Genomic DNA, 144,179 nt, shown 5'->3' on the forward strand with positions numbered 1-144,179 from the left:
TAACCATGTCAAAGCCATGCCGGCCATGCTTTCATGCCGCTGGATACCAAACGAAGGGTTGCAATAATCAACGGCTACCCTTCCTCTCAAGATGCAAATCTCGACCGTCGAGAGTCACCACCGAGCCGGCAAGTCTCCCAATCTCAACTTGCCAAACATCAACAACCTGCTACATGTTTTCCACGAAAACACTCGAGACATCAACACATGTCACAAACTGGGGGATGCTCATTAGGGTATTGATTTGGCGATTTACAGCATGCGGCGTGCACTACGCCTGTTACAAGACAGTGTCATAAGAATGAGGCGGTTAGTAAATAACGTGAGTAATGGTGAAACGCTTTTCTTCATTATGGAACATCAATTTCAGGCGTACCGGTTACCACCTCCTCCCATTTACTCATCCGTTTCCATTTTTTACGAGATCAGAGTACGTTTCACTTCGACTTGTATAAATAGGTCTTACCTATTAGCACCGAACAACAAGTTCTGGTCAGGAGCATACAACACTCAGAAATCACCTGTTATCTTTCTCATCTGTTAGCTTACGCTTTCTGATACAAGTCAAAACAAATACTCTTCCAAAATCAACTATTATGGTCTCAACACTCTCTTCGCTTCCCTCTCCAAAACCAACCCTTCTCCTTCACTTTGTGACCGAAGCAAGTCTGAAACAACCATTTCTTAGTTTAGGCCGGATTTGTACAGATTGATCTCTCGAATCTAAAGTATTCCCCTGTAGTACATTGTTTAGGGTTTTGACTCGTTTCCCACCCACAACACACGAAATTAACGAAACCAGCAGAAACTGTTTTCAACCTCAAACAATTGGCTACCACGGTGGGAGATTAATCTCTCGGTTACAATATCGATTTCCAACTCCCAATCTCATACTTCAACCCAGATATCATGGTGGTAGAAGCAAATGATCGCTCAGGGATCGACGACTCAGTTACCAGGCGACTCAGTTACCAGTCTTAACACGAAAAGAGGTGACTGGGGACTTTCATGGTGGTATAAGCTAACGATCCTCTCAGGTATCGGTGACCCAATTACCAATCATAACATGACAAGAGGTGACTGGGGACTTCCAAGATAGTAGAAGCAAACGATCCACCCAGGGATCGACGACTCAGTTACTGATGTGATTTGTAGATAGTTGTAAAAGTGGTTCGATTCTCAGACTTATGAAGGATATTAATTAGACTTAAATTCTAATATTAAAATAGAAAACTCACTAAAAATTATATCAAACTCAATCAAAGATGATATCAATACTAAAAGAAACACTGAGTCTAAGATTCCACTATTTTCCAAGTTCAAAGTGATTAAACCAATACTTATATTTATGCAATTTTCTTGTTTAATTTGATTCTAAAATATTGCAACAAGTAGATTTTCAAAAGTAATAATTGTAAATACCAAGTATGAAGCATCAAAAGTCTTAAAACTAAGCATACTCCATCAAAATAGATCACAATCACTCAAATAAAAAACATATTCAATAATAGTTCAAGGCAAATAATCATATAATTATTGCAAATAAAAAAATAAAATAGAATATACCACTTTTTGTTGGAAAAATAGCTTCCTCTATCGCCTCAGCAATGGGGTTTAGCTCCTCATATTAATCATGATCTCAAAATGTGTGTTTGTTGCTCAAAAGATGATTAAAAGTGTGAAAAGTAATAACACAGACTGTTTGCAACAGTGTATTGGTGTTGCAAAACAGCTGTTACAATGGAACTGTTATAGAAAAACTGTTGCTTTGTCGTTGATTTTAAGACCCTAAAATAAGACTGCCCTGAACAGCTTAATGTTCTTCAGCTGTTAAACAACGACACTGTTCTGCGACTGTTTACCGAGCATCAATGTTCTTCGCGTTCTTCTTCTTCAGCAGCACCAGTAGCAGAAACAGAGTTTGGTAAAGCTCTGATTTCTTCTTCTCTGGCTCTCCTTAGGTTCCCAAACTCTCGACACCTCTTCTATATGACCCAAGACATCTATTTATATCAAAAATACCGATTAAATCTCTCCCAAATCTTCCAAAATCTCTTTCCTTCTCTTCACGGCCAAGTTGCGGTAATTTCTTGTTTTAGGATTTCTACGTGTTTCTGAGCTTTCCTTTTTATTATAAACTCTTCCTTAGATAGATACAAATCTTTGGGAAGGTTTACAGCGTTTTAATCTCTCTAAAATTCCCAAAAACAGGTCACACACGTGACTTCCATATTTTCTGTTGTGAGAAAAATCCGTCGATTGAGCCCAGTCTAATCGATTTAAACACCCATATCAGATTCCTAGACCCATAAGGAGTCTATCCTATGAAAATCAGAGGTTTAATCGACCTCAAACTCCTCCAAATCACGATTGCCAAAACTGTTCTTTACTGCACTTTTTCCCGCCAAAACCTGGTTTTTGAATGTTGAAGATGGTTGCCCCTTATCCAGAGTAGGGGTGCGATTAGCAACTGCCTGGAAATGGGATGCCCCTTAGTAATTAGGTTACCCCTTATCCAAAGTGAGAGTCCGAATAGCAAATGTCCTCGGGGTGCTTTCCGACAACTTTTCGAGCCAATTTTTTCCAAAAATGTTTATTGGCCAAAAACCTACAAATAAATAAACACCATAATAAGTACAAAAATGAGCCCTAACAATATATAGAATCGAGACAAATCGGACACAAAAATGTGTCTATCAAATACCCCCAAACCTATTATTTGCTAGTCCTCGAGCAAAAATAAAATAGAAATAAAATCCTAACTCACTGTCGCAGGCATCGTCGATTGCATTTAGCGTATGCAATAAGCCTTTAAACCCCTAGGTGTCCCTAGTGGCGGAGTGTTGTCTCCGGAGGGCTTACCAGAGGTATACCCACAAAACCTTTATACTCCAGACCCTAGCTATCTACACAGAACCTTGGAAGGCACTAAAGAATCTCCTTGGTTGGCATACTTATTGACTACAGGAGGAAGTACCCTGATGCGAAATTCCAATTGTTGTACACGAGTTTGCACTCAAGCATACTAAAATTCATATGAAGTGACAGAGCTCTACTCAGATAGTCGCACTATGGACATCAATATCCGGAGTCAAAACTAATCACATGGATAGATCAAGAAGATGGATATAGAAAAACATAGATGGTTTTGATGTTTACTAGGTGAACGGTGTTTCTCATATCTGTCTGAAGGCCTCCGCCAAAATGAACCTATCCTAATGGACTGAGATACTAGTCTGACTAATATCAACACACTGGCATATACAAGGGAACCAGTGATTGATAATCCTAACTCTAGGTCAACACAACTGGCATATACAAGGGTTCCAGTGGTCGACTTTATTGAATTTATTCCAGTTGGTCTGATGGTCTGGTCTCTTTTCTTTTTTTTTTTTTTTTTTTGTATCTCAATCACTCTAATTCACCCTAGCATTGGTAACAACTTGAATCGTGAGCCCCACCTAATCACTTAGAGAAACATAGTTTAAAAACAAAACAAAATAAAAACAGAAGTGAAAAGGACTCAACGAGATATGGTGAAACTATCATGTTATTTCTAACACCTGAGCTCTGTGCTTTTATGAATAGACTCTTTAGATGTTGCCATCTAGTCAGATTGGTTCCTCAACTCCTACAACCAAAATGCTTCCATCCACTTAGATTGGTTAGTGCCATCCTTAATAGGGATAAATTTCTAGGCTCTGGAGTTTATTTATTGCAACGAAAAGGTAACAAAAAGTTCTACCCCACCCCCAAACTTAAATCTAACATTGTCCTCAATGTTTCTAATCAAAGAACAGTACCAAAAATATAAGTAACATGAGGAAATAGTAAAGAGAGAAGTCGGAAAGATAGTACCTGGGTGAAGTGTAACCAAAAACCTACAAAAATATTATACAACATACAAAATCGCCTCGATGGTCAATCAAGGTAAACAGGGTCCTCCAGAGGGACCTCCTCAACATCACCTGTAGGAAAAGGCTCTAAAAAGGGCTTCAATCGCTGACCGTTAACCTTCGAAGAACTACTACCATCTGGTGTCTCAATCTCAACAGCGCCATGAGGAAAAACAGTACGGACCACAAAAGGACCGGTCCACCGAGAGCGCAACTTCCCGGGGAATAGATGCAAACGAGTGTCATACAGAAGAACTTTTTGACCTGGAGAAAATGACTTTCGTAAAATATTCCTATCATGCACAAGTTTCATTTTGTTCTTATACTCCTTAGCACTATCGTATGCATCTCTACGAATCTCGTCCAACTCATTGAGCTGGAGCTTTCTTTGAGCTCCTGCCTTGTCAAGTGAAAAGTTTAAGTTCTTAATAGCCCAATAGGCTCGATGCTCTAACTCAACAGGCAGGTGACATGCCTTGCCAAACACTAAACGATAAGGTGACATTCCAATGGGTGTCTTAAACGCAGTACGGTAAGCCCATAAGGCATCAGTAAGCCTCGACGACCAGTCTTTCCTATTTGGATTAACTGTTTTCTCTAGAATACGTTTAATTTCCCTATTGGAAACCTCTACCTGACCACTAGTCTGAGGGTGATATGGGGTTGCTACTTTATGGGTAATACCGTATTGTTTCATTAAAAGAGAAAACGGTCTATTACAAAAGTGTGAACCTCCATCACTAATTATAGCTCGCGGCGTACCAAAACGTGTAAGTATATTCTCTTTCAAAAACTGGACTACGACCCTGTGGTCATTCGTTCTACACGGAACCGCCTCAACCCACTTAGACACATAGTCTACAGCGACAAGTATGTAAAGATAACCAAACGAAATAGGAAATGGACCCATAAAATCAATGCCCCACACATCAAAGACCTCAATCACTAAAATAGGGTTCAAAGGCATCATATTTCTACGGGAAATGGTTCCTAACTTCTGGCAACGCTCACAAGAAACACAATGACTATGGGAATCTTTAAACAACGAAGGCCAGTAAAATCCACACTGCAAAATCTTAGCAGCAGTCTTCTTAGCACTAAAATGACCCCCACATGCATGTTCATGACAAAAGGAGATAATACTAGACTGGTCACTCTCAGATACACATCTCCTAATAATCTGGTCCGGACAATACTTAAACAGATAAGGATCGTCCCAAAAGAAATGCTTAACCTCGGCTAAAAACCTAGAACGATCTTGCTTACCCCAATGTTGAGGGGTTCGACCAGTAACAAGATAATTCACTATATTTGCATACCAAGGTGATTGGGAAACAGAGAACAATTGTTCATCAGGAAAGCTATCCCTTATAGGAAGGGAATCACTAGGGGAACTAACAACTAGCCTAGACAAGTGATCTGCTACTACATTTTCTGCACCCTTTTTGTCTCTAATGTCTGGGGAAAATTCCTGTAACAATAGGATCCATCTAATCAATCTAGGTTTGGTATCCTTCTTAGATAAAAGGTATTTCAAAGCAGCATGATCTGTATAGATTATGATCTTAGAACCTAATAGGTAGGACCTAAACTTATCCAAGGCAAACACGATGGCTAAAAGTTCCTTCTCGGTAGTTGTGTAGTTCATTTGGGCATCATTCAGAGTTTTGCTAGCATAATAAATCACATGAAGTAATTTGTTTTCTCGTTGTCCTAAAACGACGCCTATAGCATAATCTGAAGAATCACACATAATCTCAAAGGGTAGGTTCCAGTTAGGTGCCTGGACTATCGGGGCAGTAGTGAGTAAAGTTTTAAGCTTCTCAAAAGCCTCTAAACAAGCATCATCAAAGACAAACTTAACATCTTTTGCAAGCAAATTGCAAAGAGGTCTAGAAATCAAGCTAAAATCCTTAATGAATCGACGGTAAAAACCTGCATGCCCTAGGAATGACCTAATATCTTTTACGGTTTTTGGGACCTGTAAAGTCTTAATAAGGTCAACTTTGGCTTTGTCTACCTCTATACCCTTTGAAGAGACGATGTGCCCTAATACAATTCCTGATTTAACCATGAAATGGCATTTTTCCCAATTAAGCACTAAATTTTTTTCCTTACACCTAGTCAACACTAATGTCAAATGATGCAAGCACTCATCGAAAGATGAACCAAACACTGAAAAATCATCCATAAAGACCTCTAAGAACCGTTCTACCATATCAGAAAATATGCTCATCATACAACGCTGAAAAGTTGCAGGGGCATTACATAGCCCGAAAGGCATGCGTCTATACGCAAAGGTACCAAAGGGACAGGTAAAAGTGGTTTTCTCTTGGTCTTCTGGGGCAATAACGATCTGATTATAACCGGAGTAGCCATCTAAGAAGCAATAGTGACTATGTCCAGCTAATCGCTCTAGCATTTGGTCGATAAAAGGAAGGGGAAAGTGATCCTTCCTTGTGACCTTGTTCAATTTCCTATAGTCAATACACACACGCCATCCCGTGGTCACTCGGGTTGGGATTAATTCATTATTATCATTCTGGACTACAGTGATACCTGATTTCTTGGGGACAACCTGAACAGGGCTGACCCACTTACTGTCTGAAATTGGGTAAATAATACCCGCATCTAACAACTTAAGCACCTCTTTTCGAACTACCTCTTTCATGTTAGGGTTCAGTCGACGTTGCATCTCCCTAGAAGGTTTGGAGTCTTCCTCTAAATGAATCTGATGCATACACACAGTAGGACTTATACCCTTAATGTCTGCTATAGTCCACCCTAAAGCTTCCTTATTGTCTTGAAGTACATTTACTAGCCTACTTTCCTGATCACTATCCAAATTGGAAGCTACAATCACAGGTAAAGTCTCAGATGGGCCTAAAAACACATACTTTAGAGTATCGGGTAGTGGTTTAAGGTCCAACTTTGGGGGCTCTTCTAAAGAAGGAATTAGGGTAGTCTCAGAAACTGGTAACGGTTCGAACCTATTTCCATCTATCAGTGTCTAACACAGGGGTAGAATCTAATAGAGCATTCACCTGTTCAATAGTGCTATCGTCAAAATCTAAACCAAAATGGGATAGACAACTTTCTAATGGGTCTTCAGACAAGATGTTTGGTAATGACTCCTGAACTAAGGCTTCTATCATGTTCACCTCCTCAACACATGTGTCATCTAGCTCATGAGGTTGCTTACTGACATTAAAAATGTTCATCTCCATAGTCATATTACCAAAAGATAAACTCATCACACCATTTCGACAGTTAATGATCGCATTAGACGTAGCTAAAAATGGGCGACCTAAAATCACAGGTATCTGGTTCTCTGGGTCAGGGACAGGTTGGGTATCTAGGACCACGAAATCCACTGGATAAATAAACTTGTCGACCTCAATAAGAACATCCTCGATAACACCTCGAGGGATTTTAACAGACCTATCAGCTAACTGCAGTGTCATCTGAGTAGGTTTCATTTCACCAAGTCCTAGCTGTAAGTATACATGGAATGGCAGTAAGTTCACACTGGCTCCTAAGTCAAGTAAAGCTTTTTCTACCCGGAAGTTACCTATTGTGCAAGCAATGGTAGGAGAACCTGGGTCTTTGTACTTTGGAGTTGTGGTGTTCTGAATGATTGAACTTACGTGACTAGCTAAAAAGGCTTTCTTATGGACGCTAAGTTTTCGCTTTCGCGTACACATATCCTTAAGGAACTTGGCATAAGCAGGAATTTGCCTAATTGCATCTAATAAGGGAAGGTTTATGGTAACTTGCTTAAAAACCTCCACTATGTCATTAAAGTTCGATTCCTTCTTTGTTGGTACTAATAGCTGAGGAAATGGGGCTCTAGGCCTAAAATCAGACCTTTCAGGAACCGAATTCACATCATCAGAAACTTTATCAGTCTCTTCAGCTACTGGTCCTGAGAGGTGAGATCCTGAGGGGTGAACTACAGTATGTTCACTATCGGGCATGGTTACCTTATTGTCTACAACTCTACCACTTCTAAGGGTTCTAACAACATTCAATTGATTCGATGGTTTTGCACCTAATTCATGAACTCCTCTAGGGTTGGGTTGTGTTTGACTAGGAAACTTACCTTTTTCTCTCAAAGAATCACTTATCAGACCAACCTGGGTTTTTAACTCGGAAATAGCCTGACTATTTTCTTGTCCTATCCTGTTACTAGCTTGTAGACTCTGTTCTACGGATAACTGGAATTTTGCAGTTTGCTGAGTTAACAAGGCGAGAGATTCCTCTAAACTTAGGATTTTCTTATCTGACTGATTCTGAAACTGAGCTAGTCCTGAAGGATTCTTAGTATAGCCAAAACGTGGGGGAGCATTAGAATTACTAAACTGACCTTGACTTTGGCCCTTAGACCACGAAAGGTTCAGATGGTTTCTCCAACCAGGATTATAGGTTTCTGAATATGGGTCAATCTTTTGACGGTTATCAAATCTAGTGTTATTATAAAGAGCATTGGCCTGCTCTTCAATATTCTGGCCTTCCCAAAAAGGCTCCACTCTATCACTAGTCTGGCCCACTTCTAAGGCTTCTAACCTTTTTGCTATAAAACAATTTTGGCATCTGATTCATAGCCTCCTTCTACCCTATTAACGTTTCCTCTACTTAAAAGAATTGTTTTCTGGGGTGCCCTACTATTTTCCCATTGCTGGGTTTTTTCGGCGATTTCATTAAAAAATTCCATCGCCGCATCAACAGTTTGGTTTTCAAATCCACCAGTGCATAGAGACTCAACCATGGTCGTTGTGGAATAATCTAAACCCTCATAAAGGATCTGAACTAGCCTAACCTTTCCTAAACCATGATGAGGACACTGGTATAATAAATCATTGAACCTTTCCAAATACCTATATAAAGATTCTCCCTCTTGTTGTGAAAATGTGCATATTTGCGTCCTAATAGACGATGTTTTGTGCCTAGGGAAAAACTTATTGAAAAAGGCAGATTAAGTTGTTCATATGTCTCAATTGACTCGGAGTCCAAACTATACAGCCACGACTTGGCCTTATCTTTCAGGGAAAATGGGAATAACCTAAGTTTCAAAGCATCATCATCTAAGCCTCTAATTCTTAGAGTACTACAAATTTCCTCAAAATCCCTAACATGGTAATAAGGGTTTTCATTTTCTTTTCCTAAAAAAATTTGGAGCATCTGTAAGGTCCCAGGTTTCAGGTCATAGGGTGCCTCCATTTCAGCTAACTTAATACACGAAGGACGGGTAGTCCTAGTTGGATTCAACAAATCTTTCAAAGTTGCCATTTCTGGCGCTATCGGAGCAACAAGGATTCTCTCCTCAGTCAAAGAACGTTCAAAAACAGACTCTTCAAAAGACGAACTTTCTAGATTAAGGTAATCGAGACGCTTCAAACTACTAGGTTTCTCTGTAACAAATCTACCTAGTGCGTCTCTTTTACGTTCAGGAATACAATAGAATTTTATAAATTGTAAGGGTAAGCAAACACAGATCAAGGCCGACTCTACGAAATCAAACCTATTGATTTCTAGCAAACAAAAAGCATGATGGCTCCACTTAGATTGTTTCTAGACCAGCTTCTAATCCTTCGAACGGGAATTCGTTACAATTTAATAAAACCCCTATGGAATGAATCCGAGTTAACGTAAGTTGAATAGAGGCGAGGGAAGCTCGGTGGAGCTTTGATACCCAAGGCCTCACCGGTATTACAAGGCGGCGCAATCACGCATTCAACTTATAGAAATCGTCAAGAACTTCGAAGTATGCTTAAAAGAGTAACCAATATTTTTCGAATGACTTTCCTGTTAAGCTCTTTACCCTATCGGTCTCGTTCTAGTCAAAATTTTAGGCTTAGGTTCGCATAGCTTACGTGTTCCTGAAGCGGGCAAGAAGAGAACGGTGATGAAATCTGAACCCTTATCTTGTATGGCCAGGCCTTGCCCTTTACTAGAAAAATAAATGTCTGTATTCAGTCCTCAACATATGTGCATACGAAGGAGTCCAGTAACTCGCTGACACGGGATTCGCGAGTGTTTAGAATCTTACCTCCCGTTCCCGACGGGGGATGAATCGGTTGTAGTCGACTCGGGCCACTGACTCCGATGTTTAGTGTACGAACCTAAGGTGCGGAGACAATATCGTAATTGTCCTCCTTCTTTGCTAACAGTTTATATTTAAAGTACCCTTCCGTAGGGTAAAAAAAAATGTCCCAAAGTCCAAAAGTCCAAAAAAATAAAGAAAAATTACAAAAATAATAAACCTTAATACAGTTTTTTTTTAAAATAAAATAAACAAACCCTAAACTAAAATTGTCTAAAATAAAATTGTCTTCTTTTCTGTTCTTTTTGCTTTAATCTTTAGCTCCAAGTCTTTATGAAATCACCAAACTCCTTGGCTCAATTTTCTTTATGATCCAGAACCTATAGACACAAGATAAATACCCAAAAACATAAAAAATGACAAAAATAATAAAAATAAAATAAATAAAATAAAATAAATCTAAAACCCTAAAAATAAGTCCGCGTCGGCAGCGCCAAAAAGTGATGTGATTTGTAGATAGTGGTAAAAGTGGTTTGATTCTCAGACTTGTGAAGGATATTAATTAGACTTAAATTCTAATATAAAATAGAAAACTCACTAAAAATTATAGCAAACTCAATCAAAGATGATATCAATACTAAAAGAAACACTGAGGCTAAGATTCCACTATTTTCCAAGTTCAAAGTGTTTAAACCAATACTTATATTTATGCAATTTTCTTGTTTAATTTGATTCTAAAATATTGCAACAAGTAGATTTTCAAAAGTAATAATTGTAAATACCAAGTATGAAGCATCAAAAGTCTTAAAAATAAGCATACTCCATCAAAATAGATCACAATCACTCAAATAAAAATCATATTCAATAATAGTTCAAGGCAAATAATCATATAATTATTGCAACTAAAAAGATAAAATAGAATATACCACTTTTTGTTGGAAAAATAGCTTCCTCTATCGCCTCAACAATGGGGGTTTAGCTCCTCATATTAATCATGATCTCAAAATGTGTGTTTGTTGCTCAAAAGATGATTAAAAGAGTGAAAAGTAATAACACAGACTGTTTGCAACAGTGTATTGGTGTTGCAAAACAGCTGTTACAATGGAACTATTACAGAAAAGCTGTTGCTTTGTCGCTGATTTTAAGACCCTAAAATAAGACTGCCCTGAACAGCTTAATGTTCTTCAGCTGTTAAACAACGACACTGTTCTGCGACTGTTTACCGAGCGTCAATGTTCTTCGCGTTCTTCTTCTTCTTCAGCAGCAGCATCAGTAGAAACAGAGTTTGGTAAAGCTCTGATTTCTTCTTTTATGGCTCTCCTTAGGTTCCCAAACTCTCGACACCTCTTCTATATGACCCAAGACATCTATTTATATCAAAAATACCGTTTAAATCTCTCCCAAATCTTCCAAAATCTCTTTCCTTCTCTTCACGTCCAAGTTGCGGCAATTTCTTGTCTTAGGATTTCTACGCGTTTCTGAGCTTTCCTTTTTATTCTAAACGCTTCCTTAGATTGATACAAATCTTTGGGAAGGTTTACAGCGTTTTAATCTCTCTAAAATTCCCTAAAACAGGTCACACACGTGACTTTCCATATTTTCTGTTGTGAGAAAAATCCGTCGATTGAGCCCAGTCTAATCGATTTAAACACCCATATCATATTCCTAGACCCATAAGGAGTCTATCCTATGAAAATCAGAGGTTTAATCGACCTCAAACTCCTCCAAATCACGATTGCCAAAACTGTTCTTTAACTGCACTTTTTTCCAGCCAAAATCCTGGTTTTTGAATGTTGAAGATGGTTGCCCCTTATCCAGAGTAGGGGTGCGATTAGCAACTGCCTGGAAATGGGATGCCCCTTAGTAATTAGGTTACCCCTTATCCAAAGTGAGAGTCCAAATAGCAAATGTCCTCCGGGTGCGTTCCGACAACTTTTCGAGCCAATATTTTCCAAAATGTTTATTAGCCAAAAATACCTACAAATAAATAAAACACCATAATAAGTACAAAAATGAGCCCTAACAATATATAGAATCGAGACAAATCGGACACAAAAATGTGTCTATCAGTTACCAGTCATAACACGACAAAAAGTGACTGGGGACTTCCAAGGTGGTAGGAGAAAACGATCCGCCCAGGGATCGACGTCTCGGTTATCAGGTGGATCAGGGACGACTGGGGACTTTCCACAATAGCGGCGGTGCTTCCCACAAAACTCGGACTTACACCCGGAAGATTCATTTTTCGTCAAGAGATCCGAAAAAACCGAGTAAGTCTTTCCTAGAAAAATACATGGTTTACTACTTCAAGATTTCACGGGAATGATAAAACCGATAGCCATGTTACGTTTCATCCCATGCTCTTTATCGGCACGCAACACTCACGGTTCCATGGTTTTCCTGGGATGTTTGCGTCACTTGCAATCGTAATCAAGACAAAATTATTCTAAAACAATTCATTCCAAAAAAAATAATCCACACCCTCATAGATAACAATTATCTATCAATTCAAATAAAACCATAAACCAGACGATTTGTTTGCCTTTCAAAAAAAAAAAGAGGAGAGACAACCCCTTTTATAGGCATAACACTTTTGGAATTTGAATAAGGAAAGGATTTCATGTTTGATCTACGTATGGAAAGAGACAACTGGGCCCGCAAGAACAAGCCTCACGGTGCCCAACAGTCCGCGCCACGCCAAGCCAGCGCCGTGCCAATCCAACAATCCGCGCCACGCCAAGCCTGCGCCGTGCCAAGCCAACAGTCTGCACCATGCCCATTCAAAAGTCTGCGCCATACCAAATCCAAGCCAGCGCCCATTCCAAGCCGATCCAGCGCTAACAGATTGCATCCTTCCGGCGCTAGTATCTTGCATCCTTCCGGCGCTAACAACTTGCATCCTTCCATCACTAGCAGCTTGCATCCTTCCAGCGCTAGCAACATGCATCCTTCCAGTGCCAGCAGCTTGCATCCTTTCCAGCGCTAACAACTTGCACCCTTCCAGCGCCATCTTCTCCGCTCCACAACCAGCCAAAGCAGCACCATCCTCACCCTTCAAAACCGTTCCATCTCTGCACGATATACCTACGATCACCAGAACCAGAGCCGTTCCCTCCACCCCCAACGTTTCTTCAAGTATGACATCTCCAAGCGTCACCAGAGACGCTGCTAGTCCACCATCAAGGCAAGATACTGGAAGAGACGGAAGAAGCCGACCTCCTTTTACCAATGTTGATTTGATGGAAGACAAAAGGTTCTCGTAAGGATCAGCCTGACGTATTTATAACTCGGAAAGAGATACCTATTTACTCAAGACACTGACGGAGCGTCCACCATAAGAGTCACGTCAACCCAAGAGGGAGTTGACAAGGAACACTTTTAACATCCGGAACAGGCACTTCAGCAGGACGTGCGTTTATAGATGAAGGGGATCGCGTTGCTTTTGAACGCCCAGTAGAAGGGAATCAGCAATCCAATTTCATCACACGTAAATATCAGGAATGACTTCTCCAAAATCGAGGCAAAGGAAATCAGCAACCTTCCTGAATTCACAGAGACCCTCTTCCGTCAGGAGATGCATTATTTCTGGGGACCTCTCCCACAAAATCGTGCAGTCTATGATGAAACAGTTATGTGAGATTCTATATTTCTCCAAGGCGTAGCGTCAAGACATATTTGCATCCCTCAATCGCACTGCATCAGGAAAGCAGCTGTTTCCATCCAGGGAAGCCTTTCCCAAACCCCAACCTTTCCTGGAAAGCACGATCGATAGATGAAACTGGGGACTCCTAACCACTGTTCACTTGAGGGATGTCTAGTTTGACAGAACGCTGAGTGACGCAGTCTCCGGCTTCAACATTGCAACCGTCAAGGCTCTAAGAGTTTCAAGGTGTCGTTTCGACGTTCTTTCCAGAAGTGGCTCCGCTTCAACGTTCTCCAGCAGCGGCTCCGCTTCAACGTTCTCTTCAGCAGTCGCTCCGCTTCAACGTTTGCTCCAGCAGCCGCTCCGCTTCAGCGATATCTCCACAAGATGCTCTAGGATCCATAATATCATTTGGCTCCTTAAGTTTTAACGTCCTCTCCAAGAGCCGAAGCCGCTTCAACACCACTCCTTCCTGTAAAGGGTCATGTAACCACATTCCCCATGTCAAGGATCATGCTCGCAGCTATCCAATCTTCGTAGTCATGGCCACCTTTTGATCCATCCCGCCAAAACTCGTGACCATGGAAAGTTTTCTCGCTTACGCATCCAACCAATCCTTTTACTTCCATGGATACCCATACAATTCTAACCAACTGTTTGAGGGTGAAAACGATTTCTGGTGATTTTGGTAATTTCGGGTGTGTGGGTGAGAAACGAGTATAAACCCTAAACAATGTACTGCAATATAGTACTTTAGATTCGAGAGATCAATCTGTACAAATCCGGCCTAAACCAAGAAATGGCCGTTCCAGACTTGCTTCGATCACAAAGTGAAGGAGAAGGGTTGGTTTTGGGGCAGGAAGCGAAGAGAGTGTTGAGACCAGAATAGTTATTTCACGACTTGTATCAGAAAGTGGGAATCTAACAGATGGAAAGCTAACACATATTTTATGAGTGTTGTATCCTCGTGACCTGAACTTGTTGTTCGGTGGAAATAGGTAAGACCTATTTATACAATCGAAGTAAAACTTACTCTGGTCTCGTAAGAAATGGAAAACAGATGAGTAAATGGGAGGAGGTGGTAACCGGTAACACCTGGAATTGATGTTCCATAAAAGAAAGTGTTTCACAATTACTCCCTGTATTTACTAACCGCCTCATCCTTATGACACTGTCTTATAACGGGCGTAGTGTACGCCACACGCTGTAAACCGCCAAACCAATACCCAATGAGCATCCCCCAGTTTGTGACATGTGTTGATGTCTCGAGTGTTTTCGTGGAAAACATGTAGCATGTTGTTGTTCGGCAAGTTGAGCTTGGAAGACTTGCCGGCTCGGTGGTGACCTTCGACGGTCGAGATTTTGCATCCTGTGAGGAAGGGTAGTCGTTGATTATTGCAACCCTTCGTTTGGTAGCCAGTGGCATGAAAACATGACCGGTAAGACTTTAATATGGCCTAGTTTAGGCGCGGCCAAAATTTAGGGTTTTGTCTTTGTTTGCGCGCGACCAAACTAGGGTTTTGGCGTTGGGCCAAAGGTTACCATGTGTTGGTTGGTGACCTTGGACGGCTGAGATTTGCATCTAATATGGAAGGGTGGTCGTTTATTATCGCACGCCTTCGTTTTGGCAGTCGTGAAGGGAAGACTGGCATGGCATGACTTAGGCGCGACAAGGTGGATGGCGCGGCATGCCATTGGCACATGTGGCGTGGTCGGCATGCCTTGGCGTGGTTTAGGCGCGGCCAAACTAGGGTTTTGGCGTTGGGCCAAAGGTTACCATGCGTTGGTTGGTGACCTTGGACGGCTGATATTTGCATCTATGATAGAAGGGTGGACGTTGATTGTCGCACGCCTTCGTTTTGGCAGCCGTGAAGGGAAGGCCGACATAGCATGGCTTAGGCGCGGCAAGGTGGATGGCGCGGCATGCCATTGGCACATGTGGCATGGTCGGCATGGTCGGCATGCCTTGGCGTGGTTTAGGCGCGGCCAAACTAGGGTTTTGGCGTTGGGCCAAAGGTTACCATGTGTTGTTTGGCGACCTTGGACGGACAAGATTTGCATCTAAGATGGAAGGGTGGCCGTTGATCATCCCACGCCTTCGTTTTAATAGATGCATAGGGAAGGCCGACATGGTATGGCGCAACAAGGTGGTTGGCATGTCATTGGCACATGTGGCATGGCATGCCTTGGCGCGGTTTGGCGTGGCAAAAAATAGGGTTTGGGCCAAAGGTTACCATGCGTTGTTTGGCGATCTTGGAAGGCTAAAATTTGCATCTAAGATGGAAGGGTGGCCGTTGATCATCGCACGCCTTCGTTTTGGTAGCCGCATAGGGAAGTCCGACATGGTATGGCGCAACAAGGTGGTTGGCATGCCATTGGCACATGTGGTGCGGCTGGCATGACATGCCATTGGCGCGGTGGTGCGGTTCGCATGGTTGGCATGCCTTGGCGCGGAGGTGCGGTTGGCATGGTTGGCATGCCTTGGCGCGGAGGTGCGGCTGGCATGGTTGGCATGCCTTGGAGCGGAGCTGCGGCTGGCATGGAATTCCATTGGAGCAGTTGTGCGGATGGCATGGCTGGCATGCCTTTGCGCGGAGGTGCGGCTGGCATGGCATGCTATTGGCGCAGTGTTGTGGCTGGCATGGTTGGCATGCCTTGGCGCGGAGATGTGGCTGGTATGGTATTCCATTGGCACAGTGGTTTGGCTGGCATGGTTGGCATGCCTTGGCGTGGTGACGTGGATGGAATGGTCTGCCATTGGCACAATGGTGCGGCTGGCATGGTTGGCATGCCTTGGCGCGGTAGCATGAGAATTAAGGTTTGACATAGATGATGACAGTCAGTGTTAAGGGTTCTGTCGTGGAACATGACCCATGTAAAAAAAAGGGTACCCCGGTAATTCTTACGTAGGCATGCTGATTGATTCAATAAATGTGCTAATGGTCATAGTGATGTCATGTCAGATGTACAGTTTTACGATTTTTGCCCTAAGCTAAAAACCACCATCAACATTAAGTCCCCTGCTTAGCTCGGAACAGGAGCATTGTTGCGAGGTAAGCATAAGATGGTGATGGGCGAGGACAAAAATAGAAATGGCAGGTCGTGAAAAGATGGTCTGGAAAGTCCGACTAACCTTTTTCGAGAGGTAAGGAGAGTTCATGATCCTCATGTTTGGCGGCATTCCGTAGATTTTATTTGTGGTGCAGACCGTGAAGTGGTGAGATGAAGATCGCTGGCTTAGTCTGGCCATGTATCACCTTGGCTGGGTTAGGGAACATCATGACGCTGACTTGGCGAGTAGATGGTGTTAGCGCGGCAAGTCATGGCGCAAAAGTATTGACATGGTGGGGCCAAGGTAATGGCGCGGACGACTTGGCATGGTGGGGCCAAGGCAATGGCGCGGACGGCTTGGCATGGTGGGGCCAAGGCAAGGCACGGTTTGGTGAGGCAAAGCATGTGGACGGCTTGGCGTGGTGGGGTCAAGGCATGGTGCGAACAGCTTAGCATGGTGGGGCCAAGGCAATGGCGCATTTTGGTGAGGCAAAGTATGCGCGGACGGCTTGGAAAGGTGATTTGTCTTCGTGGGCCCAGTTGCCTCTTTTCCTTGCTTGACTCAAATAGGAAGTCCTTTCCTTATTCAAACTCCCAAGTACCATGCCTATAAAAGGGGGTCGTCCTCTCCTTTTATTTCACACCATTTTTTTTTTATTCTGGCCGTGTGGTAACGGTAAAGAGGACGAGCGAATCCCGAGTATGTCTTCCAGCACTTCCTCCTTAACTTGTTTTTCTTATTTTCTTGTGTTAGTGCAAACCCTAGATGTAAGCGTACCTTTTCATGAACTTGTAAAAATATTGTTCTTTTGTGTTGGTATGAATCCTAGCCGTAAATATTCTTTGCGTGAACTTGTAGTAACATTTAGGCTTGAATACCGTAGTAATGTTGGCCGCCTCAATTACTGTGCAAAGTAGGCATGCATGAGATAGTAACTATCATTCCCTTCCCATGAAAACCTAGCTCCTAGGGTTTCCTCCCTTTTCCTGGTGTGGCCGTGTGTATTGTTCCCATGGTGGGGGGCGCCTCCTCGTCCGGGCGCAAATTTCCTGTTGTAGGGTACTGCCTTGGCATGAGGTGGTGATGCAGGGTCTGTCAGTTCCCATTTCCTTTCTCATGCGCATTATGACTTTGGAACAAATTGGTTTGCATCCATGATGGATCTCCTGTGTCTAATAAAATAATTTTCATGCACTTTCCGTAATAATTTCTCTTCGTATTGTTCCATTGTAGTTCTTTCGAAGGTGAAAGTTGCGTGAGAGAATTTCGTTAGGATGTCATTTGAGAAAAGTTCTGCCGTACCGAAAGATGTTGGAAATTCCAAGACAAACATAGAAGGTGAATTATTTACAACATCCGCCACAATTAGGAAAAATCATCCCAAGTATGTGTTGATTCTTCTGACTGGTCCGGAAAGTGAAGGAGAGGCCCGGTCAGTTCGGCCTGGAGGTGTAATAAGGTTTTGTCTTCAGAGGAAAGAGTATTATGCTTCTTCCATTGACTTTAAAATCTGTGTGAGTCCGTGGCGTCCCTTTGAGAAATGGATGCGATTCATGATGAGCCAGGAATGTGTAAAAGCCAGTTTGACCAAGGCGCAGATTATTGATGCTGTCGCGGCTTCCGCAGTGCTTCAAATTAGGAAAGATATTTCAGGCTTGGTTGCTTTTATTTCTAGATGGTGTCCAGACACTCACACGACCATATGCAGGTGGGGTGAAATGATTATCTACTTAGAGAGCGTGGCCGTCTTGCTGAACCTTCCCGTAATAGGAAACCTTGATGTCAAGTTGTCTGCAGATGAAGAAGAAATGTGCGCCGCTCTGGTTGCGAAATCAAAAGTATTCGTTCGGAAAGCAAACGAGACGAGGTTCTTATATGGCTGGTGGATGTCTCAATGGTTTCCTGATGAGTTGGAGCCAAATCATAAAAATAGTACACTTCATGTCGTAGCGTTCTTGGCTCTTTGCTTATCCAGAGATATTTTCGATGACGGCTCTGGTAAGAAGGATATAAGATAGGAACTTACCAATTTTTCCATAAAATTGGCAAAAGGTGTCGTTCTCCCTATTGGCAGCTTGTTTCTTGGTTCTCTGTACACACACTTGGATCATCTGGTCGCGGACATGTGCGCTTTAAATGTCTACATGAAAGTGGATTCGTATGTTCATGCCGCCTTTCTCCAAGCGTGGCTGTGGGAGCACTTCGAAAGGTATGCTCCAAAACCGTTGGTCGTACTTCCCGAGTCTTGGGGTGGCTCTAGGATACTGCGTTGTTCGAATAGGCGCCCAAAGATGGGTTTGAACCTGGTTGGATTCCTTGACAACTCGAACACGGTCAATTTTCGTCCACGGGCTCCGGTGCATGCTTCCATAACTCAGATCAATACCTTTGCTCCTGCTCCGAGCATGTCTTTGTCTTCTGATAAAGAGGATATGAGTGTTGGAGAGATGGTGTTCATGCGAAGCTGCACGCCTGGTCATGTATGATGTGACACAACAAATTAATTGATATTTTACTACTTAATTAACAAGTAATATAGGGTATTCAAGTTCGTTCCCACGAGGAGCAAGAGGTTTTAGATGTATTATAATGTCACAAAGGGAAGTTTTGGTTTTAGATTTTATAAAGAAAAATAAATAAACAAAGCAATTAAAAGATAAAAGAAAATCAATAAGAGAGACAAGACCAAGGAATCCTTCTTCGTTGCAAAACAATAAGTCAAGTTATGTTCTTTTCCACTTTTTATTAGTCACAGATTATCACCAACCGTGGGATAGCAGGTTCACTTAGCTAATCCCAATCTCATCACAGATCTCCTCCTTCAGCATCAGGTTCATCTTCTTCTTCTCTCAATTATCAACAACATCAATATCTGTTTCTCAAATTCACCGCATAACTCAAACCTTAGCTAACCTGTACCCATCTTCCTTAGCTTCTAAAATCATCAAGAACACTACTGCATCACCAACATCTCTGCCTCACCTTCAATTCCATCTATAATCTGCAGTACCAATTCCATCTGCATTGCAATTGTTTTATTTGAATCTCAATACTGCTCCTAACCCATTTCTTCCATTTCTGAGATCGACAACAACATCATCTCTTCGATTCTCTCTTTCAAATCACAGCATCGAATTCTTGTCTCAGCCCTTGATTCTCCAGTAACCCATTCATCCATTAACTTCAATTACAGCAGCAACTAACTCGATCCACAGCCACAAACCCATTATTCAATTTCTTCCATTAACCCATCTTTGATATGTTGAATCTCAAGAACAACAACAACATCTTCACATCTCACAGATCTAACCCATTTAATTCATGACCTAAATTCCATCATCTTCATCAGACCCCCTTTCTTGCTCATCTTCCAAATCAAATTCAAACCCAACAACATCCTCCTTCTCATCGATTCATAAATGGCCTCAGCTAATCATACTGTATTTAATCCTCCACACCATATCAATCATCTTCTTAATACCCTAAATCTCTAAACTCTCGGAGAAACCAATAGCAGCTCTACTGCTTTTCTTTCTCAATTTCAGGTGCAAAATAATTGACTGAATGTCGACTTAGGATTAGGTTATAGAGCAGGATTCAGACACCCAAATGTACAAGAACCACCCAGTTAGCAGCTCCCCTTAACCTCAGCTAGTCTATCTTTAGTGTTCCTCCATAATAATTACCCCTTAACCTTAGCTGGGTTCTCAATAATGCTTGCCCGGGAAATGATAATTTTTTCCCTTTTGTTCAAATTAGGTGATTTCTTCTTTTTTTCCTCCATGCGACTCCAAAATACCTAATAACTCGAAAACATGCGTAAAATACATAATTTGCAAGAAAAATAGCAGAGAAAGCATAAACAATAGATAATAAATAGGATGTATTCTACACCATATACTAACAATCTGAAAATTTGAGGATCCACCCACAGTACCTGTTTTGCAAACAATAACTCCATACAAATGTTAGAACAAGAAAATAATAATAATGTTATCGCTCGATAGAAATTTCCCCCACACTTAGTCTTGTCCACACTCGGAAGTGTATAAAGAACATAGAATTTGGGAACTTCCATGTATTCCTCTTGGCAAACCTGCATAGTGTTAGCATCAAGTGTTTCTAATGGTGGATATCTAGTAACAAAATCATTCAAAAATACTTTCGAAGCACATACATTCAAACCAATAAGAGGTAAAGGAGAAGAATCGATATGCAAAGAGTTAGACAAACCTTTCACAATCTCTTGTATTACGGAATCCTCTTCATCCTTGAAAAATTCAAGTGAATTACTTACCTCTTGTATATCGTGGTCCTCTATCAAACCTTGCAACCATTCTTCGTCGTTTTCTACCTTAACCAAAGTCTTGGCATCACTATAATCATTGGAAAGTTCAATTGGGTCTTCCACAAAATCATTCAATTCGGTTTCATTCTTGAGCATCATCTCTTCAACATTTTCATCACCGGAATCGGGCCATTCCTTTCTCATAAAATCTTCTTCAGTGTAAATCTCAAGATCTTCTTGTGAGTGTGTTACACCGTTTATAACAATAGTTAAGTCACACCCAATCTCCTCCTTTTGAATAGATGAAGGATCGTTATTATGATCCGGAGTTGGAATAACTTTATCCTTGTTACAATAATTGTCATAAAGTTCAAAATCATCATCGTAACACATATAATAACATTTTTCACGCTCCATTATTAAAGCTCTTTTAGCTTCAAGAATTGCTTCATTCGATGCTAGGCCTTGATCGATCAATAGATAGAACCTTCTCTCAAGTTCCCTCAAACTAGGTTTCCTTACACCAAGGAGATCACGCATAGATTTAGAATCATAACTATCCTCCCCTCCTAGTGATTGTTCACTTACATACCCGTCATAAGGTTGTTGATATGTATGAGAATATACATAAAGTCTATATCCTAAGGATGGTTGGAAGTTGCCATAATGTTGAGGTTGAAAACCGTATGGATTGTTGTAATATTCTTGCTCTTGTCCACCATACATGGAAAACTGGTACTAAAATCATCCGATGTTCCCCGGCAGCGGCGCCAAAATTTGATGTGTGTCGTAACCACAACAAATTAATTAATGTTTTACTACCTAATTAACAAGTAATACAGGGTAGTCAAGTTCGTTCCCACGAGGAGCAAGAGGTTTTTTTTAGTTGTATTATAATGTCACAAAGGGGAGTTTGGTTTTAGATTTTATAAAGAAAAATAAATAAACAAAGTAATTAAAAGATAAAAGAAAATCAATAAGAGAGACAAGACCAAGGAATCCTTCTTCGTTGCAAAACAATGAGTCAAGTTATGTTCTTCTCCACTTTTTATTAGTCGCACATTATCACCAACCGGGGGATAGCAGGTTCGCTTAGATAACCCCAATCTCATCACAGATCTCCTCCTTCAGCATCGGGTTCATCTTCTTCTTCTCTCAATTATCAACAGCATCATTATCTGTTTCTCAAATTCACAGCATAACTCAAACCTTAATTGACCTGTACCCATCTTCCTTAGCTTCTAAAATCATCAAGAACACTACTGCATCACCAACATCTCTGCCTCACCTTCAATTCCATCTATAATCTGCAATACCAATTCCATCTGCATTGCAATTGTTTTATTTGAATCTCAATACTGCTCCTAACCCATTTCTTCCATTTCTGAGATCGACAGCAACATCATCTCTTCGATTCTCTCTTTCAAATCACAACATCGGATTCTTGTCTCAACCCTTGATTCTCCAGTAACCCATTCATCCATTAACTTCAATTACAGCAGCAACTAACTCGATCCACAACCACAAACCCATTATTCAATTTCTGACATTAACCCATCTTTGATGTCTTGAATCTCAAGAACAACACCAGCATCTTCTCGTCTCACAGATCGAACCCATTTAATTCATGACCTAAATTTCATCATCTTCATCAGATCCCTTTTCTTTCTCATCTTCCAAATCAAATTCAAACCCAACAACATCCTCCTTCTCATTGATTCAGAAATGGCCCCAGCTACTCATACTGTATTTAATCCACCTCCATGATCTCAATCATCTTCTTAATGCCATGAATCTCTCAACTCTGGGAGGAACCAATAGAAGCTCTGCTGCTTTTCTTTCTCAATTTCAGGTGCAAAATATTGAGTGAATGGCGACTTAGGGTTAGGTTATAGGGAAAGATTCAGACACCCAAATATACAAGAACCATCCAGATAGCAGCTCCCCTTAACCTCAGTTAGTCTGTCTTTAGTGTTCCTCCATGATAATTACCCCTTAACCTTAGCTGGGCTCCCAATAATGCTTGCCCGGGAAATGATAATTTTTTCCCTTTTGTTCAAATTAGGTGATTTCTTCTTCTTTTCCTCCGTGCGACTCCAAAGTACCTAATAACTCAAAAACATGCGTAAAATACATAATTTAAAAGAAAAATAACAGAGAAAGCATAAACAATGGATAATAAATAGGATGTATTCTACACCATATCAAAATGCGCCGTCTTTCTTTCGAGGATTTTGCAAAGCAGTTTCTTACAATATCGATAGGGCGGCTCGGCATATCGGTTTTGACCAAGGGGTCCCACTCGTTCATCAGCCGGTTGTTCCAGAAGACTCGTTGCCAACTGTTCTCGATGCTAGTGTTCTTGTGTCGGGTAAAAGTATCCCTTTCCGCTCACGGAACGAAATCCATCAACAACCTCCAAATATAACATATTTTGGAAGGATGAGTTTCTCGCTATCCATGGATTCGTGAATGATGTGGTAGAAAACCGTCGCGGTAAGCCTTCTCCTGCGGTTTTAGCGGAGCACCCACTGCTGAGGGATCCTTCTTCGACCAAGCGAAAATCCGTTAGCCCGAATGCAGATAGTCCCCAAGTGAAGGAGCGAAGGTCTAAAAGCCGTGCAAACGGTTCCAAGTCAGACTCGACAGCCTTACCTACTTTCAGTTCGTCTAATATGTGGGTACGTATGCTTTTCCTCTTGATTTTAGTTGGATCGCGTATATCCTTGTTTTTTTTCTGAGTATCCGTCTTTGTATCTTGCCCAGGGTCTCAGCAGCGTGAACACCTTTACCAAACTTGCAAGTAGTCAGAAAACATCGTTTGTCGAGATGGAGGGTGGCGGTGCTGAGCCTATCCATGGTGATGGGGAACCCGAGAAGGATGAAAGTTCAGAATCCAGTGATGGCGAGAGTAGTTCTTCCGACAGCAGTGCTGAATCTTCCTTTAGTCGTTCTGAAAGCGAATCAGTGAGTCTCCCGCATGTTTTTTCTTCTTTCCTCTCTTCCTTTCTTTTTGGAAAATATCTAATCCGTGATATCATAAGGGGAAGCCGTTTATTAAGATAGCCCTGAGACAGAGACTGGCGGAGATACAGCTTTGTCTCCAACTGTGACAGCTGCACCGGGCGACCTTGAAATGGATGTTGATCGAGATGAAAATGTCGTTGTGACTCAGAAAGTGGAGAGTACTCCAGTGGCCGCAGGTGCAATTGTCGTTAGGAATCCCTTGTCGGTTGTTGATGCAGTCGCTGGCGCCACTTTCAACCCTCCATATCTGGTTCCTCATCCGGATCATGTGTTTATCGGGGGATTTACCAGCCAAACACGCGGCGCTATACACCAGGATATGGGAAATCTACGGACATATCACCACGACCAAGAAAATTACTAGTCGATTTGAGTTGGTTAAGAGTGTGGAGGAAGTTTTGTCTTCGATTGACGACATGTACAATGTGACTGGTAATACTGTTTCTGAGGCTGTAGTCTCGAGATGGAGTTTCCATCATGACACGTGTGTAAACTTCGAGTTCAATGTTCCTTGGTTCGCTGAAGGTTTCTCTGAGGTTGAAAAGTTTCTGGACGAAACAGTCGAAGGTCCTTTTACGGATATGGTGAAGAAGCAGGAAGCGGAAGTCGAAAAGTTATCCAGGAAGCTGAAGTTGAAGAGGGAGGCTCTCCAAAGTACGAAAGAGGCTTTTGACAAGAAGAGCAAGCCATTATTGAAAAACCTTCCTTGAACGCATTTCTGTCTTCTGAACTTCTTATTTTAGGTTTTTTTTTTTTGAAAGGAAAATGAAACGCCTAGTTTACGGTTTTGATTTCCTGGATTTTTGGTTTGACAGACAAATATTACGTTGAGGGTTTTGGATTCTTATTTGGAACGAACTGTTTTTAGAATAACGTTGTTTTTTGGTTACGATTGCGAATGGTGGAAACATCCCAGGAAAGCCACTGAATCATGAGCATTGCTTGTCGACAGATAGCATGAGATGAAACATAATATGGCTATTGGTTTTATCATTACCGTGAAAACCTGAAGTAGTAAACCACGTATTTTTTCTAGGCAAGACTTACTCGCTTTTTGGATCTTCTGGTGAAAAAAGAAATCTCCCGGATGTAAGATTGAGTTTTACGTGAAACATCGCGACTGTGGAAAGTCCCCAATCATTCCTTGTCATGTTGCCGTTCCCTGGGCGGATCGTTTGGTTCTAACCCCTCGGTAGTCGTCCCTTACCGTGTCACGACTGGTAATCGAGCCGCCTAGTAGCTGAGTCGTCGATTCCTGAATGGATCGTTTGATTTTACTGTCCTGACGTGTGGGTCGAGGTATGAGATCAAGGATTGAAAATTGACATCGTGACCGAAAGATCAACCTCCCACTGTGGTCGTCAATTGTTTGAGGGTGAAAACGATTTTTGCTGATTTTGGTAATTTCGGGTGTGTGGGTGAGAAACGAGTTTAAACCCTACACAATGTACTGCAATGGAGTACATTAGATTCGAGAGATCAATCTGTACAAATCCGGCCTAAACCAAGAAATGGTTGTTCCATACTTGCTTCGGTCATAAAGTGAAGGAGAAGGGTTGGTTTTGGGGAGGGAAGCGAAGAGAGTGCTAAGACCAGAATAGTTGATTCTGGAAGAGTAGTTGTTTCACGACTTGTATCAGAAAGTGGGAAGCTAACATATGGAAAGATAGCAAATATTTTCTGAGTGTTGTATCCTCCTGACCTGAATTTTTTGTTCGGTGGAAATAGGTAAGACCTATTTATACAAGTCCAAGTGAAACGTACTATGGTCTCGTAAGAAATGGAAAACGGATGAGTAAATGGGAGGAGGTGGTAACGGGTAACGCCTGGAATTGATGTTCCATAAAAGAAAGAGTTTCACCATTACACCCTGTATTTACTAACCGCCTCATCCTTATAACACTGTCTTATAACGGACGTAGTGTACGCCGCACGCTGTAAACCGCCAAACTAATACCCAATGATCACCCCCAGTTTGTGACATGTGTTGATGTCTCGGGTGTTTTCGTGGAAAACATGTAGAATGTTGTTGTTCGGAAATTTGAGCTTGGGAGGCTTTCCGGATCGGTGGTGACCTTCGACGATCGAGATTTTGCATCTTGAGAGGAAGGGTAGCCGTTGATTATTGCAACCCTTCGTTTGGTAGCCAGTGGCATGAAAGCATGGCCGGTACGGCTTTAATATTGCCTAGTTTAGACGTGGCCAAAAGTTAGGGTTTTGGATTTGTTTGGGCGCGACCAAACTAGGGCTTGGAGACGAGCCAAAGTTAGCCATGTGTTATCAGGTAACCTTGGACGGCTAAGATCTGCATCTTAGATGAAAATGCGGGCGTTGATCTTCTCAATCCTTTGTTTTGGTAGCCGCGTAGGGAAGGCCGGCATGGTATGGCGCGATAAGGTGGTTGGCATGCCATTGGCACATGTGGCATGGCTGGCATGCCTTGGCGCGGTTTGGGCGAGGCCAAAAAAAACGTTTTGGCATTGGTCCAAAGGTTACCATGCGTTGGTTGGCGACCTTGGATGGCTAAAATTTGCATCTTAGGTGGAAGGATGGTCTTTGATCGTCGCCAGCCTTTGCTTTGGTAACCGCATAGGGGAGGCCGGCATGGTATGGCGCGTAAGGTGGCTGGCATGCCATTGGCACATGTGGCATGGACGACATGCCTTGGCGCAGTTTGGGCGTGACCAAAACTAGGGTTTTGGGACAAAGGTTACCATGCGTTAGTTGTCGAGCTTGGACGGCTAAGATTTGCATCTTAGATGGAAGGATGGCCGTTGATCGTCGCAAGCCTTTGTTTTGGTAACCTCATAGGGAAGGCCGACATGGTGGCTGGCATGCCATTGGTACATGTGGCATGGCCGGCATGCCTTGGCGCGCTTTGGGCGTGACCAAAACTAGGGTTCTGTAGTTGGGCCAAAGGTTGCCATGTGTTGGTTGGTGACCTTGGAAGGCTGAGATTTGCATCTAATATGGAAGGGTGGCCATTGATTGTCGCACGCCTTCGTTTTGGCAGTCGTGAAGGGAAGGCCGGCAAGGCATAGCTTAGGCGCGGCAAGGTGGATAGCGCGGCATGTTATTGGAAACATGTGGCATGGTCGGCATGCCTTGGTGTGGTTTAGTCGGGTATTCTTGACCATCTTTTTACGATTTTTCATTTAGATTTTGTCCTTTCCTGTCACCATCTTATGCTTACCTCGCAACAATGCTCCTGTTCCGAGATAAGCAGGGGACTTAATGTTGATGGTGGTTTTTATCTTAGGGTTAAAATCGTAAAACCGTACATCTAACATGATGTCACTACAACCACTAGCGCATTTATTGAATCAATCAGCATGCCTACGTAAGAATTACCAGGGTACCTTTTTTTTTTATATACATGTGTCATGTGTCACGGAAGAACCCTTAGTATTGACCGACATCATCTTCGTATATACCAAACCCTAATTCTCATACTACCGTGCCAATGGAAAACCATGTCATCCACGTCTCCACGCCAAGGCATGCCAACCATGCCAGCCACATATCCGCGCCAAGGCATGCCATCCGCGCCACCGTGCCAATGGCAAACCATGCCAGCCACGTCTCCGCGCCAAGGCATGCCAACAATGCCATCCGCGCCACCGTGCCAATGGAAAACCATGCCAGCCACGTCTCCATTCCAAGGCATGCCAACCATGCCAGCCGCGCCACCGTGCCAATGGCAAACCATGCCAGCCACGTGTCCGCGCCAAGGCATGCCAACCATGCCAGCCACGTCTCCACGCCAAGGCATGCCAACCGCGTCAGCGTGCCAATGGAAAATCATGCCATCCACGTCTCCGCGCCAAAGCATTCCAACCATGCCAATCGCACCACCGTGCCAATGGCAAACCATACCAGCCACGTCTCCACGCCAAGGCATGCCTAAACCATGCCGTCCTTTCCTTCACGACTGCCAAAACAAAGGGTTGCAACAATAAACGACCATCCTTCCATCTGAGATGCAAATATTAGCCATCCAAGGTCGCCAGGTAACGCGTGGTAGCCTTTGGCCCAAATTTTGGTTGCCCCCAAACTATGCCAAAACCCTAGTTTTTGACCGCGCCTAAACTATGCCAAAATCCTAGCTTGGCCACGCCTAAACCAGGCCATACCGTCCTTTCCTTCACGGCTGCCTAAACGAAGGGTTGCAACAATCAACGGCCACCCTTCCATATGACATGCAAATCTTATCCATCTAAGGTAGGCAGCTAACGCGTGGTAGCCTTTGACCCAAATTTGGCTGCGCCCAAACTATGCCAAAACCTTAGTTTTTGGCCGCGCTTAAACTATGCCAAAATCCTAGCTTGTCCACGCCTAAACCATGCCATACCGGCCTTTCCTTCATGGCTTCCAAAACAAAGGGTTGCAATAATCAATGACCACCCTTCCATATGAGATTCAAATCTTAGTCGTCCAAGGTTGCCAGCTAATGCGTGGTAGCCTTTGGCCCAAATTTTGGCCGCGCCCAAACTATGCCAAAATCCTAGTTTTTGGCCGCGCCTAAACTATGCCAAAATCCTAGCTTGGCCACGCCTAAACCATGCCAGCCGCACCACATTTTCCAATGGCATGCCGTGCCAGCCGCATCTCCACACCAAGGCATGCCAACCATGCCACATGTGCAAATGGCATGTCGTGCAACCTTTCGGCGCCAAGGAATGCCAACCATGCTGCATGTGCCAATGGCATGCCGCGCCACATCTCCTCGCCCAATGCATACCAACGATGCCAGCGCTCCACATGTGCCAATGGTATGCCGTGCCAGCCGCATCTCCGCGCCAAGGCATGCCAACCACGCCAGCCGCACCGCTGCACCAAAACCTTACCGGCCTTTCCTTCACGGCTGCCAAAACAAAGGGTTGCAACAATCAACGACCACCCTTCCATATGAGATGCAAATCTTAGCCGTCCAAGGTCGCCAGCTAACGCGTGGTAGCCTTTGGCCCAAATTTTGGCCGCACCCAAACTATGCCAAAACCCTAGTTTTTGGCCGCGCCTAAACTATGCCAAAATCCTAGATTGGCCAAGCCTAAACCGTGCCAGCCGCACCACATGTGCCAATGGCATGCCGTGCAACCTTTCCACGCTAAGGCATGCCAACTGTGCCACATGTGCCAATGGCATGCCGTGCCAGCCGCATCTCCACGCCAGGGCATGCCAACCATGCCAAATGTGCCAATGGCATGACGTGCAACCTTTCCGCGCCATGGCATGCCAACCATGCCGCATGTGCCAATGGCATGCCGCGCCACATCTCTCCTCCCAAAGCATACCAACCATGTTATTGCTCCACATGTGCCAATGACATGTCGTGTCAGCCATATCTCCGCGCCAAGGCATGCCAACCACGCCAGCCGCATCGCTGTGCCAAAACCATGCCAGCCTTTCCTCCACGCCGTTGGCTGCCAAAACGAAGGGTTGCGACAATCAACGACCACCCTTCCATTTAAGATGCAGATCTTAGTCGTCCAAGGTCACCAGCTAACGCGTGTAAACCTTTGGCCCAACGCCAAGCCCTAATTTTGGCCGCGCCCAAACTATGCCAAAACCCTAGTTCTTGGCGCGCCCAAACTATGCCAAAATCCAAGCTTGGCCACGCCTAACCATGTCAAAGCCATGCCGGACATGCTTTCATGCCGCTGGCTACCAAACGAAGGGTTGCAATAATCAATGGATACCCTTCCTCTCAAGATGCAAATCTCGACAATCGAGAGTCACCACCGAGCCAGCAAGTCTCCCAAGCTCAACTTTCCAAACTGCCGCAACCTACTACATGTTTTCCACGAAACACCCGAGACATCAACTCATGTCACAAACTGGGGGATGCTCATTAGGGTATTGGTTTGGCGGTTTACAGCGTGCGACGTACACTACGCCCGTTACAATACAGTGTCATAAGAATGAGGCGGTTAGTAAATACCGGGAGTAATTATGAAACGCATTCCTTCATTATGGAACATCAATTCCAGGCGTACCGGTTACCACCTCCTCCCATTTACTCATCTGTTTCCATTTCTTACGAGATCAGAGTACGTTTCACTTCGACTTGTATAAATAGGTCTTACATATTACCACCGAAAAACAAGTTTTGGTCAGGAGCATACAACACTCAGAAATCACCTGTTAGCTTTCCAATCTGTTAGCTTACGCTTTCTGATACAAGTCAAAATAACTACTCTTCCAGAATCAACTATTATGGTCTCAACACTCTCTTCGCTTCCCTACCCCAAAACCAACCATTCTCCTTCACTTTGTGACTGAAGCAAGTCTGGAACGACCATTTATTGGTTTAGGCCGGATTTGTACAGATCAATCTCTCGAATCTAAAGTAGTCCCTTGCAGTACATTTTTTAGGGTTTAAACTCGTTTCCCACCCATAACACACGAAATTGCCGAAACTAGCAGAAACTGTTTTCACCCTCAAACAGTAGGCAAGCGAGCAGCAATCTGTGCCGCAAGCCCTTTTTAACTTTAACTCTTTTAAAGACCTGTAATGACCCGTCCCTCTACCGATACTATCTCCACTTAGCCACTGCGGTTATTCGGAAGGGTTAGGGTTTTCAACGGGAATCACTGCGGTCATCCAGCAACAACTTCCCAGGAGGTAATCCATCCCTGTATTGCTCCCGCCCGAGCACGCATAACTGCAGAGTTTTCTGCCAACTCTGGAGATAATTGTGCTGAAAAGGCCTCGGTGTTATAAAAAGACAAATCATTACCTATATACCATTCCATCGGCGTACCACTGCCGAAATCGGAGTATTACAATACCATCACCTTAAATTGGAGCCGGCCTCGGCTCCGGCATATATTTTCAAGCCCAGATATCCGACGTTCCTTTCCCCTTATGAGAGTAGTACCTGACATATCCCGTCCAACATACTCTCTCACCCTCGGAAGGTGAACCGTCGTGGACTCTGATACCATTTGTAATGACCCATCCCTCCACCGATACTGTCCCCACTTAGCCACTGCGGTCATCCGACAGTATGTTGTTTTCAACAGGCATCGTTGCAGTAATCCAGGAGCATATTCCCGAGAGGTCACCCATTCTGTGACTACTCCCGGCCGAGCACGCTTAACTGCAGAGTTTTCTGCCAACTCTGAAGCCAATTGTGCTGAAAATGCCTCGGTGTTATGAAATGACAAATCATTACCTATATTCCATTCCATCGGGGTATTACAGGACCTCTCTGCCAACGGTATAAGTAATAATAGTGCTACTAAGGCCTACTCTTATGCACCAGTTAGAACTTACAACTTGCCACTTTTGCACCCACTATGGGTATGGTAAAGTGGAATACATAACTGCCTAAGTGTTAAATATATTGTATACTCGGCAAAGACTCTATCGAGCGATAGATATTCCATCGCTCGATGGTCATTATTGCACCAGTGATACTCTTTCTATCGCTCGATGCTATGACCATCGTTCAATATTTCATCATCTAATGGTCAAGAATTCACCCCTTATAAATACTCAACTTCAAATTCATTAGAAACCACACCATGTCAACTTCAAATTCATTTCAACATGGTCAGTGCTCACTACACCGACGTGGCTATTGCTTGCTTCACTCGAGAAGAAGATATTTCTCTAATTCGATGTTGGATCGGCTGCAAGCGATACATATTTCAATTTAATCAATTTTAATTTATGGGACACTGTGTTTCAAAATTTTATGGCGTTAGAGCATCCACAGTGGGCGAGTATAACCAAAAATTTGGGATGAGATCGTAACACAGTGGGACGGAGTAAAGATCAAATCCCAACCAAAGATCAAATTCCAGACCAAATATGGTCGCGACCAAATCCCAAATTCTCATATAGTCGGGCGTAAATTTAAAGTACGCTTGTTGTTGGGCGTAAATTTAAAGTACGCTTGTTAACGGGCGGAGATTTAAATTACGCCCGATGAAAATTCAAATTAAATAAAAAAGAAAAAGAATGAGGCGGACTTTTAAAGTCCGCCTGATGAAAGTTACAAAAAATGGGGCGGACTTTTAAAGTCCGCCTGACGAAATTTTAATCATGTACCATTGCGTCACAACACGGACTAAACCCAAAATTTGGTATTTTTTTTTTATCTTTGATCTTTGGTTTTGATCGCACCACTGCAGTTGCTCTTAGGTAATATAAATTAAAGAAGAACAAATGTGAGCCTTCAACAAAGATTTCATTTTATCAATAACGACGTGAGAATTTATGAGAAAATTTTGTGGATGATAAAAGGGGATCATCCTGGGTTATCCATCAACGAACTATTGAGTTTTTTTTTTTAAAATGACAACTGAGTTTTATTTAATTTAAATCATATTAACGTATTATTATTTATAGTTTTTTTTCCTGAAATTAGAGCTCATACCATAAAATTTGTTGAAGATAACATAAGATTGTCTAAGCATGATGAATGTTATCATCTCTACAAGATTCGGGTGCAGGGGTTTAATTTTGATTAAGTGTTATGTAACATGATTGTGTTTTTTCAATTAAATATTGGAACTTAATGAAATGTAAAACTAGTTTCGATTAAAACATTAATTTAAAGATATTATTCATTAGTATAAACAAAAAAGAATTACTTTAAAATTATTGAAATTAAATTACATCCATAAACTATTGATTTCCCTGACCATTAAAGATTTAGTTGGTCATGCTTTCTGGATCAACGATTTAACATACCAGAGATTAATCCGTTTCGAGACTGACTTGGTGGTTGAGTCTCATCATTGTCAAAACCTTGAAAGAAACGGGATCACTCATGCAGAGGAGAATAAATTAACAATCTTGAAATGTATGAGTTTGAAATGGTTGAAATTATGATTTGGTTGAGGCAATTGGGGTATAAAGAGTAGATTTCCTAACTGATTTAAAGTTCAAGCCAACAACATGAGTCATAGTGTCAGTTAGCAATTGGTTAAACAAACCTCCAAGAGTTGTATCCATGTTATTGAATTCATCAACTCCACGTATTTGAGTATCTGATTGTGAAAGACCGAGAAATTACGCCTTTGGCGCGTTGCCCCGCAGGCCGTAATCTCACCGATGCGCCATGATGAAGTTATGATCCGGGCCTTAAATCTAGGCAAATACACGTCCATTCGCCCTCGCATGCATGCTCGACGATCATTATGTGACCAACTTAGCTTCCACACCGTTCCAACTCACCCTTGATCCCCAAAGGGTTTATTAAGAAAATAAAGACTTTCCTAAAACGGTAAAAACGTCCTTTTGAGGCCCTAAACGATGGAAGTCGGCTAAATTTTGTTGATCATGTGGATCTATAGATCACATGTCTTGATCTTTGAGTCGTTTCCCATCAAAATGGACTCCTCTTGAGCTGGATTACGACACTCGGGTTTTTAGCCTATGTCGAACGTCTTGATAGGAATTATGAGCATCCAAGGAATGGCATGCAACTTGCCTCATCAATTTTGGCCTCTTGCGTCGATCTAACGAGCCAAATGATATGAGAGGCCAGAATGTCGCAATCATCTCACAATTATATGATATGAGCGACAACGGGCTGGACCAACAATGCAGCAACTCATTGCGGCTGCCTACGTACCCTTCCCTACTCTAAAGGGATCAAGCACAGGCCGTAGTTCATCCTCGAAGGGACATAAGCTTAAGCCAACTCGTTTGCATGGTCGTGGCCAAACAATAATGGTAATGGCCTAGTCCGTGTAGGCTGTTCCATCAAAATGCATCCAAGTGTTGAATACTTGGTCTGCGGCATGGCATAGTGATGTCCATGCTTAACACGCTCCGTTGGTAAGGATTCACATCTATAAATGAGACTTAGGCATCATTTATACTCTTCCGGGTAAGATATGAAGCTTATTTGGTACATGGTCCGCATATGTACCTTCAACCAACTAGCCCTCCCTATATATGTTATCTTTACATTTTTACAACTTGAATCGGGGGAGAAAAAATCATCCATCAAATCCCCAGGCCGTGATGGTTGCACCTTACCACCTTGGCCAACTGCGATTTCCGGTCGTGATGGCTGAACACTTCCTGAGCCAGGTCCCGTGAAGGGACGTAATGGTTGTACTTCCGGCTTTGGCCCATAAGCCACTCCAATGTCCAGCTGTAATGGTTATACATCTCTAAGGCTAGCTCACTTGGTACATGGTCTGTATGTGTACCTTCAACCAAGTACCCTCCCTATATATGTCTTAATGGAATTTCTACAAGTATGGAAAGGGGAGCATATTGACATGCTTGCTTCACTATTCATGGCTGTTGCCATGAATTTATGAATGATCGGCCAAGATGGCTGCTCACTGCCAATGCCAACTCCGATGTCCAGCCACGTTGGCTGTCCGCTGCCAACCTGATGTCCAGCCATGTTGGTTGTTCACTGCCAACCCGATGTCCTGCCATGTTGGTTGTCCATTGCCAACCCGATGTCCATCCATGTTGGTTGTTCACTGCCGAACCGATGTCCAACCACGTTGGTTGTCTGTTGCCAACCCGATGTCCTGCCATGTTGTGTCAACGCATTGGCCAAGAGCCAATGTTCTTTTCCCCACGCAACCGAAGCTTGGATGAAGCTTCATCTCAAGCCATGGCGCATCTTTTAGCATGCGTCGTGCTAAAAACACGGTGTGTTACATTATTCACCCCTTTAAAGTATTTCGTCCCCGAAATTCAAAACAAAAACTATTGTCGACAAACTCTTCGGTTTGGATTTTCCGAGCAAAAGTCCCATACCAGATGCTCACAAAACACGGGTTTCTTCAAGTTATCGTAAAAAACAATTTAGACCTTCTGACAAACCATCCCATACCGCCTTCCCAGGAATCCAAAAGTGCCCACAACAATACCAAGAATCGCAATTGGCCAGTGCCAAGAGGATATCTCAACCAGGTACCCTAGATGACATCTCATACTACCACCCAGGAATCCCTAAGTTTCACAAGTTGAAAGGTGTCATCGAAATGACAAGATTTTAGCACAGTAGTGTGTGGAACAGTTTCCAGTTTCCCACCTTCCCTGACGGTCATCCAGGTTGCCACCCGTAAGTGGGATGCTATCCGGGCCTGACAACGCACACCCTTGACCAGTGCCAACGTGTGGGGATGATCAGTTCCATTGTCTACCCACCGTCCCATACGGTCTTCCGGATATCCACTCGTAAGCGGGGTGCCACTTAGGCAAGGAAAACTCACAGTACTCAGACAAGCTCAACTCGATTTGCATAGTAACTGGCATAGCAGTTACAAACTTCTTTTCACGCAAAAGTTTGCTTACTCTCCAACTTTAAGTTTCCATTAAGGAAAATACTCGTGGACAAGTCTACTCCGCACAGTCATTAGAGTTTTCTCGGAACTTGCTCTGATACCAACTGTGATGGACCGGAAAATTACGCCTTTGGAGCGTTGCCCCGCATGCCGTAAGCTCCCCGATGCGCCATGATGAAGCTACGATCCATGCCTTAGACAAATGCACGTCCATTCGCCCTCGCAAGCATGCTCGTGGAGCATGATGCAGCTAACTTATCTTCCACACCGTTCCAACTCACCCTTGTTCCGCGAAGGGTTTATGAGGAAAACCTGTAAGGCGCAAGGAAGCTGACTGGCAGGATCCCCTTGTGGGTTGCACCGCCGACCGACCTAGATCTTCTGTGAAGGGTTCGAGTGAGAGCATACCTGTCGGGACCCGAAAGATGGTGAACTATGCCTGAGAGGGGCGAAGCCAGAGGAAACTCTGGTGTAGGCTCGCAACGATACTGTGACACCCCGTATTTTTATCATGGCGCATGCTAAAAGAAGCGCCATGGCCTGAGATGAAGCTTCATCCAAAGCTTCTGTTGTGTAGGAAAAGGAACATTGGCCTAGGGCCAATGCGTGGACAATGGACAACTAACATGGATGGACGTCGGGTACCCTTGTTCCGCGAAGGGTTTATTAGGAAAACATAAACTTTCCTTAAACGGAAAAAACGGCCTTTTGAGGCCCTTGTTGATGGTGGTTTTTATCTTAGGATTAAAATCATAAAACCTTACATCTGACATGACGTCACTACAACCACTAGCACATTTATTGAATCATTCAACATACCTACGATAAGAATTACCAGGGTACCTTTTTTTTATATACATGTGTCATGTTCCATGGAAGAACCCTTAGTATTGACCGACATCATCTTCGTACATACCAAACCCTAATTATCATGTTATCGCGCCAAGGCATGCCAACCATGCCAGCCGCACCACTATGCCAATGGCAAACCATGCCATCCACATCTCCGCGCCAAGGCATGCCAACCGTGCCAGCTGCACCACTGTGCCAATGGAAAACCATGCCAGCCACATCTTCGCGCCAAGGCATGCCAATCATGCCAGCCGCACCACTGTGCCAATGGCAAACCATGCCAGCCACATCTCCGCGCCAAGGCATGCCAACCGCACCACTGTGCAAATGGAAAACCATGACAGCCACATCTCCGTGCCAAGGCATGCCAACCATGCTAGCCGCACCACTGTGTCAATGTCAAACCATGCTAGCCACATCTTCGCGCCAAGGCATGCCAACCATGCCAGCTGCACCACTGTGCCAATGGCAAACCATGACTTCCACGTCTACCGCGACAAGGCATGCCAACCATGCTAGCCCAACCATGCGACAATGGCATGCCAAACCCTTTGCCCACCATGCCAAGCCAACCGCACCTTGCCTTGGCCCAAACCATGCTAGCTGCACCATGCGCCAATGACATGCAAACCCTTGGCCCCACCATGCCAATCCAACCACGCCTTTCCTTGGCCCCAATCATGCTAGCCACACCATGGGCCAATGGCATGCCAAACCCTTGGCCCCACCATGCCAAGCAACCGTGCCTTGCCTTGGCCCCAACCATGCTAGCCGCACCATGCGCCAATGTCATGCCAAACCCTTGGCCCCACCATGCCAATCCAATCGCACCTCGCCTTTTCCCCAACCATGCTAGCGCACCATGCGTCAATGGCATGCCAAATGGTGTGAATGGAAAAGACACACAAAAGCTTGCAAGTATACAAGGCCAAGTTATGATATAGAAGGTAAGCAGGGGAAAGTCCACAGGGAGTGGGAGCAAACTAGAGAGAAACCTAAGCTAACAATGGAGACAGGGCACTATGGCAGTGAGCAAAGCAAGGTAATGTGGCAGATTCAAAGAACTAAAACAGTTACACAACAAAGCAGCACAGCATACTAACAAAAGCAGGGAACCAAGGCTATAAGCCAAGGGCAAGGTGAGGATTGTGCACTGATTTCAGTGCACAAAAGCTACAAATTGCAGGAATTTAAACAAGAAAAATAGGCAAGGAGAATAACTGATCATGAAGCAAAATAGAACTGAAAAGAGGTGACTGCAAAGGGATTGGTGGTTAAGCCAAGGCTTAGGATCCACCTTGTGTCCTAATCAAACAACATGTTTCTAGGTTGAGTTTGATCCTATGCATACATCTAGAAATAGAAGAATACTAAATTGCTCAATAGTTTGCCCCTAGCATTGGCTGTCTTTTGACAGCACAGCCAATCACAGGCACTATGAGCATTGGTATCTCCCATTTGCTCAATCAAAACATACATCAGGAGAACTATCCTAGCAACCTGTCACTTGACAGAGCACAAGGCTTCAGCTGAGCCTTGGCCTGATGCTGTTTAGCTCGTGCTAAACATGGTATAGCAACATACATTCATTAAGAAAGATGATTCATACACATTTAACATTCAAGATAATTTAACACACTTGCAATTCAACTGTTAACTGATAAGCAACTTGAAATTGAAATTCATTAACTAAAAATTGTCTCAATTCTCTACTGGCTAATCCAGAGAGATACACAGTGTCTTTCACACACACCACATAATACCAATTTATACCCCCCCTATCAGAATTAGGGTTCAACCCCTTTTCCCCAAAACAGAAAATTAGGTGAAATTGATTTACCTAATGTGATGAGATACTCACTCCATCTCGTCGACCCACTCTCCAATTACTTCTTCTCGTTCATCTCCTGCTCCAATTGCTGCTCTAACATCAACTTATATCCCCAATTTCTCACCTAGGGTTTCAGTGATGAGAGATGAGAAATTGAGGAGATTAGTTGATGAAAAGAGGTAAAACGTGATAGTGATGATGGGTTTAGGTGTGGTGGTGGTAGAGTGATTTGGGGAGAAGATAGTGGAGTGATTTGGGGGAAGATGGTGGTGATGGAGACGGACATGGTGGTACTGTTGCAGAGGGGGGGGGGGGGAAGATGGTTCGATGGTTTGGAGAAGGGTGTGTTTGGCATGGGTATAGGTTAGGTACTAGGGTGTTGAGCAGGTGTAGAGGATTTTGATGTTTCGCGAAGCTGGACCGATGGATGGGAAGATGGTAGGTGGATCTGACGGCGATGCGGAGGCAGGCGATGAGCGACCGTCGGATGAAGAGATACAACGAAACGAACGGTACTTGATGGAGTTAGGTACTGTAGTGTAAGGCGGAGATATCAAACTTCGATGCACAGCAAGGGAGCGACCGTCGGATGCTTCTGAGAACTGATCTGACGGCTGAAGACGCAAGCGGGTATGGATTTGGGTTTTAGGCTTTTGGGTATAGAATATGGGTTTGGGAAATGAGTTTGGGCTTGGAAAACCTTGAGCCCACTTCTTCTTTAAGAACAACTTTCTTCTTCTTGAGCCCATTTCCAGCTTTTTGGACGTGCGCTCCATTCTTTGCGGCTTCCTTGCGTAATTTCTCCCGGCTTTTCACACTTTTCTGCTCTTTTTGCTCCGCAAGTCATCCAACTTTATTTATTACCTAAAAATGCAAAATTAAGTAAGAAAAATATTTATTCTTGAAAACAATGAAAATACAGAATATGGGATAAAATGTAGAATTAATGCAAAAGATGAGTTAAATGCCAACAAAAAGGGATAAATATATACAATATTTGGCACTCATCAAATACCCCCAAACCTGAATTTTACTTGTCCTCAAGTAAAACAAAACTAAGGAAATCCTAACTATACCACTGTCGCTGGTCTCTCGAATGCATTTAGCGTATGCACTAAGCCTTTTAAACCACTAAGTGTCCCTAGTGGACGAGTTGAAGTCTCGTGAAGGTTTGCTTAGAACGTACCTACAAAGTTCTAGGTCAAAATATAAGCTCAGATTCCATCAAATGTGACATGTGCAAAACAGTTAAGCTCACAGCAAAATGGAGATGTCAATCTAGCTATCGAAGGCACAATCCTAGCACTGATAACAAAAAAAGACATGTGATAAGAGTGTAAAGTGTATCTACACATGTGTAAAGAAAGATCTGAAGTTATGACTACTAATCACCAAGAGATAGTTTCTCAGGCTAAGAACTGAGGTCGAAATCTAGCTAGCTGTCCGGACTTTACGAGAATTGTGAATGAGTTGGAGGTATTTCACAATTACTCGCGTTGTACATCAATGGCATACACCCTCCTTGCTTATTACAAAAACAACAAAATGACTTTACATGACTCTTATTTACATTGACTATTCTCTTTTTATTTTTGGAACAAAGATGATGGAATGATAAATACTTGATTTTTTTTTTTTTTTTTTTTTTTTTTTTTTTTTTTTTTTGAGAAACACTTTTGATACATATACAAAAGGAAACAAAAATTACATGACACTTTGCAAGAGGTAGCCCTTTTTGATGCACCCAGTTAAATTCGATGGTTGTCTTTCTTAATGTAACCTCCACCTTCTATCCCAACCAACCAAAGAACAAGCTAGTCAAGTTTCGTTCAGTATTCTAAAGTGATTGGCAATCGTAACTTCCTATCAAACACCTTGAAGATCGAGGCCATACATGTATTGGTAGATCGTGCGCGTGCAAATTTCTTATCACTATGTGAATTGTGCTAGAATCAGGGTGCCTAAATATCTAGACTAAGACTCCTAAAAAATACATATTTGCACAAGAGTCAACATTTCAAGGTAAATGAGCTCCATTTTTATGATTTTTTTCATTTTTTTAATTTTTTGAATTTTGATTTTTCAATTTTTTTTTTTGGAATTTTTCAATTTTTTCAAAAAGAAGAAGGAGTTTTTTCAATTATGGCAAATTATCATGGTATCTACTCTATACCCCCAAACCTAAACTAAACATTGTCCTCAATGTTTCAAAATATGGAAAGAATTATAAAACAATATATGAAGAGGAACATGCTGAGTAGAGTAAAAGGAGAGAGAATACCCGATTGTACGGTGGCAGCTCGATTAAAACTCCGTTATTCAAGGCAAAAATCCATCATATTAGGAGTCACAATGGATGAGCACAAAATTATACAAAAGGAAATTTAACTAACACATTATCTACAAGAAAATTTGGTTTTTAATGGGATTGGACTTTTTGGAAAAAATTTGGTTTTGTTGGGAAAAATTTGGTTTTGTTTTAGGGAAAGAGGTTTTGGGAAAGATTTGGAATTTTTTGGTTATTTAGGGAAAGAGTGGACCGTTTAGTCCACATAGACTGGGTCCTCCAGGTTGGTTGTTTCAATGTCGGGTGGAAATGGCTCAAGGAATGGCTTTAACTCTGCCCGTTGACTTTGAAAACGTTCTTGTTGGAGACATCCTCCAGCTCTACAGCTCCATGAGGAAAAACTGTGCGTACTAGGTACGGACCCTTCCATCTGGAACGCAGTTTTCCTGGAAAAAGATGTAATCGGGAGTCATACAGCAAGACTTTCTGACCAGGAGTGAAGGATTTGCGCAGAATACGCTTATCATGAAAATCTTCATCTTTTGCTTGTACAGCTTGGCACTGTCATAAGCCTCATTTCTCAATTCTTCCAACTCGTTGAGTTGAAGTTTCCGTTGAATTCCAGCTTCGTCCAGAGAAAAGTTCAGCTCTTTGATTGCCCAGTAGGCACGATGTTCTAATTCCACAGGTAGATGGCACGGCTTTCCATACACTAGACGATAGGGGGACATGCCAATTGGTGTCTTATAAGCTGTTCTATAGGCCCACAAAGCATCATTCAATCTCAATGACCAATCTTTCCTGGACGGGTTGACCGTCTTCTCCAGAATGTGCTTAATTTCCCTATTAGACACTTCCACTTGTCCACTAGTCTGAGGGTGGTACGGAGTAGCAACCTTGTGAGTTATGCCATACTTGCGTACTAAAGACTCAAAGTACTTGTTACGAAAATGTGAACCGCCGTCACTGATGATAGCTCTAGGGGTACCAAAACGTGCAAATATGTTCCTTTAGAAATGAAAGTACCACCTTGTGGTCATTTGTTCTGGTTGCTATGGCTTCTACCCACTTAGAAACGTAATCAACCGACTAGGATGTACAACTTGCTGTCAGACATGGGAAATGGACCCATGAAGTCTATCCCCCAAACATCAAAAATCTCCACAATCAAAATGGGGTTCAATGGCATCATGTTTCTCCTCGAAATGCTTCCTAGCTTTTGACAGCGTTCACAAGCAACACAATAATCATGGCAATCCTTGAACAATGATGGCCAATAGAATCCACACTGCAAGATCTTTGCAGCGGTTTTCTTGGCACTGAAATGGCCTCCACATGCTTGGTCATGACAGAAAGATATCACATCTTTCTGTTCAGTGTTGGGGACACATCTCCTAATGATTTGGTCTGGACAGTACTTAAACAATATGGGTCATCCCAAAGGAAATGTTTGACTTCAGCCAGGAATTTAGAGCGGTCTTGTCTCGACCAACGTGAGGGCATCCTACCTGTAGCGAGGTAGTTAACAATATCAGCAAACCAAGGAAGGTCTGAGATAGACATCAGCTGTTCATCTGGGAATGATTCTCTAATCAGCTCAATTCATCAATAGACTCTAAAGTTAATCTAGACAAATGATCAGCAACCACATTCTCACAACCTTTCTTATCACGGATTTCGAGATCGAATTCCTGTAATAAGAGTATCCATCGAATAAGGCGAGCTTTAGCATCCTTCTTGGAAAGAAGATACTTCAAAGCCGCATGGTCTGTGTATATGATGATCTTAGACCCTATCAGATAAGATCTAAACTTGTCTAATGCGAAAACGACGGCAAGCAATTCCTTCTCGGTAGTTGAATAATTGAGTTGGGCATCATTAAGGGTTTTGCTAGCATAGTATATCACATATGGTAGTCTATCAACTCGCTGTCCTAAAACAGCACCAACAGCATAATCAGAGGCATCACACATAAGTTCGAACGGAAGCTTCCAATCGGGTGGTCGGACTATGAGAAGGGTTTTTAATTCCTCCCATGCCTTCACACAAGCAGCATCGAAATTGAAGGCAACATCTTTGGAGAGAAGACTGCACAGAGGTCTGGAGATTTTGCTGAAATCTTTGATGAATCGCCGGTAAAAACCAGCATGACCTAGAAATGATCTGATCTCCTTCACAGAGCAAGGTTGTGGTAGATGTTGAATGAGGTCAACTTTAGCTTTATCCACTTCAATTCCTTTTCTGAGATGATGTGTCCTAGAACTATTCCTGAATTCACCATAAAATGGCATTTTTCCCAATTTAGAACAAGGTTCTTTTCTTTACATCTGGATATCACGAGGGCAAGATGCTTCAAACATTCGTCAAACGAGGAACCAAAAACAGAGAAATCATCCATAAAGATCTCGAGAAAACTATCTATCATGTCAGAAAAAATGCTCATCATGCAACGCTGAAAAGTAGCAGGTGCATTACACAACCCGAAGGGCATACGTCTATAAGCAAACGTCCCAAATGGACACGTGAATGTAGTTTTTTCCTGATCTTCTGGAGCAATGTGAATTTGGTTATAACCGGAAAAGCCATCTAGAAAACAGTAGTGACTGTGTCCAGACACACGTTCTAGCATTTGGTCAATGAAAGGGAGCGGGAAGTGATCCTTCCTTGTTACTGTGTTCAACTTCCTGTAGTCGATGCATACTCGCCATCCTGTGGTTGTACGAGTAGGGACTAATTCATTCTTGTCGTTCTGAACAGTAATGCCTGACTTCTTAGGCACAACTTGAATGGGACTAACCCATTTGCTATCGGGAATTGGGTATATGATACCCGCATCAAGTAGTTTCAGGATCTCTCCTTTGACTACATCTCTCATGTTAGGATTAAGTCTCCTTTGCATTTCCCTCGATGGTTTGGAATTCTCTTCAAGGTTAATGTGGTGCATGCAAATGGTGGGACTAATTCCTTTGAGATCTGAGATGTTCCATCCTAAGGCCTCTTTGTGTTCCTTAAGTACTTCTAAAAGCTTACTTTCATGTTCCGTGTCTAAACATGATGAAATAATGACAGGTAAAGTATCAGAAGAACCTAGGAATGCGTACTTCAACGTACTAGGCAACGTTTTTAATTCAAGCTTGGGTGGCTCAACAATGGATGGAATAAGCTTGGAATCAGAGAGTATGGGTGGTTCCACTTCATATTTCCTTTCCGTGACGTCCATTTGAGGTACAGATTCGAGCAGAGATAGGACGTCACTACAGTATGCATCATCATAGGAATCAGGGTTAAAGTTCTCCATACATGCTTGAAAGGGGTCGACGGATAGAATGTTAGTCAACGAATCTTGCATTAATCCTTCAATCATATTAACTTCATGCACATCATCATCATCAAGATTCACAGGTTGTTGACTAATATCGAACACATTCAATTCTACCGTCATGTTACCAAAAGACAGTTTTAACACTCCATTCCGACAGTTGATGATCGCGTTGGACGTAGCCAAGAAAGGACGTCCTAAGATGACAGGAATGTGACAGTCTGGGTTTTGTACAGGTTGAGTGTCTAAGACAATGAAGTCTACGGGAAAATAGAATTTGTCAACCTTGATCAAAACGTCTTCGACCACTCCACGAGGAATCTTGACAGATCGGTCTGCCAGTTGTAGAGTGATAGATGTTGGTTTCAACTCCCCAAGACCTAACTGCTCATAAACAGAATATGGCAGTAGGTTAACACTTGCACCTAGGTCTAATAACGCTTTATTGACCGTGTGTTCTCCTATAGTGCAAGAAATTGTTGGACATCCTGGATCCCTAAACTTGGGTGGAGTTTTGTTCAGAATGATGGAACTTACCTGCTCAGCTAAGAAAGCACGTTTTTGCATATTGAGCTTGCGCTTTTGAGTACACAAGTCTTTGAGGAATTTGGCATAAGCAGGGATTTGCTTGATTGCTTCAAGAAAAGGAATGTTGATGTTGACTCTCTTGAACAGATCTAACATCTCATTGTAATGGGTACTTTTCTGTTGATATATCAATCTCTGAGGAAATGGAGCAACAGGAAGATGAGTTGGCAAAGGGACATTCACAGCAGTAGAATTGTCAGATTTTCCAACTTGCTCAGATTCTTTGGTTTTCTGGGGTTGTGGAGACAGCGTGGAATTCGTATCAGATTCATTAGGTTCGCCCACGTTGTTCTCGATGACTTTACCACTTCGGAGGGTGGTAATGGCATGGACTTGATCGGGTGAGGTTTCAGTGCAGGATGTTGTGCCTGTTTGAAATATCCTCTTTGGATTTTGTTGGGGTTGGCTCGGAAGTTTACCCTTTTCTCTCTCACACATTTGATCCATCTTTTGATCTAGATTTTTCTGACTTTGCATCAAACTCTGGAACATTTCCTCTAGGGTGGATAATCTCTTGTCTGTATTGTGTTGAGGATATGATTGTTGTTGAGAGTTTGATTGTTGTTGAGGGTTTCTCGGGTGTTGATAACCTTGATTGTTCTGATATCCCTGATTGTTTTGATAGCTCTGATTAGGTTGAGATGGTCCTCCTTGAGTGGGTCCTTTTGACCATGAAAAGTTAGGGTGGTTTCTCCATCCTGGATTGTAGGTCTGTGAATAAGGGTTATCCTTTGGTTTTTGAAACATGGCATGTGCCTGTTCAAGCCTAGACTCCTGGACTGCAAGCAAATCGGGACAATTTTGGAATTGATGGTTGGGGTCGTTACAAGCAGCACAAACAGACGAAGCGACATGTTCTCGGAGAGTAGTGGTGGAAGGTTTTGAATTTTTATGTAGTTCTAACTCTTCTAATATCCTAACTATTGATGCCATGTTTGCTCTACCCTCAAAATCCGCTTCAATCCTAAAAGCCTTTGCTTCGGATGTAGTCTTTCTGGTTTCACGGATGGATTCCCACTGTTGCGTCTTTTCAGCTACTTCAATCAAGAAGTCCCAAGACGCGTCAGCAGTTTTATCTACGAATAGACCATTACACATCGACTCAACCGTTGTTCGGGTGGACACATCTAGACCTTCATACAAAATTTGCACAAGTCTCCATTTTTCAAAACCATGATGGGGACATTGGAGCAATAATTCATTGAATCTCTCCAGGTATCTAGCTAAGGTCTCACCTTCTAATTGCACAAAGCTATTCAGACTTTGACGAATTGTTGCAGTCTTGTGGTTCGGGAAAAACTTTTTGAAAAACTCCTTTATGAGGTCATCCCATGTCATGATGGATTGAGGCTGTAAAGCATAAAGCCAGGCCTTTGCCTTATCTTTCAGGGAGAAAGGAAAAAGCCTTAACTTCAGGGTTTCGTCGGTCATTTGAGTGAAACGCAGAGTTCCACAAATTTCCTCGAATTCTCTCACGTGGTGGTACGGGTTTTCATTCTCAACACCTCTAAAAATAGGAAGCATCTGTATTGTGCTTGATTTCAGCTCATAATGGCCATTAGCCTCGGGCAGCAAGATACAAGAAGGTTGACTGGCTCTAGTTGGGTACATATAATCCTTGAGGGTACGTGGTTCTCCCATTGTTTCTGGTTGATCTGGACTGTCTCCCTCAGAACTTAGAATTTCGATAGGTTCGTTTGGGTTAATTCTAACAAGTCTGTTTGTCTGGTCTCTGTAGGTCACAATCATGTCCTAGTAGGTACCTTAACTAACATGTTGGTCAGACAGAGCAATCGGAAACAATTTGGCCCACAAGGGATACGAAGATTTGGTTTTGAATGGGTGTTGGACTAACAAGGGATTTTGTTTTTTTGGTTTTTTTTAAAAAAATTGGGCTTTGGAAAAAAAAAAATTTGAACTAAACCTAGCATAAATTAGCACAACTCATAAAAGAAAATAAAAACAATAATAATAATTAAGACAAACCCATAAAAGAAAAAAGAAAATAAAATAAAAATAAAGAAAAACAAAAGAAAAACAAAAAAAAAATAATTACAGTCCCAAATATAAAAAAAGAAAAAGAAAAAAAAAATAAATAAAAATTATTACATCCCAAATAAATAATTAAATTAATTATTACAAGCCCGAATTTGAATTTAAATGAGGCCCAAGTGGGTTAACTCATGGGTTAGGCTTACTTGTTTTTTGGAGGGAAGCCCAAAAATAGGCTTTTAGTCCCCTTTTAGTTGCACAGCCCAGTTGGGCTTTATGATCGTCCTAAGCAGCTCACGTTCAAGCCCAGCAGCAATTGAAGTGACTCAGCAACACAAGCCCAGCAGAATCTGCAGCGAAGCCCAGCAGCAAAAGTTGCAAGCCCAGAGAAATTGAGGTTACTAAGCCCAGCTCAGTTGGTGCAAGCCCAGCAGCAACGGTTGGATCAGAGCCCAGCAGCAGAGGGTGCACAAGCCCAGCAGCAAAGGTTGCACAAGCCCAGTTGACAGCTTCAGTTGGCAGCCCAGTTGGCTTAGCAGCAGCTTGGCAGCAGCAACAACAGCAGCAGCAGCTCAGGCAACAGCAGATGGCAGCACCACTCCCCGGCAGCGGTGCCAAAAACTTGGTAGGCTTCTAAAAGGTCCTAAAAATTATCCCCGGCAGCGGCGCCAAAAACTTGGTGTGAATGGCAAAGACACACAAAAGCTTGCAAGTATACAAGGCCAAGTTATGATATAGAAGGTAAGCAGGGGAAAGTCCACAGGGAGTGGGAGCAAACTACAGAGAAACCTAAGCTAACAATGGAGACAGGGAACTATGGCAGTGAGCAAAGCAAGGTAATGTGGCAGATTCAAAGAACTAAAACAGTTACACAACAAAGCAGCACAACAGACTAACAAAAGCAGGGAACCAAGGCTATAAGCCAAGGGCAAGGTGAGGATTGTGCACTGATTTCAGTGCACAACAGCTACAAATTGCAGGAATTTAAACAAGAAAAATAGGCAAGGAGAATAACTGATCAGGAAGCAAAATAGAACTGAAAAGAGGTGACTGCAAAGGGATTGGTGGTTAAGCCAAGGCTTAGGATCCACCTTGTGTCCTAATCAAACAACATGTTTCTAGGTTGAGTTTAATCCTATGCATACATCTAGAAATAGAAGAATACTAAATTGCTCAATAGTTTTCCCCTAGCATTGGCTGTCTTTTGACAGCACAGCCAATCACAGGCACTATGAGCATTGGTATCTCCCATTTGCTCAATCAAAACATACATCAGGAGAACTATCCTAGCAACCTGTCACTTGACAGAGCACAAGGCTTCAGCTGAGCCTTGGCCTGATGCTGTTTAGCTCATGCTAAACATGGTATAGCAACATACATTCATTAAGAAAGATGATTCATACACATTTAACATTCAAGATATTTTAACACACTTGCAATTCAACTGTTAACTGATAAGCAACTTGAAATTGAAATTCATTAACTAAAAATTGTCTCAATTCTCTACTGGCTAATCCAGAGAGATACACAGTGTCTTTCACACACACCACACAATACCAATTTATACCCCCCCCCCCTATCAGAATTAGGGTTCCAACCCCTTTTCCCCAAAAACAGAAAATTAGGTGAAATTGATTTACCTAATGTGTTGAGATACTCACTCCATCTCGTCGACCCACTCTCCAATTACTTCTTCTCGTTCATCTCCTGCTCCAATTGCTGCTCTAACATCAACTTATATCCCCAATTTCTCACCTAGGGTTTCAGTGATGAGAGATGAGAAATTGAGGAGATTAGTTGATGAAAAAGAGGTAAAACGTGATAGTGATGATGGGTTTAGGTGTGGTGGTGATAGAGTGATTTGGGGAGAAGATAGTGGAGTGATTTGGGGGAAGGTAGTGGTGATGGAGACGGACATGGTGGTACTGTTGCAGAGAGGGGGTGGGGGGGGGGGAAGATGGTGTCGATGGGGTTTGAGGAAGGGTGTGTTTGGCGATGGGTATAGGTATTAGGTACTAGGGTGTTGAGCAGGTGTAGAGGATTTTGATGTTTCGCGAAGCTGGACCGATGGATGGGAAGATGGTAGGTGAATCTGACGGCGATGCGGAGGCAGGCGATGAGCGACCGTCGGATGAAGAGATACAACGAAACGAACGGTACTTGATGGAGTTAGGTACTGTAGTGTAAGGCGGAGATATCAAACTTCGATGCACATCAAGGGAGCGACCGTCGGATGCTTCTGAGAACTGATCTGACGGCTGAAGACGCAAGCGGGTATGGATTTGGGTTTTAGGCTTTTGGGTATAAAATATGGGTTTGGGAAATGAGTTTGGGCTTGGAAAACCTTGAGCCCACTTCTTCTTTAAGAACAACTTTCTTCTTCTTGAGCCCATTTCCAGCTTTTTGGACGTGCACTCCATTCTTTGCGGCTTCCTTGCGTAATTTCTCCCGGATTTTCACTACTTTTCTGCTTTTTTTGCTCCGCAAGTCATCCAGACTTTATTTATTACCTAAAAATGCAAAATTAAGTAAGAAAAATATTTATTCTTGAAAACAATGAAAATACAGAATATGGGATAAAATGTAGAATTAATGCATAAAAGATGAGTTAAATGCCAACAAAAAGGGATAAATATATACAATATTTGGCACTCATCACCAAACCCTTGGACCCACCATTCCAAGCCAATAGCACCTTGCCTTGGCCCCACTATGCCAAGCCATCCACGACATTGGTCTTGGCCCCACCATGTCGGCCTTCTCTATGCGTCTACCAAAACGAAGGCGTGCGACGATCAACGGACATCCTTCCATCTTAGATGCAAATCCTAGACGTTCAAGGTCACCAAACAACGCATGGTAACCTTTGGACCAAAACCCTAGTTTTGGCCACGCCAAACCGCGCCAAGGCATGCCATGCCAATGTGATAATGGCATGCCAACCACCTTGTCGCGCCATACCATACCGGGCTTCCCCATGCGGCTACCAAAATGAAGGCGTGCGACGATCAATGACCACCCTTCCATCCTGGATGCAAATCCTAGCCGTCTAAGGTCACCAAACAACGCATGGTAACCTTTGGCCCAAAACCCTAGTTTTGGCCACGGCAAACCGCGCCAAGGAAATTCATGCCACATGTTCCAATGGCATGCCAACCACCTTGTCGCGCCACACCATGCTGGCCTTCCCTATTCGGCTACCAAAACGAATGCGTGCGACGATCAACGGCCACCCTTCCATCCTAGATGCAAATCCTAGCCGTCCAAGGTCGTCAAACAACGCATGGTTACCTTTGGCCCAAAACCCTAGTTTTGGCCACGCCAAGGAATGCCATGCCACATGTGCCAATGGCATGCCAACCACCTTGCCACGCCATACCATGCCGGCCTTTCCCATGCGGCTACCAAAATGAAGGCGTGCGACGATCAACGACCACCCTTCCATCCTGGATGCAAATCCTAGCCGTCCAAGGTCACCAAACAACGCATAGTAACCTTTTGGCCCAAAACCCTAGTTTTGGCCACGCCAAACCTCGCCAAGGCAATTCATGCCACATGTTCCAATGGCATGCCAACCACCTTGTCGCGCCACTCCATGCCGACCTTCCCTATGAGGCTACCAAAACGAAGGCGTGCGACGATCAACGACCACCTTTCCATCCTTGATGCAAATCCTATCCCTCCAAGGTCGTCAAACAACGCATGATAAACTTTAGACCAAAACCCTAGTTTTGGCCACGCCAAACCGCGCCAAGGCATGCCATGCCACACGTGCCAATGGCATGCCAACCACCTTGTCGCGCCATGACATGCCGACCTTCCCCATGCGGCTACCAAAACTAAGGGGTGCGACGATCAACGGCCACCCTTCCATCCTATATGCAAATCCTAGACGTCCAAGGTCGCCAAACAACGCATGGTAACCTTTGTCCCAAAACCCTAGCTTTAGCCACGCCAAAACGCGCCAAGGCAATCCATGCCACATGTGCCAATGGCATGCCAACCACATTGCCATGCCATACCATGCCAGCCTTCCCTATGAGGCTACCAAAACGAAGGCTTGCAATAATAAACGACCACTTTTTCATATGAGATGCAGATCTTAGCCGTCCAAGGTTACCAGCTAACACATGGCAACCTTTGGCCCTAATTTTGTCGCCCCTAAACAAAGCCAAAATCCTAACTTTCGGCCACGCCTAAACTGGGTTTTCACGAAAACACTCGATACATCAACACATGTCACAAACTGGGGGATGCTCATTGGGTATTGGTTTGGCGGTTTACAGCGTGCGGCGTACACTACGCTCGTTATTAGAAAGTGTCATAAGGATGAGGCGGTTAGTAAATACAAGGAGTAATGGTGAAACGCTTTCTTTTATAGAACATCAATTCCAAGCGTTACCGGTTACCACCTCCTCCCATTTACTCACCCGTTTTCCATTTCTTAATGAGACCAGAGTACGTTTCACTTCGACTTGTATAAATAGGCATTACCTATTTCCACCAAACAACAAGTTCTGGTCAGGTGCGTACAACAATCACAAAACGTTTGTTAGCTTCCCCATCTGTTAGATTCCCACTTTCTGATACAAGTCACAAAACAACTACTCTTCCAGAATCAACTATTCTGGTCTCAATACTCTCTTCGCTTCCCTCCCCAAAACCAACCCTTCTCCTCCACTTTGTGACCGAAGCAAGTCTGGAATGGACATTTCTTGGTTTAGTCCGGACTTGTACAGATTGATCTCTCGAATCGAAAGTACTCCCCTGTAGTAAATTTTTTAGGGTTTAGATTTGTTTCTCACCCACATCACACGAAATTAACGAAACCAGCAAAAACTGTTTTCACCCTCAAACAACCCTAAATGATGGAATTCGGCTAAATTATGGTGACCCTGTGGATCTATAGATCAACATGTCTTGATATTTGGGCCGTTTCCCATCAAAATGGACTCCTCTTGAGCTAAATTACAATACTCGGGTTTTTAGCCTATGTCGAACGCCTTGATAGGAAGTATGAGCATCCAAGGAATGGCATGCAACTTGCCTCATCAAGTTTGGCCACAATCATCTCTTGCGTCGATCTATCGAGCCAGATGATATGAGAGGACAGAATGTCGCAATCATCTCACAATTAGATAATATGAGCAACAACGTGCTGGACCGACAATGCAGCAACTCATTGCGGTTACCAACGTACCCTTCTGTACTCTAAAAGGTATCAAGCAAAGACCGCAGTTCATCCTCGAAGGGACATAAGCTTAATCCAACTCGTTTGCATGGTCGTGGTCAAACAATAATGGTAATGGCCTAGTCCGTGCAGGTCGTTCCGTCAAAATGCATCCAAGTGTTGAATACTTGGTCTGCGACATGCCATAGTGATGTCCATGCTTAACACGCTCTGTTGGTAAGGCTTCACAGCTATAAATGAGACTTAGGCATCATTTATACTCTTCCGGCTAAGCTATGAAGCTTATTTGGTACATGGTCTGCATATGTACCTTCAACCAACTAGCCCTCCCTATATGTTAACTTTACATTTTTTACAACTTAAATTGGGGGAGCAAAAATCATTCATCAACTCCCCGGGCCATGATGGATGCACCTTACCACCCTGGCCAACTGCGATGTCCGGCCGTGATGGATAAACACTTCCTGAGCCAGGTCCTGTGAAGGGTCGTGATGGTTGTACTTCCGGCTTTGGCCCATAGGCCACTCCAATGTCCATCTGTAATGGTTGTGCATCTCTAAGTCTATCTCACTTGGTGCATGGTCCGTATGTGCACCTTCAACCAAGTACCCCTCCCTATATATGTCTTAATGAAATTTCTACAAGTATGGAAAGGGGAGAATATTAACATGCTTGCTTCACTATTCATGGATGTTTCCATGAATTTATGAATGATCGGCCAAGATGGCTGCTCACTTCCAACGCCAACTCCGATGTCCAGCCATGTTGGTTGTCCGTCGCCAACCCGATGTCCAGCCTTTTTGGCTGTCTGTTGCCATCCCGATGTCCATCCATGTTGGTTGTTCACTTCCGACCCGATGTCCATCCATGTTGGTTGTCCGTTGCCAACCCGATACATTATCAACGCATTGGCCAAGAGTCAATGTTCTTTTCCCTACGTAACCGAAGCTTGGATGAAGCTTCATCTCAAGCCATGGAGCATCTTTTAGCATGCGCCATGATAAAAACACGGGGTGTTACACTGACACTACATTTGGAGTAAAATTATCCACCACTACATTATGCAAGAACGAATTCTCAAACTTCTTTGAATTATTTCCCTTCAATGACTTCCACAACTTCGCTGACTTGCACCACCAGGTCTTGAGCGTAAACCAAGACGCATACTTCTACTACAATGACTTAAGAGTATAATGGGGCTTATATCTGTACCATAGGACTTGAGCATACACTAGGACTCGTACCTCTATAACTAGGACTTTAACGTACACTATGAATCGTACCTCTACCACCGGGACCTTGACATGTGCCACCATGAATTGGACATATACAACCATGAAATAAATATCTTGGAGTACTCATGTCAAACATCATTCTTTGTCTCAGTATTTTCATATCAATCAACTGGAATCTCTTAAATACATCTAGTAGATTGTGATAATCATTCAATTGGTTATGATACTTCTCCAGTGTAGAATATATCCCCAGTACGGATAAGTTCGTTCGATACCACTAGGAATAATCAGAACACTAACAATATCTCCACACATAGATATAGTATGTACGTCCCAAAAAAGTAGTGGCATAGTCGATGGAACACTAACAATATCTCCTCACATAGATATAGTATGTACGTCCCAACAAAGTAGTGGCATAGTCGATGATGAACCCGATTGACTAGGATACGAAAATATGTCGCCCGTCTCTGGTGGAGGTTGGGAAAGAAGATAATCATCACCAAGTGGCACCTTACCAAAAAGATGTATAATCCTCCATACCTAAATTTTGCGGTTGCATAACAATATTGGCCTCGTAAATAGTGTGAACCCAATAAAGGTAATCACTTCTAGAACTCGTGTGACGGACCGGAAAATTACGCCTAGCGCGCCAGCTACGTGCATGCCATAACTCTATGATGTGTCACTTTGATGCTAGAATCCGGTCCTTAGAACTAGGAAAATACATGTTCATCTTCTCTTACAAGCATAATGCAACTAACTTAGCTTCCACACGGTTCTAATAACCCTTGTTTTGCGAAGGGTTTAAACCCTTAAAGGCTAAGTCCGATGCATCTTGCATGCATCACTAGATTCCGGGTATTGTTTAGGCATAAGGTCATGCCTGGGACTTCCTCAGATTTATGCAAGCTCTGCTAACTTTCATACAAGTATAGCTTACTTTCATGGTCATGCCCAATGTGTCATTGTTGCATGCCTACGTCGAACGTCTTGATAGGAAGTATGAGCATACAAGGAATGCAATGCCACTTTCCTCATCAAGAACGGCCACAATCATATCTTGCATCGAAATACCGAGCCAGATAATATGAAAGGCCAATATGCCGCAATCATATCGAAATTAGATGATATGAGCGATAAAGTGTTGGATCGGCAATGCTGCAAATCATTGAGGCTTCCTACGTACCCTTCCATACTCTAAAGGGATCCATCACAGACCGTAGTTCATCCTCGAAGGGACGAAAACTTAAGCCACCTTGTTTGCAAGGCCGTGACCAATCAATAATGAAAATGACCTAGTCTGTGTAGGTCGTTCCGTCAAAATGCATAAAGATTGTGTATTACTGAGTATGCGGCATGATATAGTAATGCCCATGCTTAATATGATCCATTTACAAGGCTACACAACTATTAAATTAGGCTAATCATCATTTATAATCTTCTGGATAAGCTATGAATCTTACTTGATGCATGGTCCGCATATGCACCTTCAACCAACTACCCATCCTTATATATGTTTTAAAGACATTTTTACAACTTAAAATTGGGGAGGAAAGTGACATCCACCAATTCCATTTTTTAGGTGCTTGCTTCACTATTCATGGTCTTTGTCATGCTTTTCTGGATAATCGTCCATGATGGTTGTACATTCAGTTCTATCCCACATGACAATTCCAATGTCCGACCATGATGGATGAATATTTCCTAAGCCAGACTGCTCTGTCCAGATGTAACACTGTGATGCGTAGTATGGGATTTTTAACCCAACCCAACTTGTGGCCAACCCGAACATCGGGCAGAACATCGGGCGGACATGGGAAACGTATTTAAAAACTTTGGGCAAGTTTGGGCATAAATTTTATAAACCCGAGTTAAAGTTGGGAAAACATGGGCACAAACACTTGTAACCCGAGTAACCCGCCCAACCTGAAGAACTATAATATAGTTATATAAAACTATCTTTTGTATTTGGATTATTATTTATTTGGAGTAATTTTAAATATAATCTTCAAATCTTATAATGAAAATATTAATTATATTTATCTCATTAATCATTCAATATGAAAAAATTTTATATTATTGTAAATAATCTTCAGTTATTTGGAAATTTTAATAATTAGAGCAATTAAATCTTACTGTTACTGAATTTTTTGTATTATTAGATTAATAAACTATTATGTCTGGTGAAACTTAGGCCAACCCGCGGAACATAACTTGGGCAGGCTTGGGAAGTACTTCCATGGGATCCACGGGTTCGATGGGCAATCTGGGAAAAGGATTCTTAACTCGGGTCTGCCTCGGCCAAGCCTTGTAACCCGCCCAACCAACCCAAGTCCCACCTATAATGATGCGATATTGGCCCTAGGCCAACGACCTGCATAATGCGCCATAATGGCGGTATTTTTTTTAGGCCATCCTCCCAACTGGCCTAATGCATCATTTGGTGCAGGATTGACTATTGGCCAATATGCTTTCGGAAAGGGCCGTGTTTGGCGCCATATTTTCCCTTGGACAATGTTCTTCTTAAACGAAGCAGAAGCTTGAGATAAATCTTCATTTCAGGATATGGCGTATCATTTGAGCATGCGCCATGCTAAAAACACGGGTGTTACGCAAAAGGCTTCGCAACCTTCATATTTTCCGAAGATGATTTTTCAATGAAACTTTGATTTCTTGATATTGTTGGACTCGTATCAAGTTATTGTACAACGGGTGATCATCAATTTTGTTTTTTATCATCTATTTTGTGAACTGCTATCCTCAACAGTTCACTTACCCGATAAATTCTTCTCTGGTACTTGGTATTGCTTTCAAAATTAAACATGCTTAGGAGGATAAATCACCATGATGAAAGTTCTAGCAGTATGAATATTGCTACAAATAATGAAGTTTGCGAAATTTAATTTGATACAATTCTTAAATTCCATTTCATTAACAAGCATGCTTGTAATGTCTATCTTGATTACGTTAAGCGTCCACCCATCATGGAAAAGATTTATGATAGTTTTGTTGATGATCGCGAATTTGACCGATTTTATTAAGATAAATCTATCATGAAAAGATAAACACTTACCTTTCCAAACAACTAATTTCCTTTGCATCATCTCTACTATATGACAAAAAATTGATGCTCGAATTTTTTCTGGCTTACAAATTACCCAAAGATATTTGTATGGGAAAGAAGTGGGTTCCATTTGCATCAATTCATAAATTTGAACTTTCCTTTTAGAAGAAGAACCATCAATTAAGCACCTATTATTTTTTTTATATATATCGATTGGCCATAACTTTCCTGATAATCACAAAGTAATTTGAGAAGAGTTTCTAAATTTCTTTTAGCATCGTTACTAAATATAAATATATCAACGACAAAATAATGATACACATCGTTTCCGTTTACCATTGGACTCAACCAAATGAGTTAAACCTATTGAAATGACAAGGGTACCCACACTAAAAATTTTTCGTTTCAACCTATAAGTCTACCTTATGTAATCGTCTATGGACAAAGTCGATACAATACAACACCATGATACTCACTTGATAAAAGTTATGATTCAAGAGCGGTTTACTATAAGATCAATATCAAGTGATTAGGATTAACGTACAAGTGTATTTACTTTTAATTATGATAAAACAATTATAATTTTGGAATGTAAAACTAAATCACACAACAATATTTTGTTAACGAGGAAACCGCAAATGCAAAAAAACCCCGGGACCTAGTCCAGTTTTAAATACTCTTAGAATTAAGCAGCTATAAAAATAACAAAGCCAACTTCGTACAGTCGAGACCAATTAATCTACCCCTAGATACTTAGTTCCCTCAGTATCCCTACGCCTGCAACCGTCTGGCCAACACACGTGAATCCCAAGACAGAAATCACTATCTTGAGTTTCTTTACCGATGTAAAGTCTTAAGCACTCAACTCCTTTTGATCGTCTTCCAAAGAATTAAGGAACAAAGATGTTTGGTAATTACTCCAATAATCTTTTAAGAAAAGATTCGTTGAGTTCGTGACAAAATCTCTTCTGTTTAAACAAGTAAACTCCTTTGTTGGGTAAGATCAAACCCGGAATAATCATATCTAGATTCACAACTATCAGATTCAAATATTGAAGAATACCACCAAATGATAGTTGTCAATTTATACGACTATTTGATCAAACCTATCAAAGATAAATCAGATCTTAGTAGGATCCCGGTCGATCAATATGTGTGCACAAATATCACGAGATGTGAAAAGCAATAAGAAAATATTTTTATCTTCAAATCTTCAATTTCCTTCTATTGTACCTGTACAACACAAACTTGACTCCACTTATGATCTATCACGCACAAAACAGAGTCTTTTAACAATGGATGATCACAAGCACTAAAAACAGTTCTGAAGATCCTGTCAATACTTTGATCTAGTTTGAGTGACCTTATGTCAGAAGACAAGGCTCTCAAGAATAATAAAAAAGGTGCAATCAAAGTTTCAACAACCGTTAGTTAATCAAATCAATAATCAAAATCTAAAATAACAATGCAATTATCTAATTTCCACCAACGGTACTCGTAGAGATTCTTGATCCCGGTAAGAGATTTCACCTAATTAGGGTACTTTCCTCTCCGGATAGTCGGCTCCACCAGAAACAACACGAATGAAGTTTTCCTGGCTCTTAAGATAGTTTCCAAGAAATTCAAACTCAACTATTCGTAGACCAAGGTTGTTTGGACAACAAGGAAATTCCAAAACCGAATGATTCTCAAGATATGCAATAAGTACCTAATTTCGGTTTTTATATTTCCAACTAATATCCAACCTACAATTCATAAATCGTTCCTTAGAAAATATCTAATATTATGTTAGCATTTAACTAACATAGCTTTCATGAGATATGTTTTGATTGCTAGAAAATCAAAAACATATAATTCAGAAATCTTAATTTAAATATTTGTTAGAGCACTGCTAGGTCGAACTCGCATGCGTTTCTATCTCAAGCATGTTTGTCAATGTTAGTGATCAAAACTATAAGTCTTGATTTCTAGCCTATTTATACATGTCTCGGACTAGGACATAGTTTTTGTAGTTGAGCTTAGACTTCACGGCACTTATCACTTGAAGATAAGAACTATTAAGGAGAGATTGTGGAACTTCATCGACAAAAGGTATGTGGAGACTTAAACTCATCTATCACTTGGAAAGTATAGTTCTACTATATCTCCTATATTGAGACATAAGTTGTGTTACGATATAGTTTCCTCTTATATATTTGAGATTTCGAGCTGAGTATATCTCGCTTACATATTTCTCGAAATATGTGTTCGTAAGTTTTCGCTTCGACCAAGTTCATCTTATATCATGAGAAAATTTCCGAGTAACATCTTATATGGTTTTTCTAATACAATCATTTGGTGTAAGACTTGGAATGTTTTGATAATGATTATTTCAAAATCTTGAAAATTGCTTTGATACTAATAGTGTGTGAAAACAACTATTGTCATTATAGGAGAATGTTTCAATGATTGAAATAAAGAGTTTAGAATGTTGTAACCATCTTTGGATATAAGCATATATGTTCGCACATTAGTGTATAAGTCCAAAATCGGGAGCCTAAAGTATCCATACTTGTGTGTATACGAAAAGGTTGTAGGAGACTGGGTAAGTATGCGTACCCGTACGCATACTGGAGGAAGTTCACGTCCGTGAATTTCTGCTGAGTTTGAAAACCAAAACCAAACTCATCCGGTTACCTAAAGTACGCGTACCCGTACGCATAGTTGCGGAAAGTTCACTTCCGTGAATTTCTGCTGAGTTTGAAAACTAAAACAAACTCAAATCCGGTTACTTAAGTATGCATAGACGTACACATACTTAAGTAGTTACTTTCTAAGATCGGTTGTACATGAACCTAAAATATTTATCAATAAGGAATGCAATCTTTGCAAACCGTGGCTATAATGTTCATGTGTTGATTCGAGTGAATCAAACCGATTTTGCTTCAATTGTGTTCTTGTATAAATCCATGAGAATATAGAAATTGAACAACTCTTTAACTGGTTTCATTTGAGTCATTTGAACTAGTTATGGTTAAGATGAATAAGGTTGATATGAGAGTAATCATATGGCTAACCTCGGTTAACTATTTGTGAACCAACATAGTGTACATGTTTAGTTACCCTTACATAAACCTAAATGAGGGTACATTTCATTTGTGTGTAACAATCTAAGCTCGATCTAACGGTTGAAAGATATTAGCTTGGTTGAATCAGGTTTTTCATCTAACGGTGAATATTGAATGCTTTGTTACCAAGGTAACTTGGATTGCAAACCCTGATTTGAAAACTATATAAAGGAGAACTCTAGCAATTGGGAAACCTTATCCTCACACCTCCTTTATATAGTTTTCAAATCAGGGTTATAAATCCAAGTTACCTTGGTAACAAAGCATTCAATAATCATCGTTAGATGAAAAACCTGATTCAACCAAGCTAATATCTTTCAACCGTTAGATCGAACTTAGCTTGTTACACACAAATGAAATGTACCCTAATTTAGGTTTATGCAACCGTACCCAAACGTGTACACCATGTTAGTTCACAAATAGTTAACCGCTCGAGGTTAGCCATATGATTACTCTCATATCAACCTTATTCATCTTAACCATAACTAGTTCAAATGACTCAAATGAAACTAGTTAAAGAGTTGTTCAATTGCTATATTCTCATAGAATTATACAAGAACACAATTGAAGCAAAAACGGTTTGATTCACTCGAATCAATACATGAACATTATAGCCACGGTTTGCAAAGATTGCATTCCTTATTGATAAATGTTTTAGGTTCATGTACAACCGATCTTAGAAAGTAACCACTTAAGTATGAGTACGGGTATGCATACTTAGGTAAACGTATTTGAGTTTGATTTAGTTTTCAAACTCAGCAGAAAATCACAAACGTGAACTTTCCGCCAGTATGCGTACCCGGTCTCCTACAACCTTTTTGCATACACACAAGTATGCATACTTTAGGCTCATGGTTTTGGACTTATACACTAATGTGCTAACACATTATGCTTATATCCAAAGATGGTTACAAGATTCTAAACTCTTTCTTTCAATCATTGAAACATTCTTCTATAATGACAATAGCCGTTTTCACACAATATTAGCATCAAAGCAATTTTCAAGATATTGAAATAATCATTATCGAAACATTCCAAGTCTTACACCAAATGATTGTATCACACAAACCATGTAAGATGTTACTAGGCAATTTTCTCATGATATAAGATGAACTTGGTCGAAGAGAAAGCTTACCAACACATATTTCGAGAAATATGTAAGCGAGATATACTCAGCTCGAAATCTCAAAGTTGTATAGAGAAAACTATATCGTAACACGACTTATGTCTCAATATAGAAGATAGAGTATAAATAGACTTCCCAAGTGATAGATGAGTTTAAGTCTCCACATACCTTTTGTCGATGAAGTTCCACAAGCTCTCTTTAATAATTCTTCTTCTTCAAGTGATAAGCGCCATGAAGTCTAAGCTCAACTACACAAACTATGTCCTAGTCCAAGACACCTATAAATAGGCTAGAAATCAAGACTTATAGTTTTGATCACTAACATTGACAAACATGCTTTAGATAGCAACGCATGCGAGTTCGAACGAGCAGTGCTCTAACAATCTCCCCCTTTGTCAATTTTAGTGAAAAATCTATCAATACATATGGATAACAAAATAAATAAAAATTGTAACTTCTCATCTAAATGCTTGATCTCCTTGGCATCTTCAACGCGACTCGAAATCTTCGTCACTTCCAAGTACTCCATGATCCTAAAGTTTGTAAGTTCAGTATCATATTTTTTGAAGATCCGTAGCGATAACAATGAGAAAACAAATGCTCTCAATCATTGTTATACAGTGTCATAGTATTATTAGACAGCATCAAAGTTCAATTGTATCATAACTTTGACAACACTAATATGGTGATATGTATCACTCCCCCTTAGTCAATACTTCATCTCGACATGAAACCACTCCCCCTTACATAATGATCCGTAACCATATGTATTTGTAGTATCACATTACACATTAATTCTCCCCCTTTTTGTCAATATAAATTGGCAAAGGTACAAAAACTAATGGGATCCTTATGAAGTTTTCATAGAGATACTTCATGACCAAAAGAGAATACCATATCAAATTATTTAGATGCCATCATAAAGCCGAAGCTAAATGCATTCATCAAGGAGTTTATAAAGATACAAGATAACCCCTATAATATTCCACAGCCGCACTCCCCCTAAAGATTTGACAATTAAGAACAAGTTCAAAAAGAACTCTCCCTTATAAAATGTCATTCCCGAAAGAACAACAAAGGTGACCTTACTTTCACGAGAAAAGAATGAATTCTTTGGACATAACCAAATCACATGAAAAAATGAATTTGAATCTGTTAGAGCATAGCTCGGTTGAACCCACCAAGCGTTGGTATGTCAAGTTTGGTTGTCATATTTTAGTGAATCAAAACTCATGTTAAGAGTCGCTTGATTATGTACTAGAGTCAACTTCGTATAGGTTAGCTTGAAAGTATTAGGATAATGAGACTTTACAAGTATTGCGAAGACTTGAAGATGTGAAGAAGCAAGGAGCTACAACGACAACATCATCCTTCCACTTGAGGTCAGTAATATTTTACTTGAACTGTTTCATTCCCTAACATATCTTTCAATTCGTGCATATTGAAAACAAAACTGCGAAGCATGATTGAACTCTAGATAGACATAGTATTAAGGAATACAAAACGAGGTTTATTGCTTAACCATTAAACTTTGTATATAAGACATCGCCATAATAATTTAAATGCTATTATGATTATGTATGGGTATGAGGTGAGGATTTCATCCTAGGGAACAATGTTTACATGTGTTCTAAGGAAGTAAATTCATGAACTTGGTTTGTGAATCGAAAAGGAAATCGCCGGCTGTTATTTGTATTGTTATTCATTGCATATCTTTTGAACAACCAATATGTGTGATTAGTATAACCGTTCATGACTTGTTTTTGTTCTTGGTAAAACTATTCACAAAGGCATGGCTTATGTATTGGTATGACTTTTATTACCTGAGATGGAATGATCGAGTTTGTGATTATATGTCTGACCAAATCTGGGTAAAGGGGAACCGATCCTAGTAAGAGGTGCAGTACATCGCAAAGGGGAATCGATCCTTGTATGAGGTTCAGAAGGTTTATAACAGAAAGGGGAACCGATCCTATGGACATGTGCAACACATTCAAGTTAGATACCATATATATGTGGGGATCCGATCCTAGTACCTAGTCAACCGAATTTTGGAAAGCTAGTGTGACTATGCACAATACTCAATTGGAGGTAGAACCAAAACTTGTTTTGGTAGAACCATTACACCCATGTTTTGTGATTAAATGTTATTAGATCAATCACATAGTTCTTGAAAGTCATATGAACCAATTATAAACTTGTTTGGAAGTGTGGCAAATCGGTTTCAAGGTTGTAAGTATGAAAGAGGACTTACAAAGTAAGGATGTCGACATACTTTGAACAGTGTTGTGAATGTTTATATTTAATTGTTCAAAGTTATTCCTTAATAGCTAAGGGAAGAGAATCCCAGGATCGAAACATAAATAAGTTAAGAATCTTTTAATTAAGGTTATTAATTTCATTTTTAGGAAAAATAAGAATTAGTAATTAGATATTTTCCGAGACATTTCGATCATTATTTTTGGACAGAGCATTTCCAGGAATTATGGAAACCGAATTTATGCTATAATGAATATCTTGAGAATATTTTCGGTTTTGGAAATTTCTTGGTGTCCAAACTTCCTAGTATATAAATACTTGAAGTTTGCATTTCTAGCAAACCAATCCTTCGTAACAGCAAACTACCTCTTATTGTGCTACTACTGGTGAAGCCGCCTATTTGGAGAGGAGAGTAACCTAATTAGGGAAATCTCTTACGGCTGCTCAGTTTAAAGTCTTCTTTGGGATTGAGAAGCTCTATTAGTAACGTTGGTGGGAAACTAGATAATTGCGGTTTATCTTTTGTTTTCGATTGATTTGATTGACTAACGGTGGTTGAACCTTTATTGAACCTAGTTTATTTATGCTTGAGGATCTTCTTTTCTGATATAAGATTAACTCAAACTAGTTAATAGTTTCGACAGGGATCTTTAGACTGTTTGTAGTTCTAAAGACGCTCTTGTGATAATCCATTGTTAACAGACTCCGTTCTGTGTGTGATTGATCAAAAGAGATTCAGTTAATTGTGTGCAGGTGTTTATTGAATATCTAAGAAGATTTGAAGACAAAGAAGATATTGAAGATTTCTGATTTGGGGTTCATAATCTTTGGTGTGCACAATACTTGTTTCGGTAAAAAGAGGATCCAATTAATAATCGCTTTTATCCTTGTGATAGAATTGGATTGATTAGTTGAGTAGATCGGCATCCACACAATTCTTTGGATTAAGAGTGTTGATCGCAAAATCTTAATGATTACTTCGGTAATTAAACATAAGATAGATCTAAGGACCTGACGAAGGAGTTTATTTTAAGACAAACAAAAGATCCTTTGTCCGACTCATATCAATTGGTTGAAGAGATTTGATACCAAACAGATTGTTGTTCCTTTACTGTTTGGAATACGAACCAAAGGAATTGTTCCAAGTACGTGACTTATTTATAAGTTGGAGGCGTGGGAATACAGACGGAACTAGGTGAACTATAGGTTTAGTTTCTTGGTCTCAACTATACGAAGTTAGGTGTAATTTTGTGTAGCGTCTTAATCATGAGAGTATTTAATTCCGGAAAGGTCCCGGGGTTTTTATGCATTTGTGGTTTCCTCGTTAAAAAAATCTTGTTGTGTCATTTACTTTTATTTTCCGCATTATAATTGGTTTATTATAATTAGAGTAAATCACACAAACGTTAACTCCTATTTACTTGATAAGTGAATCCTATTGTTTTTAGTTAAGTCCGAACCTTTTTATCAAGTAAACATACTTCGTTGTTGTATTTTCTCAATCTCGTATCCGTAGACGATTCCACAAAGTGTGAACCGATTAGTTGTATTGTCTCTACTCAATCCATAGACAATCACTTTCGGAGAAAGGATTTATAGGTAGGAAAAGTTTTAGATTGAGGTATATTTGGGTACCCTCGTCTTTTCAATTGGTATCAGAGCGAGCAAACACGAAAATATCTAACAATCTGTGTTTTGTGCGATCCAACCTATAAGAAACTGAATCTATGTTTGATTCAATTAACGTTATGCAAGAGTTTGACTACTCAAAGGTTGAAGATGTTACTACTTCGTTGACTCATGATCCAGGAGTTGCGAAATCATCTGTGTCCATCTCTGATGGAAAAGAAGATGCTGATAAAGAGTTGGTAAAACTCCTAAAGCCTATAAACTCTCTATCCTCCAAAGTGATGATATTAAAGACAGAGACAATTCTTCTTAAAAAGGAGATCAGAGATAAAGACATTCAACTGAAGATTCTATCCATAAAGAATATGAATCTCACTGTCAAATTAGAAGCTCTTGGTAAATCTCTTTCTCAAGAAAAAGAGACACGTCCTATGACTCTGACTAATGATATTGTTATGATTTCTTCTGATGTTGAGGAAACTAAAAGTCCCTGATCTACTTTACAAACTGTTATAAAACCGGTTAAGTCACATCTGAAACAGATCAAGATGATGGTAGTTTGCCTAACTACATCAAGTCAGAAGAAGATGAGAAACCAGCTTCTAGATCTACTGATGATCAAACGAAATCTTGTCCAAGGGAAACTTTGAACCGATTCCGTGATGGTGATCTTAAGGATTACAATTTTCTATCATTTGACAGGAAACTTATACTTCTTCAACATACGGTGGTAAAATTTTGAAGGAAGTTTCTTGTCTTAAAAAACTGAAAGATCATTCCTCAGTAGAAAGACAGATTATACCACATCCCAATAAGATCAACTCAAAAGATTCAGAGGAAAGAGTTGATAATCGCTTCTGGAAAAAGGTTTCTCCTCACCCATATCGAAACAATTCTAGTTTTGATGAAGAACAACTCCAGAAGAAAGGGAAAAAGAGAATCTCTGCCAAAAGAAACAATCAGGAATTTCCGATAGTTGTTTCAAACAATCACACTAATGTGGATCATAAAGAAGTCCTTAGAATGAGAAAATCTTATGAAAATCTCATTGAAAGAATTGAGAGAGATTTATCTATCTCTAAAAATTCTGAGATTGGTACAGTTTCTCCACATGATCATATCTCTAGAGTTAGAAAAGATCATCGTCTTGGGAGAAATTATTTTGGGCAAAAATTCCCGAAGAGAAACATGAACCATGTTTATGATATTCAATGTAATCTAGAAAAAGCTTACTCCGATACAACTTAGTTGTATAGAAATTGTGCACTCTCATCTTTTTTCATGCTCATAATCTTGGATGAGAAAGGCACAATAAAACAAGAGCACATTTGTTTGTGTAGTTGTTTATCAGAAAATTCTGTGACACTTTATGGGTAGCTGCAAATCCATGGATGTCAGAAAAATATTCATGTTTATCATGATCTTCCAAAAAGAGGTTTTATTTAGAATTTTCGAAATTTAATAAACCTTCCAGCTTGAGAAGTTCGGACTAAGGAAACGAAATATATTCTTTAATATTTTCGGATTTTCCTGAGATCTTTTGGTCCGAAAGTTGTCTCTTTTAAAAAGAAAAACTTTCTCTTGCCTTTATTCGGAAATCCTGATCAATGCTTGTATATTAATTTATTCATAACCGAGCATGCCTCCAATAACTCGCAGTGTCTCAAAGGATAATAAGGAGGAAGCTCAAAAGGTTAAGGATTGTCAAGGAATCAATACAAAAAGGAAGAAGAAAAGGATCATGTTTGATTATGATTCTGATAGTTCAGTTGGATCACAAGATCAGTCATGTCTGTTGGCTTAAAACAAACAAGATCCAACCAAAACCAAGTGGATTCCTTCTGATAGTATGTCTCAATATATCCAAGGTTTTGATGAACTAGAAACCAATCTTGTTATGACTGTTCGACATCAAGATTGGGTAAAAGAAAATGTTGAAGGAACAAGAGGAGCTCTTGATGAACTCAAAGTTCTAATTGAGGAACTTGAGAAACAAGAAGTGGTTGGAGACAAGTCTCTTGAGACATTCTGTAAGAGTTTGAACACTGAAGAGACCACAGTGAACAACAAGAGCACCAATAGAGATTAAGTTATATGTTTCAATACTTAATCTAGAAAAATAGTTATCAATTTTTTACTTCTTTCAATAATTGTATTAGTATATTATGAATAAAATTATTTTTTTTTATAATTTTTTATTGTGATAGTTTTCGGTTTACATAGCCTATGCCTGAATGCTTTTATCTTATTGATATGTATGTTTATGGGATGTTTGATTTCGGTATTACTACCTTGATATTCGATCTCATAATGTTGTGAACCCTTGTGGTTTGGGTGACTTTTTGATTTAGCAGGATTAAGTTCTAGCCCATGTTGGTAGGCTTTATCAAAGAATCATGAGGGGTTCTTGTAGAAACAATATGTGAAAAAGTCACAATATGTTGAATCGGTTTTGGTTTAGCATAAAAGCATATGTGTTTCGACGGTTTTCAACTTTTGCTTGCAATTGTTAAAACCGATTCTCAACCTTTCTCTGGTAAAGGTTGGTTGTTGTTATTCTTTTGATTTTGCATAAGGATGACAACATAATGATATTTCGATATCAATTCTTCCTGGACGAAGATGCAAACATATTGGAGAAGTGAATGCGAAATTTGAGGTAACGAGTTTGTTAGTTAATCATTTTCCTGTTTAAGAAAAGCCTGAGTTTATTTCATATATGTTTATTGCTTTTGCTTAACAAAATTTCGGTACAATTTATGTTTATTCCATTATGTGTGTATGGATGTATGATGATTCAATTGGTTCTGGTTAAGAAAAACTATTGTTAGCTTGCTTTATTGTGTGGTATCAATTGTTTAGGCTTACAAAATTTCGGTGCAACTGCGGTGCTTTAATGTCTATGTTGTTTCAATTGCTTCTGGTTGAGGTGAATAATTATGCAAGTTGATTTATTTGGTTTGTATGAATTATTTATGGCTTAACGAAAGAAAAGGTTTACAGATGAGTTGTTTAGTCCAATTCGATTACGGATAAGAAAAACTAAGTTAATTCTGATCTTAGTTAGACTTATCGAAGTGAGGTTTCGGTTATTCAAGTCTAATCGAATGCCTTAACAAGAAATGCTAGTTAACTAACCTATTACTTGTCTTGTTTAAAACTGAAAGGTCTAAGTTTATGGATAATTAGAACCTGATGAGAAAAATAGAGTTATCTTTATTTTGGTCTTGTCGAATAAGCGATTGTCTTTATACAATCGGTTTAGCAAAGGAATTAAGATGCTTAGTTGATTTTTGGTTTGCTAAACTAAAATGGAAAAATTGTTTCGGAAAATTTTTTCCTTAGTAACATATAAAAATAAAACTACTTGTAGTTTCGATTTTTGGTACTGGTTATCAGAACATGGTTTGTGGAACCCTCGTGCTTAAGTCTACAGGTTCCAAGTCTATTTTGAGATTTGTAAGATTCTTTTTGTGTTGTCCTTTGTTTTTTCGTTTCTTTGTCATTTTGTGACAAAAAGGGGGAGAAATATATGGAGTAAACAAGTGATACTGGCATTGATTTTATATTGATTGGTATCACTAAGGAAAATAACATTGGTGCTTAAACGTTTATCTAAACGAAAGAGTGAAAGCACAGACTAAGGAGGAGTAACATATCATATTAAGTGGTATGAAAAAGACGTGCAGATTGAAAATCTACCTATCTTCCTTAGGGGGAGTATTATCTTTGTTATTATAATGTCAACAACGACATTTTTAAGGATTGAATGTATGCAAATTACTGTGCTATTGAAATCGGGAATCAAGCGTATATGTAATGAATTCTTGTAATTTGTTTATCCATATGATGTAAGAGTTTTGTCACTAAAATTGATAAAGTGGGAGATTGTTAGAGCATAGCTCGGTTGAACCCACCAATCGTTGGTATGTCAAGTTTGGTTGTCATATTTTAGTGAATCAAAACTCATGTTAAGAGTCGCTTGATTATGTACTATAGTCAACTTCGTATAGGTTAGCTTGAAAGTATTAGGATAATGAGACTTTACAAGTATTGCGAAGACTTGAAGATGTGAAGAAGCAAGGAGCTACAACGACTACATCATCCTTACACTTGAGGTTAGTGATATTTGACTTGAACTGTTTTATTCCCTAACGTATCTTTCAAGTCGTGCATATTGAAAACAAAAATGCGAAGCATGATTGAACTCTAGATAGACATAGTATTAAGGAATACAATACGAGGTTTATTGCTTAACAATTAAACTTTGTAGATAAGACATCGCCATAATCATTTGAATGTTATTGTGATTATGTATGGGTATGAGGTGGGGATTTCATCCTAGGGAACAATGTTTACATGTGTTCTAAGGAAGTAAATTCATGAACTTGGTTTATGAATCGAAAAGGAAATCGCCAGGTGTTATTGGTATTGTTATTCATTGCATATCTTTTAAACAACCAATATGTGTTATTAGTATAACCGTTCATGACTTGTTTGTGTTCTTGGTAAAACTATTCACAAAGTCCTGACTTATGTATTGGTATGACTTTTATTAGTGAAACCGATCTTAAGTAATCACCTGAGATGGTATGATCGAGTTTGTGATTTTATGTCTGACCAAATCTGGGTAACGGGGAACCAGTCCTAGTAAGAGGTGCAGTACATCACAAAGGGGAATCGATCCTTATATGAGGTGCAGCAGGTTTATAGCAGAAAGGGGAACCGATCCTATGGACATGTGCAACACGTTTTTAGGCAAAGGGGAACCGATCCTATGGACATGTGCAACACATTCAAGTTAGATATCATATATATGTGGGGAACGGATCCTAGTACCTAGTCAACTGAATTTTGGAAATCTAGTGTGACTATGCACAATACTCACATGGAGGTAGAACCGAAACTTTTTTTGGTAGAACCGTCCCACCCATGTTTTGTGATTGAATGTTATTTGATCAATCACATAGTTCTTGAAAGTCATATGAACCAATTATAAACTTGTATGGAAGTGTGGCAAATCATTTTCAAGGTTGTAAGTATGAAAGAGGACTTACAAAGTAAGGATGTCGGCATACTTTGAACACGTGTTGTGAATGTTTATATTTAATTGTTCAAAGTTATTCCTTAATAGCTAAGGGAAGAGAATCCCAGGATCGAAAACATAAATAAGTTAAGAATCTTTTAATTAAGGTTATTAATTTTATTTTTAGGAAAAATAAGAATAGTAATGTGCATTTACCAATTAGAGATTTTCCGAGAGATCTCGATCATTATTTTTGGATATAGCATTTCCAGGAATTAAGGAAACCGAATTTGTGCTTTAATGAATATCTTGAGAATATTTTCGGTTGTGGAAATTCCTTGGTGTCCAAACTTCCTAGTCTATAAATACTTGAAGTTTGCATTTCTATCAAACTAATCCTTCGTAACAGCAAACTACCTCTTGTTGTGCTACTACTGGTGAAGCCTCCTATTCGGAGAGGAGAGTAACCTAATTAGGAGAAATCTCTTACGGTCGCTCAGTTTAAAGTCTTCTTTGGGATTGAGAAGCTCTATTAGTACCGTTGGTTGGAAACTAGATAATTTTTTTTTTGCTAAATCATTTATTTATTAATTCCAAATCAAAGAACCAAATTACAATTCAAAACTTAAAGGAAGATTCTAATCTACTCAAGTACAGACATCCTCAAAATTTTAAAAGAAAAACTAGCAGAATCTGTAGTATTCACAATTAGGCTTTTCTATTCTGGGTAAAAAATTAGGCCTGCCATATTGAAATTTCCTTTCACCGGCTGATAATTTCGATCCTCTCTTAGCCACAGTTTCTGCAGAGAAATTGATTTCTCTGAAACAATGGTCAAGCTAGAAATATTGGACTTTGCCTTCCTCCATCTGGATTTTAAGAACCAAGGAATCTTACTTGCTTCAAAATCTTGCGGTACTACTTTGGAATCGGATCTAATAACAATCTTTGTTAACCCCACTCCATTGCTAACTCAACTGCACATAACACTGCATAATTTTCTGCTATGTAATTTGTTGCAACTCCTATGCCACTACACAGAGTGCCAATTACCTGAAAAAACTCATCTCTGATCACTACTCCAAAACCAGCTATTCCTAGGTTTCCAAAAGATGAACCATCACAACAAAAAAGAATATAACCTGCAGTTGGTGGAGTCCAAAAACAAACCTTGATGCACTGGTATTTTGATGTCTTTTTCCCCAAATTGAAAAAACTTATTATGTTGTCATCATATACTTGATTCCATTTGTGTCCTTTCATTACCAAACTTCCTTCTTGAACAAATTTCAGTACTCTCCTTTTAATACTCCGAGTATTTGGCTTTATCTCTTCAAAATATTTTTTATTCTTTTGGAACCAAATCTCTTTAAGTATGACACATGAGGCAGTAATCCATATTTCTTGAATGAGTGAGATCTTATGCATTGAACCTCTCCAAACATATTCAAAGGATTTAGGAGCTTTAAAATTGAACACACAAGATATCCATTCTCATATCTCAACACTGACAGCACATTCCCAAAGTAAGTGTTGCATGATGTCCTGTGCCTTCCCATATACACAACACCTAGATGCAAGTTCATATCCTTTTCTTACCATTATAACATCATCAATATATACTCCTTGTATCAACTTCCAAACATTACTTGCAACAGTTGCATGTAAAAAGTTATTTCATACATACCTTGACCAATGCCTTTTAGGCTCTTTGTGTCAAGCTTATTTGTTGCAGCTGCCATTGTAAATTTCCCCTTTATATCTCCATTCCAAATGACTTCATATTCATCTCCATATCTTCTGGAAGATTTTGGTTCAATAAAGCTATTTGAATTTAACTTGGAATCCACCATGAGCCTTCTTTTAATATGTCTGCTAGTTTCATATTTTTGTTATCTAAGAAATACTGAGAGGATTCCATTTTATCTACTAGTGGAATGTTACCAATCCAAATATCGTACCAAACTGAGATATCTGTATTATCTCTTATGTTCCATCTTATATCTTCCTTCATAGCTTCACATGCCCATTTAAGACCTGGCCACACAGATGATAATTGCCACTTTGTACACCACTGCCCATTTTTGTCAATATACTTTTCTTTAAAGAAAGATGCCCAATCTTCATCTGAGTGCATGATTTTCCACATCATTTTCATTAATAAGGATCTGTTTATAACTGCAAGTCTTGGAATAGCCAGACCACCTTCATTAAATGGAGTGCAAACTTCTTCCCAAGCAAGAGTCTTGTATTTCCTAATCTCTCCATCACCAGACCATAGGAAATTTCTTATAATCTTCTCACAATTTTTAATTACTAATGATGGCCATTTGTACACTGCCATATTGTATATTGGAATGGTACAAAGTACTGACTTTATAAGAACTATCCTTTCCTGAAAAGACAACATTCTCCCCTTCCAAGCTTTCAGTTTGCCTTGTAACATTTCAATCATTGGCCAAACTGTTGATGTTTTAACTCTCCCAGCTAATAACTGGACACCTAAATATTTATCAGGAAAATCACTTCCATTTGCATCATGTCTTGAATTATAAATTTCCTTGATTCATTTGTACCATCAATGAAGAGTTTGCTCTTAATCTTATGATGATCTTCCCAGAACACTTTTGATATGTGTTTAATAATTGCAGCAAATTTTGAAGACATTTCTTTCCTCCATTGCAAAACATGAAAACATCATCTGCAAAAAACAGATGAGTTGGTCCAATTCCTCCTCTTATGACCGTTGGAATGATCATACCTTCATTCACCAATTGAGTAATTTTCTTTCTCAGAACTTCTTCCATCAACACACATAAAATTAGAGAAAGTAGGTCTCCTTGCCTTAACCCCTTACTCACTGGAAAGAAACCACATGGACCTCCATTTATTGACAATGATATTCTTGAAGATTTAAAAAAATTGTGCAGCCAATCACACCAACTTGCAGAAAAACCATATCTTTGAAGTACTTGAAAAAGGAATTCCCAACTGATAGAATCATATGCTTGTGAGATGTCAAGTTTAAGCCCAAAATTACCTCCCCTCCTTTCCTTCTTCATTTCATTGACCATTTCAGATGCAAGTAGAACTTGTTCTTGAATGCGTCTTCCTTTTATGTAAGCTACTTGTTGAGGATTCACCAACTTTTCCATTAGATTTCTCATCCTTATTGTTAGAATCTTTGTGATAATCTTGAAGATGATATTACTCCGTCCAACTGGCCTAAAGTGATTTGGATTTTTGCACCTTGCAATTTTGGAAGGAGAACAAGAAAGCTAGAGTTAAGACCTTTTGGAATAAACTGCTTTTGCCAGCAATACTGTATTGCTTGAACTACATCTTCATTAATGATCTGCCAACATGCTCTATAAAAACAACCAGAGAATCCATCTGGCCCTAGAGAGCTATCGGTATCTATGCTAAATACAGTATTCTTTATCTCATCAATGCTAGGAATATCATCCAACATTTGTTGATCTTCTTCAGTAATTTTCTTTGGTATTACTTCTAATAATGAATCTGCTACATCCACTTCTTTAAATTGAAATTTTTCCTCAAAGTGCTTTACTAGAATATCTGCTATCTTCTTTTGATTTGAAGTAACGTTTCATGTTTCATCTTCTAATTCACTTATACAGTTTTGAGCTTGCTTAATCTTGATAGATGTATGAAAAATTTTTGTGTCGGAACCTCCTTCCTTAATCCATCTCATTCTAGCTTTCTGCCTCATCATTGCACTTTTTTGAACCTCTTTTGTATTAAAATCATCCCGTGCTTCTACCAATTTATTCAATTTCTCTTCATCAAGAGGATATTTGTCAGATTCTTCCATTGCTTTTTGAACTTTCACTTCAGCTTCTTTAATCTGCACATTTACATCCCCAAAAACCTCCCAATTCCATACTTTAAGAATTTTTTTTAGTCTTTTTAATTTTGATTGAAACGCAAAAGTTGAATCCCCCACTAAAGGCTCTGACCAACTTTTTTGAACTATCTCCATGAAGTTATGATGTGATATCCACATTTTCTGAAATTTAAAAGGAGAATTTCCTGGCTTTGGAATGTTTGCACAACCTCCAAAAATAGGTGCATGATCTGAAGCAATTCTTAAGCCCACCTTGAACCCCCAATCTTCATTATTCTGCAACCATAATTGATTAAACATTGCTCTGTCCAAACTACATAAAATTCTTTTACTGCCATATTGACAATTTGATCAAGAATATTGTTGATCTGTTTTTGGAGCCTGAATTAAACCACAAACATCTATGCAGTTGTTGAAGTCTAACATTGATCTTCTATTAGGAGATTTTCCACCAATTTTTTCTTCCACACAAGTAATTGCATTGAAATCCCTAAGAATTAACCATGGCTTCTTCAACTTACTAATCAATTCCATTTCCGACCATAAAAATCTTCTTTAAATTAAACCCACATGTGCATGAATCCAGAAATTAAAGAATCCCCCACTCCTACAGTGATCATCTGACTGGACATAGACACTACTGTTGATGTTGGTAATGTCTTCTACCAAAATAGCCAAATGTTCCCTTTTTTATTTGAAACTGGGTTATGAATCACCATGCTTTGCATGCCTGACAGATTCAGTTTATTGCAAAAAGAAGAATTACAAAAAAAAATTTGGTTCTACTACCCAAACTAGTGAAGGATTGAACTGATTTACGAAAGACCAAAGTTTTTCTTGATCCCTAGGTCTTTTAAGGCCCCTTAGATTCCAGAATAGAACCTTCATTGTTTAGGATTGAGGCCTGTAGTGCCTCATTTTCCTTTATTTTTACTAAAATTGTATTTCACAGGATTTTGTTGAGTGTTTACCTTTGGCTCAGTGTCTTTCTTTAGTGTTTCTGATGGATCAGGTGTTGCAGGTTTTTGAATAACTTTAGACCAAGAGGTAGTAGGAAGTCTTTCCACAGAAACTGATCCATTCTTGCCATTAATATACTTTACCACACTTGTATCTAGAGAATTATCTTCCACTATTTGTAAAACTTTTGTTGGACTTAACATATTAATCATACTTTTCTCCCTCTCATCTACATTTTTCAAAGATCCAAATCTTCCTGAATTAATTGGTACATTGATTGTTAAGCTCTGAACTGGAACTTCAGAAATATTGATTTGTGTTACTGGAGTGTCACATATATCAAATGGTTCCATGTTTTTGACTGGTGTTACTCCCACAGTTGATTTTGGTGTACTATCCACTTTTGATTTTAATGTACTTCCCATATTTGTACTACCAACTTTATGACTTTCTTCAGCTTCCTGATTTAAATTCTTCTATTCCCTGCATTCTGGCTGAGTATGTCCAACTATTTTACACTGTGGACAAAATTTTGGAAGATTAGTGAGAAGAACGCTTTGCATAAACCCTCCATATTTGTTCTTAATCCAAAGTTTGTGAGGAATTTTTTTTTGCAAAATCAATTCCTTCCAACACTCTTGCATATAGGCCATTTTCATAGTTAAGAGTCACTTCATCAACCTTCACTGGAGTTCCAATAACACTGCTAATGGTGAAAAAAGTTTTCTCATCCCAGTATTCTGGACTAAGACCAGGAATGAACCCATACCATAGCTTTCGAAGTTCTTTGATTTTCTGGCCTAAAATTAGGCATCCAATTTCTAACCCTTAAAACTTGATCAAGAATTTCCCATTTACCTGATTTAATGTGCATTTTATCTTCCATATTCTCCAATCTGATAGTGAAAAATCCCTTTCCCAGAGGAATCATTTTACATTGACCCTTTAATTTCCATTGATTCTTCAAACTCAGTACAACATCAGCAAATTTAAGTCTCAAAAAATCAATTCTACCAATTAATGAAAATTTCCATACATCATACCTATCTTCAGAGACATTAATGAGATCGATCGATGGACTTTCTTCAACATGAGTTACAAGATCTACCTGAGGAACTTCTATCTTTCAAAACCCTTATATTCTCCAAACAATCAACACAAAAAGATTCAAATAAACTTGTAATAGTTGAATAACATCATCTTAACCACCAATCATCAATTAATCTGTAAGAAAATCACCTGAATTAATGATCAGTTACCCTAGAAACGAGAATCGAGAAGAAATTTTTTTTACCGAGTCGATCGCCGATTCGCAGAGCACTAAGTCACGACCGATCCTATAATACTCAGTTTACTTACACAAACTAGATAATAGTGGTTTATCTTTTGTTTTCGATTGATTTGATTGAATAACGGCGGTTAAAATTTGATTGTACCTAGTTTGTATGCTTGAGGATCTTCTCTTATGATATAAGATTCACCCAAACTAGTTCAGAGTTTCGACATGGACCTTTAGACTGTTTATAGTTATAAAGACGATCTTGTGATAATCCATTGTCAATAGACTCATTTTTGTGCGTGATTGATCACAAGAGATTCAAGTGATTGTGTGCGGGTGTTTATTGAAGATCTAAGAAGATTTGAAGAAAAAGAAGATATTGAAGATTTCTGATTTTGGGTTCATAATCTTTGGTGTGCACAATACTTGTTTCGGTAAAAATAGGATCCAATTAATAATCGGTTTTATCCTTGTGATAGAATTGGATTGATTAGTTGAGTAGGTTGGCATCAACATAATTCTTTGGATTAATAGTGTTGATCGCAAAATCTTAACAATTACTTCAGTAATTGAACATAAGATAGATCTAAGGACCTGACGAAGGAGTTTATGTTAAGATAAACAGAAGAGCCTTTGTCCGACTCATATCACTTGGTTGAACAGAGTTGATACCAAACAGATTTTTTGTTCCTTTACTGTTTGGAATACGAACCAAAGGAATTGTTCCAAGTACGTGACTTATTTATAAGTTGGAGGCATGAGAATACATACGGAACTAGGTGAACTCTCGGTTTAGTTGCTTGGTCTCAACTATACGAAGTTAGGTGTAATTTTGTGTAGCGGCTTAATCATGAGAGTATTCAATTCTGGACAAGGTCTCGTGGTTTTTCTGCATTTGTGGTTTCCTCGTTAACAAAATCTTTCCGTGTCATTTACTTTTATTTTTCGCATTATAATTATTTTATTATAATTAAAGTAAATCACACAAACGTTAATTCGTATTTACTTGATAAGTGAATCGTATTGTGTTTGGTTAAGTCCGAACCTTTTTATCAAGTAAACATACTTCGTTGTTGTATTGTCTCGATCTCATATCCATAGACGATCACACGAAGTGTGAACCGATTAGTTACATTGTATCGACTCAGTCCATAGAAAATCACTTTCGGAGAAAGGACTTATAGGTAGAAAAGTTTTAGATTGAGGTATATTTGGGTACCCTCGTCTTTTTATAATCCAAAGTATTCAATTGGATTATACACAAAAGAATTCATGATTAATCCAATCAAAATGCACAATTAAATTAACCAAAAGAAGACCCATGATTAATTCAATCGGTATTACACAATTAAATTAACCACAAAAGTGATCAATTCAATTGGTCATGCTCGTCATAAGAGAACTTACGGAGCAACAACTAAACTGACCACAAGAGAATGATCAATTCAATTGGTCATTCTCAAACATAAGAAAACTTATGGAGCAACACAGTATATGCACAAAAATGTGGATCGGAGATCGACCAATACTGCGGAATAGACAAGAATCCATTCTATTTTCCATCACTATTTGCACAATGACATATAATAGATTTAATCCTTGTAAACCAAAGTTTTATCCTTTCTTCCATTAAAACAATGACATAAAAGGCTTTAACTTTTCTACTGTCAAAAGTTCATTCTATCTTCTATCAATATTTTCATACCGACATAATAGAGATATCTTTTGAACAAGTATGGGACAGTCAAGGTTCACGGACGTAAATATCATATCCCATAACAATTTGCAATATGTAAAATCATAAAGATTAAAATTGCAAAAAAAAAATCATCTTCCAAATAACTTAATATTTAAATAAATAAATAAATCTAAAAACATTGAAGATAAAAATCGTTGGACATATATAGCTATGTGTACTTACAATAATGGCTATTCCAAACCCTAGTTATTCTTCTAAAAACATAAAAAATAAGATTTACTATACATTGTAGAGCTTTATCAGGGCATCTACAGAGAATTCCTTCTTTTTATTGAAAAGCCACTGATAATGGGATCATCAACTCCTCCAAATCTTCAGAAATATCAGTTAACTCACTAAGTTCTCTTTTCAGTTCACGCAGAGTGTTCTTTGTTAGAGACAATATTTGTTCATAGTGAGAGATATCTCTTATAGAAGAAATGATTCGAGATTTTAAATCATTTGTTTTCCTGATGATATTGATAGACGCATTTATATGTCTATTTTGATCTCAATTGTATATATTGTTAGTGCTCGAATTTGTATTTATTTGGTTATTTTATTGTTTTATAGGTGTTTTTGGAGAAATAAACATGTGTGGAGAAATCGGCTCGAAGAGTTGATAAAGACATCTAGAGGATACTTACTATTCGGACTCTCAGTTTGGATAAGGGGAATCTCAATTACTAAGGGGTACCCTAATTGATATTTACACCTTATGGATATTCACACTCCTTTACTGGATAAGGGGAAACCTTTCTTCATCATTTAAAAACCAGAAATGGCGGGAAAATAATTCTTTTCGCGTGAAGATTATCTGAGTAGTTGGAAGCCGAGTCTTATGGGATAGAAAGGGGGACTTCAATATGCCAACTTGAAGGGAGGATCAATACGTGTTTATACATGTCAGAGTAGAGCTTCAGGACGATAAAAATAGAAGATATCTTCTCGGAGAATGTGTCGGCCCTGTTTCAGATAAACACGACTTAGATCGTGTTTTTGGAGCAAATTTGTTGGAGTTGGACGTGGAATATGATGGATATAATCATGTTAGTCCAAAACAGGGAATGTATAGCGGCCAGATTCGAAAAAGAAGGAGATTTCGTCGATTTTAGACAAAACAGAGTCTTGGAGAGATACACGGACTGTGTTGGTTTTATTTGAGGAAGTTATGTGTAAAAACAGGCAGGATATCTTCGTTGATATTTCACCATATCCTTAGAAGGGTTTGGAAGAATTCAGACTCTGTGATTGACGCGTAAAGAAAAAAGAAAATAGAAAACTTTGAAACTTGTTGTGGAGATAAACCAAGATTTTGGGGGAGATTGAATCGAGCTGTGGCCTATAAAAGGAGAGGGGATAAGTCATATAAGAGGTACGAAACATTAGGAGAAGTTTAGAGGAGAATAGAGATCTCCATAGATCGAGTTGTAGGAAAAATACAATATTCTGTTGCTGCTGCTGAAGAGGAAGAACACGAAAAACATTGACGCACAAGCAACTGTCGCAGCAAACTATCGTTGTTTCGCAGCAGTACCTATGTGTCGTTCATCACAGCGGTTGCATTAGGTCTTTAGTTACTATTTATCCCTGTAACAGTGATTCCGCAACACCAACAAACTGTTGTGAATCGTCTGTATTATCACTTTTCATCTTTTTAATCATCTTTTGAGCAATAAACAATTATTTTGAGATCATGATTAATATGAGGAGCTAAACCCCATTGCTGAGGCGAAAGAGGAAGCTATATTTCCAACAAAAAGTGGTACAATCTATTTTATTTAATTTATTTCAATTATTATTATGATTATTTGCCTTGAACTATTATTAAATATGATTTTTATTTGAGTGATTGTGATCTATTTTGATGGAGTATGCTTATTTTATAGACTCTTGACGCTTCATACTTGGTATTTACAATTATTACTTTTGAAAATCTATTAGTTGCAATATTTTAGAATCAAATTAAACGAGAAAATTGCATGAATATAAATATTTGGACCAAATCACTTTGAACTTGGAAAATAGTGGAATCTTAGCCTCAGTGTTCTTTTAATATTGATACCAACTTGGCCGGTGTTTTTATAATTATTAGCGAGTTTTCTATTTAGTTTTGAATTTAAGTCCAAAGTTATCCTTCACAAGTTCGAGAATCGAATCACTTTTTACCAGTATCTACAAATCACATCAGATATCCTCCACCATAGCCCTAAAGTTATTATCGGAATGACAAACAGATAATAGGCAGTTAGAGGAAGAACCTGGATCATCATTCGTGTTTTTCGCCTTCCTTTTTCTTTAACTATCACCTGACTGTAACCCCTAATTAGTTTTGAGTTAGATATGATGTTAACTCTAGCTAAACCCATTTGCAAAATGGCAATGACAAAATTTAATGTAGCAAGAATGTGATGAATGGCACTGCAACCGTTAACTGTGCAAACTGAAGCTGGACGAATGAACAATATGGAGGAGCACCACTGTTTATTTTGAATGGAACGTACAACTGGAGTATTACATCTCTCATTACCAACAATACACTGACCTGAAATCAACCTGATAACCTCCCATTGAGTTTTTAACATGTTATCATGCTCATTCCATTTATCATCCTTATTAACTCTTATAAACGCTTCGTCAGTTTCCACCACCTGGACAAGGTCATTCCAACTATTACTTTCCCGTGGTTGACACACCCACCCCCAAAACAGGCAGCAACAAGGATTTGAATGCCAATCAAATTCACAAGTGTTAAGGTCAATCAACTCACAATGCAAACTTACTATTAGGATGTTGTCTTTGATAAGAAAAGCTTGAGTTGGTTCCATTCTGTTGTAATTCTTCTCGTCTCGAATTAACAGCAAATAGGAAACCCAACTGACGCAAGGAAAGAGCTGTAAAGCAAAAACCAAACTGAGAATACGTCCGACAGCCTCTAGATATCTGCGTTGCTCGATTTCTACTACCCATAAAAGAGTTTTCTTCCAACTAGTAGATTCTCGTTGTTGGTGCACCAAAATCCACAACTGACCCCAATTCTCAGAATCGTAAACATCATACTAAAAAATGTGGATGAATCACTCATTCTAAGTATTAATTACAATACCGCAAACAACATCATTAGATCTTATAGTCTTGTTATGCAATATCATTCGTAGTTTAAACTTTTTAGGTACTATCCACATGAGAAGATAATGCTTGACATTTTTGAACCTTAGCTTGGAAACCTCACATCCACACTTATTCATAAATTGATTTCCATGTGCTCCAAGCTTAACAGAAACACCATTCTGAGGCTGTAACGGTTGATGCTCATCAAAGCCGACACTCCCGCCACTACCTTCACAAATGTAAGAGCTAAATAACTCAATGAAAATCCACTTGAAAAACAAAAACTTGTACTCTATGTGAATGAAGAGCTTCCATATATAGTAGTAATATATTGCAGCTGTCCATGGATTTCACCGACTCCATGGACACCTTTCCGGACACTGTCATTTGTATATGAGGCCTGCAATCTTACACCTGCAGTTGAGCCATCATGCCCTGAAAGGATATTCGGCTCCACCAACCACCATCATTCCCCTCGAGCAAAAACATATGATAAAACAAAACACATTGCTGCAATTCTGAGAACCCACAAAGAATGATACCCTACATATCGAGTGAAAGGAACTTGCACTTAAAACCTTCTACAAGCAACCTATCAAAAATTTCTTGTGCCATGCCATGCTAATCTTGCCTTGGGAGACTTGGTTTAATGACCCAGAGAACATCATATTGTACCGTTACTTCGTATGGAAGCTTCTTAGCATCACCACTGCCTCCATCTGCATAATAATGAGAACTCCTTCTCGAACCCCACAACTTCCCTCTATCAATTACTCTTCCAGCAAAAACCAGGACATCATAGGAACAATCTTCATTACTTGTACAAATAAGAACCAACTCCAAGGTACTGCTTCCTATGTAGTTTGGTAAATTTTGAGATAAATCTGAACTTGATTTAATAGAAACCTTTGAAAAAGAATTCCACAAACTGGTTTCATGCATTCTATATCGAACAAACAACAGATGGCTACAAGCATAACTGGAGATATAATATCCGCCTGACATTCTTGTAAAAATATTCCTACCATTGTAATCGTCACAACCTTTAACGAAGACAAACACAATTAAATTTGTAAAACTGGAATCCAATTGGTACCCATCTTGAAGGATAAGCTCATAGAAATATTTCTCATCATATTTCTCTAGTGAAACAACCAAACTAGCAGCACGACAGAATTTAAAATTTCTCCTTGCGCAATAAGAATACATCTCACTAACTAACAATTTTGTACCGCAATCAAAAAGCATACGGCCATAATCAAAACCAGGTAAAATAGCATACATAGACTCACTTGAATTCACACTCAATAGTTTAGAACAATTCCCATAAACGAAATTTAACTTCGAAACAAGGTCATCATTGTATTTATTCCTTATATTAGACCCATCCAACTTTCTTCCTCTATCAAATAACATTCGAGTATAATTAGCACTAAATGAAACATTACCAATAGAAGCAATCTGAATTAAGTGGGCGAAGGAGCACAACTTGATGAAGTAGGATGGTATTTGATGTAGGTTACTATCTATAATAAACTCCCACCCTTCAAGTTGTCTAAATATATCATCAGAAATCCGATTTAGTAACTTGAAGTCCTTCACACCTATGTTTGTACCTTAAGAATCCATAATAACATCAAGAACATAATGTTCAGAATTGAACGGTTTTCCATCCTGGTAGTCAAGAAACGTCGAATTTCCTTTGTACTTCATATCTGCACCAAAATCACCAGCACTATCGATTTTTGAAAAATTAGGTATGAGCCAAGAAAAACAATCATCGCTTTCTAAATAATTAGAAGAATTTTGAGTGACCCCTTTTAATGAGTTGTAATCTTCTACCTCACTAATTGTAACCTTTCTAACTTGAGAATTCAAAATACTTACCGAAGTTGAGAACATTAGGATAATTATGTTCAGAAACGAAGGGTTTACCCTCTTGATAATCCATAAACATCGAATTCCCATTGTATTTATGAACTTCATTAATAATACTAGATCCATCAATATTAGAGAAAGCAATTATTGGTGTAGATCGAAAATTACTTTCATCTACTGGACTAGGAGTTGAATAATTTTGAAATAATTGACTTACCGAAGTTGAATCCTTTGAAATTGATTTCAAACTGACATCAACTTCTGTCTCAATCATCTTCGAATGAATAAACTCAGTTCCAACTAAACCGATGCTTTCAGATCTATAATTTAATTTTCCAGCATCAACAATCAATTGTGAATCGATACCCCGACCCTCAATTCCATCAGTGAAACTTAGTCAGCTGTCAAAAACCCTTTTCAAGTCAGCTTGAGAATTAGAACATGATGGTGTTTCCAGTAAACCAACACCGGATCTCATGTTCTTCTTCAACAAACGTTCTTCGAAAGCCTTCAATTTATCATCTAACATTTTCTTCAAGGAAGAGAGGAGAGCAGTTTCAAACTCATTCATGGTAGCGCAGTCTCAGAATCGACTGCTCTGATACCAATTGTAGTCATCTTCACTACAAATTAGCACAGAAACAAGTCATGATCTCTAAGGATTGAGATAGATTGGGGAGAACAAAAGGTTTTAGAGAGAAAAGATAGTTTTTGATTATTATTCTTCATACCATAAGAAGGATCCAAAGTACAGACTTATACCCATACACATAAGGAAAGCGTGCACAACACGTGTGTTTGGCACAGACTCAATTAACAGCTAAACATAATTATAAAAACAACAATAATTAAGATAACTAAAAGGTTCCTTAATCCACTGGAGGTCCCTTAATTGATTAGTCATCAAGAGGTTGATGACTAATTCCTTCACATAGATACACATTAATTGCTTGTACATCATCTCTTTTCGTGGTACCTCTAGTTATAGGGGCCAAGAGACTGTATTTTTAAAAAAGAAGGTAAAGAACAGTGATGTTCACAAATGAACATAAATAGACTTCAGAATAGCAAAACCCTAAAGGACCTTGAAAAAGTCTCCACGGTTCATGATCCATTACCAATCTTAACAATAAAATATTTACTTGCTCAATATGGAACAAAAAAAGTCAACAAAAGATTTACAAGACTTGAAGTAATTCTTATTTTTCGAGTCCAAAATAAGGATACGATTTACTACTATGGTTTAGATAGTAATAGAGTGAATAGAGTGTTCACATCTCGTGTCACTGGGTGATATTTCAAGGTTTGATGAGTAAATGAACTTACCTCGTCTGCCTCTGATTCTTTTGGATTTATTCTTGTACCTAGACGTCTCTGACTGCTTCTCTATAGTCAGATTCATCTTTTGCATGTCATCTTGAAGTTTGGTAATTATTTTACAGTTCCTCTTGAATCTCCAACACTTACTCCGGACATGACTTGTACTTGCACAAAAAGAGCATAGTAAAGAATATTTGCTTTGTAGAGCCGATACATGTTTTTCACAACACTCAAGTTCGATTGATCCAAAACCGGTTGGAACAACCGAGTTTGTTGTGCTTACAGTCTTACCTTTGAACCCTAAACCTTGGGTGTTTCCGAAAGCCTTTTAACCAAATAACATTGCTGAAATTTTGTCTGAGCTTCCTGACAACCTTTGCAGGTCACATTTGAGATAATTGATCTCATTTTATTTTAGAAATAGGGTTCTGGTGAATTCATCATTAAGACAGTCAATCTCAAGAGATTTCACATGTAGTGATGACTCAAGTTTATTCAACAATTCTTTCAGTTGAATATTTTCCTGGTGAATTTCTTTAGACTTATTCAGAAATTCTAGGATCTCAGTTTCTGATTCGCATTCCAATCTAGAGTTTGAAATACGTGAAACTTCTGCCGAGAAGGATGAACTTTCCGTACACTACAGTAGTATGTAATTCGTTGTGACCCTGAGATTTTTTTTGACTTAAATCATCAGAAGCAATAGAGAGAGAAGACGATCTCTCGGATCTTTTGCTTTTCTTTACCATATCCTTGATCTTTTATGCCATCAGTGATTTATTAGAATCAACATGATTAGAACAACATTCATCATCCCATGACAAGTTAAAGGCTTCACTTAGAATGGTCACAGCATTGAACGCATAAGTTCTGACTGTATTCTGATCAAGATCAAGTAATCTAATCTTTCCCACAAGAGTATGTCTGGAAAGATTGTCAAGGTTTTTCCCTTCAATGATGGCATGCTTCTTAGAATCGTATCTAGATGACAGCGATCTGAGAATTTTCATCACAATGTCCTTTTCAGGATTATTCTTACCCAATGCAAAAGATGCATTAACAATTTCAGACACTTTGTGATTAAACTCATCAAATGAATCTTCATCTACCATACGAAGGTTTTCCCAATCGGAATTAAGGTTTTGAAGCCTAGCTTCCTTTTCACTGGTATTTCCTTCGAATACGGTTTCTGATATATCTCAAGCATATTTAGACCGAGTACACGTAGTCACATGGTGCTGAAGATATGGGGTAATGGCATGTATGATGGCATTCAAACCGTCAGAGTTTTTCTTTGCAACAAGTATCTCAGCAACATCGTATGCACCAATATCCTTAGGAACGGTTGCATTCCCTACTGCCACAACGGGATCATCATAGTTATTAGCTACATAAACCCATGATTGAAAATCTCGTACTTTAAGAAAGGCAATTATAGCAATTTTCCACCATAAGTAATTTGAGCCATCGAAGACTGGTGGTACGTTTATAGAGATAGCACATTTGTCCATATCAGATCGCTACAAACACAGACTTGTAAGGTCTTTAACGTGTTTGCCTGCTCTGATACTAATTGAAAATGCGGGGTCTAACAACCATACCCAACAATTCGTTTGGTAATATGAGAGGAATTACTCCAATACACTTTCTAGAGAATCAACTAAACAGTTAGACTCAATCTAGAATAAAGTATATCTAAGATTTTAATATCTCTAACTCTTAATTCAATCTGCAATCAACAAATAGAAATCTGCGAGCCCGATTGAATATAAGAGGAATTACTTGAACGGAACCAAAGACCAATGTTCAAGTGTCAATCAATGTAAATCAACAACCAAAGGTTGGATATTCTAATTAATTAATCTTAACGCACAACCTGTGATATTTCAATTATATAACAAAATATAATGCGGAAAAGAAATAACACAGACACCAGAATTTTGTTAACGAGGAAACTACAAATGCAGAAAATCCCCGAGACCTAGTCTAGTTTGAACACCACACTGTATTAAGCCGCTAAATACACTGGCCTACTACCAATTAACTTCGGAATGGACTGTAGTTGAACCCTAATCAATCTCACACTGATTCAAGGTACAGTTGCACTCCTTACGTCTCTAATCCTAGCAGGATACTACGCACTTGATTCCCTTAGATGATCTCACCTACAACTAAGAGTTGCTACGACCCAAAGTCGAAGACTTGATAAACAAATTTGTCTCACACAGAAAATTCTACAGGATTGAATAAATCTTTCTCCCACAAAATTACCCAAGAGTTTTTATTCCGTCTTTTGATAAATCAAGGTGGACAGGAACCAACTGATAAACCAGACTTATATTCCCGCAGAACAACCTAGTATTATCAATCACCTCACAATAAACTTAATCGACTGGTGAAACAAGTTATTTTGGAATCACAGACGATGAGACGAAGGTGTTTGTGATTACTTTTTTATCTTGCCTATCGGAGATATAAATCTCAAGCCAATTTTACAACTGCACTCAATCACGATAGAAATAGCAAGATCAGATCGCTCAACTACAAAGAGAATAGTTGGGTCTGGCTTCACAATCCCAATGAAGTCTTCAAGTCATTAACCTATAAGGTCTCGAGAAGAAACCTAAGGTTAAAGGAGAATCGACTCTAGTTATGCAACTAGTAACACACAAGAGGTGTGGGGATTAGGTTTCCCAGTTGCTAGATTTATCCTTTATATAGTTTTCAAATCAGGGTTTGGAATTCAATAATCACCGTTAGATGAAAAACCCGATTCAACCAAGCTAATATCTTTAAACCGTTAGATCGAACTTAGCTTGTTACACACAAATGAAATGTACCCTCATTTAGGTTTATATAACCATACCTAAACATGTACACCATGTTGGTTCACAAATAGTTAACCGAGGTTAGCCATTTGATTACTCTCATATCAACCTTATTCATCTTAACCATAACTATTTCAAATGACTCAAATGAAACTAGTTAAAGAGTTGTTCAATTGCTATATTCTCATGGATTTATACAAGAACACAATTGAAGCAAAATTGGTTTGATTCACTCGAATAAATACATGAATATTATAAGCACGGTTTGCAAAGATTTCATTTCTTATTGATAAATGTTTTAGGTTCATGTACAACCGATCTTAGAAAGTAACCACTTAGGTATGCGTACTTACGTAACCGGATTTGAGTTTGTTTTAGTTTTTAAACTCAGCAGAAATTCACGGACGTGAACTTTCCGCCAGTATGCGTACGGGTACACGTACTTTAGGTAACTGGATGAGTTTGGTTTTGGTTTTCAAACTCAGCAGAAATTCACGGACGTGAACTTCCGCCAGTATGCGTACGGGTACGCATACTTACCCACTCTCCTACAACCTTTTTGTATACACACAAGTATGCATACTTTAGGCTCCCGGTTTTGGACTTATACACTAATGTGTGAACACACTATGCTTATATCCAAAGATGGTTACAAGATTCTAAACTCTTTATTTCAATAATTGAAACATTCTTCTATAGTGACAATAGCCGTTTTCACACACTATTAGCATCAAAGCAATTTTCAAGATATTGAAATAATCATTATCGAAACATTCCAAGTCTTACATCAAATGATTGTATCACACAAACCATGTAAGATGTTACGCGGAAATTTTCTCATATAAGATGAACTTGGTCGAAGCGAAAGCTTACCAACACATATTTCAAGAAATATGTGAACGAGATATACTCAGCTCGAAATCTCAAATGTGTAGAGAAAACTATATCGTAACATGACTTATGTCTCAATATAGGAGATAGAGTAGAAATAGACTTTCCAAGTAATAGATGAGTTAAAGTCTTCACATACCTTTTGTCGATGAAGTTCCACAAGCTCTCCTTAGTAGTTCTTCGTCTTCAAGTGATACGCGCCATGAAGTCTAAGCTCAAGTACACAAACTATGTCATAGTCTGAGACATATATAAATAGGCTAGAAATCAAGACTTATAGTTTTGATCACTAACATTGACAAACATGCTTGAGATAGCAACACATGCGAGTTCGATCGAGCAGTGCTCTAACAACCAGCCCTAAACCTATTCCCTGTGACTGAAGCAGCCTTTGAACGGCCACTATGCGTGGTTTAGGCGAAGAATGTTCGTACTCAACCTCCCATAACTCACTTTCAGAAACCCTAGAATATCACTTCTAACTTCTCTCAGATTTGAAGTAACTACATTTTGGCTACCACAATGGGAGGTTGTCCACTCAGCTACAGATATCAATCATGGTCTTTTAGGAAGGAATACGATTCCACCAATACAAATACAAAAACGTTCCATTGATTCAGTCCCTGTAAATCCATTACAGGCTTAGCCGAGAGATTTATCTCTACCAGCACTTTTTCTATCTTTCGAACTTGACCTTAGTGAATAGGTTAGTGCATCCCGTATCACGTGGATCTCTTCCTACATAACAAAACGCCATAGTAACCTATTTTCATAAAAATATACTTCTAATCCTTGAAAATGTTGGATAAGTACCAAGGAGGACTCCCGGAGACTTAACAGAATCTTGCAAAATCTCATATCGATATCCAGACTTATTTGAAAACGCCTTTAGAGTTACCAGAAGGGATAAATCCAACAAATCTAGATCGAGTACATGTTTCCTAAAGAAAAAGTACTAAAACTGCTGAGAATAGGACTGACGGGATCTTGCCTGCAATCGACCTTACTGGAGAAGATAAAGCTCATTACAAACGCGACATATTAAAGGAGCAACCATCTATAGTGATCTACACTACAAATGGATAATCAGACTCAGATCCATAGGATCTACACTGTGAAAATGAAGGATAAATATCAAAGAGGGATGAACAACAAAATAATAATTCTATTAACTGAAAAGAAAGGGAAAGCAAAATCGATACATATGGGGGAAGAAGAATGGCACATGTGCCAGGCACACACTAACAATACTAAGTACACCAGGGTGTCCTTATACACGGGTGTCGTATAAGACATGGGACATGACACCATCTAGCCGTCCTTATCACTCTCAAGGACCTCAAGGACCAGATGATGATCTAAACTTGGAGATTATGACAAATATTTTCTCCAAAATTCGTTTAGGTTAAGGGCCCGAAACCGGATCACATGGGACTCGAGAAGTTTACTCCACTTTACTATTTTACCTATAACTTTTTCATTCTGTATCCGATTGACCTAGTTTTTCTTCTGTCGGATTTTTATTTTCGTCGTTTACAGGATAAACTTAGCGAAAACTTGGAAAATTCCAAAAAAATTAGCATTGCAGAGCCACATAAGGTCATAAATCGCCAGCCAGGAGGCATCTTATCGTTTTCCTGTTTCAGAGGATCATGGCTAGAACTTGAAAAAGTATAAGATGAAACTAGATTCCAATACATTGCTCGGAAAAACCTCATACTTATACGAAGATTCAAAGCCTCCGGCTTATATGCTATCTCAACACTCGTCCCGTAAGAAAGAAGAGGAGTCATAACAATTGTACGACTAAGTCTCGATGCGCCTCCATCTCGGCTACACCAAAGATTATCTAGTATCATTTTCCGATGGGACCTCAGTTCACCCAAGAGTAGGAGAAGCAGAATATCTTCGCACCTGAACCTACCAAGGGAAAACAAATCTGAAGTGATGCCAACAATTCAGATTAAACCCCGTTACTCGACATACAGATACAATCATCCACTGTTACTGAAGTAAAAAAAGAAAAGGACTCGGGACCATAGATTCAGGATATACGTTACTCATTCAGACGCATACTAGCAGTTCCCTCGGTCAAAGTCTCTTCTATCAAGAAAATCCACCTGACAGGTTATTCCATGAGTCAGGCTCAGATGCGATGAGCGAAGGATAAAATATGACGATCACATACAATTTATTCATGTAAAAACACGACTCCTCCACGTGAATAATTACCTAGCAGATTCCCAGAGAACTCTTCCATAAATAAAACAAACAAAAAATCGACCGCGGAGTAGGATCTAAATGTATCTATTACCCTACTGGTACCAGAAGGCATATATAACTCAAGTTCGGTTGAGAATCCTTCTAAAAGAAGAAAAAATCTCAACGGATAATTTTGTTAGAGAAGTTCACATGATCCCTGTCAATACACATTTTAAAGGTGGAACAACAAATTCATCTTGTCCACAAACACACATGCGTCAATATCTCTACATGACTCTCCACAGACGTCCAACCCACAGATTATCGTTTGCCTGCCTTGAAGACTCAATCTCGTATGCTACAAGGGTCTTACTACATATTACAAGCATCCCGAGTCAATGGGAATCCCTAGTATTATATCAAACTGGGGACTAAAGAAGAATCGTGCATCACACACCTGCATGGCCAACAGAAGGTGGCCCAGACATCCAGTTTTCATATAACAGATTTAGAAACGTTCAAGGCAAAAGTCTCAAAAGATCGGGACACATCAAGAACATTCAACTACTCAAGTACACATTATAACATGTTATTACTTGGGGACTATGATATTAGAGTTCGGCCTTGAAAATCGTGAAGGGGACTTATCTGTAATTCGATAAATCTCACATCTCTCTCCAGCCTTGTCGAATTCTCCTCCACCATCTTCTCTGTACTTAGCAATTAATATGTTCTGGATCCTGAATGAAAATAAGATGTTTTAGGGTTTTATACGCGTGCAACATGACTATATCAAGTAGAAGAAGCATTCAAATTATCCCTCTAAAACAAACACATGCAAGAGACAAACTAGGATTCGCAATCGGAGTCTATAGTTTCCACTCTATTCAGACGCGACTAATACTTCATCCAGCCAACTCGACAAACTGGGACAAACGGGTTGCGAATTCAACAATGCTCCCTTGATAAAAACATATCCGTCTACGTATCTCATACCATGTGTTAAAAGGGCATGATGTTTCAATACACGATCCAAGAGATATCATCAAAACACTTGAAGGAGTTATTGCTAAAAGATATGGATTTCGGTTTCAACTTCAACTTCATATGGAAATATCACCGAAAAAACAAGCTAAAAATCCTAATTTTTCTCCAGTAGATGAAGGTTGGGTCTTTTCTGTTCGATAGTTGGGGTCAACCACTGAAATCGGACATCAAACGAAGTTTTTACAGCCTCTGGAGTCAGGATCGCGCAAGGAAGGAACTTCTATTACGAATTTAACTTAGGGTTTTCACCTACTCGCTTACCCGACGGAGAAATCTAGGGTTTGCATGAAGTTCAAACTCATGAGGGCCCCATTCCTTTACCAGATGCTTATAGAAAAGGTTCATATAGAGAAAATATCAACCCTGGAGAAATCTTCCGACAGAGCCCCATAGAGAAAATCTCTTTCTTCATGTTCCGCTGCTTCACTTTGGCTTCTGCATCTCGAGACACTGTCTTAGCATGTTCCAGATCTTCATTTACCATGCTTCATTCCAGATTAAGAAACTCTCTAAAATACGAGGACCTGAACTCAATTCACCCCGACGGATCCTGATAGAATTGAGCCACTCTCGCAACCACCTCACATTGAAAGCGAATATTCTCACGGTTGTCACCAAGTTTCCCAGGTTTTCAAAATCATCAGAAGCAATACTGTTCGGAGATATCATTCTCATGATATAATCCATCAGTAAATGTCTTATCCGCAGTCAAGACATGGGTTCTGCACCCGAATCTCTTTCTGAAATCCTTTTGAAATTGTTGAAGCCCGCCTCATCCGCATACTACCAAGATCTAACTCGTTCTCACCATGAAGAGTACTCTACAAACAAATAGAAGATCAGATAAGCATGCAAAGTTCAAATTACATAAGTTAAGATCAAGGGAGCAACAACACATGACTAGAGGTTTGATTTACATGAGGACCAGCATTTTCCCCTAAAACCTTGTCCTCCTACAATCCCTTCAAGCCTTGTCTTATCCTAGTCCCTTCAAGTATACCCTCATGCCTAGAGTCCTGTACTTATCAAGAAATCCATCTCACATCTCATGAGATACCCGTGGATTTGTTTGGATCCACACTTTAACAAGGGATCAAGCAAAACATGTTTTCTGGACAGGCCCAATCCTGGTTTTTTGGTGGCCTCAATTGAAAAAAATGATATGTGGCCCCATATTACGATTTTTTTTAACTTAAAATTTAGTCCCGCTAATTAGGAAAAAATCACCATCAGCACACTAAAATCGATTCTCACCGTAGATTTATAGGCAAGTAATATGGAATCTATGATAAAAAAAAAAAAACAACATCACCAACACTTAAGATCAAATTTCTTTTTTGATTTTTTAATAGCCAAACGTTATGGGATTTTGTAAGAAAATAAGGATTTTTTTTTTGTTTGTTTGAAGCAATATACACTCATAAAATCTTTATAATGATATATATGTACGAGCGTATGCTTCACAGAAAAGGTAATATCAAATGGGATTACACAGATATCATACCATGAAGCATCTAAGAATAAAGGATGTGAAAAACTAAAAAATCATGTATAACTGATTGTGCCAAAGGTGTATTTATAGATATCATATCAGATGGATCCGGGCATGACACATATTGGATGTGTCATCGTACGTTTCATGCATGGTACCAGCTTTTTGAAATAACATACATAATGAACATAATATCATTCAGTTGGGGAGGTAATTTTTAAAAATTTGTGGCCTCTTTAGTTTTGTGGCCTCAAGCGCAGCTTTGGCTGCTTTAACAGCAGGGACGGCCCTGTTTCTGGAAACCAAAGAGTAAAACGAATAATCATATTACGGCCGTGTCTCTAGTCTAAGAATATAAAATTCACGACCTAAACCAAGCTAAAGAAGGGTGGTGAAGTCATAATATTCCAAGGGGTTGTGCTTGAAACAAGAGAACGCTTTAAGAATCCAACTGAAACAAGGATTCCTTTTGTAATTCAGATTGATGAACGTTGCAGCGCAAAGACTTAAAAACTTATGAAAATTCATAAGGAATTTCACGATACTTTCTGAAGATAATGTGATCCTATATGTCTTCCCAATAACATACCAAAAGGGCGCTTCAAACGGACAAAATATATAGGATATGTGGTCCCAACACCGAAGTAAGTGCAATTTGAAAACTCCTGAAATTTTTATACGAGATTTTTGAAGTCAAAAGTATGCATGGATTTGATTGACCAAACGAACTAGGAATCGAGTCATTCATTTTGCGTTAGAAAGCCTATCTTATTTTCTTTCAAAGTTGGGGATGGGGAATCAAATCGGAGTCCATATAAAGATATTACATCCATTCTCCCTAAGTGTCTCAAATCTGAAGTTTTGTGACGAACACCTAAACGAAGAGAATCTTTGACAAATATGACTACTTCTATTGATTCGATGGTCGAAGAAGTATGCATCATAGATGATTGAAGAAATCTGATCAAGTTCGTATCCACTCATGTTAGACCCATACACACGGTTTTCCAACTAGAGTTCAAGTCAAGCAAAGAAAGGAGTTTCATGAAAAGACAGAAGAGTTCGGCTCAAAAATGGAATCTCAGTACGAACAGGATTTGTCAAAGAAGAATGAACTGACCTCCATAATTAGTACACACCCAAAAAGAGTGAAAAATAGTTATCTTTTCAATCCTATCTCAAAAGGGGATCTCTCATGTAAAAGGAAAAGGAATTAGAGCAAAAAGAGGAAATTAAGGCAATTTGGCTCAGATAAGGAAACCTAGACTTTTCCTCCTTCAAAAAATTCCTCCAAGACGTGGCCAAGATCTTCACCACTCATGTAAAAACACTTTCCAAGACCAATGGGACGTTATCCATTCCCTCGGAACTTTTAAGATGAATAATTTGAAAACAGAATTAGGGTGTTGACCAAAAAGCCCTAATTTCAAGAGTTCGACAAAGAAAGGGATTTCTCCAAAAAGGAAAGAGCCAAGCCCCTCACACGAGTAAGGATGATTCTATAGAGTATTGGGGCGTCACATATTCTCTCGGAATTTTTCGGAAAAGAAAATTAAAAGAGATTAGGGTTTTGACGACATAACCCTATTTCTGGAAAGATGGGTGAAAATTGGATTTTTCTTCTTATAACAGGGAGTCAAGCCTCTCCCCATTCTATTGGAAAATTACCTACACATATTTCAACCCTTTTTTTTTGTCTCATCACTATTCAGAAAAAAAAAAGCGAGCTCATAAGGGATTTTAACTGAAATACCCTTATTTCATAATTTTGAGTATTTTCAAAGAAGAACGCCCTAATACATCTAGAGACCGACCAAGCGCTCACATACTCATTCCAAAGGCCTCATACACGTGATTATTAATTTCTCTAAGTGTTCAAAGAGGAACGGGATTGAAACAGAATCCAGAGGCAGAATTTCAGAAAGAGTAAATGGAATCTAGCTCAAAACGGGAAATTCGAGTTCATGATTTCCAAAAGCAGAACCAGAAACGAGCCAATCTCTCTTTAAAAACGGGATTATGCCTAGGGAAGATCCATACCTCTCTTATGCCAAAAAAATCAAGCTCATAGTGGTTTTTGATGAAAATACCCTTAGTTTCAAAAATATGTATTTCCTCTAATAAAGAGGAGTCTGATTGGCACAAGGAATTAAACAAGCTCTCATCACACAAGGTATCGACCCAACAAGATAGATGCACACCTTCCAAGCCTCGTCAAGCCTCTATAGAGTGTTTGAAGGAGTCAGATGATAAGCACGTAAATGCTACATTTTATACCCATGTTTGTACTAGTTAGGACTCAATATCTTGGTTAACAATACTATTTTAGTGCTTTTGCAGAAAGTACAAGTAAATACGATCACTGGTGGATAAACGGCTTAATCAGAAGCACTTGTGACGAAATTAACAAATTATTATGGCTGGCCTGGTATTTTTATGTATCAGCAGCCCATAAACCAGCTCATCACGGACCAAAAGAAATGTGTTTGGTTTCCAAACATGTAACGTCCACAAGTGGGCCAAAAGGAATTGGCACTCCCTACCACTTTTCTTTTGTGGTATATTTCACAACATATTGCGCCCATGGTAAAAACAAATGAACCAGCTTTGTCACCTTCAGTGGAGCGTTCTCAATCGTTTGAAGAAGCTGCTGGCCATTTCCATAAGTTAGTTTAGTTTCATCATTACAATCAGGGGTTTGACAACAGCACGAGACGGAGTTGGTTGTTCTTTGGACGACACATTTGCAGACGGTGGCTAAGTCATACTTAATTGCAGCAACAGATGGAGTATGTGCTGTCGACGGAAAGTGGGTTTCCTTGACAGTTCTCAATGAAGAAAACGAACAACTGCGGAGAAGAACAAGACATGAAATCATGCGAAGGCATTACTGAATACCAATGTTACTTGGAGTCTGCAGTTAGCTGTGGTCTGAAATTGGGTTGAATAGCTCGTGAGAAAATGGAATATGTCATTGAAGATGGTGAATGGTCTGTATGTGAGGTGGACTTTGGAGATGGTGATGGGAGAACACAAATAGAGAGAAGAAGATGGAATCCAGTTTCAAGACCTAATTGCATCTGAAGTTTCCGCGAAGACACAGTAGTTGGCTGAGTTGAATCTGCAATGGTTTAATGCTGAGAAATGGAAGAACGAGAGCAGTTCTGAGATGTAACTGAAGATGAACGGAAGCTAGATTTTGATGTGATTGAAGCATGAGAACAAAAGGGTTTGTTAGGCGCTGAATCTGTGTAAGAAAGAAATGGAATTGGAGAGAAGTTAAGAAGTATGTTGTCTGCTTTGAATTCGTAATGGAGGAGATGTTCAGATGAGCCGCGAATGGAGGTTGGTGTCGTAGCCAAGATGGAGAACGAGAAGACTTGGGTCTACGGTGATTATGGAAGGAGATGAACATGTTGGCTGGCTTGGTCATGTTCGAGTGGCTTAGTCTGAATTTGAATGGAGGCATCGATTGGCTGAGAGAAGACGACGAGACAAGGAGTAGTGCTGGGGATTCTCGGCGCTGGAAGTCGGTTATAAAATTTTGCGAGATTTCGTGTTGGATGAGTGATTGTAATGGCTAGAGTTGTGTTGTTCCGAGTTGTTGCTACCTGTGGAGTTGGTTGGGCGGTCAGGGAAAATAAAGAAAATTGTTATGGTCGTAGCTGGCAGATGCAAAGAGATCAGACGGACAGAATGGAACTGGTGGTGTAGCCGATATTGGATGAAGGTAGATTTGGAGTCCACTAAAGTTTTGGGATGGTCCTTGGCAGTTGTCCTAGGTCTCGATGGAACTTATTCGTAGCATCAGTATATATGAACTGAGAAGAAAAGAAGAAGGGAGGAGGTTGCGGCTACAAGCCAAAACCAGGAAAGAGGCGCGGCTACACAGAGAATAGGGTTTAGTCTTACTTTTCCCATTTTCATTTTCGATAAGCTAGTCGTTTTGATTGAAATTTGTTTATGGTTTTTGAGAAAGTCATGGCTAGCTAGAGCCATGTTAGGGTTTAGATAGAAGCCAATTTATTTATATGAACTCTACGATGATATTTCTAATAATGATACGATTGAATAGTAATCTCTCTTCATATAGCTTGGCGTTTAATTGTTTATGTGATTTTCTTGATTATTTATGCTTTTCGATTGATATTTCGTGCTTTGGTTAAATCCCTTGACGTGATATGCTTTAGGATTGATATGTAATGCTTTAGAATCACTACCCATGAAGCGAAGGAAATTATAACGGAGAAACATTTAAGATACCATCTTCCGAGACAATAGATTGATTTCGAAATTTGTCTTGAGTAATAAATAGAGATTAGTAGAGTTTTATATGATTGAATTGGTGGAAATCGAAAACCCTGATAACTCACTCCCATTTTATTTACCGTTAAGAATTATTTGTTATTTCATTTTGTCCCGAATATCTGAAAATCGTTAAACATCGTCTTATTGATTTGTTGATTCTTGGTATTAGCTAGTAGTAGTATTTCACACTCCTCGTGGAACGACCTGTACTTGCCATTGTTTGCTAGTTAGACATTGTGCACTTGCAGTGTATTTATTGTAGGTTCTCAAACCTATCAAGTTTTTGGTGCCGCTGCCGGGGAGTGGTTGCAAAATACTCTCTAGTTGATATCATTGTATATAGTTTATTTTTATTTTTTGTACATAATTTATTTTTGTTTTTCCTTTAGATTTTCTTTAGTTCCTTTTTACGCAGTTTGTTTGATTTTTTTTTAGGTACTCTAGCTTGAAGTGCTGCAATTGGATCCAGTGGGCGAAATAAAAGTATGCACTCGCAAAGCTTTTGCAAGAGCGACTTGGAAGATCCATTAGAGGTTTGTTTAGCTCATTTTGGGTATGATTTTGATGATAACAGTGCTATTTGTGAAGTCAGTGCTTTGTTAGACTCCACACCGCTGCTAGACACTAATAAATGGAAGCCCAAACTAGAACCTCTAGTTTTTCCAGAGTCTCGATTAGTTTCATCAGTCGAGAAAGATCCGACCTTGACCCTTAAGACATTGTCTAACCTATCAAGTTTTGATTTTCCTCATCTTGATAATATTAATAACGAAACCGTTGTAGATGATAGTGGGTCTATGAGTCGTGATATTTTTGCTCCATTGAACCCTTATTTAGCGAGTGAATTTGAACCAATATCTGTCAAGTAAGTTATTTCCTCGGACTTAGAACCTGATTTAGGGAGTACAAAAACTATTCAATACTTTAAACAATTTTTACTAATTATCTGTGAATCTGATTTACTTCACATTTCCACATATTTTGGGCAGGTTCGAATTATGTTCTGACTAAGATTGAATTTAGTTTTAGCTCTCTGGGTACTAGTCAATCTTACTGCAGGTTCATGTTCTCCACTGACCGGATTAGTTGGATTGACCCCCAACTTTTCAGACTCTATATATATGATTGGCAGCTTACTTTGGGGTACCAACCTCACCTTGTATGAGACTACATGCTACTGGCAAGCAGGAAAACAAATACCTTACGCTTCATGGGAGTCAACCCATTAGATTTGTTCCCTGCACTCTCTATCTTTTATTTTTAGTTCTTTAGTTTTTGCATATCGCCTTTTTGAATTTCCCACCTCAATTTCTATGTTGGTAACTCACTTACATTGAGGACAATGTAATGTTTAAGTGTGGGGGAGTGACATTTTTATTATGGATTTTGATTAAAAAAAATTGACCAGATGTGTAGCGGGTCTACATTAAAAAAAAAATTGCATCATATGATCAGTTGTTTAGCGGATCTGGAAAAAAAGTTTATGATCTTTAGGGTTATGACCAGCTGTGTAGCGGGTCTTTTCTACGGTATTTGTCATGACCAGCTGGTAGCGGGTCTTAAAAAGAAATGATTGATTATATGACCAGCTGTGTAGCGGGTCTTTTTCTGATTTGCTCGAGAACTAGCAAAATATAAGTGTGGGTATATTAATAAGCACATAAATACTACATTTTATACCCATGTTTGTACTAGATAGGACTCGATATTTTTGTTAACAATACTATTTTAGTGCAAGTAAAAGTAAATCCGATCACCGGTGGATAAACATCTTAATCAGAAACACTTGTGACGAAATTAACAAATTATTATGGCTGGCCTGGTATTTTTATATATCAGCAGCCCATAAACGAGCTCATAACGGCCCAAAAGAAATGTGTTTGGTTGCCAAACATGTTACGTCCACAAGTGGGCCAACAGGAAGGTGGACGTGGCACTCTCTACCACTTTCTTATGTGGTATATTTCACAACATATTGCGCCCTTGGTCAAAAAAAAAAAAATGAACCAGCTTTATCACTTTCAGTGGAGCGTTCTCAATCGTTTGAAGCAGCTGCTGGCTATTTCCATAAGTTAGTTTCGTTTTATCATTACAATCAGGGGTTTGACAACAGCACGAGACGGAGTTGGTTGTTCTTTGGTCGACACAGTTGCAGGCAGTGGTTAAGTCATACTTAATTGCAGCAGCAGATGGAGTAGGTGTTATTGACGAAAAGTGGTTTCCTTGATAATTCTCGATGAAGAAAACGAACAGCTGCGAAGAAGGAGAAGACATGAACTCATGCGAAGGCATTACTGAATACCAATGTTACTTGGAGTCTGCAGTTAGCTGTGGTCTGAAATTGGGTTGAATTGCTCGTGAGAAAATGGAATATGTCAGTGAAGATGGTGAATGGTCTGTATGTTAGGTGGACTTTGGAGATGGTGGTGGGAGAACACAAATAGAGAGAAGAAGATGGAATCCAGTTCCAAGACCTAATTGCATCTGAAGTTGCCGCGAAGATACAGTAGTTGGCTGAGTTGAATCTGCAATGGGTTAATGCTAAGGAATGGAAGAACGAGAGCAATTCTGAGATGTAACTGCAGATGAACGGAAGCTGGCTTTTGATGTGATTGAATCATGAGAACAAAAGGGTTTGTTAGGCGCTGAATCTGTGTAAGAAAGAAATGGAATTGGAGAGAAGTTAAGAAGTATGTTGTCTGCTTTAAATTCGTAATGGAGGAGATGTTCAGATGAGCCGCGAATGGAGGTTGGTGTCGTAGCCAAGATGGAGAACGAGAAGACTTAGTTTGGTCGACGGTGATTATGGAAGGAGATGAGCATGTTGGTTGGCTTGGTCATGTTCGAGTGGCTTGGTCTGAATTTGAATGGTGTCATCGATTGACTGAGACAAGACGACGAGACAAGGAGTAGTGCTGGTGATTCTCGGCGCTGGAAGTCAGTTAGAAAATTTTGTGAGATTTCGTGTTTGATGAGTGATTGTAATGGCTGGAGTTGTGTTGTTCCGAGTTGTTGCTACCGGTGGAGTTGGTTGGGCGGTCAGGGAAAATAAAGAAAATTGCTATGGTCGTAGCTGGCAGATGCAAAGATATCAGACGGACAGAATTGAACTGGTGGTGTAGCCGATATTGGATGAAGGTAGATTTGGAGTCCACTGAAGTTTTGGGATGGTCCTTGGCAGTTGTCCTAGGTCTCGATGGAACTTATTCGTAGCATCAGTATATATGAACTGAGAAGAAAAGAACAAGGGAGGAGGTTGCGGCTACAAGCCAAAACCAGGAAAGAGGCGCGGCTACACAGAGAATAGGGTTTAGTCTTACTTTTCCCATTTTCATTTTCGATAAGCTAGTGGTTTTGATTGAAACTTGTTTATGTCTTTTGAGAAAGCCATGGCTAGCTAGATCCATGTTAGGGTTTAGATAGAATCCAGTTTATTTATATGAACTCTACGATGATATTTCTAATAATGATATGATTGAATAGTAATCTCTCTGCATATAGCTTGGCGTTTAATTGTTTATGTGATTTTCTTGATTATTTATGCTTTTCGATTGGTATTTCGTGTTTTGGTTAAATCTCTTGATGTGATATGCTTTTGGATTGATATGTAGTGCTTTTGAATCACTACCCATGAAGCGAAGGAAATTACAGCGGAGAAACTATATTTTAGAATTTAATATACCATCTTCCGAGACATGAGATTGATTTCGAAATTTGTCTTGAGTAATAAATAGATATTAGTAGAGTTTTATATGATTGAATTGGTGGAAATCGAAAACCCTGATAACTCACTCCCATTTTATTTACCGTTAAGAATTATTTGTTATTTCATTTTGTCCTGAATATCTGAAAATCGTTAAACATCGTCTTATTGATTTGTTCATTCTTGGTATTAGATAGTAGTAGTATTTCTCACTCTCCTAGGAATGACCTGTACTTGCCATTGTTTGCTAGTTACACACTGTGCACTTGCAGTGTATTTATTGTAGGTTCTCAAACCTATCATCAGACGTAAAATTAGGGTTTAGGAAAAATACAAGTCTGAATTCAGAACTTCTCTGGGACAAAGATTCTACATTTCCGAAAATGGAATCCATATTTTCTCATCATGAGTCACCAACCTCACGGATATTCAAGGATCCGTTCAGGTCTATTATTCCTCTAGAGAGTCGAAGCTCAATTTTTAGCCAAAAGAGAACAATTAGGATTTTGAACAATTACGCAAGTTATGCTCAGATACAATCAAGACAACAAGATAAACTGGTTCATCAAATCCTAATTCAAAGTGTTGGCTTATTTCAAAACATAACTACAAGTCATCATTAACTTGTGACCAAGTTTCAACTCTATCAAGGTATTTTCTTCAATCTCAATAATTGGGGACTAAGCCCTATCTCTCTTTCTTATGGGTGACTGCAGAGTAAGAAGGTACCATATGCAGACACAACTTCAGATATAAGATTCACTTAAACCAATTTTTGCACATCTAGCATTTTGATGCAAGGTGGATCTTCCAATTATACAACGAGATATCCCGTGACTTTCAATTTTCATCAACTCAAGATATTGTCTCCTTTCTACAATCCTAGCCCATCTTCGCGGCTCATATTGAAGCATCACAACATTTGTTTACACGAGCAACGCTGAAAATTAGGATTTTAATCAGATAAATCCTAATCGCAAATATATATGCCTAAGGCATGGATTTTGCAATGACAACACTACAACCCTCGGATAAAAACTGCCCAGCATTAATATTTACGAGAAATTCCAAGTCCAGAGTCGATTTCAAGTTCAGAATCAGAACAAACGAAGACTAAGCATAGATTCAGGGACTCTACAAGTCTAAAAGAACGAGTGATTGTAACTTCGCATCGTCGCCATCTATATACTCATCATAAAACAATCAAGGTTCTACTATGAGTAGGGGACTTAATGTAGATGGTGAAACTTAGACAAGGGGAAAAAGCGTCATTTCAAGACGATAGGCAAAACTCAACTCTCACGGAAGAGATTAAGACCTTATTCCTCAAGTCACCCATAGCCACGATTTCTAGTATACATCCCCGAGAGACATTGCTGGTCGTGATGCCATGACTCCTACCACACATCCTCGACGAGATACTGCTGGTCACGTAGGTTTCGTAGAGCGTAAAACGTCCCCAATAGACTTATGAACCAAAACAACCACAATTCCAGCATGTCATCGCGAGAAGGAGCTGATTGTGATGCCATGATTCCTAGTATACATCCTCGACGAGCTAATGCTGGTCATGTAGGCTCTGTAGACGCGTAAAAACGTCTCCGGCGGACTTATGTCCCAGAGAAGAGATATGTGTGTCTCCTGTAAGCATGACTCACCCTATTTGAGATCAAGGACTAATTCCTAGTACATCATCGCGAGATACACTGATCATGTCTGCTCTAGGCTCTGACTCGACTTACTGAGGTTTTCGAATAATTTCTAGGACATCCTCGCGAGATACGCTAGTTATTCTGTCTCCGGGCCCTTTCGACAGACTCCTAAAACATCCTTTCGAGATACACTGGTCTTGTTGGACCCATCATATGGACATGCAGTTGATTCCTAGCACATCTGTGCGAGATACGCTGGTCAAAGACAAGTGATCCAAAGTATCGCAGAGGCATTAATCGGGCGTAAAAATCCTTTTCTCTCTGCTGCGACTCGTCCCAGCAGAGAGATTCAGTCCGTTAAGAAAATATTCGTAGAGATTTTGATTCGTCTACAAAATCTCGGAGAGATTCAAGTCTCTCTGCAAAATCTCGGAGAGATTCAAATCTCTCTGCCAAAATTTCTCTGCAAAATCTCAGAGAGATTCAAATCTCTTAGGAAAATCTCATATAAGGCTGAATATTCCCCATGGTAAGCACGTGCCTCATGTAGGAATAAAGTCTACTCTCCACACGAATTCCGAGGCATCCCATGCCTTTTCACGTGACTCATCCTAGTCATTCTTACAAATTAGAGAATATCTCTCTATCTCGGACAAATCGGCTAAAGAGAATATTTCTCTCTCAACATGTCATCACGAAGGATGACTCAGCTTCACACAAATGGGGGGATAACAATTAGGGTTTTGGTATGGCGGTCTACGACACGTATGAGAAATACCCGGCTTATTTCTCACAGCAGAAGAGAGTAAAGGCGGTGGAATAATGAGATAAACTCAACCTATCTTATTGGTGGCCCTAGGAAAGAGTCACAATTATATAACCTGCAAGTGCACAGGGTCTAGTATATAGAACAGGGAAAGCAGGGTCGAACCACAGAGATTTGAGTGTGTGTGAAGCTTCCTAAGCTATTTCTCTAAGTAACAGTGACAGGGCAGTGAACAAAGAAGTTACAGTGACCTAAGGCAAAGACAGTGAGCAATGAAAGAGTGATACTAAGGTGGCAATGCAATAACCAAAGCTATAAGCTAAGGGCAGAGGATGGCAATGCACTACATACAGTGCACAGCAGATTAGGGGTTGCACAAATTCAACCAACAATGAACAAACACTTAAAATGGCAGTAAACAAAATAGAGAGATAGTTACAAAAATTGACTGTAAAATGAGATTGGAGTTACTAAGGCAGCTGAGTTCACCAAGTGCCTATATCAAACAATGCAGTCAAAGTTGAGATGGAATTCCTAAGCATACAACTAGAATGAGATGAAGAACAGCTTGCTTCAGATGTGCCCCTAGAATTGATTGTCTTTTGACAGAACAATCAATCACAAGCCTGCCAAAGCACTGAGCACTTCTCATTGCTCAAATAAAATTGCTAGAAGATTTCTATCCTAACCATGCATTATCTAACATTACACTAGGCTTCATCAGAGCCCTAGTTCAGTGCAATTTAGCTCATATCCAACACTTTACTAACAACATATAAATGTAATGCACACATAATTTCCACAAAACTCAACTGATAAGCAATTGCACACTTGCACTGTTGCCAAACTGAAAATTTGGGATTAATGTAATCAAAATGTCCTGGCTAGCCAGAGAGCTTCTCTACCACACACCCATTCTCCATTTATAGTGTTTACATGGAAGCTATAATTCTACAAACCCTAATTGGGATAATCCCCAAATTTGAAAATTAGGGTTTTTAAAATTAAAGAAAATTACTCACCCTCTGATGCAATTGGGCTCAACCCATGCCTTGTCTTGCTTCTGCTACTCCATCTCCTGCTCCAATTGTCCTTAATCGACTGTGGTGAAACCCTAGTCTTATCTCTCTCTTGATTGTAGCACCTAGTGTGTGGGGGTGCTAAGAACGAGAAAGAGAGGCAACTAGGGAATGGGTTTATGGTGTCTGTGGTGAGGGTGGCGCAGGCGGCGGTGGCAAGGACTGGTAGTGATGGTGGTGGCAGGGAGAGGTGGTTGCAGAGCTCTCTGCAAACGGTCGGGAGAAGAAGAAGGTGGGTTCGATGGCTAGGGTGTGTTTGTTTTGTGGTATATAAACTTAGGTGCTAGGGTGTTGAGCGAGGATAAGGATTTTTGATGTTTGGCGAATCTCGACCGTGGGGTGTGGAGATGAAAGATCAATCTGACGGTGAGATGAAGTGGATCCTGCAGAGACCGTTGGATTATACACTACAACAAAATTAACGACACCAGATGGAGTTAGGTACTATGATGTTAGACATGAACTTCAAAGCTCGATGTACTCTGATGAAGCGACCGTTAGATGATGGAATGGATCCAATCTGACGGTTAAGAAGGGAAACGGGTTTGGGTTTTGAATTTAGGCTTAGGAAATAGATTTGAGTTTGGGAAATGAGTTTGGGCTTGGGATAAGCTGAGCCCACTTCTTCTTTAAGAACAAGTTCTTCCTTTTTAAGCCCATTTTTATCCTTGAGTCTTCCATAACACATTCTTCACTTCTTTTCCGCTAGAGTTTCCACCGGCCTTCTCCCGTGTCTTTGCTCTTTTGGCTCCGTAACTCATCTAGTCTTTATTTATTACCTAAAAATGTAAAATTAATTAATAAAAAATATTTATTCTTGAAAACAATGAAAATACAGAATATGGGATAAAATGTAGAATTAATGCATAAAAGATGAGTTAAAATGCCAACAAAAAGGGATAAATATATACAATATTTGGCACTCATCAAATACCCCCAAACCTGAATTTTACTTGTCCTCAAGTAAAACAAAACTAAGGAAATCCTAACTATACCATTGTCGCTGGTCTCTCGAATGCATTTAGCGTATGCACTAAGCCTTTTAAACCACTAAGTGTCCCTAGTGGACGAGTTGAAGTCTCGTGAAGGTTTGCTTAGAACGTACCTACAAAGTTCTAGGTCAAAATATAAGCTCAGATTCCATCAAATGTGACATGTGCAAACAGTTTAAGCTCACAGCAAAATGGAGATGTCAATCTAGCTATCAAGGCACAATCCTAGCACTGATAACAAATAAAGACATGTGATAAGAGTGTAAAGTGTATCTACACATGTGTAAAGAAAGATCTGAAGTTATGACTACTAATCACCAAGAGATAGTTTCTCAGGCTAAGAACTGAGGTCGAAATCTAGCTAGCTGTCCGGACTTTACGAGAATTGTGAATGAGTTGGAGGTATTTCACAATTACTCGCGTTGTACATCAATGGCATACACCCTCCTTGCTTATTACAAAAGAAACAACAAAATGACTATTTACATGACTCTTATTTACATTGACATCTCTTTTTATTTTTGGAACAAGAGATGATGGAATTGATAAATACTTGATTTTTTTGTATTTTTCTGATATTTTTTTTTTTTTTTTTTTTTTTTTTTTTTTTTTTTTTTTTTTTTTTTTTTAAGAGAAACACTTTTGATACATAAAAAAAAACAAAATTACATGACACTTTGCAAGAGGTAGCCCTTTTTGATGCACCCAGTTAAATTCGATGGTTGTCTTTCTTAATGTAACCTCCACCTTCTATCCCAACCAACCAAAGAACAAGCTAGTCAAGTTTCGTTCAGTATTCTAAAGTGATTGGCAATCGTAACTTCCTATCAACACCTTGAAGATCGAGGCCATACATGTATTGGTAGATCGTGCGCGTGCAAATTTCTTATCACTATGTGAATTGTGCTAGAATCAGGGTGCCTAAATATCTAGACTAAGACTCCTAATAAAAATACATATTTGCACAAGAGTCAACATTTCAAGGTAAATGAGCTCCATTTTTATGATTTTTTTTTTTTTTTTTTAATTTTTTTGAATTTTGATTTTTTTTTTTTTTTTTTGGAATTTTTCAATTTTTTCAAAAAGATGGAGTTCGTTTTCAATTATGGCATTTATCATGGTATCTACTCTATACCCCCAAACCTAAACTAAACATTGTCCTCAATGTTTCAAAATGGAAAGAATTATAAAACAATATATGAAGAGGAACATGCTGAGTAGAGTAAAAGGAGAGAGAATACCCGATTGTACGGCGAAAGCTCGATTAAAACTCCGTTATTCAAGGCAAAAATCCATCATATTAGGAGTCACAATGGATGAGCACAAAATATATACAAAAGGAAATTTAACTAACACATTATCTACAAGAAAATTTGGTTTTTAATGGGATTGGACTTTTTGGAAAATTTGGTTTTGTCGGGAGACATTTGGTTTGGATGGGAAAAAGAAAATTTTGGTTTTTAGGGAAACATTTGGAAAACTTTTTGGTTATTTAGGGAAAGAGTGGACCAGTTTAGTCCACATAGACCGGGTCCTCCAGGTTGGTTGTTTCAATGTCGGGTGGAAATGGCTCAAGGAATGGCTTTAATCTCTGCCCGTTGACTTTGAAAACGTTCTTGTTGGAGACATCCTCCAGCTCTACAGCTCCATGAGGAAAAACTGTGCGTACTAGGTACGGACCCTTCCATCTGGAACGCAGTTTTCCTGGAAAAAGATGTAATCGGGAGTCATACAGCAAGACTTTCTGACCAGGAGTGAAGGATTTGCGCAGAATACGCTTGTCATGAAACATCTTCATCTTCTGCTTGTACAGCTTGGCACTGTCATAAGCCTCATTTCTCAATTCTTCCAACTCGTTGAGTTGAAGTTTCCTTTGAATTCCAGCTTCGTCCAGAGAAAGTTCAGCTCTTGATTGCCCAGTAGGCACGATGTTCTAATTCCACAGGTAGATGGCACGGCTTTCCATACACTAGACGATAGGGGGACATGCCAATTGGTGTCTTATAAGCTGTTCTATAGGCCCACAAAGCATCATTCAATCTTAATGACCAATCTTTCCTAGACGGGTTACCGTCTTCTCAGAATGTGCTTAATTTCCCTATTAGAAACTTCTACTTGTCCACTAGTCTGAGGGTGGTACGGAGTAGCAACCTTGTGAGTTATGCCATACTTGCGTACTAAAGACTCAAAGTACTTGTTACGAAAATGTGAACCGCCGTCACTGATGATAGCTCTAGGGGTACCAAAACGTGCAAATATGTTTTCCTTTAGAAATGAAAGTACCACCTTGTGGTCATTTGTTCTGGTTGCTATGGCTTCTACCCACTTAGAAACGTAATCAACTGCGACTAGGATGTACAATCTACCGTCAGAAATAGGGAATGGACCCATGAAGTCGATCCCCCAAACATCAAAAATCTCCACAATCAAAATGGGGTTCAATGGCATCATGTTTCTCCTCGAAATGCTTCCTAGCTTTTGACAGCGTTCACAAGCAACACAATAATCATGGCAATCCTTGAACAATGATGGCCAATAGAATCCACACTGCAAGATCTTTGCAGCGGTTTTCTTGGCACTGAAATGGCCTCCACATGCTTGGTCATGACAAAAAGATATCACATCTTTCTGTTCGTGTTGGGGACACATCTCCTAATGATTTGGTCTGGCAGTACTTAAACAAATATGGGTCATCCCAAAGGAAATGTTTAACTTCAGCCAAAAACTTAGAGCGGTCTTGTCTCGACCAATGTGAGGGCATCCTACCTGCAGCAAGGTAGTTAACGATATCAGCAAACCAAGGAAGGTCTGAGATAGACATCAGCTGTTCATCTGGGAATGATTCTCTAATCAGCTCAATTCATCAATAGACTCTAAAGTTAATCTAGACAAATGATCAGCAACCACATTCTCACAACCTTTCTTATCACGGATTTCGAGATCGAATTCCTGTAATAAGAGTATCCATCGAATAAGGCGAGCTTTAGCATCCTTCTTGGAAAGAAGATACTTCAAAGCCGCATGGTCTGTGTATATGATGATCTTAGACCCTATCAGATAAGATCTAAACTTGTCTAATGCGAAAACGACGGCAAGCAATTCCTTCTCGGTAGTTGAATAATTGAGTTGGGCATCATTAAGGGTTTTGCTAGCATAGTATATCACATATGGTAGTCTATCAACTCGCTGTCCTAAAACAGCACCAACAGCATAATCAGAGGCATCACACATAAGTTCGAACGGAAGCTTCCAATCGGGTGGTCGGACTATAGGAGCGGTGGTGAGAAGGGTTTTTAATTCCTCCCATGCCTTCACACAAGCAGCATCGAAATTGAAGGCAACATCTTTGGAGAGAAGACTGCACAGAGGTCTGGAGATTTTGCTGAAATCTTTGATGAATCGCCGGTAAAAACCAGCATGACCTAGAAATGATCTGATCTCCTTCACAGAGCAAGGTTGTGGTAGATGTTGAATGAGGTCAACTTTAGCTTTATCCACTTCAATTCCTTTTTCTGAGATGATGTGTCCTAGAACTATTCCTGAATTCACCATAAAATGGCATTTTTCCCAATTTAGAACAAGGTTCTTTTCTTTACATCTGGATATCACTAGGGCAAGATGCTTCAAACATTCGTCAAACGAGGAACCAAAAACAGAGAAATCATCCATAAAGATCTCGAGAAAACTATCTATCATGTCAGAAAAAATGCTCATCATGCAACGCTGAAAAGTAGCAGGTGCATTACACAACCCGAAGGGCATACGTCTATAAGCAAACGTCCCAAATGGACACGTGAATGTAGTTTTTTCCTGATCTTCTGGTGCAATGTGGATTTGGTTATAACCGGAAAAGCCATCTAGAAAACAGTAGTGACTGTGTCCAGACACACGTTCTAGCATTTGGTCAATGAAAGGGAGCGGGAAGTGATCCTTCCTTGTTACTGTGTTCAACTTCCTGTAGTCGATGCATACTCGCCATCCTGTGGTTGTACGAGTAGGGACTAATTCATTCTTGTCGTTCTGAACAACAGTAATGCCTGACTTCTTAGGCACAACTTGAATGGGACTAACCCATTTGCTATCGGGAATTGGGTATATGATACCCGCATCAAGTAGTTTCAGGATCTCTCCTTTGACTACATCTCTCATGTTAGGATTAAGTCTCCTTTGCATTTCCCTAGATGGTTTGGCATTCTCTTCGAGGTTAATGTGGTGCATGCAAATGGTGGGACTAATTCCTTTGAGATCTGAGATGGTCCATCCTAAGGCCTCTTTGTGTTCCTTAAGTACTTCTAAAAGCTTACTTTCCTGTTCCGTGTCTAAACATGATGAAATAATGACAGGTAAAGTATCAGAAGAACCTAGGAATGCGTACTTCAACGTACTAGGCAATGTTTTCAATTCAAGCTTGGGTGGCTCAACAATGGATGGAATGAGCTTGGAATCAGAGAGTAAGGGTGGTTCCACTTCATATCTTCCTTCAGTGACGTCCATTTGAGGTACAGATTCGAGCAGATAGGACGTCACTACAGTATGCATCATCATAGGAATCTGAGTTAAAGTTCTCCATACATGCTTGAAAGGGGTCGACGGATAGAATGTTAGTCAACGAATCTTGTATCAATCCTTCAATCATGTTAACTCCATGCACATCATCATCATCAAGATTCACAGGTTGTTGACTAATATCGAACACATTCAATTCTACCGTCATGTTGCCAAAAGACAGTTTCAACACTCCATTACGACAATTAATGATCGCGTTGGACGTAGCCAAGAAAGGACGTCCTAAGATGACAGGAATGTGACAGTCTGGGTTTTGTACAGGTTGAGTGTCTAAGACAATGAAGTCTACGGGAAAATAGAATTTGTCAACCTTGATCAAAACGTCTTCGACCACTCCACGAGGAATCTTGACAGATCGGTCTGCCAGTTGTAGAGTGATAGATGTTGGCTTCAACTCCCCAAGACCTAACTGCTCATAAACAGAATATGGCAGTAGGTTAACACTTGCACCTAGGTCTAATAACGCTTTATTGACCGTGTGTTCTCCTATAGTGCAAGAAATTGTTGGACATCCTGGATCCCTAAACTTGGGTGGAGTTTTGTTCAGAATGATGGAACTCACCTGCTCAGCTAAGAAAGCACGTTTCTGCACATTGAGCTTGCGCTTTTGAGTGCACAAGTCTTTGAGGAATTTAGCATAAGCAGGGATTTGCCTAATTGCTTCAAGAAAAGGAATGTTGATGTTGACTCTCTTGAATAGATCTAACATCTCATTATAATGGGTACTTTTCTGTTGGTAGATCAATCTTTGAGGAAATGGGGCAACAGGAGAATGAGTTGGCAAAGGGACATTCGCAGTAGTAGAATTGTCAGGCTTTCCAACTTGCTCAGATTCTTTGGTTTTCTGGGTTTGTGGAGACAACGTGGAATTTGTATCAGACTCATTGGGTTCGCCTACGTTGTTCTCGATGATTTTACCACTTCGGAGGGTGGTAACGGCATGGACTTGATCGGGTGAGGTTTCAGTGCAGGATGTTGTGCCTGTTTGAAATATCCTCTTTGGATTTTGTTGGGGTTGGCTAGGAAGTTTACCCTTTTCCCTCTCACATATTTGATCCATCTTTTGATCTAGATTCTTCTGACTTTGCATCAGAGTCTGGAACATCTCCTCTAGAGCGGATAATCTCTTGTCGGTATGGTGTTGAGGATAAGATTGTTGAGGGTTCCTAGGATGTTGATAACCTTGATTGTTCTGATATCCCTGATTGTTTTGATAGCTCTGATTGGGTTGAGATGGTCCTCCCTGAGTGGGTCCTTTGGACCATGAAAAGTTAGGGTGGTTTCTCCATCCTGGATTGTAGGTCTGAGAATAGGGGTTATGCTCTTGTTTTTGAAACATGGCCTGTGCCTGTTCAAGCCTAGATTCCTGGACTGCAAGCAAATCGGGACAATTTTGGAATTGATGGTTGGGATCGTTACAAGCGGCACATACAGACGAAGCGACATGTTCTCGGAGAGTAGTGGTGGAAGGTTTTGAATTTTTATGTAGTTCTAACTCTTCTAATCTCCTAACAATTGATGCCATGTTTGCTCTTCCTTCAAAATCAGACTCAATCCTATGGACTCCAGCTACAGGTGTAGTCTTCCTAGGTTCACGGATGGATTCCCACTGTTGCGTCTTTTCAGCCACTTCAATCAAGAAGTCCCAAGACGCCTCAGCGGTTTTGTCTACGAATAGACCATTACACATTGACTCAACCGTTGTTCGGGTAGACACATCTAGACCCTCATACAGAATTTGCACAAGTCTCCATTTTTCAAAACCATGATGGGGACATTGGAGCAATAATTCATTGAATCTCTCCAGGTATCTAGCTAAGGTCTCACCCTCTAATTGCACAAAGCTATTCAGACTTTGACGAATTGTCGCAGTCTTGTGATTCGGGAAAAACTTTTTGAAGAACTCCTTTATGAGGTCATCCCATGTCATGATGGATTGAGGCTGTAAAGCATACAGCCAGGCCTTTGCCTTATCTTTCAGGGAGAAAGGAAAGAGCCTTAACTTTAGGGTTTCGTCGGACATTTGAGTGAAACGCAGAGTTCCACAAATCTCCTCAAACTCTCTCACGTGATGGTACGGGTTTTCATTTTCAACACCTCTAAAAATAGGGAGCATCTGTATTGTGCTGGATTTCAGCTCATAATGGCCATTAGCCTCGGGTAGCACAATACAAGAAGGTTGACTGGCTCTAGTTGGGTACATATAATTCTTGAGGGTACGGGGTTCTCCCATTGTTTCAGATTGGTCCGGTGTGTTTTCCTCAGAAGTTGTGGGTATGTCAATTGGGTCTAATTGGTTTACTCTAACTAGTCTATTTGATTGGTCTCTAAAGGTTACAATCATAGCCCACTCATGAAATAACAAGCCCACAGATAAGGAAGAAAACAGGGCCCATAAGGGTTTGGTTTTGAAAGGGTTAAGTGGAATTTGGTTTTAAGGAGTGGAATTTTGGTTTTAAATAGGGATTTTGTTTTTGGTTTAAAATTTGGGTTTTGGAAGAGTTTTTGAACTAAACCTATCATACATTAGCACAACCCATAAAAGAAAATAAAAACAATCATAATAATTACAAGCCCATGAAAGAAAAATAAAAGAAAATAAAAGAAAAAGAAAATACAAAAAAAAGAAATAAAAATGAAAATAATTATTACAATCCCAAAATAAAAAAATAAAAATAAAAATAAAAGTAAATTAATTATTACAAACCCAATTTGAATATTTAATGAGGCCCAAGTGGGTTACTCATGGTTTTAGGCTTACTTGGTTAAGGAGGGAAGCCTAGTTAGGCTTTTGTTCCCTTTTAGTTGCACAACCCAGTTGGGCTTTAGGATCGTCCTACACAGCTCCCGCACAAGCCCAGCAGCAGAAGGCAGGACCAGTGGTGAAGCCCAGTTGCTTAGTAACAAGAGATCAGAAGCCCAGTTAACAAAAGGAGGCAGGGCCCAGCAGCAGAAGATGGCGAAGCCCAACTCAGAGGAGTGCAAGCCCACTTGAGTTAAGTACAAGCCCACCAGAAGTTGGCAGAGCCCAGCAGCTTCACAGAAGTTGGCAGCCCAGCTTCACTTCAGTTGGCAGCAGCAGCAGCCTTGGTAGCCCAGCAGCAGCAGCAACAACAGCACAGCAACAGCAACAGCAGCAGCAGCTTTGGTAGCACCTTGGCAGCAACAGCAGAGCTTGGCAGCAGCAGCAGCCTTGGCAGCAGAGAAGGCACCAGCAACAGGAGCTACAGCATCAAGGGGAGCAAGGAAGGAAGATAGAACAACAGAATATGCAAGATGCAAGATGCTACTGAATGCAAGATGCAGCAAGAATGCAAGATGTTAAGTGAACTTCAAAAACAGCACAGCCAAATCCCCGGCAGCGGCGCCAAAAACTTGGTGGCCCTAGGAAAGAGTCACAATTATATAACCTGCAAGTGCACAGGGTCTAGTATATAGAACAGGGAAAGCAGGGTCGAACCACAGAGATTTGAGTGTGTGTGAAGCTTCCTAAGCTATTTCTCTAAGTAACAGTGACAGGGCAGTGAACAAAGAAGTTACAGTGACCTAAGGCAAAGACAGTGAGCAATGAAAGAGTGATACTAAGGTGGCAATGCAATAACCAAAGCTATAAGCTAAGGGCAGAGGATGGCAATGCACTACATACAGTGCACAGCAGATTAGGGGTTGCACAAATTCAACCAACAATGAACAAACACTTAAAATGGCAGTAAACAAAATAGAGAGATAGTTACAAAAATTGACTGTAAAATGAGATTGGAGTTACTAAGGCAGCTGAGTTCACCAAGTGCCTATATCAAACAATGCAGTCAAAGTTGAGATGGAATTCCTAAGCATACAACTAGAATGAGATGAAGAACAGCTTGCTTCAGATGTGCCCCTAGAATTGATTGTCTTTTGACAGAACAATCAATCACAAGCCTGCCAAAGCACTGAGCACTTCTCATTGCTCAAATAAAATTGCTAGAAGATTTCTATCCTAACCATGCATTATCTAACATTACACTAGGCTTCATCAGAGCCCTAGTTCAGTGCAATTTAGCTCATATCCAACACTTTACTAACAACATATAAATGTAATGCACACATAATTTCCACAAAACTCAACTGATAAGCAATTGCACACTTGCACTGTTGCCAAACTGAAAATTTGGGATTAATGTAATCAAAATGTCCTGGCTAGCCAGAGAGCTTCTCTACCACACACCCATTCTCCATTTATAGTGTTTACATGGAAGCTATAATTCTACAAACCCTAATTGGGATAATCCCCAAATTTGAAAATTAGGGTTTTTAAAATTAAAGAAAATTACTCACCCTCTGATGCAATTGGGCTCAACCCATGCCTTGTCTTGCTTCTGCTACTCCATCTCCTGCTCCAATTGTCCTTAATCGACTGTGGTGAAACCCTAGTCTTATCTCTCTCTTGATTGTAGCACCTAGTGTGTGGGGGTGCTAAGAACGAGAAAGAGAGGCAACTAGGGAATGGGTTTATGGTGTCTGTGGTGAGGGTGGCGCAGGCGGCGGTGGCGCAGGACTGGTAGTGATGGTGGTGGCAGGGAGAGGTGGTTGCAGAGCTCTCTGCAAACGGTCGGGAGAAGAAGAAGGTGGGTTCGATGGCTAGGGTGTGTTTGTTTTGTGGGATATAAACTTAGGTGCTAGGGTGTTGAGCGAGGATAAGGATTTTTGATGTTTGGCGAATCTCGACCGTGGGGTGTGGAGATGAAAGATCAATCTGACGGTGAGATGAAGTGGATCCTGCAGAGACCGTTGGATTATACACTACAACAAAATTAACGACACCAGATGGAGTTAGGTACTATGATGTTAGACATGAACTTCAAAGATCGATGTACTCTGATGAAGCGACCGTTAGATGATGGAATGGATCCAATCTGACGGTTAAGAAGGGAAACGGGTTTGGGTTTTGAATTTAGGCTTAGGAAATAGATTTGAGTTTGGGAAATGAGTTTGGGCTTGGGATAAGCTGAGCCCACTTCTTCTTTAAGAACAAGTTCTTCCTTTTTAAGCCCATTTTTATCCTTGAGTCTTCCATAACACATTCTTCACTTCTTTTCCGCTAGAGTTTCCACCGGCCTTCTCCCGTGTCTTTGCTCTTTTGGCTCCGTAACTCATCTAGTCTTTATTTATTACCTAAAAATGTAAAATTAATTAATAAAAAATATTTATTCTTGAAAACAATGAAAATACAGAATATGGGATAAAATGTAGAATTAATGCATAAAAGATGAGTTAAAATGCCAACAAAAAGGGATAAATATATACAATATTTGGCACTCATCACTTATCTCTATCTATTCCTGGAGAGACGGTAGAATTGCTCCACACGGAATGGAAAGCAATTCTTATCTTCACCGACCTGAGATTGGAAAATGAAGCTATAAATAGGTCCTATATTTTTCCAAGCTACGATCATCTTTCTCATAACCTCTCAGAGTAATTCTTCTTCAAACCCTGGAATTCTCTGATGTCTCTCTTTATCAGCTTCCCTCCCTAAGACCAGCCCTAAACTTCTTCCCCGTGACTGTAACAGCCTTTGAACGACCACTGTGCATGGTTTAGGTGAAGACTGTTCATGCTCAACCTCCCATAACTCACTTTAAGAAACCCTAGAATCCCACTTCTAACTTCTCTCAGATTTTAGGTAACTACAAGATCACTTTGAATATCAAAGAATATCTTTGAACAATTAAAGATAAGAATTATGTACATGTTCTCGAAATATGTAACTTTCCTATTTGTCAAACCCTAATTCCAAATTCACATAAAACCGTAAAGTGATGTGTGAATGTTGAAGATCGGTTTTTCTCTTGGGACCGGTTCTACCATGACTCCTAACATAGGTTAAGATCGGTTCTACTAAGTCTCCAAATATAGGTAGTGTTCGATTCTACCATGACTTCCAACAATATCTAGGATCGGTTCTTCCAAGATTCCTAATATAGGTAAGGATTGGTTCTACCAAGACTCGCAACAATAGATAGGATCGATTCTACCATGTATTCCAAAGTAGATAGGGGTTGGTTCTATCTTGACTCTCAACATAAGTTAATATCGGTTCTACCAGAATTCCCACCTTAGTTCAAATTGGTCATTCAATAGATCTTCATAGAAAACCGGCCAAAACACCTATTGATTTCTTTTCAATTACGAAACAAGTTTTGTATATGTACTTCCTTTAAACATATGTAATCAAGTATAGTTTCATATAATGAAATAACACCTATATCCAATACACAATCAAGTAACGAGTTACATAGATTATTTTGATGTCGCATTTACGAAGTTCAAAAGGTAAACGTGATATTTTGTAATTAAATATTTTTCCTTGAAACTTTGATCATACTAATATGACCAAGTCTAATACTACAGTATTAAATATAACCTCGCAAGTTATGTTTTTCAACTTAAACGACTTGAAAGTAACGATAGAAATGGAAACAAGTCAAGTCAGTATCACTAACCTCAAGTGGAAGGATGATATCTTCATTGTAGTTGATACGTCTTCACGTTCTTCAAGGTAATACTTGTGTTTCTCAACATTCCTAGACATTTCTAGTTTAACCTAAACGAAGTTGACTCTAGTACGTTTAATCAAGCGACTCGTAATTGAGTTTTGATACTAAAATATGACAATCAAACTTTACATACCAACGCTTGGTGGGTTCAACCGCGCAATGCTCTAAAACCTATACTTAAGAATTCTTCAATTAAAACAAACAATATGGGAGATAATTAATTTACATGCATCAAACCCTCTTCCAACTGGAAAAAATCCATTATGACCGCCATTCACCGTTAACGGTATTCTGTCGAAAACAAATAACACTTTTAACTAATCAAACTAAGCAAGGGGAAACCAAAAATTTGAATAAAAAACTCCCAACTAACAAAGTTATATGCCTATGATATATCCAACATTAGCCCTACATTCCCACATCTTCGCTTCACTTTCATCTCACTTACAAGTTCAAAAGCCAGAACTACTTGCCCTCGGATACTTTTTCTCTTAACATAAGCCACCTTTTAAGGAGAAAATAGTTTGCACATCAATCCACCCACCCTTATTGTTATGATTTTAATGAAGTTTTGAAAATGACATTGCTTAATTTAACGGGCCTGAATTGATTGTGTTTTTTTGCACCTTGGACTTTGGGTAACGTAACTAAAAAAAATGGATTTGAGGCCTTTTGATATGAACACACAATTGAGAGATACGGAAACTAATTGGGGGTGATAATAAGACAAAATAAGGATATAAATGTAAACCAGAGTCCCCCCATATCCAGGTAATTTAGATAATTCTTAATTCACCCTTCACTAATCATGTTTAGTGGTTAACTATAATTAACTAAGTTAATAGATTAGTTTGATAATGATTAGTATAAATCACAATCGCTTCACCTGGGTGAGAGTAGAAGGAACATTTTTTGAGGTAATAGTAATTTGGTTAAAATGAGATGGTGAACAAAGAGATGTCTCTGAGTCTTCTGAACAAGGGTTATATGTTGAATCTTCAGCTGATCTTGCATTCACCATTGTCACACCTAAAAAACAAAGTGTCGGCATAGATGAAGTATTAATACCATGCCGGCAACCGTCTTACCGTCAAGGTCTTCATAGTTTAAACCATGCCGAGAAATGTACAGAAAATTGGTACTCCAAACTTACCGTGCCGGCATTGTAAGTTATTTATCGATCACGCCGGCACTATTTTTCAGCATTGAATACTTTTCAAATAACAACACTGATACAATTTTTTGGCGCGGTCTTCATCACTTCCGGCATGGTCTTCATCACTAATACAATGTCGGCGATGTAAAAAAAATTCAGAAGAACTCGGATTGAATACTTATCTTCATAACTTCCGGCATGGTCTTCATCACTTCCGGCATGATCTTCATCACTAATATAATACCGTCAATGTAAAAAAAATCGTTTTCAAAGTGATGAGCCGACAGAGAAGGGGGAGAGAATTTGAAAGGGAATGGGGAATATTTAGGTCTGATTTAGTTTTTATTTGTTTTAAAGGGTAATTTAGTATTTCCTCTCCTAAAAATCACCCCTTAGCAGAAATTATTGGATGGGGATATTAATTCATATCCCCCAATTAGTTTCCATATCCCTTCATTGCACATTATTTGGTGTGAATCTTCTTCTCCAACAGAACTGAACTGCATTCGTTTAGTCCCTCTTAATGATATGCCAAGATTCTCTGTAAACATACTTGAAAATCTATCATGTTTACGAGCACTCTCTGCATCCTTTTCAAATATAGGCCTTTTGATTTCTTCTTCATCAGGAATAAATCTAACTTTACTTGATCTTTATTTTGGATGATATTAGGAATCACTTCAAGCAATGAATAACCATGTTAATATATTGATATTGAAATTTATTTTCAATGAATTGTACCAAAGTATCATTGATCTCATCCTAATCAGACATAAGTAAACCGTTCTCATCTTCCGTTTCACAAATCATGTTTATTGGTTGTCTAATCTTCAAATAGTATGAAAAAAAGATGGTATTAGCAAATCCTTCATTGTTGATCCATCTAACTCTGGATTTTTCCTTATCATAGTATTATATTGCACATCTTTCACTGTAATCATTTTAAGATGCAACTGGATGTTCTAATGACTTTCATAATGAGAATCACTGTATGAGATTAACATTATAAATTTTACTATTTCCTCGGCTTCTTTTATTTTCATATGCACATTCCCAAATACAACCCATTTCCATTCCTTCAATATTAGCTTCAGTCTATTAACTTTTTTGTATGAAAACAAAGGCACGATCACCACCTAAAGCCTCACCCCAACTGCCTTCAACTACCTTCATAAATCCAAGGTGCTGTAATCACATCATTTGAAATTTGTGAGGAGCATTTTTTGGTTTTGGGATGTCGATATGAAAATACGAGGGTACCAAAATACACCACAATCTTTAATTTATCCACCTATAAGTCCTCTTACCGAAAGTGATTGTCTATGGACAAAGTCGAGACAATACTACAAATCGGTATTCACACTTTGTGTGATCGTCTATGGATACGAGATCTAGACAATGCAACAATCAAAGTGTGATTACTTGATAATAGGTTCGGACTTAACCAAACTCTATAGGATCACTATCAAGTAATACGGAGTTAACGTTTGTGTATTTCACTTTTAATTATAATAAAGAATTATAATTGCGGAAATAGAAAAGTAAAATACACGGCAAGAATTTGTTAACGAGGAAACCGCAAATGCAGAAAAACCCCGGGACCTAGTCCAGAATTGAATACTCTCAGAATTAAGTCGCTATATAAAATCTAAACCAACTTCGTATAGTTGAGACCAAGCAACTAAACCTAGTTCACTTAGTTTCTTCAGTATCCATGCGCTTCCGACATTCAATAAGTGCACGCACTAGAACAATTCCTTTGGATCGTATTATAAACAGGAACAACAAATTTGTTTGGTAATAACTCTCTTGATTCTTTCAGATGAAGATATCTCAAGTCATATTCAAAGGCTCTTCCATTTAACCAATAAACTCCTTTGCCTGGTTATATCAATCTATCCAACAACTACCGAAGTATCAGAGTTTAGATTTGCAATCAATTAATATAGAATCAAACAAGAAACTATAAGGTGATGCCGATCTTACACAACTAAATAATCGAATAAATATGATTCTAGTTGGATCCCAGCCGATCAAGGTTTATGCACACCCAAAGATATAGAAACCAAATAAGAAATCTTATTTATCTTCAAATCTTCTTTAATCTTCAATAAAAACTTGCACAACACCACTTGAGTCTCTTATAATCAATCACACATATAACGGAGTCTGTTAACAATGGATTATCACAAGACGTCTTTAGATATACAAATAGTTCTAAAGATCTCATCGATACTTCGATCTAGTTTGAGTGAATCTTATATCAGAAGAGAATTTTCTCAAGAATAAACAAACTAGGTGCAATCAAAGTTCAACAACCGTTAGTCAATCAAATCAATCAAAAACTAAAATAAACTGCAATTATCTAGTTTCCCACCAACGGTAATCGTAGAGCTTCTTGATCCCACAGAAGTCTTTAAACGAGCGATCGTAAGAGATTTCGCCTAATTAGGGTACTTTCCTCTCCGGATAGACGGCTCCACCAGAAACAAAACAAAAAAAGATGAAGTTTGCCTGGATCTTAGGATAGTTTGCTAGAAATGCAAACTTGGGTTTTTATAGACCAAGGATGTTTGGACACCAAGGAATTTCCAAAACCGAATATTCTCAAGATATGCAATAAATGCCCAAAATCGGTTTTCATAATTCCTGGAAATGCTTTGTCCAACGTTTCCGAAATCTCTCATAGAAAATCTCCAATTAGTAAATGCACATTATCAATTTTTATTTTCTAGAGATATGCATTTAATTGCTGGTAACTAAAGCATATAAAACTAACAAACTTAATCAAAAGATTCTTAATTTATTTCGGACCGGGATCTCCTTGAATTATTAAGGAATATATTTGAAAAATAAAAGATAAGAGTTACTGATCATGTCCAAAGTATGTTGACATCTTTTCTTTGTAAATACTTTTTCATATTTACAATCTTGGAATCGATTATACCATACTTTCAAACAAGTTTAGAATTGGTTCATTTGTATTCGAAGACGATTATGTGATTGATCAAATATCAATTCACTAATTATTATCGGTTTACGGTTTTACCAAACACAAGGATCGGTTCTACCTCAATATGGTAACTGGGACCGGTTACATAGTTACCAGGATCGGTTACGTCAATTACCAGGACAGGTTACCATATACTCATGGTATTAGTTGTGATCGGTTATACAAGTCACTAGGATCAGTTACACCAATTACTAGGATCGGTTACACCAATTACCAGGACTGGTGACGCCAATTACAAGGATCGATTACACAAATTTTGTGATCGATCACACAAATTACTAGGATCGGTCACACCAAATATAAATATCGATCATACCATCTCAGGTGATTACTTAGGGTCGGTTACACTAATAAAAGTCATACCAAATCATAAGTCAGGCACTGTGACTAGTTATACCAAGATACATAAAAAGTTATGATTGGTTCTACTAACTCACACATATTGGTAATCCAAAGATATGCACTGAATAACAATACCAATAAGCCTAGCGATTTTCCTTTCGATTCATAAAACAAGTTCATGAATCTACTTCCTTTAAACAAATATAAACATTGTTTCCTAGGATGAAATCTTCACCTTTACCCATACACATATAATCACAATAGTATCCATACGATTATGTCGATGTTATATATACGAAGTTCAAAAGATAAGCGTTATATTTCGTATTCTAATTCCTTAACACTATGATCATGTGATCATGTCTTACTACTGGAGTATAATCATTCACAGCTTCGCAGTTATGTTTTCAATATATCACGACTTGAAAGATATGTTAGGAATGAAACAATTCAAGTCAATATTACTAACCTCAAGAGGAAGGATGATGTCGTCGTTGTATCTTGTTACTTCTTCACATTCTTCAGGTCTTTGAGTAATACTTGTATGTCTCATAATCATAGACTTTCTGGTCTAACCTATACGAAGTTGTCTCTAGTACATAATCAAGCGGCTCTTGAGTTTTGATTCGCTAAAATATGACAACCAAACTTGACATACCAACGCTTGGTGGTTTCAACCGAGCAATGCTCTAGCACGATACAACCACCTAACAAAGGAGAATGAACATACACCACCCTTAATTAAGCCCACTTGTACCCCATTCACAATAAAGTTATAACTATCCATATTAAAACCTGCTCTGTCTAAATTACATAGTATTTTTTATTACTATATGCTGAAAATTTGAACAAGAAAATTTCTAGAAATTACTTGGTTAAAAAACAAAAATTACTTAGATATTTTATCCCATGTCCTAAAAATTGAATTCGTTTTTACAACGCGTTCTGTTCGGGGAATTGGGACCTAAGGAATTCCATTCCGATAAAATGAGCTCAATTCCCCCACCCGGAAAGCACCAAAGATCTCGAAATTGGATTCTACACTTTCGAATTTGCTGTTGTTTTTCCCATAAACGGAACGATGGAAAGTAATCTCATTCTAGGAAGAATTACCGTGTAATCTAAGTTTCTTGTCACAACTCTCCAAAAACTCAAATTTACTTTTTCCTCTTTCTCTCCCCTCTTTCTCTCTCCTTCTTCTTCGTCAAAAAACCCATCAACAACAACCTTTGTCTGCTCAGATCTGGTCCATTTTAGACCGGATCTGAACAAATTTCTTCACTATTTCTTGTTTTCTAGGTTAGTTAGTAATTTTAACTTAATTTTTATTATGTTTTCTACTTATCTACACCATTATGGTGGTTTTATCTATTTTTTTGAGGTTTATCTTCGCTTTAATGGATGTTCTTGGTTATTGGGTTGGGTTCTAAGATCGATAGTGATGCTCTCTAACAAAGAAATCTTCATCTTCATCGGTGATTTCTTTCACGACGAAAACTTCATTACTAGTTACAAGAGATTTGAGAAAATCACTATTTTTGGAGCATATCTTTATATAGAAGATAAACAAACTAAATGGTTTGAATTTACTTCCGAGAAAAACCATTCTTCCTCTGATTTAATCGGATCTTATTCGTACTTGTATTTGTCTTATTCCCGTAATCCTTCTCTTTCTCTTATCGGATTTCTCGATATTGTACTTTTGCGATATGTTCTTGTTACTTTGTATCTCTTATTTTTGATCTTAAACTCATTGGAACCTCATTAATTTACATTAATGAAAAGGTTCCTTGAAAAAAAATAATTATAACTTGAACCGAACACGTTGTTAGAGTAGTCCAGTCCCCCAATGGGCCAAAGCTTACTTTGTTTGATACGGAAGTAAGCTAAATCTCAAAGTATGACCCAGGCCTTAGATTGAGGTTGCGACGGAGAACTGGAACAAGGTGAAAAACCGTCTCTCTGTTGCCCTATCCATTTCTTGCTCTGAACTCTCACTTTCTCTTCTCATGGCTTCCTCCCTTTCCTCCTTCTCATCTCTTCTAAACCAACCACATTCATCAATCTTCATCAAAATCCAGAAATATCGTTATCTTAATCTCTGTTTCCTCTCAAACAAAACCCATTTTAACCCTTCTTATTCTCCTCTTCGAACACTCAGATGTACTTCTTCTCTAAATTTCCCCAGAAACTTTTCACAATTCCAACCTTCTTCTTCTTCCACCACCAATAGCAACATCAAAAATGGTCCAAGTCTCCATGATTTCATCTCTCGTGCCGTAGCTGCTGCTTCAGATGTTCAACCAGCTGCACTGTAAGTAGCTAGGGTTTTATTAGTTGAATATGTATCATTTAGCTGATTTTTTCTTCTGATTAATCACTTAGGGTTCCAAATTATTACCAAATTTATTTTTTATCTGCATTATTTGTAGTCCAGTTACTCCAATATCTACTTCAGAAGTTCTACCAAGGGGTCGTATATACCATGAGACATATGGATGTCAAATGAATATTAATGATATGGAAATTGTCTTAGCAATTATGAAGAAATCTGGATATGATGAAATTGTAGCAGAACCCGAGAGTGCAGAAGTCATTTTTATTAATACTTGTGCAATTAGGGACAATGCTGAGCAGAAAGTATGGCAGAGGCTTAATTATTTCTGGTTTCTTAAGCGACAATGGAAGGGAAATGTTGCTACTGGAAGGTCTGTGTCAAAGCATCCTCCTAAAGTAGTTGTGTTAGGGTGTATGGCGGAGAGGTTGAAAGATAAAATACTTGATTCAGATAAAATGGTTGATGTTGTTTGCGGGCCTGATGCTTATAGGGATTTACCGCGTTTATTAGAAGAGGTTGATTATGGTCAAAAGGGGATTAACACTCTTCTTTCCCTTGAAGAAACTTATGCCGATATTAGTCCAGTTAGAGTCGCAAAGAACTCGATTTCTGCATTTGTGTCTGTGATGAGGGGTTGCAATAATATGTGTTCCTTTTGCATTGTGCCTTTCACAAGAGGAAGAGAGCGATCGCGTCCTGTGGAATCGATCGTGAGAGAGGTAGGCGAGCTTTCGAATGAGGGGGTGAAGGAGATAATGCTTCTTGGTCAGAATGTGAATAGCTACAATGATGCTTCTGGCCTTGAAAGTGATGCTGAACCAGACGCTACATGGGCATTAAGTGAGGGGTTTTCCAGCAGGTGCAAGGTCAAGAAGACGGGATTGCGCTTCGCTGATCTTTTGGATAGATTGTCAATTGAGTTTCCTGAGATTCGGTTCAGATATACATCTCCACATCCCAAAGATTTCCCAGATGAATTTCTGTATTTAATGCGAGACAGGCATAATATTTGCAAGAGCATCCATTTGCCTGCTCAAACAGGGAGTACAACAGTACTTGAAAGAATGCGCCGGGGATACACCAGGGAAGCATACTTAGATCTCGTGCAAAAAATTCGGCGAATCGTGCCTGATGTTGGGATTAGCAGTGATTTCATATGTGGTAAGAATTAATATCCCATTAGAATTTTTTCGTAGTCATATCTCAGTTGTCTTATGACTTTCTTAGCGGCCATTTAATAAATCTGCAAACAGTCTCCGAATTCATTGAAGTTATACAACACAGTTATAGAGAACTTCATTGAACTAGTCTCTCGTATAACACTAACTGATCTGCTTATACACAATTCTCAACCACGTCACTTTTGTAGCCACCTACCTTTTTTTGTAGACCGTATTTATTGGTATTTACTCAATCAAAAAAAGTGTGTAGGCCATGACTGTACTTATTAGAACCCTTGAACTAGTTGACTTCTGATACTGGATTTCGTTGGCGATTCTTCAAAATCAGGACATGGAAACTATTTTATTTTTTTCTATTCCTTTTGTTATATGGTAGGGAAATCTGTGTGGAATCTGAGTTCTGGCTCAGCTACTTTATTTGTTAAGTTTGATTTTTGGTTTATGAAGGGTTTTCATTTTTTATGTAGTATGAGTTCCCTACTTCACATCTGATTTTCTTATCCCCGTATTTTGCTTTTGAACCAAAATGAATTCTATACGTATTACTTTTCTATCAGTAAATGTTTCCTTTACCCAAATGCTGAAGCCTTGAACCATTTTTGGAAATCCATATTTTTCAGCATCAGATAGTGTGTCTTTTCTAAGCTTTTGAGCCTGTCAGAGTAATATACTGTACTGGCATTTTGCTTACTTCATACTCTGATGCCCATGCTACACAAATTGACTTTAACTACCTGATTTTGGTTGCTGAAGTGGGGCTTCCTATCGGTATCTTACTTGAATTTATACCTCTTTACAGGATTTTGTGGAGAAACAGAAGACGAACATGCTGACACAATAAGCCTTCTAAAAGCTGTTGGTTATGATATGGCATACATGTTTGCATATAGCATGAGAGAGAAAACCCATGCCCACAGAAATTACACTGACGATGTACCCGAAGATGTGAAGCAGAGAAGGTTGGCTGAAATGATCCAGACATTCCGTGAAACGACTGGTCAGTGCTACGACTCCCAAGTTGGAACCGTCCAACTTGTATTAGTTGAAGGACCTAACAAGCGAGCTCCAGAGACAGAGCTTATTGGCAAGAGTGACAGAGGTCATAGAGTAATTTTCAAAAATGTTCCAATCCCACATTTCACTGAAAATGGTGAGAAACAGCTTGCAAAAGTCGGTGATTTCGTCGAAGTTCGGATTTTGAAATCAACAACAGCTTCACTATTTGGAGAATCACTTGCTGTAACAAAATTAAGCTCGTTTTATGAGAGTCCAGATGTAGCTGTTGCTTGTTCAGGCAGAACTTGATGACTTTTTATTGCTGCATCTATATCTATATACATTTCCCATCTTTATAAGGCAAATTGTTTTCCACGGCGACAAGCAGTATAGTAGTGGCATATCCAGCTTCAGTTTTTAGGAGTCTCTTTGAGATCCATAGAGAATACCATAAATAAATGTTTTTAAGTTTTCCTGATTACCCATTACAGTACTTTGATTCGCTGTTATTCCCGGCTAAATTACCGATCCACCCTAAGTTCCTCTGTTTTAGAAGCTGAAGACCTGTGTGTTTGGAAGGCGGTGCGCCGCTGCAGACGGACTTGTTGATTCTTTTCTTTTCCAAATGGTCCACACTACTTTCATATGATTTGGTAGAAAAAGGTATTGTGGACGTGATAGTTTCGAGTGCAACCCCATCCATCGTCTCTGGCATTTTAAAATGCCAGTATATTCTTTTCCCCACTCTTCCTAGATATCAAACCAAAATAACATGGATATGAATGATAGGGGAAAAGATAATCATGCTGTGAAAGGTTGCCTTCCATCTTTTGGGGTTTGTGGGGTTTAGACTCGATGGACAGGTTGCCTTCCATAAATCTTTTGGGATTCTATATTTTGTACATACAAGGTCCATTCCTACAGGATGGGCAATTTTTAGATCTTGTACATTTTGCTCCCATTATGGAAAGAGTAAATATGAAAAACGGATAAACAAACCAGATTGACATTGCGATCCAAATAAAAAACGCTTAGTTTAAACTAAGTTATTGTATATCCGCGCGGTTGATGTTCTGTCACCAACTGATATATCTTATATCTTAACGACTAGATCTAACGGCTCTTTTTGAATTTTCTACAAATCTCATTCACTTCAATCACATTTTCTTTACACTATCCTACACCATCTCTAATCTCTCACAAAATTTCCCAAATTCATATTTGTATCTAAAAAGACAAGCGGTTCGCAAAAAAAAAAAAAAAACCTTCCAATAAAGTTTTCGGTTCAAGTTTACAATGGATGAAAATGAATCAGTTTGTAGGAATTTATGTATACTTCACAAGAGACGCTATAAATGGTTGCCAGTAAATGAGGAACACGTTTTATAATAAAAATTTCGACGAATTTTATTAAGAAATGGGTAACATACATCATCGTGATAGTGACTGGTTATCTTGTCGTTTTCGTACTATTAGCAAAAATGCTAGTAATTATGCAGTTTTGATCATACAAAATGTACCGATGAAGAAGAAGAGAGAAAAAAAAACGGTGACGGCACTCCAGATGTGGTAAGAAGAAATTCGATTCTCGATTTTCAAAAATTTATAATTTATGTACTCTTTTAGTAAAATTATTTTTCCCAACCTTGCAGGAATGAAAATGTTGAGAAGAAAAATTTATTATCTTCTTTCCCTAACCATCCATGGTTGTTTACTGGGATATATGCTCCTCCACAACAACCGCCAAGAAAAGTTTTTTTGGATGAACTTCAACTCTATCATCCCTGAACATAACCTCCCATGGCTACTGATGGGAGACTTCAATGACATCACATGTCAAGAGGGAAAAAAAGGCGGTAACTCTGTCACTACATCAAAAACTCAACACTTTCTAAACATGAACAATCTGAATGCCTCATTGATCTGGGATTTTAAGGAGACCCTTTCAATGGTCCAATAGGCAAGTTGGAGATGCTTTCATCATGGAAAGACTTGATTGAGGGTTATGCAACCAGCTGTGGCTTGATACTCATCCTGAAGCACTAATTAAAATTCACCTCGTATATAATCGCCCCAGACCATGCACTGATATTGCTGATTGAAGGAGCAATAGCCATGTTAAGAACTACATCATTTAAAGTGGAACATATGTGGTTCTTACATCCACACTTCAAGACCACAGTGGTAGAAGCGTGGAGCCAAAGTCAACATCCATCCCGACTGCTAAACTTGCTAAGCAAGCTACAATGTAGGCCACATCTCTGAGGAAATGAGCCAAATAAACTTTTGGGCATCTTCCTTTACTTATCAAAGCAACGGAAAACTCGATCCAACATGCACAACACCAATGTGCCATATTATCAGGCCCTTCATTGCTGTTTTGGCTACCAAAAGAACATGAAGCTCGAAATACACATCTGGCTTTAGCACATTTCCAAGAAGTGTACTAGAAACAACGTTCTCGAATACAATGGTTGCAACAGGGAAACCTAAACACAACATACTTCCACACTCAAGCTTCGATTCATAGAAGGCGGAACCATATTCATCAACTCATGACGGACCAAGATACTTGGACTCAAACACCTCAAGAAGTAACTGATCTCATTGTTGGCTTTTTTTATAATCAATAAAGGGAACCATCAACAACAATAGATTGGACCTTATTCGAGGATATTTATCCAAGATTAACGGACAACCAATGTGGGAGGCTAACCACCACATCCAGCTATGAGGAATTTGAGATAACACTGAAATCCATTGGGTCAGATCAAGCGCCAGGGTCTAGACGGATATACGGGTAAATTCTATAAAGAACTACAAGACATCACTGGACCAGATTTGTGGGCTATGATGGAACATTTCTTCCAGCACAACCATCTCCAACACCCAATAAACCACACCAACATCGCCCTCATACCAAAAAGTGCAAACCCAACCAGTCCATCCCATTTCCGACCAATTGGATTATGTAACTGGCCTACAGCGTGATAGCCAAAATCTTGGAAAAAAGATTGAGACCTATCCTTAGTTCATTATGAAAAATAGGGGGTCTAACAACCACAGTCAATATTTCGTTTAGGCAATCTGTATGGACTAACTCCAAAATAATTCCAAGAGAATCAACTAGACAGTCAGACTCAATCAAGGAAAATATATCCAAGAGTTATATCTCAATTTCTCAAATCAATCTGCAATCGAACAAATTGGAATCTGTGAGTCGGATCAATATGAGAAATAACTTGGATGGTACTAAAGACCAATATCCAAGCATCAATCAATGTCAATCAACAACCAAAGGTTGGATTTACCAATTGATTGAACTACGCACAACCTGTGATATTTCAATTATATAGAAAATATAATGTGGAAAAGAAATAACACAAACACCATAAGTTTTGTTAACAAGGAAAATACAAATATCGAAAAAACCCCGGGACCTAGTCCATATTTGAAAACCACACTGTATTAAGCCGCTACAGACTCTAGCCTACTACAAGTTAACTTCAGACTGGAATCTAGTTGAGCCTTAACCAATCTCACACTGATTAAGGTATAATCGCGTTCCATGCGCCTCTGAATCCCAGTAGGACTCTACGCACTTGATTCCCTTAGCTGATCTCACCCACAACTAAGAGTTGCAACAACCCAAAGCCGAAGACTTGATAAACAAATCTGTCTCACACAGAAAAGTCTATTAGAATAGATAAATCTGTCTCCTACAGAAATACCTACGAAGTTTTTGTTCCGTCTTTTGATAAATCAAGGTGAACAGGAACAATTGATAATCCGGTCTTATGTTCCCGAAGAACACCCTAGAAATATCAATCACCTCACAACAACTTAACTATATGGTAGTAGAACAAGTTATTGTGGAATCACAAAGAATGAGACGAAGAGCTTTCTGACTACTTTTTATATCTTACCTATCAGAGATAAATCTCGAGCAAATCTTAGAGACGATAGTACTCAATACGATAAAACAAAGTAAGATCAGAAAAATGCAACTACAGAGAAAATAATTGGGTTTGGCTTCAGAATCCCAATGAAGTCTTTAAATCTTTAACCTATAATGGTTTTAAGAAAAACCTAGGTTAAAGGAGAATCGGCTCTAGTCACAACTAGTATCACACAGGAGGTGTGGGGATTAGGTTTCCCAGTTGCTAGAGTTCTCCCTTATATAGTCTTCAAATCAGGGTTTGCAATCAATGTTACCTTGGTAACAAAGAATTCAATATTCACCGTTAGATGAGACCTGATTTAAGACTCAAGCTAATATATTTCCAACGTTATATGGTCTTTAGCTTGTGACACACAAATGAAATATACCTTCGTTTAGATATGGGTAAACATACTTAAACGTGTATATTGAGTTGGATCGATAACAGTTAACCGAAGTTAGCCATATGAACACTTTTCTCTTAACCTTGTTCATCTTAACTCTTCTATATCAATTGATAATAAAATGAATCTAATTGTGTTACTCATAAACTTGTTCAGTTGTTTAATTCTCATAGAAGTATACAAGACATAATTGAAGCAAAATCGGATTGATTTAAAAGAATCAGTTCATGAACATTTTAGCCATAGTTTGCAAAGATTACATTTCTTAATTTATAAATGTATTTGTTCATGAGTATGAAATTATACTTAACTGATTTAAGAACTTGAACCACTTAAGTTTGCAAATGGTTATGCGAACTTAAGTTCCGGACATTGATCACAAGCTAACAGTTTGCAAATGGGTACGCAAACTTTAGCTCCGGAGAAACCGTCTGCAAACGGGTACGTAAACTTGGTTCCCGAACTTCAACAATTAAATCAGTTTGCGGACGGGTATGCAAACTTAAGTACCCTGACTTAAACAGTTGAATAAGTAATTTCGAATGGGTATGCAAACTTCTTGTCCTGAATTCCGTCAAAACAGTTCGTACACTAAGTACACAAACCGTAATGTATCCAGACATGGGTTTAGATCTGAACTCTCATTTCAATCATTGAAACATTCTTAGAATATGACAATAGTTGTCTCACACAAACTATTAGCTTATAAGCAATTTTCGAGTGATCGAATGATCAATACGAGACATTCTGAGCCTACATCAAATGATTATCTCACACAAATCATGTAAGATGTTACCAGGTGATTTTTACATGATCATATTTTGACTTTCGTCAAGAATAACGATGAATATGGTTAAAGCAAAAAGCTAATCAACACATATTTCGAGAAAGATATAAGCAAATTAAACTCAACTCGAAATATCAAATGTGTATAATGTAAAGTATATATAGCTATACGACTTTTGTCTTAATATGAGATATAATAGAATAGAATTTTGAGTGATAGATGAGTTCAAGTCTCCACATACCTTTTTTTCATGAAGTACCACAAGCTCCCCTTAGCAGTTCTTCGTCTTCAATCGATGAACGCCGTGAAGTCTAAAGCTCAACTACACATTCTATCCTAATCCGAGACATAGATATAAGTAGACTAGAAATCAAGACTTATAGTTTTGACAATTAAACTTGACAAACAAGCTTGATATAGAAACGCTTGCGAGTTCGACCGAGCAGTGCTCTAATACATTATAAACCCGTTTCAAAGTGCATTTGTACCAAACAGGGCAATCCATGGTAATATTGGCATCGTTGCAGATCTTTTCCATCATAACAGATCCTCACCACCTAACGAACATCCAAAGATGGCTATCAAATTAGATATCAAAAAGGCTTATGATAGTATTGACTGGGGTGTTGTAAAAGCTACGTTCAAAAATATGGGTTTTCCAAGCAAATTTGTTGATTATGCATCTCGACGGTCACATATGCTATCAACATCAATGGCAAGGATCAAGCCAACATCCAACCAACTCGAGGATTATGACAAGGCGACCCATTATCCCCGTACATCTTCATCATATGTGCTGAAATATTATCAACAAATCTAGGGAAACTTGAGATGCAATGGAGGTTAGAAGGATTGTGAATATTCAATAAAGGTCCACCTATACTGCATTTAATGTACGCTGATGACTTGTTCATCACATGCATGGCCAAGCCTGAAATCTGCTTTATATTGCAACAAATCATACATGCATACTCAACTTCATCGGGGCAAGAGATTAATAGAGACAAGTCGAGCATCATTCATCATCCAAAACTATGGCCAGATACAATCCAAGAATTGGAAGCAGCTTTTCACATATGGCCCACCTCGGAACCACCTATGTATGTGGGGGTCACTTTCATGAAGGGAAGATATTCGGCACATATTCAAAGAGTGTTGAGGTTTTATTTATTGAAATTGAGAGAAAATAGATATGTGTAAAAAGTATTGTGATTAAGGTAGAAAACAATTGAATAATTTAAATAAACCAAGAAAATTATACGTTTCGTTACTGTTGAAAAATTAGATTTTGGAAATAGAGGCTAAGCCGCCTGCGGCTAGAGCTAAATCTCAAGAGGCTGAAATTCAGCTTATGGCGTCCGATGTTCAACCGCGCATACCGACTTTTACTACGGGTATCTAGTTTTTATTCGATGCAAAAGTAACAGTTCATTAATTAGTTTTCGAAACACCAGACTGACTACATCTTCTCTTACAGTTTGAGCTATATCTTCTGGGATGATATCAAAAAAATCAAAAGATGATTTTTCAGTTCTAGCTTTGTTCGCTATTACATGAGCTGCATTGTTTCCTTTTTTATTAACATAACTAACAGTATTCCTATTACCAAAATAAGTTTTGAGCAAGTGCTTCATCTCTTCTATTATCCCCTGGTTCATCCGATATACAAATGGGATTCCATTGCTGATATAATTAACTACATTTAAACAGTCTGATTCAAAGACAACATTCTTCAAGTCCAGATCTTTGACCCATATGATTGCTTCATTCACGTCCATGCATTCTGCATGTTCTGGATCTACTCCTCCATTGAATTGTCTGTCCCTAATGCTCCAACAGAATCATGTACAATCACGCAGTATCAGCCCAATTCCAAATGTTTTTGAGAAATCATTAAAGGAAGCATTTATATTAATTTTTAGCTGATTACATGTTGGTGAAGACCATGTTTGAATGTTGCAAGCAGTAGTATTTGTGTTTTTGTTCTTGTGACTCACATAACAAAGACTAATAATATTTCTAATATTTTTTTACAGTAAAAGAGTTGTATATCTTCTTGTTTTGAAATTTTTTGATGCATCTGGTTTTCCAAAAATATCAAGTGGTGATCATCATATTGAGTACCCCAAATTCCCATGATTCTACATCTGAGTTGTAAGAATTAATGAAACAACTGATTATCTAATTCTTAACTGATATATGATTAGTCTAAATATTGTTAACAATAATATTCAAGGATAGCCAAATGGGTCTTGCTTCTTCACAATCATTAATTAAGTGTTGCAAATACTCAACTTCCTTATTACATAGGGGAAAAGTTTTCTTAACGCCTTATTTATAATGGATTAGTTTTTCTCTAGTTGGGACAATGTCTTTCAGACATTTCCATATGAAAAGTTTCACTTTGTGTGGAGCTTTAGTTTTCCATAGTTTTTTCCAAACCTGCTTAGGAATGAGATGATATTGTTGATTCATGCGATGATGATAATCTGCAGTTAACGCCTGATAAGTTGTTTTGACTGTGAATTTACCAGTTCTATTTGGTTCCCAATAAATGGTATCTTCACCAACCTGAACTAGATGCATTTTAAGAATGAGTTCTGCAGTTCTTTCATTGAATAGAGATTGTATGAAAGGAATGATCCGTCTTCTAGGATTTTGAAACATTAGATCTGAAACATGGACAATCCTAGCTGGCTCTGGAAATTCATTATTAGGAACAGGAGGTTGATCTAAACCTTTAACCCATTTAACAAACCAAACAAGTGTTTTAGTTCCACACCTAATGTCCCATCTATGAAATTTCCTGACATTTTCCAATCCTTTTTCTATTCCTTTCCAGATTCAGAAGGAGTTACTATGAGGGCTCTGAAGATGTAAGAAATCACAGTATGGGGAATATTTAGGCTTGATAATTTTGACCCATAATTGATCCTCCTCTGTGCATAATCTCCATGCTAATTTTGTTATTAAGGAATTATTATATTGTTGTAGATTCCTAAATATCAGTCCTCCTTCACTTTTAGAATGACACACTGAATCCAAGGCTATAAAGTTAATTCCTTTATTATTGTTATGACCCCACAAAAATCTCCTTTGAATTGAACCAAGTTCTTTCAGTATATGCTTTGGTAATCTGAAATTACTCATGTAATGAGCTGGAATCGAGTTTAGAACTGCTTTTATTACTGTTGTCCTGAATGCTTGATTAAGAGTTTTAGAACTCCATCCTTGTAGCATGTTCTGAAAAGCATCTTGTATGGAGTTGAAGGAAGAAGTTTATGATTTTCCTAGGAGAATTGGTAATCCTAGATACTTATCTGACGAACAAAGTTTCTTGACTCCAATAGTATTAACTATTTGGATTTTTTTTTCTTGAGATATATCTCATGTTATAAATGTTGCTGACTTGGTAAAATTAATCATCTGACCAGACAGTTCACCAAAATCTTTAAGAATTTTAAGGATATGATGAATGCTGGCAGGGTCTTCCAGAAAGAAAATGAGGCAGTCATCTGCGAAGAGTAAGTGGTTAACTAAAAGAGCATTGTTGACCACTCTAATACCTTTTATGATCTTATTTTCTTCAGCAGAGTTCAAACTTCTAGTGAGAAACTCCATTGATATTATGAAAAGATACGGAGATAAGGGGTCTCCTTGACGGGGACCTTTAGTGGGAGTGTAAGACTCACAAAAGCTGTCATTTAGCTTAACAAAGATGGAAGTAGTAGAAATATATTGTTGTCTAAGAATTCTCCAGTCTTCACAGAAGCCCAAAGATTGCAGCATTTTATCAAGGAAGGGCCACTCTAATCTGTCGAAATCCTTCAACATTATCTTAAGAGAAACTTGCCCTAATTTTTTCCTTGATTTGTTCATTGAATGAATTATTTCATGGGCAATGATGATGTTATCATTCATGAATCTTTGTGGAACGTAGGCTGCCTGGGATGGGGGGATGATTTTTCCAATGAGTGGCTTCACACAGCTTACTAAGGTCTTGGAGATGATCTTGTAAGTGACATTACATATTCCAATTGATCTATAATCATTAGGAGTTGCTAGATGTTTGGTTTTAAGGATTCGATTAGACATATAGTCGTTTTATTCAATTGATTCAACTTTTTGTTTTAGTAAGAAGGAAGTCTTCACCATCTTGACCATATCATCTTTTACTATATGCTATTGAGATTGAAAAAATCCTACTAGATACCCATCAGAGCATGGAGCATTCCAACTTGTTATACTCTGAACAATACTGTGAATCTCATTTATTAAAGGAATTTTTATTAGAGCTAGATTCATTTTCTGCTTGAGTTATTATTGGTTGTATAAGATTGAATGAAGAGTCTTACAGAGTTGGAGCAGTAGTTGTAGCTATTGCAGAAGTGAGAATAATAACCAATTCTTTTCTGGTGTAATACTATTTACCGTTGTGATCTCTAAGAGCTGTAATATTATTTCTGGATCTTCTCATATTAGCTAGAGAGTGGATGTATGAAGTGTTTTTGTCAGCATCTTGAATCCAATGATCTCTTGATTTCTATTGTCAGAAATCCGCCTCTATTCTTTTCCAATAATGCAATTCGTCTATAATATTCTGAATTTGAGAATTAACTTGGTCACTGTGAGGAATACATTGAAGATGAGATATATGACTTTTTAGCTGAGTAATATGTTGATTAATTTTACCAAAGTGTTCTCTATTCCATCTAGCCAGACTTTTCCTAGTATGATTGAACTTCTGATTTAAGTTAGATTGTGAAGTAGTATCTCAAAACATTGAGATTAGTTAAGAGTATGTAGAATCTGAGGCTATCTAATTTTACCGCAAAACATATTTTATCATGATGACAACGAGTTTACCCATCCACATGTCTAACCAAAATACTTTATTTTGCCAAGTTCACGTGAACTTCCCTAAGTAAAAAAGAGAGTTGCTTTGCACTCTCATGTGTTTTAAAAGACGTTCTCGTGCAGCAAAAATTCAATAACATATTTCAAATAAAAATAACAATCAGAATAGACCAGCATTTAACTTTATGATAAGCAAAACTACTTCCTTCTTTAGTTATAGGGAACAATATTTCAAATAAAAATGTTAAAATCTTGCCAGTTTTCCTATCTAGGTAAAAATGATCTTGTCAGCTTGTTCTGTTACTGTTGGAATTTCTAATTGAAACGGACATGTATCAATTTTGTCTAATGAAAATTCTGTAGAAGGTTTTGTTTCCATTCCATTGTATTGATTTTAAGTCCCCATAATCCACTGTGTTTGTTTGGATAAGTTACCTAATAGAGTAAAGACAAAATGCATAAGTGTGTCCTATTATCTTTGCTACAAATAGAGACCCACCCCCTCCCAACCCTTCATTATCTCACACCCCCCATCTCTCTCTCTCTCTCTCTGGTTGAACCATACTGCATGTAAATGTAAAAGATGGGCTAAGCTAGATAGGTAACTAATTAATGGCGTTATTAAAGAAGTAAATTCATTTTTCTTTATCAATAAAGAGAATTTTTTGAGTGAGTTGGGACTTGGATACTGCTAATAAATGGTGCTATTAATGAAGAATCTTCTTTCATCTTAAGTTCATGTACAAGAAATTTGCATGAGTTGGAACTTCTCAAATACTTGATTTATTTCCTTATCTGAAAGAGAAAAAAAGAATCCATAACTACTGGTATATTTCTTGTTTCTTCAAATTTGGGGGTCTTCGTTTTGTGTTACAGGTGTGTAACCAAATTTTTAGCAGCTATACAGGAGAGGAGCCATATTAGGGTTTACAATTAGGTGCTTTAAGTACAAAGTTATCTGCTTTTAGTTGGGAGAAAATGATGAAGAACTGGGTGTTATTAGGATTCTGGGTTCTGGTTATTTTAAGTGTTGGATATTGGTGGTGGAGGAAATACAGTAGCAAAAGGATGAAGAAAAAAGAAAAACAGCAAGGAGAGATTAACAGTCATGATGATATTGGTGGTACAATTCCAAAGGGAAGTTCAGGATGGCCATTCATTGGAGAAACTCTTGACTTCATTTCTTGTGGTTATACTTCTAGACCTGTTAGCTTCATGGATAAACGCGTACCCTTGTAAGTCATTCATTATTCATCCGTTCATCTCTTTTTTTTTTTTTTTTTTTTTTTCTTTTCTATATTCCTCTTCCTCTTTCAATTCGTTTTGCATCTTTTAAGTTATGGCCGGAAGCCCGGAATATCACAGTCTTTGTTAGAACATAGGACTAGTTTACACGGCGAGTTATCCCGGTGGCAACAAAACACCTTTAGGATGGATCATGGTTAGGTAAGTTTTTTAGAATTTCAGAGTAATTAATCCAGGTTTCTTAGAGCATCTTGACTGGATTAATGCTGCTTCGATTATTAATGCATTAGAGAATATTAACAATTAGTAAATCAATTAATTAGTGGTTAGGTACTCATTTTGTTTAATTAACCAGCTAATATGGCCACCAAATAATTAGTGTTTTTCTATCTTTTTCACTGTGCTTTTCCAGTGTTATTTTTATCACAAGATGATAAAATTGCTGATGAATTAATAGGATTTTTTCTTTTTGGAAAAAAAACAACAGCAAAGCTTACAATAAGGTATGCAGTTATTTCTCTGCAATCCTAGAAAAGTAGATACACTAGACCTAATATTACTTCTTCAGGCATAGATCACTGTCTCTTAACTGATGAGTCTCCTTCTGGTATGACCTAACTTTCTCTTCTTATCTTTCATTTTTTCTCATCAACAAGAAAAAAAAAATTATGAAAAGAGAAGTCATTCTGACTCCTTTATGCTTCCAAACTGCAGTTGTTGTTGTTTACTACAACTTTTATACATAGCATAGCATAGGTCATGTATATCCTCTCACTACAATCATTTCACACAACATGCCAACATGGGGGTCCTTGATTCATTCATTTCATGGAATCCCTTAGTAATTTTATTGATTAGTGTTCTTAATTTTTTTTTGCAGGTATGGAAAAGTATTCAAGTCACATCTTTTGGGTAGACCTATAATTGTGTCAACAGACCCTGATGTGAACAAATTTGTTTTGCAGAACATAAATGGAAATACATTTGTTCCGTATTATCCCAAATCTATTACAGAATTGTTTGGTAAATCTTCGATATTGCAAATGAATGGTATTCTTCAAAGAAGAGTGCATGGGTTGATTGGTGGTTTTCTTAAGTCTCCTCAGCTTAAAGCTAGAATTACAAAAGAAATTGAGAATTTTGTTGATCTCACCATGAATACTTGGACGAGTAATCGAACTATTTACATCCAAGAAGAAACAAAAAATGTGAGTAAATACATCACTCTATGCTTCATTTGTAGCATGACAAATTATTTTCTCATATTTAATTTAATTAAATCGAAAAGTCGGAAATTAATTTGGTGACATAACTTTTCGGATGACATTTATGGTGGTCATAAAAAAAAGGTTAGGGATGATTCTGATAAATTCTATTGAAGTTTTTGATCGTGTCTTTTTCTGAACAGATTACATTTCCGGTACTGGTTAGGGTTTTGATGAGTGTAAGTCCAGGGAAAGACATGGAGTTTCTGAGAAGAGAATTTGGAGAATTCATTAAAGGCCTGGTTTGTTTACCTATTAAACTTCCAGGTACCAGGCTATACAAATCTTTGAAGGTAACCACCTACTTCTAGTTTTGGTTTACAAAAACAATATCGAGAAATATCACTTCAAATAGTGTAATGCATGCTGTTTTGCATGTTAATGTTTTTTTAGGCTAAGGAGAGGTTGATGAAAATGGTGAAAGAAGTACTTGAGAAGAAGAAAATGAAAATGGAGACAAGCAGAGATGAAGATGAGGGATTTGTTGTGGCAGACGCGGCAGATGCTTTGCTGCTTGATTCTGGAGAATCTAATGATATGCAGAGACTGCCGTTGGATTTCATAAAGGGCAATCTAATTGAGATGATGATCCCTGGTGAAGACTCTGTCCCTATGGTTATGACTCTTGCCGTTAAATATCTCAGCCACAATCAAGTCGCTCTACAACAACTAAAGGTCAGCTTTTACACCAACCAATTTTAATCCGACTCTTTGACTGCTCTGTGGGCCTCGAATGTCGGATTTACTATTTGGAGCGGGTGGGCCCACAGGGTAATTGTTTGACTTTGGGTAAATTCTTGCATGGAAATAGTCCAACATGCGCACGAGTGCAAACGTAACGGAATTTCGGAGATGCGGAAATGATGTTGGGTTGGACCCCTCAGTAAAGAAAAATGTCTTTTTCGGTTTTTACATTTTGGTCCAAACTTTAGTACATCTTTTTATCGTTCGTGTTCTCATGTAATCACGGGACCACGTCCGTCGTACACCTCATCCCATTATGGTGAAACGAAAGTACTTGTAGATGGTGGTTGACCGTTAGATCAGATAATCAACAACCCTAATTAGTCGGATATACGTGGTTACGGTAATAATTATGACTAGTAGCTAAGGAAAGATGGTCCATCAAGTGGGGACGACTGTAAGTAATATCTAGGGAGGCCCATCTTATATCACGGTGTCATTCTAGTGTACCCTTGTAATTAGTCTCTCACGACAACTTTGTCCCCCTAAGTAAACACCGAATAAAAGTTAATTGCAGTAAAATTAGCCAACTGTGTTATCAGCCAATGATTTTATCACTGTATTACAGTGATATCAAAAGATAGTATTAACATTAGTCTCAAAGATTGTTGAGTGAGTCTTTTGATTATTTGTATCAGTATCGACGGTATTGACGTTCGAGTATGTGTATGATTCTTATGTAGGAGGAAAATATGGAGTTAAAGAAGCAAAAGGCTAATCTTGGTGAAGATTACGTTTGGACAGATTACATGTCATTGCCATTTACTCAAAATGTGAGTTCTAAATTGGAAAACAGATATGGTTTTAAAGCAGTAGTTTAACTCTTAATGATTTTGATAATGTATGTTGGATCTAAATTATTATTACAGGTGATTAGTGAAACTCTGAGAATGGCAAACATAATCAATGGTGTGTGGAGAAAAGCTCTCAAAGATGTTCAAATTAAAGGTAAAAAATTATATTACCATTAAACATATGTCTCTGTACATATCAAAGGAATCTAAGTATTAATTATCTACTTATTTGCAGGTTACTTGATACCTAAGGGTTGGTGTGTGTTAGCTTCTTTTAGTTCAGTTCACATGGATGAAGAGAATTATGACAACCCTTATGAATTTGATCCTTGGAGATGGCAGCAACAGGTATGTTAATTCACATATGTTTAGATGATTATGTTTTGTTAATTAAATTCAAAAAAAGTCGACTAGTCAGTGTTCCAATGTGCTCGGTACTTTTAGAACATGTATGCTAATCATTAATTTACGCAGAGCTAAAGTAACATAAATGTGGACATTAATTATATATGGCTGAATCAAATTATATTGGTTTAGCATTCCGATTCCAACACTTACGTGAGGTGCTTTGGTCAAAAAAGTCACCAAAAAGAGTAAAGCAGCCGCTTCATATTCAAAAAGCCTAAAGTGAGAACACCACTACTAGGTAGTCGCCACTCAGTAGTACTAGTTGCAGTCGGATTTGGATTCCAATGATGAATCCTACGCGCTTTATTGCTAGCTACTTTCTGGGTTTAGGCACCAACAATTATGCAACTAAAATGCAAGTTATTCTTATGCAAGTTTTCTCTTGGAAATTATTCACAGAATAAACAAGGAAGAAGTGGCAACTGTTTTACACCATTTGGAGGTGGTCATCGACTTTGTCCGGGACTCGAATTCTCAAGACTAGAAATTGCAATCTTTCTGCATCATCTTGTAACTCGTTTCAGGTACACTGGCAAACTAAATTACCCTAAAGCTTAAAGCATATATAATTTAAACTCCACCTGGAGCATCAATTTCCTGGATGGCCTTAGCTTAAACTGTAATATGTAATTTTGTTACTGCAGATGGGTGATTGACGAGGAAGATTATACCGTCAACTTTCCAACTGTGAAGATGAGGCGAAAACTACCAATCACTGTCACACCATTTATATAGTTATATATATATATATATATGGTCACCTGATGCAGAGGGTATGGTATGTGTATGGGTCGAGTGTGTTTTTTTGGAGACATAATGGGTTCAGTTTTATCTAATCATTACTAGCATAGGCCCAGTTTCCATCGTTCAAAAAACATGTCGTGTAAAAGTCTGTAAGAGAAAAGACTGAAATGATCAAAATCTAAAACAGACGGCAATTTCTATAAATAAAAAGTGGATCGTTCCATGAATGAATGAATGGGATTGATCATCAAAGGGTTGTTGATAAGGGTGGGTCTCCATTGTTGCTTTCTAAATCGACATGAGGTGGGAATCCAAGGGGGCGCACATAGCATGGCATGTTTAGCTGCGATCTTCCTACCACCAACTGATGCGACGTTTTTCAGCTTATTGGCACGGTTGGAATCTTCTGTAACAGCACTGAAAGGGGATCACAACTAAGCAACAACGGAACTAGAATATGACCCATGCCATCACAGCGTTGCAGTTACAGCATGGAAATCTAATTTCTTGTTACTAGGGTGTCAATTTTTGGTTGTTCAATTCGAAGTCCCAACTATTGGAAAATTGGATTATAACAGACGATGAAAAAACATATAACAGTGGTGAGTTCCGGACTTTAAAGATCTTTCGATTCTTTTAGACAGTATTCCCATTATAAATTGGCGAGTACAACAGGTTAATGAATTATGCCTTCAGTATTCAATGAAGTCTAACACCGTAATCGAATTCAAGGATTGTACTTCATTGACCATGTCAACAACACATCGTTTAAGATTAAGATGATGCCGTTAGTGGAGAAGAAAACAATCAGTTTTGTTGATTTTTTTCAAAGAAACAAACACTCGTATCTATTGGGCGCGTCCATTCAAATTTCAATAAAATTTGAGTTAGGTTTCCAAACTAAAACCAACCCTAGTCGTAGCCGCAAACAAAATGCATATTTTTACGAAAATATTCAACACCAACTCCTAACTATTTTTGTTCTTCGCTCCTTCTTTTAACCGTGAATGGACTCATCACTTGGAAGTGTCCAAGTTAAAGTCACAAGTGTTCTTACCCGATCCATCATTTACTGTGAACAAAGTATCTTAGTGGATAATATGCAAACTGTTATCCCCATAGCACCGCAGAGTCAAAAATCTTGCTATAGGGATGAAAGTCTAGCTAGGGGCTCCAATTAAGCATAAACGGGTTGGGATCTCAATTTCTTTTAGAAAAATCAGGCTTGTCGCGGGTTGAGTTGAGTGTGCAGCATCAACCTAGCATCTCCCTGCCTCATAATTCTTGCTAGTAATTTTGTTGTTCCTACAATTATATTGTTGGAATTTTTGAGTCAAAAATTATTTGTGAGTGAATGTTTTTTTCAAATTTTAAACTCCAAGAGGTGTGTTTGGGTCACGCCTCTTCATCCATTAGACACTTAGTGAATTGGTGTCACAGAGAGTCACCATCAGATATGTGGCGTTATTTATTGTAGATGGTGAAATTTAGATAAGGGACAAAAGGTACTTCCATAACTAGGGGTGGGGTCATCATTTTGAGCTAACAAGTCGTCTTCAAAAGTTTAGCAAGACTAAAATGAGAGAGGATTGGACGTAAAAAGCAAGCTCCGAAGACAAGTTTGATCCTCATCGCCAAAAAGACAAGATCTGCCCTATAAGACAAAACTCAAGTCTCACGGTAGAGACTAAGCCCTTGGTCCTCAAGGCACCCACAACCACGATTTGTAGTATACGTCCCCGCGAGACATTGATGCTCATGATGCCGTGACTCTCTGTACACATCCTCGACAAGATATTGTTGGTCATGTAGGTTCTGTAAAGCGTAAAATGTCCCCGGCGGACTTATGAACCAGAACAACCATAATTTCAGTATGTCTTCGCGAGAGGCAGCTGGTTGTGATGCCATGATTCCTAGTTTATATTCTCAACGAGATATTAATTGCTGGTCATGCAGGCTCTGTAGATGCGTAAAAACGTCCTCGGTGGACTTATGACCCAGAACGGAGATATGCATGTCTCATGTAAGCATGACTCACGCTATTTGAGATCAAGGATTGATTCATAGTACATCATCGCGATATGCATTGGTCATGTCTACTCTAGGCTCTGACTCGACTTATTGAGGCTTCCGAATAATTCCTAGGACATCCTCGCGAGATAAGCTGGTTATTCTGCCTCTGGACCCTTTTGATAGACAGACTCTTAAAATACCCTTTCGACATATACTGGTCATGTCAGCCCCATTGTACGGACACAATTGAGCTCCTAGCACACCTCTGCATGACACGCTGGTCAAAACAAAAGTGAGCCAAAGTCTCGCAGAGACATTATTAGGCGTGCAATCCTTCAATTCTTTCCTGAACATGTCCCAGCTAACTTCGGAGAGACTCAATCGCGTGAGCCAAATCTCATAAGGCCTCAGTCGCATCGTCCAAACCTCAGATGGCCTCATCCGAGCTGAGCTAGCTCGTCTGAAGAGTCTTATACAAGCATAAGACCAAGGAAAAAGCCTCACTTAGGGATTGGGAATCTTTATCAACGTCTCAAATACACTCACGACTAATAAATTGGACCTGAACTATACATGTCTATCCAAAAACGTGGATAAGCTCCCTTGAGCTCCGCATGCTCAACAAATGGACCCATAAGCAATAATATGGTTTCCATATGACATACGTGACCGGAAACAAAGAGGTAAAGCCAAATCTCAGCTCCTCTCGCACTCTACACATGAATTCTGAGGCATTTTTTGCCTTTCACATGACTTATCATAGTCATTTTCACAAATCAGAGAATATTTCTCTATCTTGGTCAACTCGGGCTATAAAGAAAAAAAAAACTTTGTCAACACATCACCGCAAAGGATTCATATAAATTGAGGGATATGAATTAGGGTTTTAGTCTGGCGGTCTACGACACATGTGAGAAATACCCAGCCTATTTATCCGAACGACAAGTAATCCATCTTCACCGACCTTAGATTAGACAATTCAACTATAAATAGGTCCTATATTTCTCCAAGTGAACACACAACTTTCTCATAACCTCCCACAACAATAAATTCCTTTTCTCTGATCTCTCTCTTCATCTGCTTCCCTTCCTAAGATCGGCCCTAGGCCTCCTTCCTTGTGACTGAAGCAGCCTTTGAACGACCTTTGTGTGTGGTTTAGACGAATACTGTTCGTGCTCAACCTCTTGTAACTCACATTTATAAATCCTAGAAACCCACTTTTAGCCTCTCACAGATTTTAGGTAACTACACTTATTTATGAAGAGACACCTCGTAGAGTCACTATTAACTCTATAATACACATTTCTTGTTTTAGATTTGGATGATTTTTCACAAGTTTTAAAAAATAAAGGGTGTCAAGAATTTTATAGAGTTTGAGTCGTGTCTAAGAGTGCAGTAATTTATCAATCTGTTGGCTAAGTAGTATTGTAGTGTTACTTACTACAAGGCGTGATCGTTGTATCTTGGAAGACTATGTTCATAAATCTGCCAGCATTGCAATGCACAGATATATTAATCTTTAAGGAAGGTGTGATTCTCTCCTCGATCAACCCAATCTGATAAGTATTATAACTTTCTATTGTATTAGTATTTAAACACTATACACCTCGTGAAAATTATCTTAAATTTGAATACTGAACTGTATTAAGTCGCTACAGACACTAGATTACTATCAGACTTCAGACTAGAATGTAGTTGACACCCAAATTCACTCTTCAAGCAATTTAGCTGCAGTCGTGCTCTTTGCATCTCTTACACTTCGCAGGGATCTATGTAATTGATTACCATAGATGACGTCCTTTACAACCTAAGTGAATATTTTTGATACTAATCTGCCTCTAACAGTAGGCCTATTTGATTTCTTTTAGATCGAATAAATCAAGGCTTGGAAGTCTGTTGGAAATATACAAAGATAGCAAATCTCACAAATACAGAGCACGTACACTCAGATTTTTGATACCAATCTGCCTCTAACAGATAAGCATATTTGAATTCTCATTGGATCGAATAGATAATGTCTTGTAAGTCTGTTTGTAATAGACAAAGCTAGCAAACCTCACAAATCCAGAGCATTTACACTCAGTTAGCTGAGATAAATTTCTTGAATTTTTTTTTCATGATAACTTGATTTATGAAGAAAATAAGTTATTTACTTTCTTAATTGATATTTTGAACTCAGTTGAGTGATTAAATGTCGTCGAATATTATGTACTTGGTGGTAACAATCATCCTTACCAAAAGGTTAGGGTTCGGTCTTAAAGCGTTTTTAATCTCTGGATTACTCAAAAATTGTAGGTTCTCATTATAGCAACCATAAATTAAATTGATTAAAACATTTACCTCTAAGATATTCAGAAAATTCTAAAGTGAATTGTAGCGCCCCCAAAGTTAGCAGCTGACTAATCCAAGAGATTAACTAAAAATAGAGGCACTAGAAATCTAAATCATATACTTAATCATTCAACTAAGAAATGTGCTACAAAACTTAACCCAAAACTAACCCGCTCTGAAACATATATATACAAGAAGTCATCTCAAATGATACATATACAATAGACATTAGGTTTACAAATACAATATGCAATATAATAAACATAGTAGAAGTTATCCAACTAATGAAATCAACTCTTCGAAGCTTCCGCTGCGCAACTTTGATCTGTCTCTAAAACTGAAAGTTGGAATGGGTGAGCACATCATCCCTAAAAGGGGTGCCCCGTAGGAATAACATTTAAATTTCAAGTAATTATTGAAAATGATTTGAAAACAATTCATGTTTTCCCTAAACGTTAAAGCACAATCAATTTCACAGAAGTAGACAATCATGTATATGGAACTAACTCCTTCCAAACAATATATAATAATGGTAACTCGTCCCGCACCTAGATAGCTATATGGTGACTCGTCCCGCACCTAGTGATTGCATAAAAGCTCGAATTCATATAGATATAAATGAATGAGCAGTATCCTATATACCACAGATGTAAATTCTCATTTCCCAAAC

General features: G+C 39.0%; 2 protein-coding genes and 2 pseudogenes across 3 annotated transcripts; 3 read left to right on the top strand and 1 right to left on the bottom strand.

Moving 5' to 3' along the window:
- Positions 1-5,397: 5,397 nt before the first annotated feature.
- On the bottom strand, positions 5,398-106,834 carry LOC113286001 (annotated as a pseudogene).
- LOC113292022 lies at positions 8,723-8,822 on the top strand (annotated as a pseudogene).
- Positions 106,835-121,404: 14,570 nt separating the features above from the next.
- Positions 121,405-124,352, top strand: LOC113288712 (CDK5RAP1-like protein). The gene is made up of 3 exons (XM_026537831.1): positions 121,405-121,776; positions 121,895-122,961; positions 123,781-124,352. The coding sequence occupies exons 1-3, from the start codon at positions 121,472-121,474 to the stop codon at positions 124,284-124,286; spliced, it is 1,878 nt and encodes a 625-aa protein (XP_026393616.1). The 5' UTR covers positions 121,405-121,471; the 3' UTR covers positions 124,287-124,352.
- Positions 124,353-134,502: 10,150 nt separating this feature from the next.
- Positions 134,503-139,757, top strand: LOC113288714 (3-epi-6-deoxocathasterone 23-monooxygenase-like). 2 transcript variants are annotated; one of them, XM_026537832.1, is made up of 9 exons: positions 134,503-135,200; positions 136,091-136,418; positions 136,619-136,768; positions 136,869-137,150; positions 137,903-137,992; positions 138,089-138,167; positions 138,249-138,361; positions 138,821-138,945; positions 139,066-139,757. In XM_026537832.1, the coding sequence occupies exons 1-9, from the start codon at positions 134,944-134,946 to the stop codon at positions 139,154-139,156; spliced, it is 1,515 nt and encodes a 504-aa protein (XP_026393617.1). In that variant the 5' UTR covers positions 134,503-134,943; the 3' UTR covers positions 139,157-139,757. The 2 variants fall into 2 exon arrangements, with proteins under 2 accessions (XP_026393617.1, XP_026393618.1); XM_026537833.1 differs by lacking the exon at positions 134,503-135,200 and adding an exon at positions 135,994-136,090 and having other exon boundaries at positions 136,176-136,418.
- Positions 139,758-144,179: the final 4,422 nt, after the last annotated feature.

The sequence above is a fragment of the Papaver somniferum genome, chromosome 6 (assembly GCF_003573695.1).
Source record: "Papaver somniferum cultivar HN1 chromosome 6, ASM357369v1, whole genome shotgun sequence".
Lineage (NCBI taxonomy): Eukaryota > Viridiplantae > Streptophyta > Magnoliopsida > Ranunculales > Papaveraceae > Papaver > Papaver somniferum.

What these genes read in the sequence shown, in the direction of transcription:
- LOC113288714 (XM_026537832.1), top strand. Translation starts at nt 134,944, where the DNA reads ATGATGAAGAACTGGGTGTTATTAGGATTCTGGGTTCTGGTTATTTTA. An exon ending in CTTGGAGATGGCAGCAACAG is followed by an intron (nt 138,362 to 138,820) that starts GTATGTTAATTC and finishes AATTATTCACAG; the next exon opens with AATAAACAAGGAAGAAGTGG. An exon ending in CATCTTGTAACTCGTTTCAG is followed by an intron (nt 138,946 to 139,065) that starts GTACACTGGCAA and finishes TTGTTACTGCAG; the next exon opens with ATGGGTGATTGACGAGGAAG.
- LOC113288712 (XM_026537831.1), top strand. Translation starts at nt 121,472, where the DNA reads ATGGCTTCCTCCCTTTCCTCCTTCTCATCTCTTCTAAACCAACCACAT. An exon ending in GATGTTCAACCAGCTGCACT is followed by an intron (nt 121,777 to 121,894) that starts GTAAGTAGCTAG and finishes CATTATTTGTAG; the next exon opens with TCCAGTTACTCCAATATCTA. An exon ending in TAGCAGTGATTTCATATGTG is followed by an intron (nt 122,962 to 123,780) that starts GTAAGAATTAAT and finishes ACCTCTTTACAG; the next exon opens with GATTTTGTGGAGAAACAGAA.